The sequence below is a fragment of the Mirounga angustirostris genome, unplaced genomic scaffold, assembly GCF_029215605.1.
Source record: "Mirounga angustirostris isolate CCGP_5_RB_7025 unplaced genomic scaffold, mMirAng1.0.hap1 SCAF_3, whole genome shotgun sequence".
NCBI classification, from domain to species: domain Eukaryota; kingdom Metazoa; phylum Chordata; class Mammalia; order Carnivora; family Phocidae; genus Mirounga; species Mirounga angustirostris.
This window is the reverse complement of record NW_026991711.1, coordinates 105,808,177-105,930,072: the sequence shown is the minus strand read 5'-3', so window position 1 is coordinate 105,930,072 and position 121,896 is coordinate 105,808,177. Positions and strand designations below refer to the sequence as shown.

Below are 121,896 nucleotides of genomic sequence, written 5' to 3'. Positions count from 1 at the left end.
AAGTTTCCTTACATTTAGTAGAGCTGGTGTTTGGATTAACTGCCGATTGATCAGTTGGTGGTGGTGAGTGGTGAGAGCTACTTCTGCCTGTAGCCAAGTATGTGCTTGTATGTATGTCAGGTGTCCCAGCTACATTCATGTCTACTCTGTCATTCAATCCTCACAACATTCCTATGAGGTAATAAAGTTATTATCAACATTTTAGGAAATGGGGCAATGAACTCAGAGTTTAAGTAATTTGCCCAAGAACACACAGCTGGTAAGCAATAGCGGATTCAATTGCAGTGATACCAACTCCCAGTTGCTTAATAACGTCTATGTGGGTTGAGAGCAGGAAACACTGGTGGTTGATGAACCCAAGTTCTAACCATCAGGCTTACACTGAGCATCCTTCAATGTCTATGCAGCTTTCTCCAGTCACTACCATCGGGCACACCAAAACCTTTCTCTAGGCCCAGAGCACATCCACAGGCCCTTCAAGACAGAAAGTTATGCCCAGGAGACTTTGTTCTGTATCCCCATTTGATTTCAAGCTTCTTTAACATTTTGACAATATACTATCCAAAGCACAAGAGTTCAGAAATTATAGGGATGACATAGACATTTAAAATTTTTCTGCAGATGCTAACAGCCCTCAGATATCCGTAAACAAAGCTTACTTTGGTTATTCAGAGAAGAGAAAAGAACACATCTTCAAAAGACTGAAGTCTTTTGAGGGCAGTAAACCTGAGACTAAGTGGAAGGAAAAGAGAAATTATGAAAGCAAACATACAAAATAAATTAAGTAGTAAAGTATCAGGCTATAATGATGAACATGACAACAAAATAACCCAAAGAAAATGAATGGAAATTATTTAAATCATTAAAAAACAAAACAAAACAAACAAAAAAAAACCCTCCTCTCATTGTCACCACTGCTGGGCCTCAGGGAAAAGCAGTAACACTTTGCTTGCATTTTACTCTCGTGCTGACATCATAGAGATAACAGAACCAGGACAACCTTCAGTTTCCTACCATCAAACACAGAAAGCTACCATCATCTGCCCTGATCCTATCATCCTTTCCTCTTGTTCAATAGATCAGAACAACTATCTTTTCTTGTATTTAAGGCCACTTACTTTGTGGATTATCATACCAATGTGTGTAGTCAGAAATCTTACTTGGGGGCGCCTGGGTGGCTCAGTTGGTTAAGCGACTGCCTTCGGCTCAGGTCATGATCCTGGAGTCCCTGGATCGAGTCCCGCATTGGGCTCCCTGCTCGTCAGGGAGTCTGCTTCTCCCTCCGACCCTCCCCCCTCTCATGTGCTCTCTCTCATTCTCTCTCTCTCAAATAAATAAAAATCTTTAAAAAAAAAAAAAAAAAAAAAGAAATCTTACTTGGTCCATTAGTCTGCTTCTTCTATACTCAGGTTTTTCCTCTCACTGGAATATTTCCATTAGCTTCACAATTGTTTTAGTTATCAGATTAGTACATGTATATAATAAAAAAGTCAAATGGTAAAATTAAACCTGTTAGGAGAAAGAGCAGTCCCCTACTTTACTGACACTCCTGTTTCCCAGAGGCAAACTCTGCCAACTGTCAAATCTTCCCTCTGGAACTTACCTTCCTCTATCCAAACTCCAAACTTCCTGTTATGACTATTAATTTTTTTACTTAATTTTTTACATTTTAGTTTCAGACATTATTAATTTCCCACTAAGAAAGATTAAGAGCGTAAAATCACAATTTGTGGTTATGACAGTATTCAGCGTTTACATCATGATGCTGGTATAAAAACATCATTCTCAGGTGGGGCACGTAGTATGCTGATTTCATTCCCTCTCTATAGAACTATTTTGGCTCCCAGGAGTTAACAAATGTTTTTGTTTGTCCATTTGCTTACTTTTCAGATTATCAACCACTAACTTATCCAAAACTGCCTCCAGGGCTCTCTAAATAAATGCAATAAGTAGATGGAAAGTCAGATTTATGGGAATAAGAGCATTGAAATAGTAAGTATATGGGTAAATAGAAAATATCTTCTTTAATTTTCTGCAAAGAGCATTGAAACAGTAAATATGTGGGTAAATAGAATATATTCTTTAATTTTCCTCTCTTTAATTTCTTTAGAAGTGCTATTGACTGTTTAGAACAATAACTATAATGATATTGTACAGTTTATAATATATATAGAAGTAAAGCATATGACAAAAGTGGTGCAAAGGATAAGGCAGTGATAAATGAAACAGCTGAACATGTTTTATAGTCTACATGAAATGATGCATTAATTGCAAGTAGACTGTGATAATGATATATAGTAATGTCTAGAACAACTACCAAAAATGCAAAAAAGTATAGATTAAAAAGTAAACATAACAAATAAAACCGAATATTAAAAACATTTTTTAAAAAAATACAAAAAGCAGGAAAGGAGTAACAAAGGACAAAAACCAAGGGAAATACAGAAAAGCAGTATCAAGACAACAGACGTAAATTCTAACATATCAGTAATTATATAATGTATTTATAGTTTACACACACCAATTAAAAAGCAGAACTTAGATAAAAAAATAAGACACAACTATACATTGTCTACAAAAGACTCACTTTAGATATAAAAACACAAATAGGTTGAAATTGAAAGAGTGGCAATATATGCACCATGCTGTAAGCTTTAAAAAGCTGATACAGTTACATTAATATTACTAAAGTAGACTTCAAGGCAGCATTCTGAGAGATAAAGAGGACTATTTTAATATGATTAAAAGATCAAGTCATTAGAAAAACATAAAAATCCTAAGTATGTGTGTATCTAATAAAAAGAGCTTCAAATACAAGAAGTAAACATTGCCAGGACTCCAAGGAGAAATGAACAAATCCACAATTACGGTTGGTCAGAACATTTACTAGGCTAGTACTACCACTAGGACGCTGCATTAGTCTTACACATACGATTTCATTTGCTTTCTGCCATTTCCTAAGGTTATCTGGTTTATAGTAGCTTTAAAAGAAAATACTTTTCAGTATTTACTTCAATTCATGTATCGTGGGAATGATCAGTTCCTAGAAACTTTGAAATCATTTCCATATAAAGCTAACCTAATTCCAAGACTTTTGTGGAGGTATTTGATAATCGTTTCCATTTTTTTCCCTTGATCTAGTCAATTTGAGCAATTTAGAACTTAAAAGGGCTTTCCTGACTTAGTCCTACTGGGATTCTCTCTCTTGGATTTCTATCCGCAAGAAAAGACACACAAACACAGAGACACTACACATCAACAGAAAGCACTACCCTTCAGCTCTACTGAATTTCAGTAAATTCAGTAGAATTTACTGGGCTGTCACACTTGTTCCTTTATAAAAATGCTCTTCTTCCTCTATGCCTGGCTAGGAACTGTGGACACTGAGATGTGCTACACAACACCCTTTACTTCCCTTTCACAAGGCTTATATTTTATTATTGATTTTAGTAAACTCCTTCAGAATGGGGCATTTCTCTCTCATTATTACATTCCCAGCTAACACAACCTGCTGAATGAGACCACTGCTAAGTTTTTCTTACAGTAGGTGTGTTTAACCTATTCCATTTGTCATTCTAGTTCTGCTAGATCTTTGTAATTTTATCTTTGCCTTCTCCTTTTTTGTGTGTCCTAATTGGTTTTTCCCCCACTTTGCCACACACATGTTTTGGAGGATATATATGTAGTCTATTTTAAATTCTACCAGTGAATATAGTTAAAGCTTCTTAATTAAAAGAAAAAAAAAATCCTTAGGGGCGCCTGGCTGGCTCAGTTGGTTAAGTGACTGCCTTCGGCTCAGGTCATGATCCTGGAGTCCCGGGATCGAGTCCCACATCAGGCTCCCTGCTCGGCAGGGAGTTTGCTTCTCCCTCTGACCCTCCCCCCTTTCATGCTCTCTCTCTCCAGCTCATCCTCTCTCAAATAAATAAAATCTTTAAAAAAATCCTTAAGTGTTTATAACTCAAAGTTTAAAAATCAGTTAAGAAAACATTTTTAATTCCCATTTATGCAAGAGGAAGAATTTTGCACTTTTATTTTCCAATTCCACTTCCCCATCTTCCACCTGTCTGGTTTCCTTTATATTTACAATAGATGACCACTTTTACATTTATAACTTTTGTATTTTTACATTTTATATAGTTTATATTTCTAAACCAGCCAAGGTTCATCAGCAAGGCAAGAAGACCCCTCTGCAGGGAGGCTAATAGCTGTCTCCATAGGTCATCCTGAAGGGCAGGAGGAGGGGCAGGCAGGGTTGGGAGCGCACCAAGTTGGGATGAGAGGGTTGTGGTCAACTTTTACATTTATGGTTGTGTATGTTACAGTAAGTTAGACTCCCTTCTAACAGTTTAATACTCATTGCCAGTCCTTTTAAGCCTCAACTTCCTATGCTTGGATTAATTTTTATCAATATTCATCATTGCCTACGCTTCAGGCACTGTGTTAATATACTACTTCTATATAATTTAAATGTTAACATTAGAAGTGAATTACTACACAGCTAAGAGTTTTTGAGTAAAAATTTTTTTCACTGAAAGTCTCGTCAGAGAAATAGGACTTCAAAATACTTACTTCTTGGATGCTCATGCTACCTATATTTCCAATTTACAAGTCACCCATTGTGTCTAGGTTTGGATAACTGTTGATGAATTCTAGCTGGAGCCCTGTAAATTTTCTCATTTCCAAAATTCATTTAAAAAAAAAAATTTAATCTCTACACTCAAATGTGTAGCTTGAACTTACAACCCTGAGATCGAGTCACATGCTCTACCAACGGAATCACCCAGGCACCCCAAAATTCATCTTTTTTAAAGAAAAATGATTAATATCTTTAGTCACCATTTGTCTTCCACTTATTTCTTTGGCAATATCAATTATGCAAACATTTGTTCTCCTTAACTCATCCTCTATAAAGTCATGGTCTCCAATTTGGGCCATCCATGTATTTTCGCATTAGTTATTCCAAAACTACTCTGGTCTTCTCAAACTTTTGAACTCAGCAAACTAGGGCACAAGAGTCAAATCCAGCCCACTGCCTGCTTTTGTAAATAGTTCTAATGGAACACAGCCACATTCATTCATTTACATGTTGTTTATGGCGGCTTTCATGCTACAATGGCATGGTTGAGTAGGTAAAATATTTACTACCTAAGTCCTTTATGAAGTGAGTTTGCTGATCTCTGCTCTAAACACATCATCTGCTCCCTTTACTCTAAACAGACGACTTCACAAGGAATGAGGCATAAAATATTAACTTTCAGACCAAAACAAAACAATGTGCAAGTCTGACTCTGCATCCATCATTTCTCCCTCGCACATGTTAGGAGCAATCTTTCTGTCTGGTATCTAATTCCATTTCTCTTCTCTTCTAAAACCTCAGGAATCCCATCTGTTTTCTACTTTCTGACTCATCATTACCTTAATATACAGACACTCCTCCTACCAGAAAAGAGAGCAAAATAAGAAACTGATCCTAAACCCCATCCCATAGCTAGTTTCTTCTTTGCCATCTTCGCCGAACATTCTATTGTTCTATACTTGGCGCATCCACTTTCTCACTCCAATCCTCCTTCTTTCCCCACTTCAGACTCCTGTCCTCTTTCAAATATTGAATTCATTTTCTAGTTTCCTACTTGACGGCTCAGCATTTGACGCTGTTAGCCATTTCTTCTCTTGAAGCATTCTTTTTTCCAAATTCTGGGATGAGTCACTCTTCTGGTTTTATCTTTGTGACCATTCATCGTCTTTCGTAAGCCGCTCTTTCTCTTTTCTTGTTTCTTCCCTGTGCAGTCTTTTTATTAACCTGCATGCACCGGTTATCTTCTGTATGTTGAGGATTCCTGACTTTATAACCCAGATCACTCTCATGTCTAAGATTCACATACCCAACCCAGAATGTCCAATAGAAATCTTAAGCTCAACAGGCTCCAAATCAAAATAATTGTTTTCTCTCAATGCTGCTGTTACTCTTGTGATTCCTGTTATCAGTGAATGGTACTACCCTCCATCCAGTTGCTCAAATACAACACCCAGGAGTCCCTCCTGAATCCTGTCTCTTCCTTCTACCATATGCAGTTTATTTCCAAGCCCTCGCAGTATTTCCTCATAGATTTCTCCCTTTTGTTCCATTTCAGTTCTCCTGGCCTAGCAGAGCACTAGCATTCCTCATCTCTTCAGAAGTCTCCTTACCTTCTCCTCCGGCCCCCTGCAATTCATCTGAAGATTGCTAGATTATTGATCATGACATAACCACACGTAAAATCCCTCAACACTCAAATTAAATTAGACTCCTCTAATACCTTCAAAAAAATCATGACCTTCCACCTTCTGGTTTACTCTTCCCTTCTCTTACACATAAGGATGTATCTTCATTCCCATACACATTCTATATGAACCTTGGTCAACCTCTGGGATTTCATATAATGGGTTGGATGACACTCCCACTAAGCTGCCTAACTTCCACTCAATTTCAATTTAGACATCACTTCCTCAGAAGATATCTGGGATCTCCATCACCATCCCAGATTAGGTGGCCCTCTTGTACTCCTATCACAATTCACATATTATATAACTGTGCTTTCTTCAAGAATATACTTATGAGGATATGGGCTATTTATACTGTGTTTACCAAGTTCTGTACAATGCCTGGCACTCTATTGATACAGAAATTAAACTGAATCATCTTTATTTTCATCTATTCTTGTCTTTATGATCTGGGAGCATTTATGAGCCTTGTCTTCTATTGATTCAAATTTCTGCTTTGCATTTCTGGTATTTATCACGTTTGATGCATCTAATTTTGCTCTTTTTCAACTGCATGTCATTTTTATTTTTCCTCATTTCTGCCCATTCCATTTTCATGAACTGCACAACTTTTTAGCTAAAATTAAGCATACGTTCTAATAACCTGCCATGGCAGTAAATCTATTTTAGAGCAAAGTGAGTATCAGAATTGTCAGGACACTGCTTTTTTTGTTTGGTTTTTGGTTTTGTGTGTGTGTGTGTGTGTGCCTGTGCGCGCACACGTGCGGTATTATTATTCCTAAATCCTACAATTGTTTGGCTATAGCTGAATCCTTTACAAAAAATTAAGGATGGAAGGCAATAGAAGGTGAAAAGGAAGCATTCATAACAGAAAGGACAAACTTTTTTGCCACTATCCACTGCAGATACATGCAAATCTCTGATACTAAAAAAAGTAGCAACAAGGTATCACATGCAAGATTTCTACCAGTGTGTCTTCTATTTAAAAGTAGTGATCAGGGGCACCTGGGTGGCTCAGTCGGTTAAGCGTCTGCCTTTGGCTCAGGTCATGATCCCAGGGTCCTGAGATCGAGCCCCGCATCAGGCTCCCTGTTCATCAGAGAGCCTGCTTCTCCCTTTCCCTCTGCCTGCCGCTCTGCCTACTTGTGCTATCTCTCTGTCAAATAAATAAATTTAAAAAATAATAATAATAAAATAAAAGTAGTGATCAAAACAAATACCACTCTTGGCATTCTCTTAGAAATAAATGATTCTTGGGTGGTAGAACTGAGGAAACACTACATTCCAATGTTCTAAAAAATATGTTCAGAGTTCTGGCTGCTGGCAGAGTAGAAGGGGAATGGTTATACATAATTCATTTAAAGTTTAGAATATCACCGCTACCTGTCCTATTTTACTTTAATTGAACAGACAATGTTCTTAAGTTTTTCAAGCCTTCCTTTATTCTTCTAAGGGTGTGTGTACATGTGTATGTGTGCGTTGGGTGTATGGAAGGTTTTTCACTGTGCATTCAAACTGCCACTTTGACCATAATTTTTACGCACTAATTGTGTTACTGTTACTAAACAAGGCCAGGAATGCATTGCCTCAATTCTGCCCTTTTTGATGGCAGCAAATAATCAAGTTGTCAGTTAAAATTAAGGGACAGGAGGACCAGGGAAAGATGATCTTTATGTACTACATTAAAGCTACAGGACATTAGCATAAATCTTTCAATACTGATAATGCATACGTTAAAGCAAATATAGGTATATATTACAGTTAAGGAATAAGTCTTCAGTAGGTTCCAAAAAATACTAGCTTTCCTATGTAGGAAAAACAACTACTATGCATAATTTAAAGTTACCACATCAAACACATGGCTCTTTTGCAAAGCATCATAGCAATCTGAAAATGAAAGAGTTCATATTTTCAAATAAACACAAAATAAACCAATTAATTCTGAATAAGTAGTAACAACTTTATTTTAACTCAACGTGCTGAAATGCAAAAAATATTTTCAGCAACAAGATACAAAAGTATGTATCTCATCATTAACATCAGCTGATTAAAAATGAGGCTGAAAAGTTCAATATAAGTCTTTACACATTTGAATCTTGAAAATCAAGTTCCCCCAGATTTAATTTTTAAATAATTTTAGCAGAATTTTATTTTCAAAAATGGGACTCATTTAAGTTATATCTTCATTCTAAAAAAACTGGATGTGAAATTAACTGGGTTACAGTATACAACGATAAACTCTAACAAACAGAAAAAGATTTAAATATAAGAATTTCTTTTTAAACATAAAGTCCACATACTGCAAACAGAAGACACGGTGTGGTGATTTCACTCCTAGTGAAGAGGAAGTCTTGCATATGGTAGGCACTCAATATTTGTTCAACTAGACCTAAAATTGACATCATTCCATGAACACTTAAATAGAGCTCATAATCTGTATAAAAGAGGTTTGCAAAATACTCTTATGTGCTGAAAGTGCTGTCTTTATAATCTGAAAACAGTAAAACCCACCCACCCACCTCCTTTTGCAAGAATACATTGAGTATTTTTATTTTACCCATCAAAGAGCAAGAATGTCCAAGCAAGTCAGAATAATTCACCTTTCAAATACCTTGTTACGAGGAAAGCTTGTTGAGTTGGATTTTAACAAAACAATTTGCTGAAGTCTCTAGTGTTCTAATTTAGTAACACTGGGTAGCATGTATCATCCACATTTTCAGAAAAAATTTTACTTAGGGTTTACATTTATGCACAAAACTTAAATGGGTAAATAAATCAGTAATTATGCTTTTGGCAATTTAAATTCTAACTTAGGTCTAGTTTAAAAATAAGCTAATAATGTTCATGATAAGTTTTTAAGAGATCTTTGAGAATATTTTAAAACTTAACTTTAAAATTGATGTCCTAAAAAGGCACTGTTTTCACATTTCATCATGCAGTAAATGGTCACATTTTTGAAAACTGTAATTTCCTATCAACTGTCCCCCAAAATAAAGCATATTTAATGAAATATTTCAACTAACCTGAATTTTCAACATTTAACTGAGTCCTATTTTCAGAAATTCACTCTTCTGAACATACCACATGCAAGTCCAAGCAAACACAAATACACACACACACACAGAGACACACACACACACACACACACACACCCCAAATGACATAATACATGCATGGTTCTCCAATGACTATTTCAAGACAATGACACACGAGTATTCAAAGAGGTAACAATGGCAAGCCATAACATTATGGCACCTTCATATTTGTGCTCTAAACACCAATATATGTTAAAATTTAAAAATGAAAAAGGCACAAATACAGTGTTTCTGTATCTCAGGCTAATGAACAGATCTCCAATGGTTACTTCGATAACATGTAACATTTAAAACCAGTCACCACTTTTCTAAGGAAAAGCTCTATTTAGGTGACAAAAGGGAAACAAGAGCAGGCTGATGAAAGGCAAAACTGCTCAGGACAGAGACTGTGCCTACTGAAAACAATGTGTGTAGTTTCAAAATGAAAAAATAAAAAGGCTATTAGAGCACTCACGTCAGAATACATTAAGTTTTTTTTTCATTGCCTCAAGATCCCACAATACCAAAAAAACAAACAAACAAAAAAACCAAAAAATAAAATTCCCACGTAATAAATAAAAAAATAAATCAACTATGATACGATTCTGTTAGTATAATGGTAGGCATTATATTATCTGCAAAGTGGACATTTCTACAAACGTGGATATTCTCACAGCACAGTGTTTGACATTTTTGGTACAAAATGTGCTACCAAACCTAAAACAAAAACAAACCAAAAATAACTTTATAATAAAACCCTTAAGATCTGCAATAAACACTAAAGTAAGTAGGTAGGAGCAAGCTGCAGTGTTCATTATATGGGTGTTATTACTGAAGTCACCATCGTTAGAAATGAAGATGCAAGCAGTGAATTAATTCACAATGAGCCTGTGTGCATTTGATATAAATGGATACACCAGTACTTTTTTGAAAACAAGGTTCTACTGCCTGAGGAATTTTGTTTTAAGACCCTGCCAAAATATTAAAATCTTAACGTATATATGTATGTGTGTGTATTAAATGTGTACACTGTAAATTTAATGGCCTCAATCCAGTTAAGGAAGTGAGGTTCTACTCCCTACAGTATTTTTACACAGGATGGAGTCCAATAACATGTAAGAATCCTTCTATCTCAAGGGATTTTTCCAATTTCAAATTTAAGTTAATATAAGAAAGATTCTAATTAAACTACACAGAAAGAAATGAATATACGGAAAATACAATCTTTTCAAACTACAGTTTGTTGTGAATAACAAATGCTTACTTGAGAATGTTTGTTTAATGTAAATACGAATCACTCTTTATATATTAAGATTGCTTCAGTGAATACCTAACAAAGAGATAACAAAAATAAAATCTCAGGCTTCATTTTTCTCCTTTTGTCCTAAATTCAAAAATTAAATAAACACATCATACAAATTTTAATCTGGAGAATAAAGTATATATGCAAATATATAGGTATATGTGTTTTTTTTTCCAGTGACACTTTTTCCCTTGTGGTCAAGTATAAATTTTGCCTAAGAAGCATACTGTCATTATTACAGGAAATCAGATGCAGTGACTTACCACTGATCGCTCCTACTTCTCTGGGACAATGCACCAGAACAGACCTCCACTGTGAACAGAGCTATCTAAACACTGAACACGTGTATGTGTTTAAAGCTAAATTCATTTATAATAAAGAACTGGCCCATGAAAAACAGTTTATAAATCGTTTATCCTGTTCACATTATGCAGAATTTCAGTATCATCCACAATGTTAATACAGTAACTGAAACAGAAAGGAGAAAGCTAGGGGGGAAAAAAGGTTCAGAGTGTGGCCTGCATATTTCTAAAGGTTCTCTCCTCTAGTCTGCAAATAATGTAAGTTCACTGTTTTCAGAAGGAGAGTAGAGTATTCAGGATTTGTTTATTGTTCAGTTGCCTTCTCCAAAGTGTGATAAGACAGGAATAAATTCAATAATAAATATCTGAAATTCAAATCAATTTAACTATAATCAAGGATATCTTTCTTATCTATTATCACAAACATCCCAATTGCCTCCATCGGTCTTAAAAAATCCTTTCAAAAGTTAAGACACAATTAATTATACCTTATTAATACCTTCAAAACAAAAAAAAAAATATATGTACCATTTAGCATACAAAAGTTACACATTAAAAGTGCATATATATCTTTCTTAATTGGCCCACTCGTTAAATTTACATTTGGTCATCCTTACTTTCAACATGGACAGAATTCTTCATATAAATGTAGGTCACTATAAATTAAAAAAAATTAATTCAGCACAAAACATGCTTTCTTTTTATTGAAATCTTAACCTCAATCAGTTCTCAATCATTGTAAACTTGAATAAACCCACAAAAAACACAAGCAAAGGTTTGTTATGCTTCTCTTAGTTTGTTGGACAGTCAACACACAAACATCATAAATTTTACTAAAAATTTGGGCCAACTCATTGCATATTTGCCCCCTAAAATGAAAAATAAATTAGAACTGAAGCAGTGTGTTGCCGTAACTTACCCTGAAGGTAAGCAGGTTCTCCTATATTTATAAAACTTAGACTGGAGACATTACCAGTAATCTCCAATACAAGTGCTTTTAAGAAGAACCTAGTTTTAAACTTTGAGACAGCATAGGACAAACCCTGTAAAATTCATTTTGCTTTTTTCTCAAACTAATGGAAGATCCTTTTCAAACTTAGTATCTTCAGTTATCAATATTACTGCATTATGGAGCTAGTGCAATCCTGCATAGCCTTAGTCAAAATGACAAGGCACAATAAAAAAATTAAAGTATTATATGAACAAGAGAAGTCATTGAAGATAATTTAAGGCCTTGAAGTGAATTAGAGTATAATCAGTCTAATTTAAAGCTGAAGAATAAACCATAAATTATCCACCTGAAATGCAAGCAATATGCTTTTTCAGCTTCTGTTCTGTGGACAAGACAACAGAAACAACTCTTGCTTATGGTTTGTATATTAGAATCCTTCTGGACCTGGAGGAGTAAAAGTCAATTCCATTTTTCTACAGTTCATGGAAGATTTCAGGACTGTTTTAGCCGTTTGCGTGGAATGCCAAACTGTGGACACTGTGCAGATGCTAGTGCTCGGAAGGCTTCTGCAACTAAATGAGGGTGAGACTGAATCATGGACTTCCACCCTGATGTTTCCATTATGTCCGCGGCTTGGCTGGAAAAATAAAGTTAAGTTATGTTTATTAAAGAGTACTTCTCAAAACACATTAAAAAAAAAAAAAAACTTACAAATTTCAAAATGTTTTAAATAAAACACTTTACTTCTCTATGTCATCAAGCCCCATGAATTCATGAAAATACCATCTTTACCTTACTGGTATTTTCTGTTGCAACTGAAACTATTAAATTCTTCTGCAAGTTCTATACTCTAGAAGTATCTTACACTTTTCTCCATAGTCCTAACTCCCACTGTCACCATTTCTGTACCAGCTCTTTCAAGAGCTTTTCCCTGGCTGTTACACACAGGTTTTCTCTAGAGTTCCAACTTTGGCCCTCTGCTCTTCTCCCTTAAGGTTCATTATTCATCCTATCGTATCCACTCTTCACAATTTTAACTATCATATTCAATGATGATAACGACTGATTTGCTAAATCCTAGGCCTCCCCACAAGGTACACTCCCAACCACTTTTTCTCTTTATTTGGAAGGGCTTCAGGACCTACAAATTCAGAATCGTCAGGTAAGAACTCAACAGGTCTCTCTCCATGCCCCAAATTCTTCCCTCATTTCCAATCAGCTAATGTTACCACCATCCCCAGTGATTCAAGTAAAAAACCTGAGTCATCCTAGACCATGTCCTTTCCAATCAATCATCAAAAGCCCTATTTTAATTCCCAAAGATATTTCAAATCCCCAGTCAAGGTTCACATCATCTCACATTTGGATTATCACAACAGTCTCCTAATTTGGCTTCTAGTTTCCTGTCTTGCTCCTCTCAAACCAGCTTCCATGAGCTGCTTTAATAACACAAACAGGTTTACATTACATCCTCTTCTACTGTTCCCCATTGCCTGTATTCATGTTCTTTAGACAGAGAAACAAGTTTTCCTACTTTCTTTACCTGTGCACCTTGTGCTTACATGCTCGGGCATTTCACACACTGATATAGAACTGCTCGCTGTATATTAACTGAGCATGCAGAATAAATACTGAATAACAAATCTAGTTATCCTCGTCTCTTTTCTCCCTTGTACTTATCCACCATTCAAATAATATCCAAATATTATAGACTGTCCTTTGAAAATATTGTATCTTTCCATTTCTCTCTAGCCCCAACTACTACCACTCAAGTCTAATTTCAACCTTCATCTCTTGCCTGAACTACTCCAATAATGTTCCAAGGTGTCTACCTGTAGTTGACCTCGCTCCTCAACTACCACCACCACCTCGAGCTCCCCACAATCGATTCTCTACCCTGCATACAGAGATTGCTAAAAATGAAAACCTGATCATGTCCTACACTAGGTTAAAACCTTTCACTGTATGCCCATTTCTCTTTGAATAATGTCTTAAAGTCTCAGTGTTATTTACATGTCCTTCTAGGATCTGATCTCTGCCTTTCTCTAGCTTCTTCTTCTCATAACCTCACTCTGACTCTATATTGTTCTTTCTTATCACCCAAACTTTGCATAACTGATTCCCTTTTTGTGGGATAGACTTTCACACTTCCTCCCTCTTCTTTACCAGGGTAACTCCTACTAATACTTCAGGTACTTATTCAATAATTCCTCAAGAAGGCTTTCTACCCCTAGTTTAGGTAAGGTTCTTTTTGCTATATGCTTGGATGGGTATGCTATACATTATCTATTGTTACACTTTATTTCAATTACTTGTCTAATTCCTATTTGCCTCCTGCTAAACTATAAACTCCATGAAGGCAGGGGGAACATTTGTCATGTTCACCACTATATTCTTCGGATAAGTACAGTGCCAAGGGTATTTACCGGGTAATAAATATAAATATCTGTCAAATGAATGATCACTTACTGCTTCATGCTTCTATACTTTGGATTGAGCTATGCTTTCTGTTCACAATGCCTGTTATTTCCTTCTTAGTTTTGCTATTTCCTATTCATGTTTAAAGCCTCAGATGTCATCTCCAGGAAGCCATCCCTAAACCATCCAGCCTTTATCCAGTGCCCTATACATATCTTCCTTTATCACATTACTTACCACATTATAATAATATATTTATGTACTTAGCTTTTATCATTAGATAAATTTCTCAAGAGAAGGATTTTTCCTAATTGTTTTTATATGCAACACCTTAGCATGGTGCTTGAGACACAACAGATGCTAGGTAAATGTTTGTGGAACTAAACAGTAGCTAATAACAACATTTTTCAATTTGCCTGACATCATATTACCTCTATGTCATTATGTTTATAACTTAACTAATTGTTCAGAATCAAATAGATACCTCTTAATATATCTGACATTTTCATTTATTTAATTCAACAAATATCTATTGAAGATCTGTATATACAACAGCTTCTCCAGAGGATGTGAAATAAACTGGCATTTTGACAGTGAAAAAAGTTGTACAATGTAAAATATTTTAACAGAATAAAACTAGAACTTGAAAGTGGCTAAGAACAAAGGATCACAAAATTATCATTTACTGCTAATACATTATATTTTAGAATCAAATGGATTTTTTTAGGATCAAATGCCATGATGATAATGTATTATCAACACACTAACCAATATAGAAAACAACCAATAACTTAAAAGTAGTCACGGATGAAAACAATGGGAAGTAATTAGGTCAACACTCATTGTCTCTAACTCTTTTTTCACTTATATCAACTTTTGATAGTATGTGAACATGGAATTGAAGGGTTTACAGGTAAAAACTAATCAAAAGCAGGTGCAAATTCTTCAAACTATCTAGTCTTCACCTTTTCTGACTTTGAAAAATTACAAAAAGTAGACAAATCACTCTAAAAATGAGAGAAGAAAACATAAGAAGGGAATAGGAAGTTCTAGTAGTTCATATTCAGAAGGCCCAGGCTTAGAAACATGTAACAACTACCACACCTCTTACAGTTTTACCAGGGAAAGGAAAGAACAAATTGAACTATTTGGGAATATTAAACAGCTAGTCTAAAATACCATATGATTCAAGGGACTTGGCTAACCTAGAAGCAGTGGGTGTACATTCAAATGTAAATATTTTCTAGGCAAATATGGAGGGAACACTCCTCAGAGGATAAAATGAGTATTTCCCACATTTTTAGAAATGCTTTCTGAAGGGGCAGGGAAAAGCTCTCCAATAGCCATTGAAATACCTGGACTCAGTTATATACTATGAGCATATGTGCTTAAAAAATTAAAATGTAGATCCCAGTTCACATTAGAAGCTGATCCACAAGGGAGCATAGCCTCAAGAATCCACTAAGTCAAATTATTATTTTTTAAAATAACTGGCAGTTTGCCTCATATAACTAGTATCTGGATTCATACTTATTGCAGATGAGCAAAAGGCTATGCAAACACTTAATTTCATGTATGCAGATCAACTTTAAGTCAGAAACTGATGTCATCTTACTTGCTGTTCCAGTTTTTCCCATCTTTACACCCAAGCTGTCGAAGTACACTGCACCTGCATTGAAGATTTAAACACACTTAAAAAAAATCCGGTGAAAAAATGTTGAAGGTGTCATGCCCACTGAAATACAGGCATAGCTTACCTATTAATAAAGTCTATGGCTTGTGCTTTCAACTGTTCTGCACTGTGCAAATCTGCAAGGACAAGGGTATCAGCAACATTTTCTACTGAGAGGTTACTACACAACGCTTCTTCACACATGACCTTCAGCCGTTCCAGTGCATACTATCCAAAAGGAAAACAACAATTAAACATTTACTCAAATTACCAAGTTTTAAATACTTGGTATTTGTAATTTAGAAAATACTTGTTATCTGTAACTTAGAAAATAAAGTTAAAGCACATAATACTTTGAACTGAGAAGAAAAGTCTTTTATTTTTATTTTTTAAAAGATGATTATTTTTGAGAGACAGAGAGAGCGAGAAAGCGCATGCTAGAGCAGGAGCGGGGGTGGGGGGGGGCGGAGCAGAGGGAGACTCCCTGCTGAGGAGGGAGCCAGATGTGGGGCTTGATCCTAGGACCCTGGGATCATGACCTGAGCTGAAGGCAGATGCTTAACTGACTGAGCCACCCAGGTGCCCTTATGATTGAGAATAAAAAAAGTCTTAAAGTTATTTTAACCTAGTATTAAGAAGATACAAATGAATTCAAGAGAAAGACTAATTTTCTTTAGCAAATTGCGATTTGTGCAAAATACATACTGTCAATTTTAAAAATAGGGTTTTATTCTTTTAAAAAACCCTTCTTGCTCAATACTCTTGAGTGAATTTCTTTTCTCAAAACGCCAAAGTGTACCAGCCAGTACACTATGTTACCACTGCTCAGTCTTGAAGAATGAATTATAAAGCTGAAAAAATCATTTTGATAACCACTTCTTTAGTTGTTATGACAACTTCAGCAGCTTTATTGAAGTATAATTGATATACAGCAAACTGCACATATTTAAAGTTTATACTTTGGTAAGTTTATACCATATAACCATCATTAAATCATGACATTGAACATATTCATCATCCCCAAAAGTTTCTTCCTCTTTGAATTCCTCCCCTCGCCCCACTCCAGCCTACACCTCTGATATGCTCTCTCCTGCTGTAGTTTGCATTTTCTGGAGTCTTCTACAAATGGAATCATATAATTTGTACTCATTTCTGACTGGCTTCTTCTACTCAGCATACGTATTTGAAATTATGCATGTCTTTGCCATTTTATCAACAGTTCAATGCTTTTTAAATTGCTAAAAAATATCCCATTGCGTATAGACATACCACATTTGCTTCTGAATTCCTCTGTTGAAAAACACTTGGGTGTTTCCAGTTTTTTAGCTATTACAAATAAAGCTTCTATTCACATCCAAGTCACTGTATGGGAATATGCTTTCTTTTCTACTGGATAAAAAAGTAGACTTCCTAGATCGTAAGTGTGAAGCTTTTTAAGAAGCTGCCAATCTTTCAAAGTGGTTGTAACATTTTACATTTCCATCAGCAGTGTATGAGAGTCCTAATTCTTACACATCCTTGACCATACTTAATACGGTCTTTGTAATCTCAGCTATTATAATACATGTGTAGAAATATCTCATATGGCTTTAATTTACCTCTCCCTAGTAACTAATGATGTTGAGCATCTTTTGATGTAGTTAACTGACATTAGTTCAGAAAGTGTTTGTTCAAATATTTTCTTTATTTTTAGAAATAACATTGTTAGGTGCCTGGGTGGTTTAGTCAGTTAAGCATCTGCCTCTGGCTCAGGTCATGATCCCAGGGTCCTGGGATCGAGTCCTGCATCAGGCTCCCTGCTCGGCAGGGAGTCTGCTTCTCCTTCTACCCCTCCCCCCTGTCATGTACTCTCTAATAAATAAAATCTTAAAAAAAAAAAGTAAATACATATTTCCTTTAAAAAAAAAAAAAGAAGTAATATTGTTTTCTTGTAATTGAGTTTTGACAGCTCTTTATATAGTTTGAATACAAAAGTCCCTTAGCAGGGATGCCTGGGTGGCTCAGTCAATTAAGCAGCCAACTCTTGATTTCGGCTCATATCATGATCTCAGGGTCATGAGATCAAGCTCTACGTCAGGCTCCATGCTCAGGAGTCTGCTTGAGATCCTCTCCTTCTCCCTCTGACCCTCCCCCTACTTGTTTGCTCTCTCTCTCTAAAATAAATAAATAAATCTTAAAAAAAAAATAAAGCCATTGAGCAGCTATGTTCTGAATAAAAGCTGCTCATTAGATATATGCTTTGCAAAGTGTTTTCTCCTAATTTGTGAGAAGTTTGTGGCTAGTCGTTTCATTCTCCTGTGTTTTCTGAAGTTCTTAAATTTTTCTTAAGCCTAATTTATCAATTTTTCTTTTATGTATTATGTTTTTTGGTGTCATAGCTAAGAAGTCTGCCTAAAATAAGACTGTGAAGACTTTATCCTATGTTTTCTCTCAAAGTTTTAAATTTTAGATCTATAATCCATTTTGCATTACTTTTTGTATTTGGCTTGAAGTTCATATAAAAAGTTCATTTTTTTCAGGTATATAGGTATCCAATCCCTTCTTTACTGAACTGTCTTTCCACCTTTATCAAAAATTAGGTATCAGTGTATGTGACAGTCTATTTCTGTACTTTCCATTCTGTTCCAATAAGTTGTCTATCTTGTAACCAATACAACACTTCTTAAATCCTGAAGCTTAATTTATTTTTATTTATTTTTTAAGAAGATTTAATTTATTTACTTGAGAAAGAGGGGGAGGGAGAGAGCACAAGCAGGGGGAGCAGCAGAGGGAGAGGGAGAAGCAGGCTCCCCGCTGAGCAGGGAGCCCCATGCGGGACTCAAACCCAGGACCCCAATATCATGACCTAAGCCGAAGGCAGACACTTAACCTACTGAGCCACCCAGGTGCCCCTTAAATCCTGAAGCTTTATACTAAGTCTTGTTACCATGCAGTTTTAGCTCTCCACTTTGACCTTCTAGGTTCTTGCACTTGCATGTAAATTTTATATCCACTTGTCAAAAAAAACCAGAACAAAACAAAACCTGCTAAGGACATGCTGGTTCTACTAGTGAATTTTATTTTATTTTATTTTTAATTTTATTTATTTGACAGAGTGAGACACAGAGAGGGAACACAAGCAGGAGGAGTGGGAGAGGAAGATGCAGGGCTTGATCCCAGAACCCTGGGATCATGACCTGAGCCGAAGGCAGATGCTTAATGAGTGAGCCACCCAGGCACCCCTCTACTAGTGAATTTTAAGAACTGAAATTTTAATATTGAGACTACTAGCCCATGAACAAAATTTCTCTTTCCATTTATATTTAGGTAGTACCTGGGAATTTCACTTATCAATATACTGTAATTATCAGTTCAGTCTTTTGACATCTTTTGCCAGATACATGCCTGTATATTTAATATTTTTGATGCTACTGCAAATGTCATTTTTAATTTAAATTTTTATTGAGATAGTTATAGGTTCATGCACAGTTATAAGAAATTAATAGATTCCAGCTTGAGAGAAATATGGCAACAAAGTAGGAGGACTCTAGGCTCTTCCTGTCCTATGAACACAGTTAGATAACTATCAAATCCTCCTAAATACCCCAGAAATAGACTGGAAGACTGATGGAACAAACTCCACAGCTAAAGGGAGAGAAGAGGCCATATTGATAAAGGTAGGAAGTGTGGAGACCTGGTTTAGGGGAGAATGGATTTGGGTGCTGTGGAGGGGAGGGAGCTGCGGTCGTGGAGAAGGGTGAGAAAGAGAGGAGCACACAGGAGAATGCAAAGGGGAATGTTTCCCCAAAAATACTGGCTTGAAAATGAGAGGACCTGAATTTCATGACGTCTTCCAAGAAGTGGGGCTTAAAGCCTAGAGTTTTAAAGATCTGTGGGCTTTGGCTCGGACAGAGTTCAGAGGGTAATGCCCTGCTCCTGGACGGAAGGCAGACAAAAAACCCAGGGGCAGGCTGTGTGGAAACAGCTATCTGAAGAATGCTGGGACACATCAGGGTAAGATTATTTGCTCTTCTCTGAGCGCATCCCTGAGAGGCAGCATTCACAGCGACACCTCTCCTAGAACAAAGGAGCTAGCCAATGCCAGTTAACTCGCCCACCCCTCAGCATAAATACAGAGGCAGCACTGCACTGACACTGGCTGCCTTAATTGCTAACATCAAGCCCCACTCCCTTGCACTCTAGCAGGACCACCCTTCTCAGTCAAGCTTCCGTCAGTCCCAGCATAGCAGGCCATTCCTCCAGAAAACCAGCACAAACCCTGCCCATAGTTCTGTAGGGCCTCAGTTCTGGATGAAGTGGTGTCAGGTCTCATTTCACAAGCAGCCCAGAGCACACCTAGTTAAAACTCACCATATTCACATCCAGGGATGAAACACTGCCTCCCTCAGGCAAGGAGAGTCTTGTGGACAACTGCCTAAAGGACAGAGTAGCCAGAACACAACAGTGCATACGGAACACAATGGAAACACTCCCTGGAAGTGCCAGGCCCTGGGCACTATCACCTCTTCTTCATTAGGCCATTACTTTCAGGAACAGGAGACATAACTGGCTTTTCTAACACAGAGAAGCAGGCCCAGACTTAGACAAAATGAGAAGACAGAGAAAATTATCCAAAATGAAAGAACAAGATAAGGTCATAGCCAGAGATCAAAGTGAAACAGATGTAAGTAACATGCCTGATGAATTTAAAGCAATGATCATAAAGATACTCACTGGACTTGAGAAAAGAATGGAAGAAATCAGTGAGACCCCTACCACAGAGATAAAAGAATTAAAAAAGAATCAGAGATGAAGAATATAATAAACAGGATCAGAAACAGGCTTGGTGCAATGAACAGCAGGCTGGAAGAAGCAGAGGAACAGATTAGTGAACCAGAAGACAAAATAATGGAAAATAATGAAACTGACCAAAAGAAAGAATTATGCATGAGAACAGACTTAGGAAACTCAGTGACTCCATCACGTGTAACATTCCTATTCTAAGAGTCCAGAAGAAGAATAGGGAGCAAAGGGGGCAGAAAATTTACTTGAAGAAATAACAGATAAAAATTTCCTTAATCTGGGGAAGGAAAAGACCTGCAGATCCAGGAGGCATAGAGAACGCCCATCAAAATCAACTAAAGCAGGCCCACACAAAGACATATTATAATTAAATTAGCAAAATATAGTAATTAAAAAAAAAGTCTTAAAAGCAGCAAGACAAAAGAAGTCCTTAACTTACAAAGGAAGACCCCTAAGGCTAGCTGGAGATTCTCAACAGAAATTTTGGCAAGCCAGAAGAGGGTGGCATGATATATTCAAAGTGCTGAATGGGAAAAATCTGCAGCCACGAATACTCTATCCAGCAAGGATTCATTCACAATAGAAGGAGAGATAAAGAGTTTCTTAGAAAAACAAAAACTAAAGGAGTTCTTAACCACTAAACCAATGCTTGCAAGAAATATTAAAGGGTACTCTTTGCAAGGCAGTCTAAAAGTAACAAAGACAAGAAAGGATCAGAGAAAATCTCCAGAAACAGTAACAAAACAAGTAATAAAATGGCAATAAATACATAGCTATCAATAATTACTTTGAATGTAAATGGACTAAATACTCTAATCAAAAGACACAGAGTGTCAGAATGGATAAAAAAAACAAGAGCCATATATGCTGCTTATAAGAGATTCATTTTAGATCTAAAGATACCTGCAGATTGAAAGTGAGGGGATGGAGAAAATTAACATGCAAATGAATGTCAAAAGAAAGCCAGAGTAGTGATACTTACATCAGACAAACTAGACTTTAAAACAAAGACTAACAAGAGACAAAGATGGACACTATATAATAATAAAGGGGACAATCTAACAAGATACAAGAATTGAATAATCATAAATTAGTCCATAAAGAGGCAAACGCAAGAAAACTAAAATCATACAATGCACCTTTTTTGACCACAATGCTATGAAACTGCAAGTCAACCACAAGATAAAAATCTGGAAAGACCACAAATACAGGATGTTAAACAAAACGCTATTAAACAATGATGGGTCAACCAAGAAATCAAAGAAGAAATTAAAAAAAAAAAAATACATGGAAACAAATGAAAGTGAAAACAGTATGGTCTAAAACCTTTGGGATGCAGCAAAAGCAGTCCTAAGATGGAAGTATATAGCAATATACAGGCCTACCTCAAGAAGGAAGAAAAATCTCAAGGTAATTCTTCACCTAAAGGAGCTAGATACAGGATAACAAAGCTTAAAGCCAGCAGAAGGAAGGAAATAATAAAGATCACAGCAGAAATAAATGATACAGAAACTAAAACAAACAAAAAACAACAACAAAAAAACCCAGTAGAACAGATCGATGAATCCAGGAGTTGGGGAAAATTAATACAATTGATAAACCTCTAGCCGGACTTATCAAAAAAGAGAAAGGACCCAAATAAATAAGATCACAAAGAGAGGAGAAATAACAATCAACATCACAGAAATACAATTATAAGAGAGTATTATGAAAAACCATATGCCCAACAAATTGGACAACCTAGGAAAAATGGATAAATTCCTAGAAACATACAAATTGCCAAAACTAAAATAGGAAAAAATAGAAAACTTGAACAGATGGATAACCAGCAAAGAAACTGAATCAGTAATCAAAAAACTCCTAACAAACTAAAGTCCAGGATCAGATGGCTTCACAGGCAAATTCTACCAAACATTTAAAGAAGAGTTAATACCTATTCTTCTCAAACTATTCTAAAAAACAGAAAAGGAAGGAAAACTTCCAAATTCATTCTATAAGGCCAGCATTACTCTGATACCAAAACCAGAAAAAGACACCACTAAAAAGGAGAACTATAGGCCAATATCCCTGATGAACATAGATGCAAAAATCCTCAATAAAATACTAGGAAACTGAATCCAACAAGACACTAAAAAAATAATTCACACAATCAAGTAGGATTTATTCCTGGGCTGCAAGGGTGGTTCGGTATTCATAAATCAATCAACATGACAGATCACATTAATAAAAGAAAGGATAAGAACCATATTCAATAGGTGCAGAAAAGGCATTTGACAAAGTACAACATCCATTCATCATAACAAAAAAAAAAAACAAAAAAAAAAACAAAAAACACCTTAACAAATTAGGTTTAGAGGGAACAGACTTCAACATACAATGACCATATATGAAAACCCCACAGCTAATATCACCCTCATAGGGGAAAAACAGAGAGCCTTTCCCCTATGGTCAGGAACAAGAAGACAAGGATGTCCACTCTCACCAACACAGTACTGGAAGTTCTAGCCATGGCAGTGAGACAACAACAAAAAAATAAAAGGCATACAAATTGGCAAGGAAGAAGTAAAACTTTCCCTATTTGCAGAAGACATGACTCCACCAAGAAACTGCTAGAACTGATGCATGAATTCAGTAAAGTCTCAGGATACAAAATCATCGTACAATCTGTTGCATTTCTATATACCAATAATGAAGCAACAGAAAGAGAAATTAAGGAATCAATGTCATTTACAACTGCACCAAAAACGATAAGATACTTAGGAATAAACCTAACCAAAGAAGTGAAAGACCTGTACTCTGAAGAATATACAACACTAATGAAAAAAATTAAGATGACACAAAGAAATGGAAATACATCCCATGCTCATGGATTGGAAGAACAAATATTGTTAAAATGTCATATTACCCAAAGCAATCTACACATTTAATGCAATCCCTATCAAAATATCAATAGCATTTTTCACAGAGCTAGAACAATCAATCATAAAACTTATATAGAACTACAAAAGACCCTGAACAGCCAAAGCAATCTTGGAACAGAAAAGCAAAGCTGGAGGCATCACAATTCTGGACTTCAAGTTGTATTACAAAGCTGTAATAATCAAAGCAGTATGGTACTGGCACAAAAACAGCCACATAGATCAATGGAACAGAAGAGAAACCCAGAAATGAACCCAGGACTATATGTCAATTAATCTTCAACAAAGCAGGAAAGAATATCCAATGGGAAAAAGACTGCCTCTTCAACAAATGGTGTTGGGGAAACTTGACAGCAACATGCAAAAGAATGAAACTGGACCACTTACTTATACCATACACAAAAATAAATTCAAAAATGAAAGACCTAAATGTGAGACCTGAAACCACAAAAATCCTGGAAGAGAACACAGGCAGTAACTCTTTGACATCGGCTGTAGCAACTTCCTTCTGCATATGTCTCCTAACACAAGGGAAACAAAAGCAAAAGCACTGGGACTTCATCAAAATAAAAAGCTTCTGCACAGCAAATGAAACAATCCACAAAACTAAAAGGCAACCTATAGAATGGGAGAAGATATCTGCAAATGATATATCCAGTGAGGGGTTAAAATCCAAAATAGATGAAGAACTTATAAAACTCAACACCCCAAAACCAAATAATCCAATAAAAATGGGTAAAAGACATGAACATACATTTTCCCAAAGATGACATATGGATGGCCAACAGACACATGAAAAGATGTTTAACATCACTGATCATCAGGGAAATGCAAATCAAAACTACAATGAGATATCACCTCACACCTGTCAGAATAACTAAAATCAACAACATAAGAAACAAGAGGTGTTGGTGAGGATGTGGAGAAAGGGGAACCCTCTTACACTGTTGGTGGGAATACAAACCGGTGCAGCCACTTTGGAAAACAGTATGGAATCTCCTCAAAAAGTTAAAAATAGAAAATACAAAAATACTGACTCAAAGGGATATATGCACCCTGATGTTTATAGCAGCATTATCTGTAATAGTCAAATTAAGAAAATAGCCCAAGTTGATATTTTATATATATATACATAAAATAGAGAGGGGGAATGGAATTTTACTTAGCCAAAAAAGGAATGAAATCTTGCCATTTGCAATGACATGGATGGGGCTAGAGAATACTAAGTGAAAAAGACAAATACCATATGATTTCACTTATATGTGAATTTAAGAAACAAAACAAATGAGCAAAGAGGAAAAAAAAGAGAGGCAAATCAAGAAACAAGTCTTAACTATAGAGAACAAACTGATGGCTACCAGAAGGGAAGTGGGTGGGGGGATGGGTTAAATAGGTGATGGGAATAAAGGAGGGCACTTGTGATGAGCACCAGGTGATGTATGGAATTGTTGAACCGTTATACTGTACACCTGAAACTAATATTACACTCTATGTTAACTAATTGGAATTTAAATAACAACTTGGAGAAAAAAAAAACAGATTCTACATTCACTTGGCCTGGTAATGGCCCCACTGGTAGTATTTTACAAAACAAGTACAATATTGGGGTGCCTGGGTGGCTCAGTTGGTTAAGCGTCTGCCTTCAGCTTGGGTCATGATCCCAGTGTCCTGGGATCAAGGTCCGCATTGGGCTCCCTGTTCAGCAGGGAGCCTGCTTCTCCCTCTCCCTCTGCCATTACCCCAGTTTGTGCTCTCTCTTTGTCAAATAAATAAAATCTCTGAATAAATAAATCTCTGAATACAGGGAATTAAGTTACAAAAAATCCAATATTTTCTTCTTTTTTATTATTTTATTTTATATATTCTAACTAGTTCAAGATATTTTTATGCCTTATTGATTAAAAAAATCTGATTTCCATATCTTCACTGTATGCTATTTCATAATATGCTCAAGAGCTATCTATAAATAGTACAAATTAATTCTTCAATATTTTAAAGTTATTCGGGGTTTTCATTTGATGATAGCTTTCTAGATACAATAAGCTTGAGGAGATTTTTCAGCTTTTTAAGACCTACTTACTTACTTTGTCTGCAGCTGCCAACAAGTTGTCAGCCATTTTGTCAAGGTTTGGTGCTTTTCCTGTGTAAATGAATCTCATCATTTCTTTAAAAACCTCAGGGTCTACATCATTTATTTCCACTCGATTCTGATGTTAAAAACAACATAAAAAAGTTATACTCAAAGAACATACACACACACAAATGAACCAAAGCGAAACTTGGATAATAATTTAACTAAATCTGCACCCAAGTGCTCTATTTTAAACTCTACTTTAAAATGGAGGTAAGTAAATCTTCAGTAAGCTAAGCAGGCAAAGTGAAGCAGGCAGGTCTAACAGAAGTATACCCAGTCAAGCACTACCATGTAGGTATATAAAACCTCAATTTCTCAATTATAAAGAGTAAAACAAAAACAAACGAAAGCCTTTAGGCCAAACAAAATACACGTGTTCAGTTCTTAACCTCTATCTTAGAAGAAGACAGCTATTAACTTTTTCTTTGTTGAATTCCAAGGTCATAGTACAATGCCTAAGACCCCACAACCAATGGTACTACTCCCATCTTTAAGCAAAAGTAGGGTCAGCTATTTCAAATAATTCCACAGCCCACTACCTTGGAATTCTCCCTTTTGCAAAAATGACATGTCATACTATCTACTGGCAAATTACGTCTCTGCTCAGAACATACTTGAGTCCAATGAGTAGTAATTCCTTTTTTACTCCTACATCTTCATATTTGGTTTCTCTCGGGATCAATGAAGCTAAACATCTAACACTAAACAATACCAAACTTTTCCGACCCTTTGCTGACAATAACATTTGACATTATTCATGTCTCCTCATGTGGAAGTGATCAGAAGGCTAATCATAGTACCTGGCAGAACAACAATCCAAGGAAAGAAAGCAGCTATTTGCTGCAGCCTTTAGTTCTACAGAAAGAATGAAGGAGAGCCACATAAATAAACTTTGGAGTTACCCAGTTAGAGCATGAAGGCTCACATGTAATGCAACCAGCAAAGAATCAATCTCTGATCTTTAATCTGACTACATTTCAAGACGACAGGTGAAGGAGAAACATTTGGGAAAACCAAAGATGTAATATATTGATTAAATATATAATAACAATGATGCAATTTATGTCATTTTTAAAAAATCTAATAAATATCTTCTTATTTTAGTGGTAAAAAGAATGTAGAATTCCAAAATCAACACATAGTCTAGAAAAGAGGAATAAACATCTTAACCAGGAAACTCTCAAATAGCTATGGACCAGAACCACTCTTCTGGATAACAACTACCCACTTAGTTTGCCACCAGATGGACAACAAAATAGGTATTATTTGGAATATTCACCCACATTAGGCTACATCTATTGTTCTACTACAGAACACATTTTTTTCCTATCCTTCTATTTCTAAAATCATAATGTAACAATGAGAACATGCACCATTACTTTCAAAATATATATTTCACTATTCTACAGTAGTACAAATTAAATATTAGCCTTTAAACCATGTTTACCTTTTTGCTTTCTTCCATTTCATGTTCAAACATTGCATTAAAAACTGGGGATCGAGCTGTAACAAGATTATGCATCATTATTTAATGCACAGATTTATGGGAAAAATGTACAATATTACCCAAAAGTTGAAAGTACCTGCAAGTACAGATTTATGAGCTTTAAATTCTTGTCCTCTCACAAAAAAACTGCAATCTGTAAATCTTGTGTTTTCCCAGAGATTACCTAAATCTTCTGCTAGTCGACATTCAGGCACCTTCAAAGTATTTGTATTAGTATGTCCTGATATATTTACTGAATCTTGGACCACACTCACCTAATAAAAAAGGGACAGCAAGAAAAACACTTTTACAAATTAGTATCAGTAGTTATTAAGTCTATACTTAAATTTTTTATCATTAAAATCATTTGGACAATTCAAAGTACTCCTGATCAAAAATGTTAATACTGGGAACTAAATTTAAGGATACAATTTAAAGGACAGAATATAGAAAATATTGATTTTCACGTGACGTTTTATGTAAATAAATGGCTTATCGATTGGTTGGAATGCTTGGTTATTAAAGTAATCACAAAAACTATTTCTCAGGAAAATAAAAGTCATAAGATGATGTCAAACTGAAACAAGCAGGAGACATTTTTGTGAGGTGAAGGAAGAAATTTCTTTAATTTTTATTTTCTCACACCAAAGACCTATCAACATTTAAAAATTACTACACATGTAATAAACATGGCATCACACTCATAAGGACTTTTTATAGTATTAAAAAAGGTTATAAAATTACAGTCTATGATATGTAACTTGGGAAGTACTGTAGGTGTGTGATTCTACATGTTTTGATTCTAGTTAAATTTATTTAAATATCTAGTAATATTGATTTAAATTGTAAAGTACAAGAATTCTCACAAAACCAATTGTACTCATTAAAATTCATGGAAATCTTTTATAATAATCAACAGTAATAATAATACAATTTAGTTCAATTTGTAGACCTTTTGTTTATGAAATAATAAAAGTATGATTAAAACAATGCTTTTATACAGATTTCAATATAATATGAATTAAATTTTCTCTCATTAAAGAGGACTGTATATTGAATAAAATCTTAAAACACGATTGAGTCTTGAGCACCACTTTTAAGAAAAAGTATGTTACTAATATTAGAAATTTCATATTACATTTAATAAGTGGAAGAAAATACTACTCAATTATTAAAGCAAATATTTCAGAGTAAATGAACCATTAGTGCATTAGTACTATGTGTTAGTTATCTACTGTTTTAAGCTTCTAAGTTTTGTGGTCATTTGTTAGCTAACACAGAATATATAATAATGGTCCAATATAAAATATCTCAAGAATATTAAATCTCAGGAAGTTCTCCTTCATCCTGATGTATATAAACATGTATCACATGGGAATGGATGGATACTTCTAAAGAAAAACTTTATTTTTCTGAGGATATTTTTATTAGCCATTTTGTTTTTTCAACTTGCATTATTAACTATTTGGCATCATATATATCATAGAAATCATCTAATCCAATCACCTTATTTTATAGAAAGATTTCAAAGGAAGATCAAAGAAGGTAACTAATGTGTCAATCACACTGGCAATCAGTATCAAAGGAAGACTAGAGACTATAATTCTCAGATTCTTTTTTTTTTTTTAAATCATTCTTTGTACTACACAAATACTTCTTTGGATATCTTTTAAAATCATTAGCACTACTTTAATGCAACTATGGTTCAAAAAGGATTTATTGCAACAATACTGAGATAATTTTCTACATATAGAAGCCAAGACATTGTGTACATAATAAATTAATAAATTAATTCTAGCAATAAAGGTTCTCTATTCTATTAATTTTTTAATTATCCAAATTGTTTCTAAAATGACTACAAAAAAGAAAAACTTCACTAATCCTTACCTGATTACCCTATTATGCTACCCATTATAACTTAATGATACTTTAAAAATGCTGGTGTTGATACTCAGGATTTAGTTAGAGATCACTTTTTTATCATATAGACAATATTTATTTCTTCCTATCAAGCACTGGTCTTAAAAATTTCTAGACACTAGGAAGTGGATCAGTTCAATTACTTGCATAAAGTATGCAGTCAAGTCATAAAAATGTGACAACATATTTAATTTTAGGAAAGGATTTTTTAAATTCTATTTATTACCTATTATCGTAACTCAAAATAATACATTAAACATAAAAATTTGGCCAAAATCAGGTGACAGAAGAAATAAAATGATCAAAAAACAAAGCCATTTTTATCAGGCATAGCTACTGATGATGTTATATTTTTATTTTGTATATGTAATCATAATTCAGAAGAAGTTGTATTATTTACATACATCTACATAGTATTGTCATGGCGACCACAAATTTAAACTAAGACTTAATTAACATTTCATACTTTAAGGTGTATTCAAGGGACTATTTATGCAGCAAAAATTAATGATTAATTAACAATTAATACAGAACAAAATCTGATTATTTTCTGGATACCTATATTTAAGAAACTGATAAAATTTTAGTTTTCTCTAGCACATATTCAAGTACAGGTAATGAACATTCTTACTGAATGGAACCTAGAGTAAAAAATTCAGAAAAAAGTCTGAGATTCTTTCTTAGGGTTAAATTGTTCTTTCAAAATAAAAAGGCAAAGTTACAATATTCAAAATTGACAAATGCTGCAAAACAAAACCTCAAACACATTTGAAAACTCTTCTTCAAATGTGGTTTTAGCTTGTGAGAATATAATTTAGACTAAAGATGAACATATACAAATTCTAATCAACTGTGACTACCCTAGAAATCTGGGTCTACCTACCATAGTGTGAACTGAGGTGACTACTGTTTCCAGTTTTAAAAAAATCTCAATTCTCCAAACTAGTTTTAAAAACTAAGAATTTATAATGGTTCATCATAGTACAAATTTTGCCACTCTTAATCAACTACCTAACCATCCTTCACAGTGGCTCCACAGTGAGAAACTTTCAACAGTCCAATTTCACATCTTCTAAAATAGTGGATCTTAGACTTTTTGACTGTCCTAGATAGGCATCCTTCTCAAAAATTTGGGTGACAGAAACAGGGCTGTCAACTTTTCATTTTGCCATAAAAGGGCTTTTTAAAGAATAAAACCTAACTTCCATCCATTATCACAAGTATTTTAAAACAGAAGTGATATCTTAGCAACAAAAAAATAGGATGGGAAAAATGGTATATCCTTCTAGATGAATTAACTTTATGAAAAACTCAATACATAACATATATTCTATCTGTATATGCATAATCTTCTGCAGTTGTGGAATACTATGGGTCTACAGACTATGAGACTAAATATCTACTGGATTTAAAAAGATGAACTAAACAGTTTTCTATTTTTCAAATGTATTCCTCAAGTCCTGTCTTCTGCATCACTTTGGGAGGGAGAGAAGGGGCAGAGCTCTTTACACTGCTAGAGATATCTACCTCTGGCTACTTGGTTCATAGTGGAACTTGCAAGATGAAGTTAGGTCTTGCAGAAAAAGGGTAGCACCCAACTGCCTTACCTGTCTACAGCACCACTTGCAGGGGAGGGGGAGGAGGCAGTTCTTTAGGTAGGGCAGTGCAATGCTTCCTCCTCTTCTGCAAGCAGTGCTGGAGGTGCTGTAGAAGGAAGGGCATCAATGAGAGGTATAGAAGAAATGGTGGAGGGCATGAGGAATGTTCGTTCAAAGTACTTTTTGCCCACCGATGCTAAATACAGTGCCCAGGGTATAAGTCTCTACATCAGTAAAAAGGTACATATTACAAGTATCCAAAACTGAATCTGATCAATGCCAACTTAAAATGTAAGTCATGGTGGGTTATATTTTTAGGAGGTCACTAGCATGTGGATAAAAAAACATACTTCAAAAGTATATATTGGAAAAAGATCTTAATTTCAGCCTTCATTCTGAATTTCTCGGTTGACTAGGTTCCAATATAATATGCTTAGGAAAATATCTGTAAACACGATCTTAATTCTAAAAAAAAAAAAATATTTTCTTAAAGAGTTTATTTACATAAAGACTTTTAACTGCAGTAAATGAAATTGGATTACATAGCTTTTTAAGGTCCTTTAAATTCAAAGATTATATGATTTAAAAAAATTAACATGTTGGAATTTAAGGTAACTGTTAACATTCTGGAAGAATCTACATTAAGGATGTTAAAATTTTTAAATAATACCTGTATTTATTTAAAATACTACTCTGAATATATGTCTATTGGCAACAAATGTTTTAGTATTTGTTTTACAAATTATTTAATGATAAACTCTGATGAAGACACTTGTGGTATGTGCTTTACCAACCAAATAATTATATTCATAAATTCATCCTACAGTTCATTTAACTTGTCTAAGTGAAAATAAGATGCACTATATTTGCATTATGTAGTCTCTAGAGCCACATTTCAATTATTTTTCTGACAGCATAAAAACATACAATTAGTTTATAATGTTGCCAAGAAATTCTACATATTTTCTACAAAGAGATTAAAGCTAATTTAGTAGCAGTTAAGGTAAGTTACCAGGCTTCCAAGACACTCACTGGTCTAATAGCTTACTGAAATATATTTAACATTGAGTTTACTTGATCATAATCTTTCAATTAGTTTTCCTATGAAAATTATCAACTACTTTAAACATTTTGATGAAACTATGTTATTGATGTATATTCTCTATAAACTGTATTGGTAACATAATCCTTGAATTCACTCCAAAGAGGAATCTCAACTATTTGTATAGATAAAACCATGTAATGATAACAATGACAAAAGTGAATTCCAGTCTCAAATTAAGACAAATCATAAGTGTAAATTATTACAGGGGCTATGCTGGTTACTGTTAAAATATGACATTTTATACAAATAAATATACCTCACAAGTTCGTGAACAGACATGGGCAAATCTTAAAAATTTGGGATGCTATTTCTTATAATGCTAACATCTATTTAATTAAATGAATCCAACTGTCTGAATAAACAAAAAGCCTCCCAATCTCTTCAGGAACTTTCATTATGTATGTATTCAAACTGATACAATACTAATCATATTTAATATGGTCAACCTGAATATGACAAAAAATAATGAACATCTATGTTACAATTATTCAGAATGAAGAAGATACTTACAAATTTTCATATAAAGATATACACATCTATAGTCTTCCTAGGAGGAAGAAGTACTTAGTATTTGGTAGTATAACTACCATATATAATTTATAGCTATAGACATGACAGATATTTTTCAGGATGGGCTACTTACTACACTGATTTCTAAAACAATCTAGTCTTACTGGTAAAAACATTTACAAATGAAACCTTATCAGTTATACCAATTACTTAATTTTAAAAATATACCCAATTAAAAAAACGTATACCCAGTATAGTTCTACTTTATATTTTTGCTTTATCACGAAATACAACTTTGGAGTTCCTCGAAATAAAAAATATACCCACCTCACAAAATAATGTAAGCTTGTCGTCTGGTAAAAGACCATTAGCTTCATCAAGCAAAAAATCCCTTCGAATGAATTTTTTAAAACCCCAGTCTTTCCCTTGTACAAATCGATATGCTCTTTGGCTTTCTGGTGGAAAACAGAATAGAAGTTTAAATAAAAAAAACCATCTAATTGATAACACAGTTAAATGAATATGCAAAAATAAAACTTGGCCAATACATCCGTTTTAAGAAATATAGATATATGTGTTCATAAATGAAATGTCTTAAGAGTTACATCACGTAGGACAAGATTATTTCACAGCAGTATTCAAATTTTGGCCACCATCAATGAGCTCACTTTCAGATTTCTGGATCTCTAAGTAGAAGAAAAGCCGTATCCAATCTCCTGGAGAAGGAAGAGATCTCTCTAACAATGCAGGCCCTTGAGTAATGGAGGAGGAACAAAACACGTTGGCATAGGCATATTCCTCCTCATCAAAATCTGATTAGAAACATACCCCTCATTTCTTGCTTCTCCCTCTAAAAATGGACGCTCAGAATCTCCAAGGCATCCTTTAACTTTCCTGGGGCATCTATCCCACTAATTTAAGTTTTAATGAACTAGAGAAAAATCTATCTACTGGGAAAACAAACAAAACAAAAAACACTTAAGTCTCTTATCACTCCTAGATCTTTGGACATAATCCCCTCACCCCTAAAAACAACTTTCATAAAGTCTAAAATATGATTTTAGTATAATTTGTAAAAAAAACAATAAAGTCTGAGGCAAATGTTTCAAATGGCTAGCATACTGTAGAACTGTGTATTATAAAATAAACAAGATCCTCAACAGAAAGTATTTACAATCTGTTATATAAAGTATTAACTGGAGGTGAAAAATCAGTAATAAACCTAATTGAAAGATTCCACATTATGGACTGAATGTTTGTATCTCCCCCAAATTCTTATGTTGAGATCATATCCCCCAAAAGGATGGTATTAAGAGGTCAGTGATTGGAACTAGATGAGTTCATGAGGGTGGAGACCTCCACAAAGCTCCCTAGAGCTCAATCAGCCATGTGAAGACAGTGAGAAGTCAGCAGTCTACAACCCAGAAGAAGGCTTTCACCAGAACTTGACCATGCTGGCACTCTGATCTTGGACTTTCAGCCTTCAGATCTGTGAGAAGCCAACCTCTGTTGTTTATAAGCAACCCAGTCTATGGTACTTTGTTACAGCAGCCTAAACCAAAACACCCCACTACCATAAATGTCAGACATGAGGAAAATATATATAAAACAATGTATTACTTAGGCAATAAAAAGTATTATTTAAAACTTTATCTGGAGGAAGGGTTTTTTTTTGTTTTGTAATGACGTTACTTGATTCTGTGATTCACTTCTGGAAATCACTTAAAATTTAATGTGGCAGTTTATGATATATTTTCCCACTATGCACACTGTACGTTTCCTACAATGCTCTTCTATTATGAAGTTCTAGGCCACATGGCTTCAGCTGACTATATATATGAAGCTTTGAAATGAATTTAATAGGCCCTGAGACTAAGGAAAACTGATTTCCTTTTGGTCAGTGTTCAGTCCACTGCTCAAAAAAATTCTAGTGATAGAATACCAGAACATTCAATCTCCTTTCACATTGTTCCTCCGATTTTATTATCTGGAAAAACAGTAAGGGAGAACTATTTCCTGAACACCAATTATATTTGCCAGGAACTAAACCAGGCACCTTGCCCTAAAAGCAACTATTTTTCTAAGTGACAAGTAAATATTGTTTTAGGACATGAAAAAGTAAAATTAATATTATTTTTAACAAATTTTACATGTCTTATGAAGTCTAAGATTTATTAAAACAACCACAACTCCAGACCAGCATTTAAAATTAAACAATGGCCACACTGCATGTTTGAGGTTAAGCAGATTTCAATGGGGAAAAAAAATATATCCTTTTTTAGGTAAAAGTACATAAGTTAACATGCAGTTACTCAGAGACTTCTTTACTTCAAATCACTTACCCATTGCTTTTGTTTCTTCCCTTTTAGCGTTTAGAAGGGAAAATTTGAATTTTGCTCGAACTTCACTTTTTGGGCAGCTGACTAAAAGCAAATATAAGGACAAGTAGTCTTTACTTTCATCATCTAATCCCTTTGGATTTACCCTCAGGCACCTAAAATAAAACAACAGGCTCATATGGAGGAATATAAAACTTAAAACATTCAAAAGAGAGAGGCAATACTGAAATTAGTTGTTAAATAGCACAAATAGCACTCCTATCAATATCTCCAGTTCTTTATAATTCTCAATACTATTAGGAAATTATAAATCTAATATAACCCATTAAGAATCAATATCAAAACAATAAAGTAGCTGAAGACTATATCAAAAACAAAAATTCAAAACAAAAATCTTACCATTTCATTTTGTCACTGGGGCTAGATGAGAATGTTGAACTTTTTAACACTTCACCCATTTCCTCTCGACAAAAACTGAAGTTATTAATGGTCCACATGTAGGAAAATTTTACTACTTTAACCTAAGAGATTCAGAAAACCACTTTTACAATGATGACTTTTTTGCTTTTAACTTGTCACATGTTAAAAATTCTGTGACTCACTTTTCTAACACCTGGAATAACTATAATAAAATGCTTTACGATATTTTCAAAATACTATAAAATTTGTAAATGGCATAGAGTAAGGCATTTTTAACAGCATGTACCTGTGTATAACACCAGCTTTCTGCTATAGGACCAGTAGACATATCTCCAGGGAGAGGTGGGCTGGGTTCCCGAGACATTGCCACTTTACTGCAGTCTTCCAAGATTTATGCAATATCCCACACAGATGAATACTTTACTAAAAAGAAAAGAAGTTTCATTTACTGATCAAAAGGTTAGACTAAGTCAAGAGGAAGTAAATAAAACAATTAGTTTTCCAAATTTGATTATGAGGGAACATGCAAGGGTTTCATTATTTCAATAATTAAAAAAAGAAATCATAATCCTTTGTGACATGTAACACTTAAAATCTAAACAAACTTAATGCTTATAGATATTATTTTATAAAGGTATACTTACCAAAATAGCACAAACCAAAAAATATAGTTTAATAGTAAGAGTATAAACATAAAATCACAAAATGACATGGACGCTTACTGACAACAATTGTCATTGTGCCTTGAATAAGGTGGGGGTTAGGAGCACTGAACCTCCAGGCAGTCAAAAATCCACATATAACTTTTGACTCCCTAGAAACTTAACTACTAATAGCCTACTATTGACCAGAAGCCTTACTGATAACATGACAGCTGAGTAACACATATTTTATATATGTGTTTTATACTGTATTCTTATAATAAAGCTAGAGAAAAAGTTATTAAGAAAATCATAAAGAAAATACATTTACTGTACAATATTGATTGAAAAAAAATCTGCGTATAAGTGGACCTGCACAGTTCAAACCCATGTTATTCAAGGGTCAACTAGTATCTGATTCACCTTTATCTTCTGATATATTGACAAAAATCAAAAGGGTTGCAAAGTTAAAACAGTCCTGAAAACTACAAATATTAGTCACTCATCTGTCCAAGTTTTGGTCAAAACAGAGTGGCAACTAACAGCAATATTTTATGTGAAGAATTACAAAGATTTCCACAGAAGTCTACCTCTATCTCAGATAAACAGGTCTCCGTTGAAGATTTTGTCTCTATCAGAGTGCCCCCTACCAGATATGTACTTATAAAATTTCCTCCTAGTTAGCTGTTCTCTTACTACATTCATTTGGACACATAATTAATTCAGCATAATCTTGTCAGAACATTAGTGACTAAAGGATGGTACTTTGCAACGTGGAAAGTCTATAAAAGAAAAGTGAAACTCAAGAGGACATAAGTAGTGTAGTTTGCAGGGGTGTGGGTGGGGGTGTTTCAAAATTACATTCAAAAACAGGCACATCATCCAAAATTCGTAAGAAAATATTTGTTCTGTGTCTACAAACAATGAAGCCATAGTATGAAACAAGGAAAACAAAGACGGAAGAAAGCTATCGGAAAGATGCACAGATCCACCCGACCTGGCAGCAAAGCTGCAATTTTCCTGGCTAGGCCCAGACTGATAAAACTACCACTGTTGTCTACTGGGCTGGGAGAGGAAATATGAGCAGAAATATGAATTGGATATTTCTCTTAAGCAAATTCAATTAATAAATGTACTAAAAGAGCAATGATTATCAGAGTTACCTGTTAGAAATATGTGAAAGGGCCCTATCCTAGTTAATACTTTGCCAGTTACTCTAAAGCAAGCTGACAAACCATCATGAACAATTTCAAAAACACAAACCAAGAAAAGTATTTGCACTGCATTACATCACATGAGGGGTTAATTTCCCTAGTATGTAAGAAATTCCTGAAAATTAGAAAAAGTAATGAATACAAATAATTCACAGAAAAAGAACTTTACTTATTGGAGAAATACAAATTAAAAGAAAATTAAGAAGCCATTTTTTAACCTATTAGACTGGCAACAACAATCCAAAAGACTGACAGTGTAAGGACAGACACTCTCATACAGTTCTAGTGGGAATATAAATTATAAAGTTGTTTTAATAAACTCCCTTCTCATTTTTTATGGTGAAATGCTTGACAAAAGAGAAGGAAATAATGCTAATAAAAAAGCTACTAATTTTATTGTAAGTATGAGAATACCTATGGCATTTGATGGCCGTGAGAACAATTTATATCATTTCTGGCAACTAAGAATGATTTCAAAAAACATTCAGAAAAATAGCGAGATATACAAGCAATTCACATGAAAAGAAAAAAAATTAACCTCATTTGTAATCAATGAAATACAAAAAGAACACATACAATTTTTTACCTATAGTATGGTTAAAGATTATTTTAAATCATTAATCTCTGTACAGCCAACAAAACTGCAGAGAGGCAGACATTACTGGTAAGTCTTTTTTTTAAAGATTTTATTTATTTATGAGAGAGCGCGCACACGAGCGAGGAGAGCGCACAAGCAGAGAGAGAAGCAGGGTCCCCGCTGAGCAGGGAGACTGATGCCAGGGCTTGATCCCAGGACCCCAGAATCATGACCTGAGCCAAAGAGGCAGCAGCTTCAATGACTGAGCCACCCAGGTGCCCCGGTTAGCCTTTCCCGGCAAACAATTTTACAATTAGTATCACAAGAAATTTTTTACCAGATTCAGTCTAGATATTTATCCTGGGAAAAGTATTACAACTGTGGAAAAACATAAGTATAAGTACAGTATGTTTTTGTCATATACATGTAAAACTATACAACCATTAGCAGTATTAAATTTTCTTAATGACAGGGAAAGTATTCAAGATCTGTTGTGTGTGGGTATATACAATTTTAATTAATGTAATATATTTAATAATATATAATTTTATACTTCTATATATACATATATAAATGAATATACATATATAAAAGGATCTCACTTATATAAATATAAATAGCATAGAGAGTCAGAGTCAATAGAAGTACAGATGCATGAAAAAAACCAGACTGGCACAAAAATCACTGAGTTGCACTTTGGCACTGCAGTGTCAACACTGATAAGATACACACCTAAATATTAATAGAGGCTATATCTGGGTGGTGAGATTTTCTAATTTTTCTTTATATTAATAAAGAAATTTAAGTCATTTTTTTTTAAGATTTTATTTATTTGTCAGAGAGAGAGAGAGAGAGCACAAGCAGGGGGAGTGACAGGCAGAGGGAGAGGAAGAAGCAGGTTCCCCACTGAGCAGGGAGCCCGAAGCGGGGCTCGATCCCAGGACCCCGGGATCATGACCTGAGCCGAAGGCAGACGCCCAACCATCTGAGCCACCCAAGCGTCCCTTAAGTCATTATTTTTAAAAGTAAAAAATACAGTTATTTGGATACCTTATGAACCCACAGAAAACATGTATGTGTGTATGTGCGTGTATTACTTTCTAAGTAGTAGAGATTGAGAGATGTTTAGTCAAAGAAAACATTAATGTTAATCTTCCTAATATTTAAATCTTTGTAAGATACCAACTAATTTAACATTAATAAAATGCATAAAAAAGTTTAAAAACCAGAAGAGTAAAGAACAGGAATTTCTTTAATGCCTCCACAAAAGCTACTACCCTCCTCAAGTGTAATTCACAATATAATTCATATATAAAGCCAACTAAGATTTGTTTTTTTTCTAACTACTCTTGCAAATGATGCAGTGATGGAATGGGGGTATGGAGAATGCTGGTGAGCACTTACAAGACATTACATACCTTGTTATTCTTCAAACAAATCTGTAAGATGTGTGGTAATAATCCCATCTTACCCATGAGAAAATTATCAGAGAGGTAAGAAAGCTTAGACTGTAGATAACCAGAAAATGGTTGAACACAAATTTAACGGGCTCTGAAGTCTATATATACTCTTTCCATGGAATCAGCTGCTCTTTCTGATATTACAGAGCTGAAACAGCCTGTACCTAACTGGTCCAACTCTCATTTTATAGATGAGGACCAAGAAGAGAGAGATGGCTAGAGAAATAAACTGTCCAAGTTTATACTGTTAGATAAATATTAGAAGAAAAAGAACTCCCAAGTTCCATTTCAGTGCTGTTTCCAGTATTCTATTTTTTTTTCTCTCTTCAAAAAAAAAAAAAAAAAAGAACAGCAGACTATCAATTACATCCAGGACGTTCAGGACTTCCTAATCTTGTTCTTACAGAAAAGCTTGCAGAGAGAGAGAGCAAAACTAAAATAAGATCTAGAGAATAATACAAGATAATCAATCAGCACATATTAACAAATAAGTAAAGGTTTCTTCCATATTCTACATAGGCTTTTAAAAATTTTAAGTAGTGTTTCCTAGTTTTACTTATTAAAGGAAAACAAGACTCTTGTTATTGAAATAAACACATGTAATTTTCTACTTTAACAAAATGTTTAAGTGCCAAATTAGTGTTCAAATGTATATGTCGGGGCGCCTGGGTGGCTCAGTCATTAAGCGACTGCCTTCACCTCAGGTCATGATCCCAGGGTCCTGGGATGGAGCCTCGCATTGGGCTCCCTGCTCTGCGGAAGCCTGCTTCTCCCTCAACCACTCCCCCTGCTTGTATTCCCTCTCTCGCTGTCTCTCTGTCAAATAAATAAAATAAAATTAAAAAAAAATGTATATGTCATAGACATACACAGAACTTCATAAATTGTAAAGAATTTCAAATATTCAGAAAATGTCAACCATCTTCCCACTATCCTTGTGTGCTTTCCCAGCATCAAATCTCCTCTCCCTCCGAGAAGTTATCTGTATCCTGGATTTGTCATCATACTGATGAATTTCTTCACATTCTTATTATCCACTTATGAATCTCTAAACTATATAGATAGAAGCTCACAGATAATATAATAAAGTATATGTACACAGATGTCATCAAAAATGGCAAAGCAGGGAACTCCAAAACTCCATCCCTTCACAAAAGCAATGAGTAAGCTGGGAAAAACTTTTTTGGAACTCTGGAATCAAATCTCTTCCCCGAGAAATACTGACTTCATTTGCAAGGGAATGGACAAAGGTGCTCTGAAAAACAGTGGAGGCCTTGATAAAAGGCAATTGAGAGGAGACTGGAGAAATCATTGGACATAAAGATTAAACCACAGGTTGGTTTGTTGGCTCGTTTTCCAGAGAAAACAAAAAAGGGAGATAGGTAGAAGTAACCTGCCTGCGAGTCAGAAGAAACCTCAAGCACTGATTTAAAAAACCATCCCTCCAAAGGAACTCAAATTTGATTAGTTTAATCTGTGGAGCAATTAATGCCTGAGGGACTGCTGAAAAAAGGAGTGTAATTAGCACTAGATTAGGGGATCTTTAACAGTTATATGCAGTCAGGAAGATAGTTTAAGAGTCCTGCCCAAACTACTGACACTACTGTCATCCCAGGGTAATTGTAGGAAAACTCAAGGTTGTGCCCTTCAGGTGAAACATCCGAAGGCTGAGTGTGTGTGTTTGTGTGAGTGTGTGTAACATCTGAAGGTTGAGTGTGTGTCTGTGTGTGTGTAACATCCGAAGGTTGACTCTGTGTGTGTGTGCGTAAGGGGATTTGGGGGTAGAAGAAGAGGAATGTAGACGCCACTAAAATAACCCAGCCAGTCACTAAACAAACAAACAAGCGAGATACAGTTAACAGGCGCTAGAAGGGAAAAACCAGCTCTAAGAATTTCTACATTATATAAAAAGTCCAGTTTTTAACAAAAATTATGAGACATACTAAAAAATAAGAAAGTATGGCTCATATAACAGGAAAAAAGGAGATAAAAGAAACTGATTGCAAGATCTTGAATTTAAGGGCGCCTGGGTGGCTCAGTTGGTTAAGCGACTGCCTTCGGCTCAGGTCATGATCCTGGAGTCCCTGGATCGAGTCCCGCATCGGGCTCCCTGCTTGGCGGGGAGCCTGCTTCTCCCTCTGACCCTCCCCCCTCTCATGTGCTCTCTCTCTCTCATTCTCTCTGTCTCAAATAAAAAAAAAATTAAAAAAAAAAAAAAAAAAAAAAAAAGATCTTGAATTTAACAGACAAGAACTAAAGGAAACTGATTAAATAGAGAACATCAAGAGTCAAAAGTTACATATACACAAAAAGGAAATTCTGGAGTTGAAAAGTACTATAACTAAAATTAAAATTTCACATAAGGGGCTATGTTCATGTACAGCAGATATGAACTTGGAGAATTATTAAATTTGCTAAGTAATCAATAGAGATTATACAATGTAAAGATAAAAGAATGAAGAAAGATGAACAGAGACTCAGAGAAATGTAGGACACTATTAAACACAATGACATAAAAAAGGAGAAAAGAGACAAAAAAGAGAAAAAAGATTTGAAGAATGACTGAAAACTTCCCAAATTTATTGAAAACAACATATGCACACGTAGGAAGCATTTTTATTAATTCTTCAACTAAAAAAATGTAAATCATTCTTCAACTGTGAAATACTACCATATTTATGCTTAAAGTTTTCTGAACTGCATCATGAAGTTGTAACTGAAAATAGCCTGAAATTTCCAAAGCATTTTATATACATGATGACTATGATTACAAAATGAAAGGATGAGTTAATATGTGACTTAATATATCATGTTCAACAGTTTTGCTAAGATGGTTATTAGGAAGAATAACTAGACTAGTAAATGTTTATAAAAATGATAAAATAATACATGTATCATAAATTTCTTAAATATCTTTGAATTAAGCATATGATGACTTAATGGGAGTACAGTAAGTATTTATTATATGCTTAGATACATCATGCACTATAATGGACCTTTGACTACAAAGATAAATAACATATAGTCTCTACTCTGGAGATGGACCTTTGACTACAAAGATAAATAACATACAGTCTCTACTCTGGAGAAGATTATAATATTGTAGGACAGAGAGATACATGGTAGCATACTTTTAATAGATAATGTGATAGAGGAATATACACAGTAATAATGAACACTTTCAGGACAAGAAGGATATCCTGAAGATAGTCCCTGAGGTGGATTCTGGAGGAAGCAAATAAATGATATAGGAAGACCACAAACTACAGCACAGATTTTAATAGCAAGTGTTCTATGTTGAGACCAGCTTGTATCATTGTTTTGTTATGGATTCTGTAATCTTACAGACATTGGGCCTTTCCTTTCTCTATTAAAGGAATTTTTAAATTTATTTCCTTTCTCATTTTCCTTGGTTTGTAAAATGAAATTGTATGTGGGTGGGTGTGTGCATGCTTACACTCTGCACAAATTGCATACTAGAATACACATATAATAATGAAAACTTCCCAAGTGACATTTGAGGATAAGTGGTGGTAAGGGCAGTGGTGATAAGGGTGGTAATAATCAAAACAAATAATTAATGGATATAAAAAGTATTTAAAGGCTAACACAGGGTCTTCTGTTTTGAGCATAATGGAGTACCTGGCAGGCAACTTAAGTTCTGCTGTTAAGTAGAAAACTTGAAATAAAAATAAAATATCTGTTTAAAGAATCTATCTACGGCTGCTCAGGCAATCAGGACAGGGGATCCCAAAATTCCAGAGAAGAGGGAATAATCTAAAGGTAAGCTGATAAGATTCTAGCTACATTTTTCTCTAACCGTATCTGCTGCTCAGTCTAGCTAAAATGCAGAGTGAGAATCCAGGCTTTGTTCAGCCCAGGGGCTGCTGCCAAGTGACAGAAATAAATATTCTGTTCCCCTCGTGGGGTGGGAGATAAAAATAGGATACCTGAGGGGTTAAGACCCCGATGAAAAGCATCCTTTAAGATTTCTGCCAAATGCTGACCTTGCATGGAGCAGGAAGCCAAGAAAAAAGCCTCCAAAAAGTGTAACAAATTTCAGTTATTTCATACTGCTGAGGACCTAAGGACTAGAGTTCAGGATCTGCCAGAGAAAGGGACCTGAATAAAAACATCAGGTTCTCATTTGGAAGGCCTGGGAAGGTAGGCTGAAAGATGGAGAAAGTAGATGAAAATAGTGTTTTTATCTAATTCCTTAAGAAACAGTCAGGTGGAAATTCTAGAACTAGAAAATAACTGAAATTAACAATTTAATATATAAGTTTAACAGCAGACTAAACAGCAAAAAATAGGACTAAAAAACTTTTTTTTTTTTAAGATTTTATTTATTTGAGAGAGAGAGAGAGAGACAGCGAGAGAGAGAGAGAGACAGCTAGAGAGGGAACACAAGCAGGGGGAGTGAGAGAGGGAGAAGCAGGCTTCCCGCCGAGCGGGGAGCCCGATGCGGGGCTCGATCCCAGGACCCCGGGATCATGACCTGAGCCGAAGGCAGACACTTAACGACTGAGCCACCCACGTGCCCCGGACTAGAAAACTTTTTTAAAAAGCAATAAAAGATAGTTGCACTGAAACACACACAAAATTATGGAAAATACAAAAGGAGCTAGGACAAACATGAGACACAGTGAAAGTCTAACATATGTGTGAGTGGATCAGCAATATTTGAAAAGATAACAGAATTTTCCAAAACTGGTCAACAAAACAATAACTGTAATGTTTTTTAGGACTTAAATATATGTACAAATAAAATGCAAAACAACAATAATGTAAAAGACATCAGGATAAATGGAATAAAAAGTGTTCTAAGGTTCTAACATTCTTGGGGGAAATGGTAAGCGTAAGTACTGGTATTACCTGTAATAATTCAATGAAACATACTGTAATCATTAAGGTAACCACTAAAAGAGAAGTGACATAGCTTAACTAAAAATATGATAAACAAGGGGGCCTAGCTGGCGCAGTGGGTTATGGTCTCAGACTCCTGGTTTCGGCTCAGGTTGTGATCTCAACATTTTAAGATGGAACCCAGAGTCAAGCCTTGCCCTCCCTCACTGGGCTCTGCTAAGCATAGTCTGCTTGAGATTCTCTCTCCCTCTCCTTCTGCCCCTCCAACTCTTGTGCACATGTACTCATTCTCTCTCTCTCTCTAAAAACAAATAAATCTTTAAAATATATAGAAAAAAAGGAAAAAATATAAAAATGAAATAGTAAGATGGTAGATAATGATATAAATAACTACATTTATATATAAATATGTTATCTGTGTCAATTATCAGACTGGATTAACTAAACATACTCAAAGACATAACTACTAAGTGCAATGTCAGATCTTGGAATGGTAAAAAGACAGTAGTAGGAATACTGGCAAAAACCTGATTCAAGTCTACAGTTAGTTAACAGTATATTATACCAGTGTTTTAATTTAACGTTGTTGTTCTATTCAATAATAACAAAGCATTTACATTTAATTGATTTTAATATGGGGCTTAATATGGTGTTAACATGATGGGAAGCTACGTGAGGAAAGAAAAAACTCCATTATTTGTTGTTTGCAGAAGACATAAATATAAGGGTAAGAAAGGTTTAAGAGGATGGAAAAATGCATACCTTACAAATCCTACCCAAAACAAAGCAGGTACAGCTACACCAGGATCAGACAAAATAGACTTTTAAAGCAAGAAGCATTAGGAAAGATAAAAAGGAAAGTAATAAAAAGAGGAAAAAAGGTCAATCACAAGAACGTAATTCTTTTTTTTTTAAAGATTTATTTGAGAGAGAGAGAACATGCTCGGGCATGGGGGGAGGGATAGAGGGGGAATGAGGAAGAGGGAAAGAATTCCAAGCAGACTCTGCCCTGAGCACAGAACCGATGCGGCTCAATCTTAAGACCCTGAGATCAAAACCTGAGCTGGAAACCAAGAATTGAATGCTCAACCCACTGAGCCACACAAGAACATAATTCTAAATATGTCTGTATGCAATAGGATTGCTTCTAAAAATCACAGCAGGAGACTTTAATTCCCTCAACAAATGAAAGAACAACCTAATGACATGTATACATACATATACAGACAGAGAACACAACACCCAATAGCAAAAGAATAAAAATTTGTCTCAACTACACAGGTAACATTTACCGAAACTAACCCATATTATTGCACGATAAAGAAAGCCTTGCAAACAAATTTCAGGTCACTGAAATTGCAATCAGAGTATGACACTTACCTTTACTCTCTTAAAGCATTTTGTAGTTTTCTGAGTAGAGATTGTGAGCATCCTTAATTAGATATTATTTCTAGAAGTGGGTTTTTAAATTATGCTATAAATGGCATCTTTTAACATTTTTATTTTGTGATTTGTTACTAACCTATAGAAATAAAATAGATTTTTGTACGTTGACCTTGTGTGCAACAGTATGGACAAAACTGCTTGTTAATTTCATTACTTTGTATACAACCATGTTATCTATGAATGATGATCATTTTCTTTTCTTTTTTCTTTTACAACCTTTTATTTTTCTTGCCTTAAGGCTAGAATTCCAGTACAGTGTTGAATGAAAGCATTGATAGTGGTCCCTTATCTCAGTGGAAACTTTTACTGTAGGGGTGTAGGTGTATGTTTTAAGAAACTTGTAAAATTAAGGAAGTTTTTTTTTATTCCTAGTTGTAAAGAGTTTTTTGTTCTGAACGGGTACTGAATTTTATCAAACACTTTTTCTACATTTATCAAGGTGATTTATTTTTCCTCTGTTAACAGGATGATTACATTAATAGATTCTAATGTTTATCACCCTTGCATTCCTCAAATAAAACCCCATTGGTCATGAAGTTGTATACTTTTTATGCAGTGCTAGGTTTGATTTGCTGTTAGTTTATTTAGGGGTCTTACAACTGTGTTGGGAGAGATTTTCCTTATCTTCCTTTCTTATAATGTGCTTGACAGGTTTTGGTATAAAAATTAACACTGGTTTCATCAAACATACTGTGAAGTTTGTTTTTGTCTCCTATTCTGCGGAAGAGCTTATGCAGTGAAGCCATGTGTGTAAGTTTTCACTGCGGGAGTGTTTTTAATAATGAATTCACTTTTAATAAAAATAGGACTGCTTATGATTTTCTCTTTCATATTGTGTGTCAGTTTTGGTTAAGTTATGTTTTTTCAAGTAATTTTAAACCTGGTTTAAAAAACCCAGAACAGGCGCCTGGGTGGCTCAGTTGGTTAAGCGACTGCCTTCGGCTCAGGTCATGATCCTGGAGTCCTGGGATCGAGTCCCATATCGGGCTCCTTGCTTAGCGGGGGGTCTGCTTCTCCCTCTGATCCTCCCCCCTCTCATGTGCTCTCTCTCTCATTCTCTCTCTCAAATAAATAAATAAAATCTTTAAAAAACAAAACAAAATAAAACAAAACAAAAAAAACCCCAGAACATTGGGTGCTTGGGTGACTCAGTGGGTTAAGCGTCTGCCTTTGGCTCAGATCATGATCCCAGGCTCCTGGGATCGAGTCCCACATCAGGCTCCCAGATCATCAGGGAGCCTGCTTCTCTCTGCCCCCCACCCCCGCCACTCATTCTCTCTTTCTCTTGCAAAAATAAATGAATAAAAATACTTAAAAAACAAAACAAAACCCAGAACAAAGGAGATTCATACCCTCTTCCAAACTCAAGTGAAAGATATATAGCCTTCTATCAATTTTCTAATTTCTAAATACCTAGATCAAATACTGTACCTAGGATGGAACTTTTTTTTTTATAAATTAAAATTTATTGAATTAACATTTGATTTAAAATATGACAATCTACTGTTAAACTATATTATACTATGTTATGCTATGACAATCTCTATTTTTAATTTGCTAGTTTAGTCCATTTACATTATTTGTGATTTTTTTACATCCTCTTAATTATGAAATTACATAGACTTTGAATACTTTGCTCCAACATTATTTTTCCAATAAACCCTGTCATTTGTGTAGGTGTGCGTGTGTGAATCTAAGGATGGAACTTTGAAAACAGAATGTGGTTCTAGGCAGAGAAGTGAGTACATTTATCTCTTTTATTTTCCAATATTATCAATGAAATGACAAGTTATTTACAAAAGAATAAAGACACTAATAGGGCTAGAAAATAAGGGTGATAATGATGGATCAGAAATTTTGAAAAAGTCAAGGCACATAAATGGGAATAAATCAGCAAAGACATCAATTAGATGGGAACAAATTATGGAGAAATTAAGGAAGAAAAATCACAATCCAAGACAGTAGAAGTATCCACAGTTCTTTCAAAGAGGCCCAAAGAAGAACCAACCTTTCATCAAATACAAAAAGCAGGAAAAGGCCAAGTGGCAATCATAAGGTTATATATTTTAGAAACTGTATTTAGGCTAGCTGAGACAGCTGGGACCCTCCCCTTTCTGAAGGCTGTTAGTTGTGGCTTTTACCATCATGCCAAAGCCCAAGAACTGCTCCCTAAGGGAAGTTGGCCACCTGTCTGGATACATTCCTTAACAGTATCAGTGTTTGGGGCGCCTGGGTGGCTCAGTCAGTTAAGCGTCTGCCTTCGGCTCAGGTCATGATCTCAGGGTCCTGGGATCAAGCCCCGCATCAGGCTCCCTGCTCAGCGGGGAGCCTGCTTCTCCCTCTCCCACTCCCCCTGCTTGTGTTCCCTCTCTCACTGTCTCTCTGTCAAATAAATAAAATCTTTAAAAAAGAAAAAAAAAAACAGTATCAGTGTTTGAGAGACAAACAGGACACAGACTGGACTAACTCTGAATATAATAAGAGACCTCAGGAATGTGGCAGGGAGAAGAGATAATTTCTAACAGAAATTAAATACTCTACCACATGAAATAAAGCCCTCCTTATTTTGACATGTGTGGGACAGGGGAGGTGGGAGTTCCCAACCTACCCACATGTGCAACCTACAGAGAAGTAGGTAATGTTGAAACACTTTGCCCACTTAACACTGAATTCATCCACAGCCTTCCCATTCAGGGAAGAAGCCTGATGGGATGGGGAAGAGACCTATGCAACTTCAGGGAAAACCATGCCAGCCAAACACCATTATTTAGTAACCTAGCTCTTTGTCCCAAAATATTAATGGAAAACCAAAGACAATAGACATTTGGGAAAAGATCCAAAAATGAAAACAAAACAACTGATAGAAATGGAGACAATACAGGGGGCAGAATGGTACACTCAAAAAAATGTCTCATAAAGTATGCTTGAATAAAAGAAGAATAAGCTGCTTTGAAAAAGTGGTCAGAAAAGATTAATTCTTGTAAATTCTTGTAAATGGCCATAACTGATACATGAGAGCAAAATAAAAGATAAAGACTACTTTTAAGGAGACAGACTAAAACACAAAGAATAGAGGAAATAAAAGAAACTAGGGACCTGCAGGTCAGGTTGAGATACAATACAGCTAATAGGTCCTCCTGAAGGGGATAAAAACAGGAAAAAATAGGGACATATAAAAAGAAAAAAAAAAAAACAAAGCTACTACCATGATCTGAAGGAAGACACAAGTTCATAGACAGGTCTCACCAAGTACCAAAATGCTTACTGAAAAAAATATCTATACATAGACCCATCTTAGTAAAACTGTTCAGTTTCACCATGTTATCTACAAAGAAACAAGTCACATTGAAATCTAAATGCTGTTAAGACACAGAATTAATGCTTTTAAGATTTGTGAGGCTGGGTGCCTCAGTCGTTAAGCATCTGCCTTCGGCTCAGGTCATGATCCCAGGGAAGCCTGCTTCTCCCTCTCCCACTCCCCCTCCTTGTGTTTCCTCTCTCGCTGTGTCTCTGTCAAATAAATAAAATAAAATCTTTATAAAAAAAAAAGATTTATAAGGAGAAAAAATGTAAACTAATTAGAATTCCATACTAAAATTTATTCATGAATGCGAGCCAAATACAGGATATTTTCAGACAGCAAATACTTGAAAAGTTTGCCAGCCTATATTGATTACTCAGTGAGGTATTCTGAACCTAAAGAAATCCAAATGTTTTTGTATGACACACCTTTATGAGTAAAAACCATTTGAACATTTGCTCTCAATATTTATAAATATTTTATAATTTTTATATTTATAAATTAACATACCATTATGCTACTAATGTTTATTATAAAGCACATCAAAATAAAAATTAAAAAATAATCAGATAAAAACACGTAATTTAATTTCAAATATATTCCAACACCCCCCAAAATTATGGCACGTACCATCTTTAATGTGGATGGATGCCTCATTTTGAAGACCACAGCTCTAAACCAAATGAAAAAGAAATCCATGGGGGGAAAAACATGGAATTGAAGAAACAACTGAACAGGTCTCAGAAGAAGAGAAAGAAACTGAAAAATACTAAAGGAGAATCCACCAGAATTTGATATTTGGACAATTTTCAATTGTAAAGTTTTAATGTACATAGGATTACATTTTGTTCTCTGTGAGACCTACTCTCACTTTGTTCTACAGTAAGTTATATAATCACATTGTAAATATTTCAAGGTTTAAAATTTTTAGAATTGATGTGTAAATAAAGCAAAGAAGAATTTATAGTTATAAAACAAAATGTAAATACCTTGATGATATAAAATTAACAATGAATAACTGGGAGATGGGGGAGTAAGGAGAGGACCAAGACTTATCATTCCCAGAGGTAATACTGTCTAGAGCTAATAAGTAAAAGATAATATTAATAAAAACCACTAACAGAAATAAAAGCAGGCACCATTTACAGTGAAAAGTGGAACTGGGAGTGGGACAATGACTTCCTATCCTTTTCACGCTCATGTAACATGAATCTCAACAAATTAGGGCTTCTATTTTTGAAAAGTATTATTAGCCAGGAGGGGGAAGTTGTATATAACACAGTATGCCCATTTGTTTTATTATTATTATTTTTTTTAGTATGCCTATTTAGAAAACTGAAATTGGTTACTCATTGCCAGATAGTCAGCTCACATTAAACACTCCTACTACTCCATCACCTCCATCACCCCCTTCATTTAGTGCATTTTACTACTTAGTCTACTATGATCTCTATGGTTTTTTGTGTTTTATCTATTTCTGTACTGCAAAGCCTCAGTGTTTAAAAGAAAGACGGAGGAGGATTTATTACATGGTCTAAGGGATTAATGGAATAGCTAATTATAGCTATAATACATATACATGAAAAGAGAAAAGACATCTTGTAGTTCCCATTGCTTAAAAATCTAAAGTTCACTAAAATGTGTATACCATGAGAGAAAGTCTCTTCTTCCAAACAGAAACAGCTATGACTCTCAGTAGAATAATTTGACTCAGTGGCAGTATATCTGGACACAGGTGCTACTGAGAAGAATCTTACGGGGAAGGAACAGGCAGTGATAAAAAGCCCTCAGGAAAAAAAACTGACTAAGGATGGGAAGATAATTCCTTCTTCCTGGCTATAACGGGAAAACCAAAAGAGCTGCACGGAGTAGGAGTTGTGCATGGGCACCCAGGAGCCATGGCTGCTGCTGATGATATTACACAGGGCCTTAGTCTTAAAAAAGGGGAAAAAAAAAAAATGCATGGGGTTGTTGAGCCAATACCTTTGTTTACCTTATAGTCCTACTTACCTAGGCTCTTAATTCTTTCCTACTTTGACTGTTGAGAGGTGTAAGTAAAATAGCGGGTCTTACAGTTTGAACTTTTTATAAGTCAAAAGCAGAATACTAGTAATTTTATATGGTCCAGTTTGTTTTTTTTTTAAGATTTTATTTATTTATTTATTTGAGAGAGAGAATGAGATAGAGCATGAGAGGGGGGAGGGTCAGAGGGAGAAGCAGACTCCCCATTGAGCAGGGAGCCCGATGCAGGACTCGATCCCAAGACTCCAGGATCATGACCCGAGCCGAAGGCAGTCGCTTAACCAACTGAGCCACCCAGGCGCCCCTTATATGGTCCAGTTTAATAGTCTCAGTCTCTAAGGCAGGGATTCTCAAATTTAAGTATGCATTAGAATCACCTGGAAGGGTTGTTAAGCCAGAATGCTAGGCCTTAAACCCAGAGTTAATAACTTAGTGGGCCTGAATTGGGCCCTCAAATGTGCATTTCTAACAAAGATCTCAGGTGGTGCTGGTGCTGCTGATCTAGGGATCTCACCTTGAGAACCACTGTTCTAGTCTGAGGGTTAGACCAGAAAGCTATTAATACCATAAATATAAAAATCCATCATCACTGCCCTGACCATCCATGTGTCTTTCAGCTCTGACTGAATCTTCTATTTTACCTGAGTGTTATCCTGTGGGGCTGGCTAGCTTTCAATTTCCTTGTTCCAGGTCTTATTCCAATGTTACAGAATCTCTTTTGAAATCCTCAACATCTGAACACTGAAAGTAAGCAGGTAATTTTAATTGCATACATACATAGAAACTTTACAAGGATAGGCACAAGACTTATATAGACATTTAATGCCAACTTTTTCTATTTGATAATTCCTAAAGGCCATTAATACGTGCTGGTGAAGGTTTCTACAGAGAATTAAAGCCTCTGCTTACTGTTGCCTTGTCATTCAACACCAAAGTTCTCCCTTAAAACAAACAAAAACCAAAAACAAACTAAAAGTCAATCCCTGGGTATACACATTGTAACTCCACAAAAATCACTGCATTTCTGTTGCTTTATTGTAATTTCAAAGAAAGGACTAAAGGCAAGAAGTCATTTAACAACATTTCTAGAGATAGATACGTCATTTTCCTTAACAATGGTAAAAATGGGGTGGGGGGAAGCTCTGGGGCCCAGGTGTTGAGAAATCTGGATTCTATTCCTAGCCATTTTAGGTTTCAGGCCACATGCCCTTTTGCACAGCACTGAGCTTTAGCTATACAGAGAGTTTGAGGCAAGAATCATTAAGTCCCATCTAGTTCTACAACAACTTAATACAGTAAGACTCATACCCTGCAGACTAAGACTTACTTGAGGCACATTAACTTCCACATATCGCAATGAATGTCTTTAAAAAAAAATCAACTACAGATCATTTCAGAACCTGATTGCTTTTTCTACAGCATAACATATTAAGGACACTGTGGATCTTTGGAAGCCACTTTTTAAAAATCATCATTTGCAAACAACTACAATTATATGTCCTGTTAGTTGCTGCAAGTTCAATTGTTTTCTTATCACTTATGTAATTTGTCATATACAAGACACAATATGAAAAATAGAAGTCTATCTGCAAATAAATATTTCACTTTTTAAAAGGAGGTTATTTCCAGACATCTCATAAAGACGGTATATATAAACTGTGGTGAACTAAAAAAGGGTGAGACCAGCAGTTAGACTATTCATTCAATATGGCCAAATTGCAAAATGTCTCAGGTTTTTTTTTTTTTTTTAATCATTCATTCCTTCCTTTAGTCACCTTCCTTAATTACTGACCCACTGGGGAACCTACACTTAGTTAGACCCTGTGGAAACAAAGAAGGATGACAGACAGCCCCTAACCTCATCATTTGAACTAGATATTATAGGTCTCCTAGGGAAAATCTTCTATAATTTCAAATGTGCTTAAGAGAACAAACAAAAAAGCAGGGGCGCCTGGGTGGCTCAGTTGGTTAAGCGACTGCCTTCGGCTCAGGTCATGATCCTGGAGTCCCGGGATCGAGTCCCACATCAGGCTCCCTGCTCAGCAGGGAGTCTGCTTCTCCCTCTGACCCTCCTCCCTCTCATGCTCTCTGTCTCTCATTGTCTCTCTCGCAAATAAATAAAATCTTAAGGAAAAAAAAAAAAATTAAAAAAAAAAGAGAACAAACAAAAAAGCAAAAACTTGATCATGTCTTTTTTGGTAAAATTCAAAAAGCTAAAACTAAATGTTGTTACCCAAATATGTGTGTGTGTGTGAATTTTTTTTTTTTTTTTAAGTAGGGGCGTGGAGCCCAAGAGAGGGCTTCAACTCACCATCCTGAGATTAAGACCTGAGCTGAGATCAAAAGTCAGACGCTTAACTGACTGAGCCACCCAGGTGCCCCCATAGTATTTTTAAGCAGCACAAGCATGATTAAGGGAACAAGATCGTCCAGATACTCTTAATACCAAAGCATTACCTTTGAGTTCACTATAGTCCCTAAAAGCAAGTTTACTTAGGCATTAGCCTAAATTTTGAAAATTTTAGCAACGGCTTAAAGGTCCGAACATGACACTTAATCAGAAATTACCAATGCGCAATTTGTTTTGTTTAAAACATGTGTGACAGCATGGCAATATATACAATGTTATAAACTTTTGATACAATTTAAAAAATTTTTAAGTTAATTTATTTAATTCAAGCAATAATTTATAAGTTACAGTACCATATCACACTTTTTTTACCCAACTCAGGATAGTAAATTATCTCAATTAACAAATGATAATTTAATCTTTTCCCTTCTTTAAGCACCAACACTTTTTAATCTGTCCATCTTAGTTGCCACCTCTTCTATAAAACTTTTACTAAGAAATCTATAACCCCATGCCATTTTTTTCCAGTAAAATGAATTATTCTCTAGCTACTCAAGTACTTTTATAACCAATGCCTGTTGCACAGAATTAATCAAATTTAGGGGCATCTGGGTGGTTCAGCTGGTTAAGCATCTGCCTTCAGCTCAGCTCATGATCCCAGGGTCCTAGGATCGAGCCCCACGTTGGCTCCCTGCTCAGCGGAGCCTGCTTCTCCCTCTCCCTCTGCCTCTCCCCCTGCTTGTGCTAGCTCTCTCTAATAAATAAAATCTTAAAAAAAAAAATTAATCAAATTTATTGTAGTTATTAGTACAATAATCCATAAGATTTTACTTCACACTTTAGAAACTGAACTTTATCTCACTGGATCCTCTAACCAACCCTGTGAAGTAGTCACTTCTATTTTACAGATAGGGAAACTGAAACACAGAAGCTACGTGCTCTAAGGTGATACAGTTAAGAAACAGCAACAACAAAAACAACCAGTTAGTAAAAAATTAAATCCAAGAGTTTTAGTTGATAATACAATTTTTCTAATTAATCAAATATGCTAAGTACTATATTTTCACATTTATGTAACCACTGCCTCATACAGAAGGCAGCAGGTAGTAAGGAAAGACATACTGACTGGATATGAAGTTAGCTATTGGAAAAGTATTACATATTTCCTAGGCAGTGTATAACTTATTGCCTCCTAAAAAGCAAAGTACCAAATATAATTTAGTATTACAGAATGATCCAGGGACTACCATCAGGGTTAAAAATTTGGTTTCTGATATTAGACTTAAGTTCAAATCCTAAAGTTGTGTGAGGACTCTGGGCCTCAGTTTTCTTGTTTGTATAATGATAATAATAGTAATAATAATAAATGGTAATACCTCAACAAATGGAATAAAATAAATAGTAATTACCTCAAATGACTGGTGTGTTGAGTAGGAGTGTATAGAAAACACCTAGGATAGTGTCTGCTACACAGAAAGCACTCAATAAATTAGTTTAATGTGTACGAATATCAATATGAAACTCAAGGATAATAGTAGTTTACAAAACAGTAATAATCTCATGAACTGTTAAGAGCAGAGTGAAATTTCCCTAAATGTATTTTCAGGTTCTATTTTTGTTTTTTCAACCTTTATCACCTGGCTCTCCAACAAATATTACATCAACTATTAACTCTGTTGCTCTCACATTGCTTATCTCTAACAGTTTCAGTTCCCTTTTAATGCAAGTAATGTGGAGGTATAGCTGAAAAAAGGTAAGACTGATGTCCATATGTCTCTTAGGAATTATGTAACTTTCAAGGGAACTTTCTTGAGTAATGAAAATGACCTATATCTTGACTGGGCTCTTGTTACACAGGTGAATACATTTGTTAAAACTCATTGAAATATAACTGAAAGACCTGTATATAAAACAATGCAAATTAAAAAAAAAAATTAGGACTTATAAGCCTTGAACAAGTTACTTTCCTTTTCTGACCCTTAGCGTTCTCATCTTCAGAAAGGGAGTAATTACTCACCCAGGAAGATCTTAGTGAGTACTGAAGGAGAGAAGGTCTGAAAAGAACTTACAGTAGTTTCTGCAGTTAGCTGCCAATTCTAGATCCACTAAAATTAACCCTTTCAAATTTACCTAAGTCCTAAAACATGTATCCAAAATAAAAGCTATATTTCCCTTTTCCTACTTTCCCCCCAACTTTGTTTGATTCAAGTTTTTGCCCCCAGTTGTGTTTTGTTTGTTTACAAAGTCATAACAGAATCTTTGCTTTCATATTTCTCCTCCTGCTCATTTAGCAAGGATCAAAAATTTTTTTACCTTAAATAAGTGAAGACTTCTTTACCCATCTTGTGCAAAGTTAATCAATCTGCTACAACTCCTTCCTCCAAGAGTTTAATGCTCCAATGACAAAACAACACAGTAACCCATTGCCAGAGATTAGAATTTTAATAACTGTCTAAAGATCTGAAAGATATACATCAATTTTGCAATGTCCTCTTATCAACCTCTTAAAATCAAAAATGGTCCCTCAACTATTTTAACTACCCTTAATAACCCATTAAGAAACTACCATCCATTGATTTATGTAAAGTTATATAATTTATTTCCGGTATTACCCTTTCAAATATAAACATGTCTAATTAAAATTGGGGTAATTAATTCCATTCTTTGAAAATACAACTGTGTGGGCGCCTGGGTGGCTCAGTTGGTTAAGCGACCGCCTTCGGCTCAGGTCATGATCCTGGAGTCCTGGGATTGAGTCCCGCATCGGGCTCCCTGTTTGGCAGGGAGTCTGCTTCTCCCTCTGACACTCCTCCCTCTCATGCTCTCTGTCTCTCATTCTCTCTCTCTCTCAAATAAATAAATAAAATCTTAAAAAAAAAAAAAAAAGAAAATACAACTGTGTTGGGGCGCCTGGGTGGCTCAGTCGTTAAGCGTCTGCCTTCGGCTCAGGTCATGATCCCAGGGTCCTGGGATCGGGCCCCGCATCGGGCTCCCTGCTCGGCGGGAAGCCTGCTTCTCCCTCTCCCACTCCCCCTGCTTGTGTTCCCTCTCTCTCTCTGTCAAATAATAAAATCTTAAAAAAAAAAAAAAAAAGAAAAGAAAATACAATTGTGTTAAAGTAACAGTTCCTTTTACTAGTTTTCAAATCATTTTTTGAAAGTGTCTAAGCAATGCTCTTTGTTCTAGAATTCCAGCACACTGGAACAATTTCACATTCATCTAGCATTTACTGAACAAACATTTATTTATTTATTTTTAAAGATTTTATTTATTTATTTGACAAAGAAGAGACACAGCGAGAAAGGGAACACAAGCAGAGGGACTGGGAGAGGGAGAAGCAGGCTTCCCATGGAGCAGGGAGCCCGATGTGGGGCTCGATCCAAGGACCCTGGGACTATGACCTGAGATGAAGGCAGATGCTTAATGACTGAGCCACCCAGGCGCCCCCTGAACAAACATTTATTAAGTACCTAAATAGGTCAGGCACTGGAGAAACAAACATATGTCAGAGAGGTAAATACCCAACTAAAGCAGATAAAATAGTATTGCTAAAATAAGGTCCTTTCCTTACACCTGAGAAGAATCTAGAAAAAGGAGTTGGAAGTAGAGTTCTTCCAATCTCCCACTATTGCTTCCAAACCACTTTTCTAACCTTCTGCCAAAACTGTATGACAACTGCTTGATTCCAATGTTATATTCTCTTACCCTCTTTTCCCTTCTATCATCTTCTCGTCCCTCTTCCAGTTAGCTCCTTTACAGTGGAAGACTTCAACACTTGTCTCCATGTCTTCTTCACAGTTCCTGCCATCACCTTGGATTGCTGCACTCCTGCTGACTTCCAATCTACCAGCATCAGAGTTCCTTCACCTTCCTGAATGATCTCACCCACTTGAAATTTTAGCAATCTTTTTCAAAGATCTGACTTGGAACTTATGACCTAAAATAGCTTAAGCCAACTATGAAAATTAAACCTCAGTATATCATTTTTATAATAGAACTTATTCCCATCTATCACCAATTTAATCCCCCAATACTTATTCTCAACACTTCACTGAGCCCTCCCCATTCATAAGTCATTATGCCCATTTTGGCCTCACTTCCTTCTGTATCTAACTCAAAACCCACAATGCCTAATTTCAAACACTCTCTAGCAAGCATGCTTCATATTTCACTCCCTGCTCTTTTACTACAACCATTCTGTAAACCCTCTACTCCATGTCAATCTAACCACCCACAGTCGCCCCTTTATTTAGGTTTCTGAGCATGTAAAAAATCTTTATAAGCAGAAGAGTAGTTTCTTAAGTGGATGCTTTCATTAAGTACGTATTTCTATTTTTAACTATTTGTTGTCAGAAGGGTTTGTTGCAAAATAAGTCTTAACAAATAATGAAACAATTAAATTACATTATATTAGAAATTCAGCTCCTCAGTTGTACTAGACCCATTTTAAGTGCCCAATAGACATAAGTAGCTAGTGGCTACCACATGGAAAGTGGAGCTTATAGAACACTGCCACCATTGCACAAAGCTTTATTAAACACTGCTGTTCCACACATTCCATGGGAGGACTACTCAGTCACTATTTCGGCTCATATAGCCTATAATTTCCCACTATCTATTGCCATCCTTGTGACTTCAATCTTGCAAGCTATAGCACCCGACATGGAACAGGTTGGTACCTAAAGTAGTCAATAACAGCAGTGGCATCATACCTATCTCTTATCATCACCTGAGACCAAAAGGAGTTTGTTGCTCCTAGTCATTTGCATCCCAGCCCACTTCTAATCATGGAAATCCCCATTCTGAAATTAAAGGAAGGTGCTGGTTACACTGTATCTGAGAAGGGTTAGAAAAAGAGGGGTATACTTAGTATATTCCTTTCAGATTTTACCACCTGTTGAAGACAGAACTCATTATTATACATGTATCTCACACACCACTACACTAGACCGTGGGAGCAGCTAGAAGTAAAAATCTACCAAAGCCACCCAGGCTTATTTTAAGTGAACTATTAATAAATAGTATTTCATTAAAAATTAAATACTACAAATGCTGAATAAGACAAGGATGCAATGACACAAGACATAAATTAGTATTATCTTAAGTAAAAGCAGGATAAACCATCATCCTTGAAAAAGATAAGAGACACTACACTTATTGGGCCTTTCAGTTATTAAAATCTACCGGAAAAAATTGGCAAAATAGTATGCTTTAGGATAAAGGGTAGTAGGGATCCATATGTCTAATCATTACACCCTGCATGTACATCACCATTAAAATGACTTTATTTTCCTTAAAAATATTTTCTCCAAGAAAAACATTTCACAAAGCTGCTTAGTTTACAGGAAAAAAAAAAAAAAAGAAAGAAAAGAAAGAAAGAAAAATAAATCAAAAGGGAACGAGAAAGAAATAAAGCAAAATGATCCATGAAGAACAATGTGTTAGGAGATCCTAAATTTTAACCAGTCTTTTCTGAAATGATGTAGCACATGGTCGAACTGGACTTAATAAAAGGTTATTGCCATCCACCTACCAGCCCTACCTCTCTCACAAGGAAATGCTTTGCACAATAAACTGAATCGTTTTTATACCTCATGGGAACACTTTAAGGCATGAATGCCATCTCAGCCCTTCTGATGAGCAAATAATTCCATGATTCTTATGACTAGCAATAATCAGTAACTACTTACAAATATGTAGAGCACAAGTATTTATCAAATGGCTGCTCTACCCAGGAACAGTATTTTGCAGCAGTAAGAAATGAAGTCAGATGTAAAAATATTAGCTATAAAAAGGCATATGAAAATGTTATAAAGGTAAAACTATCTTATCTGCAGTTATAAGTTCCTATGTGTGTTTTAAAAGAAGTCAACAACTAATTAAGAATAAAAGGTACAGGAATGGCACTTCCCTACATAAATTCTGAGGATCTAGATTCATTGAAGAATGAGGAATAACCACATTTCTAATACTGAAAAGGATACACAAGTAGAAATACTTTTTGCATCCTTGGTTTTCACTACACAATTTGATAATAAAAAATATATTGGCAACATTGCCTTCTGTTGACCCAAGAAAAAACTCCATATATAGCAAGAAATTAAATATAAAACAGCACATAGCATGCTGTGGGCATATGGTAAAATTTTCTCAACTTTCAAGATCTGAAAACTGAGTAAGCCCTGCTGTGTAGACAATGTTTCCCTTATTTAAGAGGTAGCAGAGCCTCAAACAAACAAACAAACAAAACAAAAACCCTACACAACCTACAATCTGGGTAGACAGTCAAGTAAGAGCAAGTGCATTCCAGCATTGTGTAATGAGAGCTTTGAGCCAATGTTGCAGACTCACTCAATAAACTAGCCTAAAAAACTTTTCACCAGCTTGCAAAATCTTAAAACCTTCCCTACGTTTAGCAATAGTTAGGCAGAAATGTGCCATCTGTCAGAAAGTCAGTGAACTATACGGTGAAGCTATCATTTTCATGACATTCTCATTTTCCATAAATTATACTTAAATTTGCTTTATATTCTGCATCTTATCAACTGACAAGGCAGCCAGAATCATCTGATGGGTTTTGTGAAAATAAACATGTCTCTATTCCACTCTTCCTTGGTGTGCACGTGGAAGGTTATGTGGGTATGAGTGGGGAAGGGAATCATGTTTATTTTGAAAACCTAGGCTATCCACAGTGCAATGCCACTTTACACCCACCAGAATGGCTAAATAAATGAGACAGTATCAAGCAAATGTTGCAGAGTATGTGGACAAATGGAACTCTCATTCACTACTGATGAAAGTATAAACTGATACAACCACTTTGGAAAACACTGGGTAATACATACTAAAACTGAATACAAGCACATACCATGACCCAAAGGTTGCACTACAAGGAACATATACTACAGAAATGTATACGACACATACAAGAAGAATATTCTATAGGAGCACTATTCACTGCAGCTCAAAACTGGAAACAACCTAGATGTTCATTAACAGTAGAGTGGATAACTTATGATACATATACAGTTATACAGTGAAACAGAATACTACAGAACAATGAGAATAAATAAGCTACTGCTACACACTACATGAATGGATCATATAAAAATAAATGCTTTGGGGGCACCTGGGTGGCTCAGTGGGTTAAGCGTCTGACTCTTGATTTCGGCTCAAGTCATGATCTCAGGGTAGTGGGATTGAGCCCTGCATTGGGAGTGAAGCCCACTTGAGATTCTCTCTCCCTCTCCCTCTCCCACCACCCCCTGCACACACACGCACACTTTTTCCCTCTCAAAAACAAATAAATAAATAATAAAAATAGATACAAATAAATCTTTTGGGTAAGAAGCCAGACACAGGGGTATACATGCTGTATGATGCAGTATGCATGTCTTCAAATGTATATTAAGCGTCAATAAAAAATTTACCTTAGGGGCGCCTGGGTGGCTCAGTTGGTTAAGCGACTGCCTTTGGCTCAGGTCATGATCCTGGAGTCCCTGGATCGAGTCCCGCTTTGGACTCCCTGCTCTGCAGGGAGTCTGCTTCTCCCTCTGACCCTCCCCCCTCTCATGTGCTCTCTCTCAAATAAATAAATAAAATCTTGGGGGCGCCTGGGTGGCTCAGTTGGTTAAGCGACTGCCTTCGGCTCAGGTCATGATCCTGGAGTCCCTGGATAGAATCCTGCATCGGGCTCCCTGCTCGGCAGGGAGCCTGCTTCTCCCTCTGGCCCTCCCCCGTCTCATGTGCTCTCTCTCATTCTCTCTGTCTCAAATAAATAAATAAAATCTTTAAAAAAAAAAAAAAGCTTCTAAAAAAAATTTACCTTAAAAAAACCCAAATAAATATTTAATAAATAAATAAGCAGCTTGATGCCTAGATATAATAAAATCCTGTTCCCAGTGCCATGTTCCTTCCAGTCTAAAATTGGGACAGAACACTTTTTTGAATCTTCCCTCATGCTAATTTGAAACCATTTTTATATTAAAACAAAGAAGTCTGTATTAAGGTTATAGAATGCAAAAGTCAAATCCTTTTTAGGAGAAAACACTAAAAAAATTTTTTTTTAAAGACTTTATTTATTTGACAGAGAAAGAGATAGCGAGAGCAGGAATACAAGCAAGGGGAGTGGGAGAGAAAGAAGCTGGCTCCCCGCCAAGCAGGGAACCCAATGTGGGGCTCGATCCCAGGACCCTGGGATCATGACCTGAGCCGAAGGCAGATGCTTAATGATGGAGCCATCCAGGCACCAACACTAAAATTTTTGAAAAAAATTTTAACACTAAAACTCTCCCCCTCCACCACTACCTTGATCATTCAGACCTTCATCTCCCTTCCATCAGCAGAGTTCACTCTTCTGCCAATTACTTAGAAGAAACATTTGAAAAGTAATAACCTACGCTAGCAGGTAATTATGAGCATTAAAACAAAGAGAGCATATATAATTTGCAGCACTGTGCCTAAGCACTCAAAGACTAGACAGCATTAATATATCGCAAATAATGAGGCTTCCAGGTCAAGGGCTATTTCCAATTCATCAGTGTAAACACAGAACCTGATATTTAACAGTTGGTCAATAACCACTTTTGGAATAAATGAATGATGTGAGCTCAAAACATAAAAAGTAAAAACAAAGCAAAAGTGAAAATGAAGAAAACTATCAAGAAGTTCAAAGGAAGGTCTTAACCTATTTTTATTATTAAGGTATATGACAAGATTTTAAATCTCAAATGAACCGACAAAATCATGAACATATAAAACCATAAACAAAAACTGCCCCATTATTTTTCCTCCATACACTTCACAATGTAGAAGTAGGATGCTTTAACTAAAATTAAAACATTGTTCTTTAATTTGAAACTCTTTAAAAATATTTCTGAATGAATTCCTTATGAGGTTGACAGGAATCGTAAGTGTATCACAGGTTATTTTCAAGACATCCATCATAGCACGTCAATATTCTGACTAACTATGTCATAACACAGATGAAAGAAAAGCACATTTCAGCTGAACCTTTATACAGTATTATTTTTACGAAAATAAAAATGCAACTTAGATATCAAATTTGTCAAGACTGGTATCTCACATTAGTTTTAAAAGACACAGAAAAAAAAAAAGAAAGACAAATCAACAAAATATTTTAATCTTCACTGGGTGCCCAAAATACCAATGCCTCATTTGGTAAGGCCCCTTGTCCCTCCCTTTTAAACACATCATTTACTTATATATCCTAGATCAGAAATAGCAATATTGTTCTTAATTAACCAACATTTACACAAAGCATTTAATTATGTATAAAGCAGTATCCTAAATGTAAATATAACTCATTTCTTCATTCTTATATAACTCTTTCAGAGTAAATACTGTTACCATTTCCATTTTACAGATGAGAATGTTGAGACAGAGATACTAAGTAACTGCTTAAATTCACAAAGCTGTTAAATAGCAGTCTGGTTACATGCTCTTAATCTCTGTGCTATGCTGCTTAGAAGCTCTGAAGTAAAGCAGAATTTTAGAATTCAGGAAGCTTTAAGGTAAAGCAGGATAAATTTTCACTTCATGTTAGGAGGTTAGTTATTTTGAGGAATTTGGGTGATAAGCATAAAACAAGGCAGCATTAATGCCACATTTCATTAATTCTAAGATACCCATTTTCTCCCATATTTCAACATTTCTAAAATCGATGGCATTTTACAATTGTAATTGATAGTGTTTTCTCTCTTTGGGGTACATAAATAATGGTGCATCTGGTAACTCAAGGCAAGTTCATTTCAAAAAATTATGGTATTATCTATACCTAATGGGGTAAAATATCTAACATACTTGACACAGGGTCGGTACAAGTGCTTTAAAAACGGCAGTTCTTCCTTTTTAACCATAATGATCTACAAGAAAATCCTATGAAAATACCTTTACACTACTGTCAGTTTCTCAGACCCATGTTCAAATAAACTTGGTTATATACTTTGCAAGGAAGAAATACTGATTTCATTATACAACTTGATGATGAAATTTTCACTGATAAGGGACTTGCCGGGGGGGGGGGGGAGCAGACAGACAAAACTGTGAAAATAAGACACCTGAGAAAATAAAAATCATCAAGAATAAAGCATAAATCAGGATACTCCCTAAAACCACTTGCTTCAAGCCAGTTCTCAAATGCCACTCATAAAATGCTCACATAAAAAAAAGTATTTTCAAGTTTTAAAAAATACACTTTAGGGGCATCTGGTGGCTCAGTAGGTTAAGTGTCTGACTTGATTTTGGCTCAGGTCATGATCTCAGGGTCATGAGATCGAGCCCTGTGACAGGCTCCACACTGGGCATGGAGCCTGCTTAAGACTCCCTCTCTTCCTTTCCCTCTCCCTCACTCTGCTCTCTCTCTTAAAAAAATAAATAAATAAATACACTTTGAATGCAATCAGAAATGACCAATCTGCTTAGTGTGTGCCCACTTGAGCTCTAACAAAACTGGACATACTAAACTTGAAGCTCAACTGCCATGCTGAATAACTAAAAAAGGTTTAAACTGGTCCTAAGAATTGCCACCAAAGATTTTAATTAAATCAAATTCAATTAATTTAAGTATCTGGTACCATCTTGTGTTGACATCTGCCTTGACAATTTCAGAATGAATTGATATTCAATGGTTTTTGTGTGTTTGATTTTGACTTCCAGGATAAAAACTATTTACCTTTCAGGGGAATTTCCCACTAAAACACCAAAAATTGTATCCAAAGTACAACTGAAAAAAAAAAAACCCACCTTGGATCAACTGCACTCTTTACCTTAAACTCACTTAAATTACCTTGGGGGAAAGGTGTGGTGGGAGAAGTACAAATGCATTTATACACAACTAAAAAACTGTTAAATTTGCTTCAAAAAAAAAAAACATATCTAGACAGGAAACAATGGTCTCTTCTTTGCTAACAGATCTCAAGTAGTATTTTAAAAGCATCATACTACTTTTCAGTCATACTACAATCTTTGATATCTTGCATTACTTAATAGGAGAGTAAAGCACCTCTTTTTAAATTGTCATTCCTAATTATTTATTCCCATATCCAATAAAGAATGAAAGCAAATACAACAACTTCAAAGGAGTATTTTCTAAGCATGTTCATATTGCACAGATGAATTTTCCGTCATATGTTTGCTCTCGGTGTATAAACCACCTATCCCAATCATGGTTTGAGGTAACACAATTTTTTATCTGTAGATAAATTTTTTTAATCTGCTATCTTTTACCTATGTAAAGTTTTGTTTCACATACAGTAGTTATAGAGCACAATTCAAAATATAATGCTAATAATTATCCTGTCCTCCTTTAGAACATGTAGGCAAGTCTGAAAAACATCAGAGCTTTACATATGTATATAAATAAAAGGCCTAAAAAAGTATGCCTCTAAGAACCATAGTAGCATATGAAAAATATACAGTTGTTACACAAGAATTCAGCACAATTTAAGGAACTAAAAACCAGGGAGAAGGCAAGAGCAAAAGATATTAAAGAAAAATTAAGAGTTACAATTTTCTAGTACAAAATTTAAGGAAGACTACCTTAGCAGATCAGAATAACAACATTTCTACAGTAACTCACTGAATTCAGAAGCAAATTTTGATAAAGCCCATTCCCCTTTTATTTTAAAGCAGATGAATTCTAGAACTTTTACTGTTTTAAAATTTTAAAATCCATTTAACTTCATTTTCCCTTTTAACACACTATTTTCTATGAGCCTTTGATCTTGCCAATAAGGTTTTGCCAACCAGAATATTCTTCAGAGTAATCCCTGCAGATGAACTGTGCTCTACTATAGTTCAAGAGGGTAAATCTAGGGACACTTAGACAACTAAAATAAGTGTTTACGGTAACAGGGGCCTATTCTTATTCTACAGAGTCCAAAAGCACCATCATTAGCCATGTATCTGAGGTTTAGTAGTAAACTCTTAGCAATCCTTACCAAGGCCTTCATTTTCAACTCTACAAGTTTGAGAAAAAGTTAAATGCATTAAATTTCTCCCTTAAAAAAAATCACCAAAGCAAGGACGCCTGGGTGGCTCAGTTGGTTAAGTGTCTGCCTTCAGCTCAGGTCATGATCCCAGGGTCCTGGGACTGAGTCCCACATCGGGCTCCTTGCTCAGGGGGAAGCCTGCTTCTCCCTCTGCCTGCTGCTCCCCCTGCTTGTGCTCGCTCGCTCTCTCTGGCAAATAAATAAATAATACCTTTTAAAAAAAATCCCTAAAGCATAACTGATATATTTAAGTTATGCTATCAATTACTTAATGATTCTATAAGTATGGGTGTAATATACAAAATATAAAGCTAACCAATGAAAGAGAAAATATCACCTTGAACAATAAATGCTACAACAAAGATAATCTTTAACTTTTGAAAATATTCAGCAGATGTCTCCAAGTATGGTGCCTTTACTTGGGCAGTGGTATTAATCAAAATGGCAAAACAGAAAGAGGTACACAAGTTCAAGAGAAAAACTTGAATGGCACAACCAACTTCTCCAACCTACCATGCACATGCTAGTGTCGTAATTCCTTGCCTTTGCATGCTTTCAAAATACCTGTATTTTGTATCATTTCTTTAGTATCCTTTATCATTTCTTTAAACTCCTCCACCACTGCACCGGACTGCCCTCTCCACCTCTCCACTTGTCTTTCAGACACTGCTCAAGTGTCATTTTCCTTAGGAAGTTTTCCCTGATGCCTCTTCTCTGTGCTTCCAACGCAACCTGAATAAGCTGCAATGACAGCACTAATCACGCTCTAACAATATTTAATTGTCTGATGCCCTAGTCTCTGAAGTCTAATCACATTTCTGTTAGTATTCAATATCTGAGAAATAGTACTTAAACATTCCGTTTGAATATGTTCTGATGAATCAGTTGTAAAAAGAATGTGAGATGCTTACAGAACATCTAGATGGTGATAAATAGAAACATGGGTTTAAAGTGAGAAAGGAAGATGGCTCATGCTATAGATATGATAATTTTATCCTAAATTTAGGATTGTTGCTTTGGCAGGTTAAAACAAAATCCATCAACTAGTTTATGGATAGACTACTGAGAAATACAAAATTTTCATGTTGTGGGTAGCTCAGTAGGTTAAGTGTCCGACTGTTGATTTCAGCTCAGGTCATGATCTCAGGGTCATGAGATGGCATCCGGCTCCATGCTAGGCTGGAGCCTGCTTAAGATTCTCTCTCTCTGGGGCGCCTGGGTGGCTCAGATGGTTTAGCGTCTGCCTTCGGCTCAGGTCATGATCTCAGGGTCCTGGGATCGAGTCCCGCATCGGGCTCCCTGCTCCTTGGGAGCCTGCTTCTCCCTCTGCCTCTCTCTCTCTCTCTCTCTCTGTCTCTCATGAATAAAGAAAGAAAGAAAGAAAGAAAGAAAGAAAGAAAGAAAGAAAGAAAGAAAGAAAGAAAGATTCTCTCTCTCTGTCTCTCTCTGCTCCTCCCCCCATAAGTAAGTGAATAATATAATAAAATTTCCTTCATGTTGCTCAAGCCAAAGAGTACTTTTTAGTTGCCAACTTAATTGAGTTCTCAGCTTCATTCAACATAGTTGACATAGTTGATTACCCACTCCTTTTTCAAATAGTCTATTGCCTTGGCTTCAGTGATGTCAAGGAAAATTTCTTCCCAACTCTGGCTACACCTTCTCAGTCTCCTTTGCTACATTTCTTTTTCCCAATGTTTAAATGTTGAAAATTCATAGGGAATTATTATATCCCTTTACCCTCTCTCTCTGGGCAATCCCATCCGCCACCTCCCACACTAAGATTTCAACTGTAAGCCATATACTGAGGATTCCCACCTGAATTATGATCAATACTCTCTTCACTTCCCAGAAACTAACAAACAAAAAACTGCTCCTCTCCCCAGTATTCCCTATGTTAGGCTATGTTAGGCACAAGAACCACCAATCCTGGGAACCTGCCTTTTCCTCTCTCTAGACCCCCTACTCTAACTCATCACCAAATCCTATCAATTTAACTTCCCCCCAATCCAGCTACTTTCTATTGCTGCCATCCTGGACCAAGATTCCATCATCTCTTGCCTAAACTACTATAACAGCTGAACTCAATTCTACTCAAAGGTGTGGTCCTGTAGACCAACAGTCATCCATGCACTACTGTTACTGGTCTGAGACAAGGTAAATACAGAAACTGAAAGCAGTATTTAGAAATTTTTATAGCAATCTGACAACTGCCACAACATCCATTTTATTCTGTGTCACTAAAGTACCAGTACAGATTAGAAACCAAACCAAACGAAACAAACCAAAACAGGTCCTTCTCCACAGATAAGTTTGAGAAGCACTTGCCTAACTGGTCTCCTTGCATTTACACTTGCCTTTCTCCAGTGTATCCTCTGCAGAGCAGTCAAGTGATATTTTTAAAGTAAAAATTTAAGTAACTTATTCCGCTTTTTAACATTATCCAGTGGCTTCCCATTGCCAGGATTTAAGTACAAAATGCTTAGCAATGATTGACCATTGTGATCTGCTCTGGTCTCATTTTGCATCAGCCAGCTTCATGTGCTAAGGTCCAGCCTCTACAGGACTTCTCAGTTCTAGAAAGCTGAAACTGCCAACATCACTTGGGTAACTTCAGTTAATCCTTTAGATTTAGCCTAAAAGTCATTTCTTCAGAGAAGCATTCCCTGTTACATTAGTGGACTTTCACTGCTTAAAATAATTTTCCTTTGTGGCAGTAATCATAATTGTAATTATTATTTTTGTAATTAGCTGTTTAGTTTCTTTATTCCAATAGCTTTTGCCTCCATGAATACAAGTAATTCCTTACATAACATACAACACCAGAGCCTAGCACAGTGCCTGGCACATATCAGTTGTTCAGTAAACTTTTGGTAAGTGAATAAATCTATGTCAGGAAACATAATGGTTAGTAGGACCACAAAAAATGTGTCTTCAATATCTAGTCATGTATAAGATTTGGGATAAGTCTGTGTACCCCATGCTTTAAAAAAGTTACATCTCCTTTACTTCCCTCAACAACCTAAAAAGACAGGGAAACCTCACTGTCAAAATTATTATTTTTTCCTTCCCCAGAAAGGTGAAGAACTTTGTCTAAAGTAACCAACAAGGAACTGGAAGATTTGAGAAGCAACCAAAGGTAACAGACTACAACAATATCATCTGGTTCCACTGCTTACAAAGCTGTGTGGTTTTGTGGAAGTTAAGTAATTTCTTAGTTTCCTTATCTGTGAAACAGAGATGCAATAAAGCCTTCTTCAAGGGATTGTTATGAGGATTAAACAAGATATTAAATTATTTGAAACAGTGCCTGGCACAGTGTTTTATAAGTGTTAGTGGTTATCATTATCTTTAATATTACCAGTACTCTCTTATAAAGTAATTTTATCTGCCTACTTGCTTATTGTCTGTCAGTGCCACATTAAAATAAATTACAAAAAAGCAGAGTCCATACTATTCTTCTCTGATGGAACTTAGCCAGGGTTCTATGAGAATTAAGCCCTATAGAAACTGAGTTAGGGGATTATTTCCTCAGTTCTCTCTCCCAAGGTACCTAGCCAGTACCATTTTAGGAGGAGAGGAGTTAATTCATTACATACCTTGGATGCCTTAGAGCATTAGGGCTTGATAGTCACTAGAACTCTTGGCTCAGAAGGGCTGCTCTTGTGTATCGTCAATGCCTGGCATGAAGTAAGTGCTCATTAAATATTTCTAGAAAGAACGAATAGGTACAAAACCAAAGCAAGAGTGCTTAGCACAGAGTAAATGCTAAGTGTCCATTTCATTCCAGCCCTTCCAAGTTCCTATAAACTTCCAAAGTCTTATTCTAGGGGAGTCATTTTTCTTGAACCAGGGCTTCTGTTATTCAAAGCCAAAAATGCAGAATACAGACAGCAGGAAAACCAAGAGACAAAAAAAAAAAAACAGTGCTGGCAGAAACTATGTGAAAGACAGGTAGAATCTGGATATGTGGGGAAAAGAGCAGAGGTTATTTTAGGCCAGAGAACAGCATGGGCAAAGTCACTGTCATTCAAAGTTTGGAGTACATTCCAATGGTGACATAAAATATGATTTTTTTGTTTTTGTTTTTCCTTTAAAGCTATACATGGGCAAACTCCTTTATTTTGACAGTACATATGTCACTATTTTATAACAATACTAAACTATACCTATTTGGATTGTAACTGAGTTGTTATAAAAAAAAGTATCAAGAAAATAATAGTGCACAGGAGGTAAGCAAATATGACAAAAATTGTCAAAGTTGTATTTATTTTTTTTTTTTAAGATTTTATTTATTTATTTGAGAGACAGAATGAGAGACAGAGAGCACGAGAGGGAAGAGGGCAGAGGGAGAAGCAGACCCCTCGCTGAGCAGGGAGCCCGATGTGGGACTCGATCCTGGGACTCCAGGATCATGACCTGAGCAGAAAGCAGTCGCTTAACCAACTGAGCCACCCAGGCGCCCTGTCAGGGTTTTAAAGAGTGAGTAAAATTTGGGAAACATCAAGGCATGGCCGTGTTAATAAACATGTTAAGAGAAAAAAGCCACTAGTCTTCTGAATGAAGCCAAGCTCTTCAATACCAATTCAACATAAAGGACTGATAGGTGTGAACAGTTTTCAGTATTTAATTTGCAGTATACTAAAATTCTTATCAGTAAAACCCTCATTTTCCACTATGATAAATTTGCTACATATTTCAATTTCATTTATTCTCAAAACAAATACAACATTTTAAAAACATCGAAGCTGGGACTGACCTGCATGTAGCCTAGTAACTTACCCTTAAAGAGGGAGCTAAAACTCTGTACTTTTCACACCAGAAGGAATTAATTTATACAGTAACAAAATAGAAATAATAACTACATCAAAAAAGATGTTAAATGAAAAAGAGCAAAAAGCAGCCTTCTATTCCCACCTTCCTTCCTCAAAATCAACCTACCAATAGCCAAAAGAACTCAAGCTAAGAAGATGATGATAAAGAACATTTACTGAACGCTTACCAGGTGCCAAGAACTGATGTATTTTACCTGCAATAAGTTATGCAATTATCACCACCATCTTACCAAGAATACCACTATCCCCATTTTAGAGTTGTAAGAATACTGAGGCAGAGATTAAATAACTTGCCCAAGGCCAGAGCTGGGTAGATGGCAAAGCAGGGCTTTAGATCCTGGCAGTTCAGCTACATCTGGGCTCTTAACCACTAGGCACCATTTCTCCCAAGAATAACAGGATGATAATTTCAAATATTCCAGCTTTCCCATTACGGCAGCAGAGATGTAATTTTCCAAGGTATAAACCTGTTATTACTTAAATTTCCTGTCTAAGAAACAGTGGATTCAGCTGCAAGGAAAAACTGGGAAGACAAGTATTATAATGGAACAATCTAGGCCCAAGATTATTCAAGTACAGACAAAGCATCAAAAGCCTCAAAAGTCTGGCTGAATGACACAACTCACCAAGAGGCCAGAAGTTAGGATAAGCAAAAGGTAAATCTTATTTCTACTGGATCTCCTGCTCTGAGGAAGAAAACTAGACCATCCTCTCCCCTTTATTTAGTACACATAGACTCGAAAGGAAGAGGAGTTAGGAGAAAGGATAGCACAAGGGAATCAAAGGGGAAAGTGAACATCTGGACCCTGCACCGCAGAGCCAGTTTGATGTTACCTGGTGAACGTGACAGAGAATTTGTGAGAGGGCAATACGTGCTTCAAGGTAGGGAGGTAGGTTGAGGGCATGAACACCGCAGTGAACACTGAGTGGTCTGGCTGGAGAGCAGAGAATTCACCTTAAAAAGCGCTTATAGGCATAACTTCACACATACATATGGTTGGGATGAGAGATGTGGACGGGGACGCTGCGGGGCAGGGGGAAGAAGGGGCTTCCCTCTTTGAGCAGTACTCCGGGAGGGAAAGAAAACAGACCAGGTATAAAGGGGCGGCGTGGAGATAGACAGGTATAAAGGAGGGAGACGGGAGAAGGAAAAGGGGCGAGGCTTGTGGAGGAAAGTCTGGGGGATCCTGGTAGGCGGAGGCTGGGAAATCGATAAGGGGGGGCATCACCAGGGACAAGCCGAGACCGACGAGGGGAAGACGGGCCGGGGGCGGGTGCTGAGAGGCGGGGGCGGAAGGCAACCCTGAGAAAGGGAAGACACGCCGCAGGAGCAGGGGTCCCGAGCCAGGAGGAAGGGGGGCGCAGCGTGTGAGCAGGAGGCCGCCCCGCTCCAGCGCAGGCGAGTTGGAAGGGCTGGGGGTTGGAGGAGCAAGCGACCAAGGTGCGGAAGGGACCTCGGAGCGGGAGGGGCACCTACCCGGACGTGCGGGGCGGCGGCGGGCAGTCCCGGCAGCGGCTCCTCTCCCGCTGAGGCGGCGGCTGCGGCGGCCGCGGCGGCGGAGGTGATGGCGGCGAGTCCCTGTGGCGGCCGCCTCCACCGAGCCGCATCCCTCCTCCCCGGCCCGCCCTCCTTCCTATCTCCCGCTCCTAAACTTCTTCCCCGGGATAAACAAACCCGCCGCCACGGGCGGCCGCCTCCGCTGCTCCCGCCCCCGCGCCGGCCCCCTCCCGGCCCCGGGCCCGTCCGGGCTCCGGCTTCCGAGTTGCGACTCCAGCCCCAGCCCCAGCCCCAGCCCCAGCCAGCGAAGGCGCGTGCGCGCGGCGGCGGCGTGGGCTCGCAAGGTTCTTCCTCCCTCCCTCCCGCGCCGGGCACTTCCGGGCCGGCCTGGATCCGCCGCCGGGTTTTGGAAGCCGCCACCGCCGCTTGTGCCAGGCACTGGGCTCTCGGCCGGGCGCGTCCGCAGCACTCGCGACTGGGGAGCGGACGGGGAGTTCCCTCGTCTTGAGGGACCTCCCTTCGACCCAGCATAAAACTTTCCTTGCCTAAAACGCCCGCTGATAACGCCTCTTAAATCGATAGACGTAGGGTGCGAAAGGCGGCAACCGTTTCTCGGTATGATTTCCTTGGGGCTGTACCAGACCAGAAAGCCAAGGTGCAACTTGTACCGAGCCCCTGTTCCGAGCTCATAACTCTGTGAAGTGCTAAAACAAAAACAAATATACAGTCTCCAGGTGAGAAATAAAAGACAACTCCGGGTAGGCCAATGAAGTGCCACAGCGGAACGGTTTTCGTGTGGAGGAGAAGAGCCCCAAATGGAAGTCTCAGGCCTAGGAAGGAAGGGGTCCGCCTAAAGGCGGCTGAGGTTGCTTGCAAAGCGCGGAAGAACAGGTGGCATCCCATGACTAAAGGTCGGTGAATAATGCTGTATCTAAGCCAAGGTCTGAAGACATGAGACTTCCTCATGGAGTTTAAAGAAGGGTGACAACGAACAGAACACTTCTCAGCACTCGTGAGAAAAACTTGCTCTAGCTGGCAAGAATATACTCATTTAAAGAGTTTTGAGGGACAGTACAGGCACGAATATCATTTAAAGACCCTCCCCCAGTTCCTTTCACTTTTTTTAAACTGCGCATCGGTCAACTGTTTACCTGCCTCCCCAAGAAAAGGAGAGGTGGAAGAAAAACATTTATTATTTTACTATGTGTTGAGCACTGTAAGCACAGACTTGCATGATCTTTTTAAATCCTCTCAGCGACTTTACGGTTTCGTGGTAGAAATGATTACCATCTTACAGATAAAGCAACTGAGGATCAGAAATAATAAGTAACTCATTCAAGGGTGAATGGAGTTTGAATACCGGGAAAGCAGATCTCCCTCACTTCAAATTAATACTCCTTTGTGTTATTCACGTATTTAACACACAAAACATGCGAGGGATACAACCAGCGCCAAAGAGTATCAGGAAAAAAGGTAAGATCGGCATAACCATAAAGTTCAAAACTGCCTTAACCAAGGGTTAAAAGCAAAAGTGGAAGTGAGCATTAATGTGCTAGGGACTGGGGGTGGGGGGGGGAGAAGCAAATATTAATGCAAAATTTTGTGTTCTCCAAACCTAAAGAACAATTAAAACTGTACTCATTGTAGATCTGTGTTAACTTTATGATATGTGACAGAAACAGTGAAAATTGTGTATAATTTCTGCCCAGGCCTTTTAGCTCTTTCAGCCCCTGAAATTATATCACACCCTCTTTTCCACTGATTAGTCATTGTTAGGCACGGATACAGGTAATACGCTCAAGCAGTCATTATAATGAATCATCAAAGTAAATTTTCAATTGGGAATTAAGGAATGAGTGGTACTTGGGTGACCTTTGACACTTGACTGGATTCTAGTTGGGGGTGGTTCCACCCCAAGAATGTCAAATAGCTCCTCAGGGTATTCTCATAGAGTCCCTTCCCTAGGCTTGATCTCTGCAGTGTTAGGACATACCATTCTTTTCCTTGGTGACTTTATCCACTGATAAAGTAATAGTAAAGAATAAGAGTAAATATGACTTATAACTAATGCTAGTAAGACTGTGATGGTTTGGCAAAGTAGAAGATGACTCAGTGGTCAATAAGCTTGGATTGGGCGCCTGGGTGGCTCAGTTGGTTAAGCGACTGCCTTCGGCTCAGGTCATGATCCTGGAGTCCCGGGATCGAGTCCCGCATCGGGCTCCTTGCTCCGCAGGGAGCCTGCTTCTCCCTCTGACCCTCCCCCCTCTCATGTGCTCTCTGTCTCTCTCATTCTCTCTGTCTCAGATAAATAAATAAAATCTTTAAAAAAAAAATAAAATAAAAAAATAAGCTTGGATTAAAGCTTCGTGCTATACCACTACCCTAAAGAACTACCTTTGTTGATTTGATTTCGAACTTACTGGATATCTATTGGAAAACTAAACTATTATAGGCCATAGTTTATTACTGCCATAAGTGATTTTTATAAATATATAAATAAGTAACAGCTTTATCACTGGTATTGTGCACAGTATGCTTCCACCAGTCATTTATCAGGTTTGCATTGCTCAAGTTCAAACTCCTTAGACACCAAGAAATTTTTGATACTCATTTTTCTGTCCAATGCCAGTTTTCTGTAGAAAACCATTTACACTCCTCAATGGATGACTTGGAAGTTCTATTTATTGTAATTAATAGGTTGGCAGTAAAGATCAGAAGAGCCATTCTGAGTGTCATGAGCACAGATGAGGACTAGACTTTGAATCTTGATCTAACTCTGTGAGGCTCATCTGAAGAGCCAACCAAGCGTCCCACTGTGATATTTTAGTGACTGCAGCATTTTATTTCTCTTTCCTAATTTTCTAAATTAACATCACAGATGCTCCCATTTCATGACTGGGTACACACAATAGACTCACCACTGTCTTCCATACCACCACCTGTTTTGTATTATCATTTTCCAGTTCTAGCTATCAAAAAACTAAAGCAGGGACGCCTGAGCGGCTCAGTTGGTTAAGTGTCTTTGGATCAGGTCATGATCCCAGGGTCCTGGGATTGAGCCCCGCATCGGGTTCTCTGCTTCGTGAGGAGCCTGCTTCTCCCTCTGCCTGCTTGTGCTGTCTCTCTCTCTGACAAATAAGTAAATAAAATCTTTAAAAAACAACAACTAAAACATGCAGTAGCAAATAATTCACAAATCATTATTCTGTTTAGAGTCAAGAAAGTGGTACTATGCTTTTTAGTAAATATGATATACTTCATGAATCCCAAGCAAGGTACTCTGTGCTTCCCTGGACATTTTGCTCATACCCCACCATTCCCAATGTCCACCAAGGCCTTCTCTCCTCATGAGCTGGCTTCCTCATATTTTTCTATCCCCTTTTGTCTTAAATTTTCTTCAAGGGAACCAAACTCAGGCCTTACTTCCATAAACTAACACTTGTGACCAGACATTTAACATAACATTTAGTTTTTGGAATTTATGTGGAAAGAAAAGAACTTGGTTGCTAATTATTTTTCACTGTTATAAATTTTAGGTCTTTTATTTGGAAGAAAACACTAAAGTTCTTTAATAACTTGTGAGTTATTTACACGTAATTTCATTTTCTCTTCCCATAGCTCCATTTATTTCTCTGTCTCTAGCTTTTCACCTTGCATGTGAATTTCTAGTTCTGTAGTATTTTTGCATTATATGATACTCATTAAGGATCCAAAAACTTTAGAATCCTGGAATTAAATACCTACAATCCTTGTATAGTGATGCATATAGCAAGAAAGAGCCAGCAAGTTTGATGTACTTTTTATTCAAAGTCATTCCCAGAAAACTGAGATAGGGCCCACCCAGAATCTTGAGAACAGGATCGTTTTTGTGTCCTTTAAGTCCTTCTTTGGCACCTTTATTTTCATGTCCCCAGGCACATTATGTTAAATATTTCAGGATACTCTTGTTTCAAATTAAATATGCGTGTGTATATTTAATGCTTTGGTCCTTTGGATAATCTGTGGGGTCTACTATAAGAGAAATGATTTTTGTTATTTTTCTTCTATCACCATGTGAAGAGTAAGGGTTGAGTTGCAATTCACTAGTTGGCTTACTGTTACATTTTATAGCCATTCAATTAAATACTAATTTTAATCAGTTTTTAAACATTTTTGAGGCTCTTAAAACATTAGTTATCCCTAGATTCTGGATCACTAATGCCCAATGAATGAGAAAGGGCAGTACCTCTACCTAGGCAATAAATTGTCTTGGAAAAAATCTTGGTTACTCTATCTACAAATTCTCTGTTTACAATGTAATAGGACAAAAACGACAAAAATGATCCCTTTGACAAGATTATTCAAAGCCTCCTCCAGGCATGCCCTGAGAACTCACTCTCATCAAGGTCACTTACAGTTGTTGTAAATCTTTCAGTGTGCCAGTATCCAAGTGGTTGCTGCTGCCATGATCTAGTAGTCCCTGATGACCTCTTTCTTCTTCAGGTTGGCTAGCAAAGCTCTTTCTCCTTTGCTGGTGCCCTGGCCCTGCCCTGCTCTCAGGTAACCTGAGAAGTTGTGGTTGATTCTGGACCTTGGAGATAGTCCCAGGGGAAGCCTAGAGCTCTGCACTGTGCTCTCCAGCCAGAGGTCACCAGCCTCTCCAGCAGCCTCAAATGGGGTTGTAGAGGTACAGCTGCTCAGTCTCCTCCTCTTTTATCTCTGCTCAGTCATCACAATGTCTCCGGGTCAGGGTCTTTGGTCCCCTCCCAGAGAGACACACCCTTCTGCTTTTCAGGGCCATTTCTGGCTAGAGGAGTTTATTTAAACATCTGCCCCGGCAAAGCCTGCTGGGTGGCTCCCTGTCACTCTAGTTTTCTCCCTGGAAATTGAGATCACTTCACTTCACTCCCCTCTGACGCTGATTCAAGAAACAATAGCTCCATGGCCGTTTTCTCTGGACACATTAAGGGGCCCTGCTTCCAGAGTAATCTCAGATGACCCCCTGTTTCACTTAGACAAAGGTACCCCTCCTCTCAAGGGGGAGGCCTATAGAATTGGGCCCTGCTCCAGACTCCCAATCTAGAAGTCCTGGAGGTCCCATTGGTTGAGCTCTGTCAGTGTTCCTGGGATTACCCAGTAGCCAATCACACTAAGTGAACCTGGGAGCCTTGGAACCTCTGTGCCCCAGTGTTCCTTGACTTACTGATTTTCACTGATCTGCTCCTTTAGAAGGATGAGTTTTCTGGCTCAGTCCTTACTTCCCTTCTGCCTCTTCCCCCCTTTAGAAACTAAGCCCTGCTGTCTAGCTGTTGCCAATTCTGCATCATACCCCTCCATAACACTGAGTGGCTACCTGCCTCCAGATGGTTCTCTCTACTATTCAGAGCCCTTTGCTGCCAGCCTGCCTGCCAGTTTGGAAACCCTGGTATGGCCATTTCCAAAATTAGAAACCAGACCGTGCCATCTCTAGGGACATTGCGCTGCACCTCCCAGCTCCTGGTCAAGCCCAACCTCTGCATCTATCTCAGACACCCTTCCCCCAAGCCTCCCTCTTCTCCCCACCCCCACATTTCTGGCCTTGGTGATTTGGGTTTCTCTGCCTTCCTCTTCTTGCCTGCCAATCCTTGCCAAAGTTCTAACACACTCTTGACCTTCCCTGCCTGAACTATGCCAGGCTAAAGAAGGGCCAACTAAAGGGCTGCATAATACCTGGATATTCTTTTAGAGGCCTTATCCCACATCCTGTCAAACACAAAAATACAGTCATATCCCACGTCAAAAATACAATGCAATGTTCAGTTATACAAAATGAAAGAGATTCATATACTTTTCCTCTTAAAATATATATTAATTTCACTTTGCAGTTTTCTGTATATTTTAGAGCCAAGACATTTTGTTTTCCAGCTCTCAATTTGGTAAACCTGGAAAAGCATACCGGCCCTAAGGGCTGTGCCTTTAGAACCTGAACCTTAAAAGGATTTAAAAAATGGCTCTGGGAGAGAAGAATGTAAGCACTTCCACACTGGATTCAGGTTTAAGCCCTCCCTCTACCTCCTATCATCACTTAAATCTTTTTCTTTTCCAGTTTTTAATAACTGGGCTTTTCTATTAGATCCCCTGCCTAGGTCACTCACCTTTTATTCACACTGCTCACACAGACACTCCCTTTATTCCAAATGCCAGCTGGCCTGCTGGGATTTCACAGCATGACAAGACCCTGGATTTGCTTTCACAGTGCTCCTACCACTGAGGGCCCACCATTACGATATTAAAGCCTCCTCCCCCTAGGAGACTGCAGCTTTGGACTATGGCATTTGTTTGCTTGACCCTGTAGCTATGATGATGTTCTCTGCACACTGGACTCTCATAAGTCTGCAGCTGCACCCAGCTCTCTAGTGGCTCTTCCACTCGAAGAGACAGGTCCAGTGCTGCATTTTGGATGCTTCAACCTTGCCTTGTCTGCTGGGACTGACCAGGAAGGCCCACTTGTGTCTGAGGCAGGATAGCTACCAGAAATCATACTTTACTTTTTTTTTTTTTTTTTTTTGCTTCTGTGCCTGTTCACATTTATCTGCTTTAGGTATCTCCTTCCCTAAAGGGGGACTTTTATGCCTCAGTTACCAACAGCATCACTGCTAGACTTTTCTGGAGGTTTTAATGATCATTCACTATTGCAGATTGAGAGTATATACAAGAAATCAAATGTCTCAGCAATTACCCTAGATAATATCTCTTCTAAATATTAACCATTACTTAGAAGTTTGGCTTTTACTTTCCATAATTTCTGGTTTTATAGTAGTGATTCTACAATTTCAATATACTTCTTAAAATTGAATTATGCTTATTCAGTACACACAGTGTGCCAGTTAAAAGGGAGAGCCTACAGTAATACATTATTGCCTCTTTAGTCTACTTTCTTAGTATTTTTTTCACCAGAAAGAACATTAGGCTAGCCTTTTAAAAATTGTGTTCTTCTATAGTCTACAAATTTAAGAGGAATGGTGATGAATGTTTTTATTTTCATGTTGTCAAGAGCTCAGAAATTGTTTCTGTTTTGAATGTGGAGCCTACTGTGTGCAAAATAGGTGTGACAAAATCCAAGTTTCATTTCTGAACATCTATTAGAGCTGTTTCTTTCTATATTTTTATTTCTCTCAGTTGTCATCACTTAGGTCTAGATATTTATGAAAAATGTTTTTGCGCTTCATCTGTGAAATTCCTTTTCTGAGTTTGATTTTTAGTTTACTTATTTGTTGGGTCCAGGATAGACTTAAGATCTGTTTTTCTTGCCTTGAAGGAAAACATGATTTAGTACTGGAATATTCATTTGATGCCTCAAACTAATTTGTGGTGTCCTTGCATTGGCAAAATGCCCACGGGACAATGGGATGGCTCTGAACGTGGCTCCCTTGGATTCATCCCTTGGCTCTTCTGTGCTCCAAATCTCAGCCAGCTCCCACCTGTTTCCCATGCCCTGTTTCAGCTAGCCTCCTGCTGGGTTAGGCCAATAGGAAGCACCGTCAGGAGCCTGGAGGGTGGGAGGAAGGGAGAAGCCAGTGTATTTCTTCCCTTCTTTTTCTGCCTTAGGCATTGTTCCCAGCAACAACTGTTTATCCTCCCAGGTTCCATCTCCTGCCGGACAAGCCTACCGCAGAATCAGCCCTGAGCCCTGGCAATACTGTTTCCTCTCTCCTGCCTGTTTAAAAGTATTATGGCTTGCTGTGGTTGCTAATCCCTGGATTCTTCTCAGTTTTTCCATCACCTGTACAATAGATTCCTTGTATTAAATTCTCTGTTTGAAGTAATGAATGTGGTTTCTCTTTTTCTTTTTTTTTTTCTTTTTTTTTTAATTTTTACTCATTTATTTGACAGAGAGAGAGATAGCGAGAGCAGGAACACAAACAGGGGGAGTGGGAGAGGGAGAAGCAGGCTTCCCGCCGAGCAGGGAGCCCGATGCGGGACTCGAACCCAGGACCCTGGGATCATGACCTGAGCTGAAGGCAGACGCTTAACGACTGAGCCACCCAGGCGCCCTGGTTTCTCTTTTTCTGGTTGGATTCAGCACCTTTGTCCATTTTATGTTTTAATAAGAATCTTATCCTATTTAGAGGGGAAAGAATGAATTTCGTAGAAGTAGTCATTTTAAACTTAGGGATCTGTCAGTGCTTAACCACATGGCTTGACTAAAGTCTTTGTTATCTCTGCTTCTTATCTCCCATACTTGCTTCCCACCTCCCAAAATACCCAACCCATTCCCTGTTCTCTGCCACTTTCCATCCTTAGAACATATGACATCTGTCTTTTGGAGTCATATCACCATGGATGCACAATGATTTATTTGCTTTTTTTTTTAATTTTTAAATTCCTTTTTATATAATGTTCTTAACAGGAGTATCATAACTGTAGGGTAACAAAAAAGGGCACTGGATTTTTCATCCAGAATTTAAATCTCTGTGACCTTGCTTGAATCCCTAAGCCTCTTTTTTTTTTTTTTTTTTTAAGATTTTATTTATTTATTTGATAGAGGAAGAGACAGTGAGAGAAGGAACACAAGCAGGGGGCAGTGGGAGAGGGAGAAGCAGGCTCCCCGCTGAACAAGGAGCCCAAAGCAGGACTCAATCCCAGGACCCTGGGATCATGACCTGAGCCGAAGGCAGATGCTTAACAACTGAGCCACCCAGGCGCCCCTCCCCCTGCCCCCAAGCCTCTTCTTGTATAACAGGACCCTTGGTAGTAAAATAGGGAAAAGATGATTTCATCAGAGGGATGAACAAATGAGATTAAAACGTATGAAAGGATTTTGTAAATGATAAAATGCTAATAAGCAAATGAAAGAGGTTATTTAAAAACTGTAAATAAGACTAGTTATTGTTTCTTAAAACAAATGTAATTTTAAAAGTTGCAGCAAAGGTATTTCCCAATTGGAATTTATAGTGAAGTTTAGTAGCATCACATCTAACGTATGACTTCTTAATCTCAGTTCCGTTGACATTTGGGACTAGATAATTCTTTGTTGTAGGGGGCTGTTCTGTACATTGTAAAAGGTTTAGTGGAATCCTTGCATCTGTCTGCTAGATGCCAGTAGCACCCTCCCCTTCAGTTTTGACAACCAGAACTTCTGTAAACATCGCCAAATGTCCCCTGGGAGAAAGAGAGGAGCAAAAGCACTGACCAAACCAAACCTACTTGGAAAAATGTCGCCTCTTATTTAAAACTTAAGTTTTAAAAATAAATAAAGGAGTTTGGCTTTCTAAAGAAGACTATGAGGAAGGACTTTTAAAAATGCAGCCATGAAACAACTTGTCTTAAGAGATCAATAAACGTTGCAGTGAAAGTCAGTAGTTATTGTAACAGCAGTGATGTGTCTAAGTACTTATGTCGGAGGGACTAATCTTCCTGCTTAGTATTGTGGTTAGACTACCTAACCAAGATGGGCTTTCTTCATAAACTTAATTCCTTTTGTTATTTATATTAGGTATTAAAAAACACAATAATACTTTATATCTGACTGTCATATGTTGATATCTTTTGATGTCCTTTTAGGGATCATTGAATATTAGTAGGAACATATATTTCAGTCATAATATGACTCATATTCTGGGCCTTTACTTGTGTAGACTACCTTTAGTAGCAGCAGGAGTTAGAATTTTATGAGCATCATGGCTAGGCCATAATCAGTAGAACCCTTCATATTATTATAATTCCTAATATGATACTCTTAGTTATCATTGAATTACCATTGGAAAGCAAACCATAGCTATTTAAAATATAGAAATTATTATTTTAAAAATACTGATTCTAGCTTTCCAGACATGTCTTTTTTAGCTTATATTGTCAACAGGTGTCTAAGAGCAGTTTCTCATCTCTAACTGTGTTGGTTAGCTTTCTTCCTAGCTTAAGGAAATAATGACCAAAGCAGATTGTAAAACAGGAGAAGGGGTTGTAGAATTAGGACTACTTTTGCTGGGAAGACAGAGAGATGTGCTATCCTTGGCATGAGTGTATTGCTAAGTTTTGTGGACACACAGCATCTCTAAGACTGGTAAAAAGGGTACTTACTACTTCAGGGCAATTAGATTCCTTTCCTCATCTATGATTTTGCATCCTCCTGGTTAACCTTTGGGGGACTATAGATCCTCTTTGAAGGACTTCTCAGCATTAACAATAATGCCAATATGATTATTAATATTATATATTGCTCTTCTTTTAAGGAATTTTTTTCATAGAGTATTTCAGTAAAAACAGTCTTATGATTGAGGTAGATGGTGGGAGTTTAGGATGGCGATGTGCAATAAAGTTGGACCAGAAAGTTAGGGCCCTCTTATTTGCTGTCATACTACTGAATTTGAATGACTTTGGACCAGGCCTACCTCTACATTCACTGCCATTTCCCCAGTAAATTACATATTATATCTGGCCTGTAACTTCCCATCTATCAGATGCCTGTGGAGAAATCTGGATTTGTAAACTATCAGGACAAAGCTTGGGTTAGCATACCACACCATAAAGGAGTGTTCCCCAGTGGAATTCTTTAGTTTCTGGAGAAAGAACCTGTTTGTGGTATCAGTGTTTGCTTCATCTATTTTTTTTTTTTTAAAGATCTGAGAAACAAAAAACTATGCGTGTGTGTGTGTGTGTGTGTGTGTGTGTGTGTGTGTGTAGGCCAAATTTCCCATTCTCATAAATAAAGAAGAAAATACATTGATGATGGGCCATCTCAGAGTCCTTCCTGCTACCTCTGCTTAAGAAAAGCTCACAAATGGGGTTACAGGGTCTAAATTCACCTTCCCACCTGTAACAAACAAACAACAAAACAAAACCAAAACGGACAAATTACTTTAAACAATGGTTTTTAAGACACTGGATATCAGGTAATAAAGGACAAAATGATTCTTGAAAGATAAGAAACAAGAGATGAGACCTGCTGTTGCCCCAGCATAATAACTTGAGAGAGTTTTCAGGTCCTGACATACGGAAGGGAAGCTGAGGTGAAGCCCAGTTAAAACCATGAATTGAAGAGACAGATTAAGAGTTCAGGGACATCGGGGCAGTGAGAGTTGATAGGATGAGGAACAAAGAGCAGAGAGCTGCACAGAAAGAAAACTGGCAATGTGTAGTGGTACCAGTGTCAAAATATTCAGCAAAGTCCTGATTAGCACATGCTGTAAGGAAACTACCTGAGGCCCAGGAAAGAATCTTCTGGAAGGAATAAAAACCTATGCTGGGAGCCCATTAAGGGCCAGAAATAGTGCCTGTTCCCTCCAGCCTGACTAGAAACACTCATAGTTCATAAGACACTGGGTAGATTACTCAAGAATATCTTGCTTCATTAGCAGGGAATAATTAGCTTTAGACTCAGAACTGCTCCCAATCTGTCAAACAAACCATAATAGCAAAACCTGAAAGAATCAACTGTTTCCAATAACTTAGCATCATTCCTGAATAAAGCTCAAGAAGATTTATGAGAATTCAAAAGTATCCAGCACCCAGCAAAATAAAATCACAAAGTATGCATGCAATCCAAAGATTACCACACATGCAAAGAGATTAAGAAAATACAACCCACAATGAGAATAACCAGTTGGTCAGAACTGTCCCCAAGTTGACACATAATGTAATTAGTAGCAATGGACATCAAAACAACTGTGATTATATTCTATATATTCAAAGAGGTAAGTAAATATTTAAAAAAAAAAAAAAAAAGACCCCAATCAAATTTCTAGAGATGAAAACTACAATGTCTAGGATGAAAAATACAGTGGATAGGATTAACAGCAAATCAGGTGTGGCAGAAGATAAGAATTTGTAGGCATAACGATAGAAACTATCCAAAGTAAAACAGAGAAAAAGGAACCCCCAGATTAAAGAGTATTAGTGAGTTGTGGGACAACTTCAAGTGGCCTAATATATGAGTAATTAGAGTCCCCATAGGAGAAAGAGGGGTAGGGGCAGAAAAATTTTTTCAAGAAATATGTTCAAAACCTTTCCAAACTTTATAAACCCACAAATCCAAGAAGCTCAATGAAACCCAACTGCAAGAAACATGAAGAAAATTACAGCAAGGTCTATCATCACCAAATTGTTAAAAAATGGTGATAAAGAAGGAAAAACCTACAAGTATCCAAAAATTAAAGATATGTACAAAACAACAAAGATAAGACTGGAAAGAATTTTTTTTTTTTTAATTGGAAATAATCCCAAGTGGGAACACAGTGGAGCAGCATCTCTAAAGTAGTGAAAACACTTGTCAGCCTAGAATTATATGTCCTGCTAAAATATTTTTCAACAACAGTGAAGTAAAGATATTTTCAGACATAGAAAAACTAGAAGAATTCATTACCAGTAGACACATACTATAAGAAGGTCCTCAAGCAGAAGGAAAATAATACCAGGTAGAAATGTAAATATACACAAAGGAGTAAAGAACTCCAGAACTGATGACTATTTAGGTAAATATACATTTTTTCTACTCAAATCCTTTAAAAGATAACTTACTGTTTAAGCAATAATACTAACAGTGTACTGCAGGGTTTATAATATATATAAGTAAAATGCATGACAACATTAGCATAAAGGTCAGGAGGGGAGAAATTAAAGTTTTTGTAGAGCTTAAGTGTTATACTATCACTTGAACATAGACTGTGACAAGATATAACAATCAATAAAATATCTAAAGAAAGACGTAGTGAATAACCCAACAAAGCAGAAAGCAAATTCATAAAAAAATAATCCAAAAGATGGTAGGAAAAAAAGAAAGGGGAAACAAAGAACATATTTAACACAGATAAATAGAAAACAAACCTAACCATATAAATAATCACATTAAATGTAAATAATGTAAACATTGCCACTAAAACAGTAAAATTATCAGATCAGATTTGAAGGCATGATCCAACTATATGCTGCCACAAGAAATACACTTCATACATAAAGACAGAAATCTGTTAGGATAGAAAAAAGATACAACATGGCTCAAACTAGTAAAAAGAACACTGAGGTGGCCATTAAAGACATTTTCAGAGTGAGATTATTACCAGCATAATCCTTCATAATCCTTATGAAATGATTTTTATTTCTATTGTAAAATTTTCATTTTGTAATGATTGTGATGGGTCATTTCGTAAGGGTTAAGTAGTCAACTCATCAAAAGGATGTAATCCTAACTATTTATGCGCCTATTAACAGTATGTCAAAAAAAGTGGGGTAAAAACTGATAGAACCACAAGGAGAAATAGACAAATGAACTTGGAGACTTGAACAACACTCATGACCAACTTGATCTGATTGACCTTTATAAAACACTATACACAAGAGTAGAATACATATTCTTCTCAAGTGTACATGAACCATTTACCAAGATAGATCATATTCTGTGCCATAATACAAATCTCAGAAATTAAAAAAAGATTCCAATTATACAGAGTCTGTTCTCTGACCACAATGGAATTAAACTGGAAATCAATAATATAAAGATCTTGAAAAATTCCCAAATATTTCAGAATTAAATAATGTACTTTTAAATGACCCATTAATCAAAGAAGTAAAAAAAATTAGAAATTATTTTGAATTAAATGAAAATAGAAACACAACATAAAAGAATCGGTGGGATATTTCCCTTGAAAATTTATACCATCAAACCTATATTTAGGGCGCCTGGGTGGCTCACTTGGTTAAGCGACTGCCTTCGGCTCAGGTCATGATCCTGGAGTCCCTGGATTGAGTCCCGCATCGGGCTCCCTGCTGGGCGAGGAGCCTGCTTCTCCCTCTGACCCTCCCCCCTCTCATGTGCTCTCTCTCTCTCATTCTCTCTGTCTCAAATAAATAAATAAAATCTTTAAAAAAAACCAAACCTATATTTAAAAAAAAGAAAGGTCTGAAGTGAATGATCTTCCACCATGAGAAACTAACTAAGTAAAGGAAATTAAGCCAAAAGTAAACAGTAGGCATGCGATAATACAGATCAAAACAGAAATAAAAAGTAAAAAACAAATAGAGAAAAATCAATGAAACCAAAAGATGATACTTTGAGATCAGTAAGACAGGTATACCTATAGTTGGACTAATCAGGAAAAAAAGAGAAGAGATACATAATATCAATATTGGTAATAAGAGGGGACATCACTACAGATTCTACAGACAGTGAAAGGATAATAAGGGAATATTTTGAACAACTTTATGTCAATACATTTGACAATTAGGGAGAAATAGATATATTCCTTGAAAAACACACTGAAGAAGAAAGAGATAACCTGAAAAGACTGATACCTGTTCAAGAAATTGGAAAGCTTTTTTTTTTTCCCCAAAAAAAATTTTCTATAAAGAAATTCACTACATCAAAAACTAATGATGAGGGGCACCTGGGTGGCTCAGTTGGTTAAGCGACAGCCTTCGGCTCAGGTCATGATCCTGGAGTCCCTGGATCGAGTCCCACATCGGGCTCCCTGCTCGGCGAGGAGCCTGCTTCTCCCTCTAACCCTCCCCCCTCTCATGTACTCTCTCTCTCTCATTCTCGCTCTCTCAAATAAATAAATAAATCTTAAAAAAAAAAAACCTAATGATGTATTGTAGGGTGACTAACATAACATAAAATTAAATTAAAAAAAAAAAATTGCAGGCCCACATTGCTTCCCAGGTGAATGCTACCAGATTTTTAAGGAAGAAATAGTATCAATTCTACTCAAACATTCCCAAAAAATTAGAAGAGGAAGGAATGCATAACAACTCATTCTATGAGGTCAATATTACCCTAATATCAAAACTAGACAAAGGCATTACATAAATAGCTCTGAAAAAGAAAAAATAAAGATAGAGTGCTAATAGTCTCTGATTTCAAGAATTATTATAATACTGCAGCAATCAGTATAATGGTAAACAAGTTCAGCAATGTTTTAGGGTCAAGATCAATACAGAAAAATCAATGTGTTTCTACACACTACTAGGAAATAACCTGAAAATGAAATTAAGAATTTGATGTACAGTAGTATCAAAATTATACTATCACCTAACATATATCAAAATTAAATCAAAATAGATGAAAGACAAAATGTCAGAGCTACAATATGAATCAGTTCAAAGAAAACATGGATGTAAATGTTCATGAGCTTGGCTTAAGCAACAGTTTCTTAGATATGATACCAAAAGCACAATCAACCAAAGAAAATCTAGATATATTTGACCTCATCAAAGTTAAAAACTCTTGCAAATTAAAGGATACTATCAAGAAAATGAAGACAATGGGAGGAAGTATTTGTAAATCATATATCTGATAAGGAACTTTTATCTAGAAAATATAAAAATCTTTTACAACTCAAAAAATAAAAAGGTGAATAACCGAATTTAAAAATGGACAGATGACACAGGTATATAATTATTTGCAAACAACTATCTTGAAAATCCAGGAAAAAATTACTAGAATAAATGAAGAGTTCAGTATGATGGTTAGATACACAATTAGTATAAAAAAAATCAATATTTTCCTATATATTATCAACAATATGTTAACGAATGAAACAGAAAAAGGAACCTATTCTCAACAACAAAAACTATAAAATACCTAACAAAAATATGATTCATATGTTAAAAACTATAAAACTACAGGAAACAATAAAAGATCCAATAAATGTAGATACATAGCTTCTTCCTAATAGACACTGCTTTTGAGATATAAATCCTCCCCAAGGTAATTTAGAAATGTAATTCTACTCATCATTTAAAAAAGTTAAGCTGATTCTGTAGGTCAAATAGTAGAGAAAATAGAAAGTAATATCCTAGAAAATTGCTGACGAAAAAGAAAGGTAGAAACTTCTCTTTCAGAAATTAAAACACATTTGAAAATATAATTGTAAAAGTATGGGGTTGGTGCAGGCAGAGATATTGTTGAATAAGATTGAATAGAATTTAGAAACAGGAGTCTATACACTGGGCTTTAAGCACTGTAGTTAAGAGCATCGAATCTCAAGCCAAGCCTTAGTGGCTATGTATTCCTGAGCAAGTTGCTTAAACTCCACTTTAGTTTCCTTATGTGTAAAATAGGGACCATTGTACCACCCATATCTTATAGTTGTGAAGATTAAATGAATTAATATATATACTTTTTAAAGGGACAAATGATTTGAATATGCATTTCTCTAAAGATATACAAATGGTCGGTAAACACAATCTGTTAAAAGATTTTTAACATTATTGTTTATCTGGGAAATACACATGAAAACCACAGTGCGATACCACTTCCCACCCACTAGCATGACTGTAATCATAAAGTCAGATAACAATAGGTGTTGGTAAGGATGTGGAGAAATACACATTCCTTGTACATTGCTGGTAGGAATATAAAATGGTACAGCCTTTTTGGAAAACAGTCTGCCAGTTCCTGAAATTGCCAAACATATATCTACTATATGGTCTAGCAATTCCACTCTTAGGTATACCCAAAGGAATGAAAACTTATGTCTACACAAAAAGTCATACATGGGCGTTTATATGAACATTACTCATATAGCCAACAGGTGGAAACAACTCCAGTTGTCTATATACTGATGAATGGATAAACAAAATGTGGTAAAACCATTCAGTGGAAAAATATTCAGCCATGAGAAGAATGAAATAGGGGCGCCTGGGTGGCTCAGTTGGTTAAACATCTGTGTTCGGCTTGGGTCATTATCCTGGGGTCCTGGGATTGAACCCCATGTCTGGCTCCCTACTCAGCAGGGAGCCTGCTTCTCCCTCTCCCTCTCCCTCTGCCCCTCCCTCCTGCTTGTGCTCTCTCTCACTATCACTCTCTCTCAAATAAATAAAATCTTTTAAAAAAAGAATGAAATATTGACACATACAACATAGATGAACCTTGAAAACATGCTAACTGAAAGAAACTAGACGCAAAAGGCTACATATTGTATGAGTTTATTTGCATGAAGTAGACAAACCTGTAGAGGTAAAACGTAAATTAGTAGCTGCCAGGGTTAGGGGATGGATTGGAGAAGATGGAAAGTGACTGCTAATGATTATAGGGTGTTTTGGGAGGATGGGGAGTGGGAGGGAGATACTGAAAATGTCCTAAAATTACAATAATGATAATTGTACAACCTCTGGTTATATTAAATGCCACTAAATCACTAAATTATACACTTTGAAGGGTAAATTTACTGCTTGTTAATTAATATCACAATAAAAATGGATATAATCAGAGGGGGAATTGACTTATTTTTCTACCATCTAATCAGTTGTATAAGCTTTCCTCCATTTAACTCCTTCCATTCTCTCCTTAATCCATTCACCACTCCAATAACATCATCTTCCCAAGATCACCAGTAGCCTGCATTTGTTTAATCCATTGTCAACTTCTGTCCTAATTTTACTCAACCTTAGCAGCATCAAAAATAGATTGCCACTGCATCCTTTTTGATATAGCATTTTTTTCTAGAGTTCCACGAAATCACACTCACCTAGTTTTCTCTTACCAGATTTGTATAACCAGCTGCATATTCTTACTCTTCAGTTAGATTTCTAATAGGTTCTTAAAATTTCAAATGTATATGATACAATTATTACCTATAACCCCCATATGCATATTATGCCTGGTCTTTCTCATGAAAAGTTAACATGTAATCATTTACCTAGGTGCTCAGGCCAAAAACTCAGGAGTCATTTGCCACATTTGATTGTTCCCTTTCCCTGATCTTACCACATCTAATTCATTGGCAGGTCTTAATAGTTCTACTCTCAAAATAGAATCTGCTGAATCTGTCCAAGTCTCACTTATTCAAAGATGTCAAAGAGTCAGTGTGGACCAGTGCCTGGGATATTAGGTTCTATGTGGTCCCCTGGGCCACTGTAAAGACTCTCACCTTTAGTTCAAATGAAATTCGATTTTGCCCAAAGTAGTAACATGATCTAGCTTACATATTTAAAGATCACTCTGATTTCTGTGTTGAAGTTAAATTATATGGGGGTAGTGCAAAAAAGAAAATAGGGAACACGATGAGGAGGCTATTATAAGGTTTTTTTTTTTTTTTTAAATTTTATTTATTTGTCAGAGAGAGAGAACACAAGCAGGGGGAGCTGCAGGCAGAGGCAGAAGTAGAAGCAGGCTTCCTGCTGAGTAAGGAGCCCAATGCGGGACTGGATCCCAGGACCCTGGGATCATGACCTGAGCCAAAGGCAGATACTTAACTGATTGAGCCACCCAGGCATCCCAAGGCTATTATAAGTTTTAAAAGTGTGGATCATCAGGGTGGTCTGAGTCAATGCCTGGCTGTATTCTGACAGTCAGGCCAGACTCCTACTAAATCTGTGCCAGAAGTAGGAGACCGGCATATTTTGTATATATTGGGAGTGGGACAGTGGTGGTGGGGACTCTGCTGAAGATAATAAAGGGTAGCTCTTCTACTGATAGCTTGGAAGGAAATAATGTTCCACTTATTTAGGATTAGAAGACCAGCTCATTCTTAGAGTCTTCTGAAATAAAACTAGTAGAAAAATGCTAAAAGACAGGAAGATAGTGGCAGAGTAGGAGGCCCCCAGGCTCTCCTTGTCCCATAAATACAACTAGATAACTATAAACTCATTTTAAATACCCCAGAAGTTGACCTGAAGACTGACAAAACAACCTCCACAACTAAAGGAGGAGAATAGGCCACACTGAAGAAGGTAGAAAGTGTGGAGACATGGTTTAAGGGAGAAAGGGATCCTGACTGCTGCTGAAGAGAAAGAACTGGGGTCATAGGGAAGGGCAAGAGAGAGGAGCACATGGGGAATGCAGAGGAGAACATCACCTATAGCTATTGGCTTGGAAAATGAGAGGTGCTGAATTTTGTGAGTTCTTGCAACCAGCAGAGCTTAAAGCCTGAAATTTTAAAGGTCAGGAGTCTTGGCTGAGATACTCCAGGATGGAAGGTAGGTAAACAACCCAGGGATGGATAGTGCAGAAACAGTGAACTGAAGAGTACATGGGGCACACAGTAGGTAGATTATTTCCTCTTCTCAGACTATGTCCCTGAGAGGCAGAATTCACAGAGACACCTTTCTGAGAACAAAGGAGCTGGCCAGCAGGTACCATTTCCCTCCCCTACCCCCAGCATAACCACAGAGCCACTTGTGGGAAGCAGTGCAGTGTGGATACCAGCTGCCTAAACGCTAACCCCCACACCCTTGTGCTGCTGGAGTACTGTCCTCAGTCATGCTTACCTTAGTCCCAGTGTGGCGGGCCCCTCCCCTAGAAGACCAGCACAAACAATTGACCACATCATGTCTCTCAAACGGAGTTTTATAGGGCCTCAGTTGTGGTGGAGGTCTCATTTCACAAGCAGCCCAGAGCACACCTAGTTAAAACTCACCATATTCACATCCAGGGATGAAATACTGCCTCCCTCAGGCAAGGAGAGTCTTATGGACAATTGGCCTAAAGGACAGAGTAGCCAGAACACAACAGTGTATGCAGAACACACTGGAAACACTCCCTGGAAGTGCCAGGCCCTGGGCACTACATCACCTCTTCTTCATTAGGCCATTACTTTCAGGAACAGGAGACATAACTGGCTTTTCTAACACAGAGAAGCAGGCCCAGACTTAGACAAAATGAGAAGATAGAGAAAATTATCCAAAATGAAAGAACAAGATAAGGTCATAGCCAGAGATCAAAGTGAAACAGATATAAGTAACATGCCTGATGGAGAATTTAAAGCAGTGATCATAAGGGTACTCACTGGACTTGAGAAAAGAATGCAAGAAATCAGTGAGACCCTTACCACAGAGATAAAAGAATTTAAAAAAGAATCAGAGTTGAAGAATACAATAAACAGGGTCAGAAACAGGCTTAATGCAATGAACAACAGACTAAAAGAAGCAGAGGAACAGATTAGTGAACCAGAAGACAAAATAATGGAAAGTAATGAAACTGAATGAAAGAGAAAGAGTTACGTAACATGAGAATAGACCTAGGGAATTCAGTGTCTCCATCAAATGTTATAACATTCCTATTATAGGAGTCCCAGAAGAAGAGTAGAGAGGAAAGGGGGCAGAACGTTTACTTGAAGCAATAACTAAAAATTTCCTTAATCTGGGGAAGGAAACAGACCTGCAGATCCAGGAGTCATAGAGAACTTGGCAAACCAGAAGGGGGTGGCATGATATATTCAAAGTGCTGAATGGGAAAAATCTGCAGCCATGAATAGTCTATCTAGCAGAGCTGTCATTCAGAATAGAAGGAGAGATAAAGAGTTTCCCAGAAAAACAAAACTAAAGGAGTTCATTACCACTAAACCAGCCCTTGCAAGAAATATTACAGGGTACTCTGACTGCAAAGGAGAGTCCAAAGGTAACAAAGACAAGAAAGGATCAAAGAAAATCTCCAGAAACAATGACAAAACAAGTAATAAAATGTCAATAAATACATAACTATCAATGATTACTTTGAATTTAAATGGACTAAATGCCCTAATAAAAAGACATACAGTGTCAGAATGGATTAAAAAAAAAAAAAAAAAACAAGAGCCATCTATATGCTGCCTATAAGAGATTCATTTTAAAACTAAAGACACCTGTAGATTGAAAATGAGTGGATGGAGAAAATTAACATGCAAATGAATGTCAACAGAAAGCCAGAGAAGCAATACTTATATCTGACAGACTAGACTTTATTTTTTATTATTATTTTTACTTATTTGTTTTTTAAAAATCTCTTTTAAAGATCTCATTAATTCATTTGAGAGACAGAGACAGAGATAGTGGGAGAGAGCATGACTGGGGAGGACAGGGAGAAGCAGCCTCCCCAGTGAGCAGGGAGCCCTACTCGGGACTCGATCCCAGGACCCTGAGATCATGACATGAGCCAAAGGCAGATGCTTAACTGACTGAGTCACCCAGGCTCCCTGAACTGACAAACTATAAAACAAAGACTGTAACAAGAGACAGAGAAGGGCACTATATCATAATAAAAGGGATAATCCAACAAGAAGACATAAAAATTAAAAATATTTATGCACCCAACATGGAAGCACCCCAATACATAAAATAGTAAGAAACATAAAGGAGGACTGAATCCAACATGGCAGAGGAGTAGGAGACCTTAATTTCGTCTGGTTCCAGGAATTCAGCTAGATAGCTATCAAATCATTCTGAACACCTCTAAACTCAACTGGAGATCTAAGAAAAGAATAGCTGCAACTCTACAAATAGAAAAGCGAACACTTTCTGCAAGGAGGAGTTGTGGAGAAGCGAATCAAAGGCAATATATGGGAAGATAAACCTTCAGGGCAGGGAACCTCCGTAAGCTGGCTACCGGCAAGTGATATAGCAGCAGAGCACAAAACTGGAACTTTTGGAAGTCTGCTCTGGTGAGGGACGTCACTCAAGTGGCGAAGTGGGGGCAAAACCCTACCTGTGACAGTGTGGTCAGGATCTTCAGGGTCACAGGAAGACTGGTGGTGCCTGAGGGCGGCAGAGCTCCCACGTATAGGAATGGGGAAGCCAGCTACAAACAGTGAGTCCAGGAGTGGGCTCTTACCTTGGGGTTTCCATAACCCACAAACCACAGCACATTCAGGCAACTGCTCTCTGAGCAGGGGCCCAATAAGCGCAGAACTGGGGAGACCCCTCCTTCCTCCCCAGGGAGGGGGGTAGTGATCCGGGAGTGCATCACTGGAGTCTGCAGGGTTTGGAGACTTGAAACGGTCATGTACCTGAGATAGAAACGCTGGGTCAAAGGCTGGGTGAGCACAGAGTGCAGCCAGAGACCAAAGAGAGGGAGGGATTGACTGCTTTTATATGAGAGTGCACTGAGGAGTGGGGCCCCGAATTTTTGGCTCTGGGGCAGGAGATAGGAAGACTGCCATTTTCATTCTCATCCTCTAAAGCCTTCAGGGAACAAAAGCCACAGAGAACAAACCAGAGCAGATTACTTAGCCTGGCACCCTGGCAAGGCTGGTACAATTCCACCCGGGGCAAAAACACTTGAGAATTAATGCAACAGGCCCCTCCCCAGAAGATCAGCAAGAACATGCAGCCAACACCAAGTTTACCGATCAATGAGAACTGCAAAACTCCAGCGCTAGGGGGATACAGCACATAGAATTCATGCCTTTTTTTCCAATGATTCTTTAATCTTTCAACTTTAATTTTTAAAATCTTTTTTCTTTCCCTTTTCAACTAACTTCTTATTTTATTAACTCTTTTTTTTAATCTTTTTAAATTTTCATTCTTAAAGTTTCATTCTATCCCTTCATTGTATTTAATCTTATTTTTGTATATATATATATAAGTTTTTCTTTCTTTACAATTTTGGGATGCAGTTTTTTCTAACATACCAAAATACACCCAAAATCTAGTGTATGGCTCTGTTCTACTCAACTGCCTGACCATATTATCTTTTTTGTTGTTGTTGTTTTTTTCTTTTCCTTCCTTTGTTCTTTTGTTTTTTTGTTAAAATCTTTTAAAAGTATCTTCTTTACAGTTACATTCTATCCTTTCAATGTATTTAATTTTATTTTTGTATATATTAGTTTTTCTTTCTTTACAACTTTGAGATGTGGTTTCTTCTAACAAACTGATCAAAACACACTCAGGAGATAGTGTATTGCTCTGTTCTATTCACCTGCCTGTTCATATTCCTTCCTTTTTTGTTGTCGTTGGGTTTTTTTCCACTTTTGTTTTTTCTTGTCTTTTAATTTCCATTTTTACAAGTATATTCTATCCTTTCATTTTCATTGTATTTAATTTTATTTTTGTACATATATAAGTTTATTTCCTTAAAAATTTTGGGATCTAGTTTTCTAAAAAACAGACCAGGGGTGCCTGGGTGGCTCAGTCATTAAGCGTCTGACTTCGGCTCAGGTCATGATCCCAGGGTCCTGGGATCGAGACCCGCATTGGGCTCCCTGCTCGGCAGGAAGCCTGCTTCTCCCTCTCCCACTCCCCCTGCTTGTGTTCCCTCTCTCGCTGTGTCTCTCTCTGTCAAATAAATAAATAAAATCTTAAAAAAAATAAAAAATAATAAATAAAAATAAAAAACAGACCAAAATACACACAGAATCCAGTGCATGGCTCTATTCTACTCACCTGTCTGATTATATTCTTTTTTTCTTTTTCCTCTTTTAAATTGTTTTTGTTTGTTTGTTTGTTTGTTTTGGTTTTGTTTTGTTTTGTTTTTTCTTTTCTGGTTTCAGGTCTCTTCTGATTTGTTTAGTGTATATTTCTCGGGTCATTGTTGCCATTTTAGTATTTTGTTCTCTCATCTATTCTTCTCTGGACAGAATGACAAGATGTAAAAACTCACCTCAAAAAAGAGAACAAGAGGGGCACCTGGGTGGCTTAGTCAGTTAAGTGTCTGTCTTTGGCTCAGGTCATGATTTCAGGGTCCTGGGATTGAGCCCCACATCGGGCTCCCTGCTCAGCAAGGAGTCTACTTCTCTCTCTCCTTCTGCCTGCCATTCCCCTGCTTGTGCTTGCTTTCTGTCTCTCTCTCATTCTTACTCTCTCTTTGTCAAATAAATAAATAAAATCTTTAAAAAAAAAAAAAAGAGAACAAGAGCCTCTACTGACTGCCAGGGAACTAATCTGTAGGGATATAAGTAAGATGATGGAACTAGGGTTCAGAATAACAATTATAAAGATACTAGCTGGGCTTGAAAAAAGCATAGAAGACACTAGAGAATCTCTTTCTGGGGAAATAAAAGAACAAAAATCTAACCAAGTCAAAATCAAAAAGGCTATTAATGAGATGCAATAAAAAATGGAGGTACTAACCACTAGGATAAATGAGGCAGAAGAGAGAATTAGTGATATAGAAGACCGAATGATGGAGAATAAAGAAGCTGAGAAAAAGAGAGATAAACAAATACTGAATCACAAAGTGAGAATTCAAGAACTATGTGATACCATAAAGTGAAACAATATTAGTATAATTGGGATCCCAGAAGAAGAGGAAAGAAAGAGGGGGGCAGAAGGTGTATTGGAGCAAATTATAGCAGAGAACTTCCCTAAGCTGGGGAAGGAAACAGGCATCAAAATCCAGGAGGCACAGAGACACCCCCCACCAAAATCAGTTAAAAATAGGTCTACACACTGACATATAATAGTGAAATTTGCAGATCCCAGAAACAAAGAGAAAAGCCTGAAAGTAGCTAGGAAAAAATGTCTGTAAGCTGCAAGGGTAGAAATATTAGATTGGCAGCAGATCTATCCACAGAGACCTGGCAGGCTAGAAGGGACTAGCATGATATATTCAGGGTGTAAAATGAGAACAATGTGCAGCCAAGAATACTTTGTCCAGCTATGATGTTATTCAAAATAGAAGGAATGGGGGTGCCTGGGTGGCTCAGATGGTTAAGCGTCTGCCTTCGGCTCGGGTCATGGTCCCAGGGTCCGGGATTGAGCCCCATGTCGGGCTCCTGGCTAGCAGGGAGACTGCTTCTCCCTCTCCCTCTGCCTCTAACCCTGCCCATGCTCTCTCTCTCTCTCTCTCTCTCTATCTATCTCTGTGTCTCAAACGAATAAATAAAATCTTAAAAAAAAAAAACAAAACACTCATCAAAATAGAAGGAGTGACAAAAAGCTTCCTGGACAAACAGAAACTAAAAGAATTTGTGATCACCAGACCAGCCCTACAAGAAATATTAAAAGGGATCCTCTAAGCAGAGAGAGAGCCCCAAAGTAACATAGACCCGAAAGGAACAAAGACAGTATACAGTAACAGTCACTTTATAGGTAATACAATGGCACTAAATTCATATCTTTCACTAAATTCATATCTTTCAATATTTACCCTGAATGTAAATGGGCTAAATGCCCCAATCAAGACACAAGGTATCAAATTGGATAAAAAAGCAAGACCCATTGCACTGATATGCTGTCTGCAAGAGACTCATTTTAGACCCAAAGACACCTCCAGATTGAAAGTGAGGGGGTGGAAACCATTTATCATGCCAATGAACATCAAAAAAAAGCTGGGGTGGCAATCCTTATATCAGACAAATTCTATTTTAAACCAAAGACTGTAATAAGAGATGAGGAAGGACACTATATCATAATTAAAGGGTCTATCCAACAAGAAGATCTAACAATTGTGAACATTTATGCCCCTAACATGGGAGCAGGCAGTTATATAAGTCAGTTAAAAACAAAATTAAAGAAACACATCAATAATAATACAATGATAGTAGGGGACCTTAACACACCCCCTCACTACAATGGATAGATCATCTAAGCAGAATATCAACAAGGAAATGAGGGCTTTGATTGATACACTGGACTAGATGGACTTCACAGATATATTCAGAACATTCCATTCTAAAGCAACAGAATACCTATTCTTCTAGTGCACACGGAACATTCTCCAGAATAGATCACATACTGGGTCACAAGTCAGGTGTCAACGGTACCAAAAGATTGGGGTCATTCCCTGCATATTTTTTGGACCACAATGCTTTGAAACTTGAACTCAATCACAAGACGAAATTTGGAAAGAGCTCAAATACATGGAGGTTAAAGAGCATCCTACTAAAGAATGAATGGGTGAACCAGGAAATTAAAAAAGAATTAAAAAAATTCATGGGAACAAATAAAAATGAAAACACAGCTGTTCAAAGCCTTTGGGATACAGCAAAGTTGGTCCTAAGAGGGAAGTATATGCAATATAAACCTTTCTCAAGAAACAAGAAAGTTCTGAAATACACAACCTAACCTTAAACCTAATGGAGCTGGAAAAAAATAAAGCCAAAACCCAGTAGGAGAAGAGAAATAATCAAGAAGAGAGCAGAAATCAATGAAATAGAAACCCAAAGAACAGTAGAACAGATCAACGAAACTCGGAGCTTGTTCTTTGAAAGAATTAATACAATTGATAAACTCCTACCCATACTTATCAAAAGAAAAGAGAAAAACCCAAATAAATAAAATTATGAATGAAAGAGGAGAGATCACAACCAACACCAAAGAAATACAAAGAATTATAAGAACATAGTATGAGCAACTATATGCCAACAAATTAGGCATTCTGGAAGAAGTGGATGCATTCCTAGAGACATACAAACTATCAAAACTGAACCAGGAAGAAAGAGAAAACCTGAACAGACCCATAACCAGCAAGGAAATTGAAGGAGTAATTGAAAATCTCCCAACAAACAAGAAACCAGGGCTGGATGGCTTCCTAGGGAAATTCTACCAAATTATTTATTTATTTATTTATTTATTTATTTATTTATTTATTTATTTATTTATTTATTTAATGCCTTTATACAAGGGAAGCTCCTTTTCCCCTACCCAAAGAGTTCATTAATATAGACATTGGAGCAATTTCTTCATTTAAGAATATCACTTATGAATTGGTAAAAGATGATATCCATGGGCACCAGTCCAGCTTCTACTCTGCAGTGCAATCCTCAGACAGTCACCATGCCAAGGTCAGCAAGGTTGCCTCACCATCCAGAATTTATAGGTTAATTCCTGCCCCAAAAGACACTTGTGGATGAGTCCCCACATTTTCCATTTGAGGTGATGTTGACTTTTCCTGTCCCACTGGCCCTTGGGCTGTCGACCCATGTTTACTACCATCATTCTTTTTCTCTTTTTGCACAAAGGTGAATATAAAATTTCTTTGAATATAGCAGGATATCAGGAGGTAACCAGTCATATTTAAATTTGCCAGCACATAAGTGATTGAACTTCTGATGAGAGTACCCTATGGGCTCTCTTCAACTCTGATTCTACAAGAGAGGGTGTAAAGGAACTCAGAAATCCAACATTCCTCCAGTTACAGGACAGCCAGTTCCCAAATAGATTTCATAATGCTGGGGTTTCTGGTAATACAGATAAGGCTTTCGTTTAATTCTGACCTGAAGCCAGCACTGGTTACAGATTACAGACACATCCTCAAAACCAAAAATCAACACAAAAAGCATGAGAAGCCCTCCAAACAAGCCAACAACCCTCATTATTTCAGATATCAACCCAAGATGCCAGAGGAAACAGGATACCTCTACCAAACATTTAAAGAAGAAATAATACCTATTCTTCAGAAGCTGTTTCAAAAAATCAGAACGGAAGGATGACTTCCAAACTCTTTCTATGAAGCCAGCATTACCTTGATCCCAAAACCAGATGAAGACCCCACTAAAAAGGAGAATTACAGACTAATATCCCTGATGAACATGGATGCCAAAATTCTCACCACAATACTAGCAAATAAGATCCAACAGTACATTAAAAGGATTATTCATCATGACCAAGTGGAATTTATTCCTGGGCTGCAAGGGTGGTTCAACACCCCACAAATCAATTAATGTGATATGCTACATAAATAAAAGAAAGGACAAGAATCATAATCCTCTCAATAGATGCAGAAAAAACATTTGACAAAGTACAGCATTGTTTCTTGATTAAAACTCTTCACAGTGTAGGGATAGAGGGAAGATACCTCAATATCATAAAAGCTATGTATAAAAAGCTCACAGCAAATATCATTCTCAATGGGAAAAAACTGAGAGCTTTTCCCTTAAGGTCAGGAACACCACAGGGATGTCCACTATCACCACTGCTATTCAACATAGTACTAGAAGTCCTAGCCTCAGCAATCAGACAACACAAAGAAATAAAAGGCAGCCAAATCAGCAAAGAAAAAGTCAAACTCTCATTCTTTGCAGATGACATGATACTCTATGTGGAAAACCCAAAAGACTGTACCTCAAAATTGCCAGAACTCCTACAGGAATTCAGCAAAGTGGCAGGATATAAAATCAATGCACAGAAATCAGTTGCGTTTCTATACACTAACAATGAGACAGAAGAAAGACAAATTAAGGAGTTGATCCCATTTACAATTGCACACAAAACCATAAGATACCTAAGACTACACCTAACCAAACAGGCGAAGGATCTGTACTCAGAAAACTACAGAGCAGTCATGAAAGATATTGAGGAAGACACAAAGAAATGGAAAAACTTTCCATGCCATGGATTGGAAGAACAAATATTGTTAAAATGTCTGTGCTACCCAGAGCAATCTACACATTCAATGCAATCCCTATCAAAATACCATCAACTTTTTTCACAGTGCTGGAACAAATAATCCTAAAATTTGTATGGAACCAGAAAAGACCCCAAATAACCAAAGGAATGTTGAAAAAGAAAACCAAAACTAGTGGCATCACAATTCTGACTTCAAGCTCTATTACAAAGCTGTCATCATCAAGACAGTATGGTAGTGGTACAAAAACAGACACACAGATCAATGGAACAGAAGAGAGAACCCAGAAACCCAGAAAGGCTCAACCTTATGGTCAACTAAGCTTCAACAAAGTAAGAAAGAATATCCAATGGAAAAAAGAAAGTCTCTTCAACAAATGGTGTTGGGATAATTGGACAGCCATATGCAGAAGAATGAAACTGGACCATTTCCTTACACCATACACAAAAATAGACTCAAAACGGGTGAAAGACCTAAAAGTGAGACAGGAACCCATCAAAATCCTGAAGGAGAACACAGGCAGCAATCTCTTTCACCTCAGCTGCAGCAACTTCTTGCTAGACATGTCTCTTGGGACTTCATCAAAATAAAAAGCTTTTGCACAGCAAAGGAAACAGTTGACAAAACCAAAAGACAATTGACAGAATGGGAGAAGATATTTGCAAATGTTTTATCAGATAAAGGGCTAGTATCCAAGACCTATAGAGAACTTATCAAACTCAGCACCCACAAAATAAATAATCCAGTCAAGAAATGGGCAGAAGACATGAACAGACATTTGTCTAATAAGACATCTAAATGGCCAAAAGAAACATGAAAAAATGCTCAACATCACTCAGCATCAGGGAAATACAAATCAAAACCACAATGAGATATCACCTCACACCAGTCAGAATGGCTAAAATTAACAAGTCAAGAAACAACAGATGTTGGTGAGGATGTGGCGAAAGGGAAACCCTCCTATACTGTCAGTGGGAATGGAAGCTGGTGCAGCCACTCTGGAAAACAGTATGGAGGTTCCTCAAAAAGTTGAAAATAGAGCTACCCTATGGCCAGCAATTGCACTACTGGGTATTTACCCCAAAGATACAAATGTAGTGATCTGAAGGGGCACTGGCACCCCAATGTTTATAGCAGCAATGTCCACAATAGCCAAACTATGGAAAGAGCCCAGATGTCCATCGACAGATGAATGGATAAAGAAGGTGTGGTATATATATACAATAGAACACTACTCAGCCATCAAAAAAAAAAAAAAAAAAAAAATCTTGCCATTTGCAACAACATGGGTGGAACTAGAGGGTATTATGCAAAGCGAAGTAAGTCAATCAGAGAAAGACAATTATCATATGATCTCACTGATATGTGAAATTTAAGAAACAAAACAGAGGATCATAGGGGAAGACAGGAAAAAATAAAACAAGATGAAACCAGAGAGGGAGACAAGCTGACTATTAATCATAGGAACCAAACCGAGGGTTGCTGGAGGGCAGGGGGATGGGTTTATGGGGTAACTGGGTGATGGACATTAAGGAGGGCATGTGATGTAAAGAGCACTGGGTATTATATAAGACTGATGAATCACAGACCTGTACCTCGGAAACCAATAATAAATGATATGTTAATTAATTGAATTTAAATTAAAAGAAAAAAGAAACAATGAAGTTAAGTAAGCACGTTTGGTGACATATATGCTCTTTATAATCTGTTTATAAAATGAAATTAATAAATCTTTGTCATTTAATAAAAAGTTTTAAAAAAGAAACATAAAGGAACCCACTGATAATATGATAGTAGTAGAGAATTTTAACACCCTACTATATCAAGGGACAGATCACCTACAGAAAATCATTAAGGAAACAATGGCTTTGAATGACACACTGGACCAGATGGATGTAACAGATAATATTCATCCTGAAAGAGAAGAATACACATTCTTTCCAAGTGCACATGGGACATTCTCCAGAATAATCACAAATTAGCCCACAAAGAGGCCTTAACAAATACAAGAAAACTAAAATCATACAATGCACCTTTTTTGAACACAATGCTATGAAACTACAAATCATCCACAAGAAAAAAAGTCTGGAAAGACCACAAATACAGGATGTTAAACAACACGCTATTAAACAATGATGGGTCAACCAGGAAATTAAAAAAAATTTTTAAAAAAATACATGGAAACAAAGTGAAAACACTATGGTCTAAAACCTTTGGGATGCAACAAAAGCAGTCCTAGTCCTAAGAGGGATGTATATAGCAATATACAAGCCTACCTTAAGAAGCAAGAAAAATCTCAAATGACCTAACTTTTCACCTAAAGGAGCTAACAAACAACAAACAAAGCCTAAAGCCAGCAGAAGGAAGGAAATAATAAAGATTAAAGCAGAAATAAATGGTATAGAAACTAAACAAAAACAAAAACAAAACACAAAAAAACACGAAAAAACCCAATAGAACAAATCAATGAAACTAGTCGCTGGGGAAAATTAATAGAATTGATAAACCTCTAGCTGGACTTATCAAAAAGAAAAGAAAAGAGAAAGGACCCAAATAAATAAAATCACAAAGAGAGGAGAAATAACCAACATCACAGAAATATAAACAATTATAAGAGAGTGTTATGAAAGACTACACGCCCAACACATTGGACAACCTAGAAAAAATGGATAAATTCCTAGAAACATATAAATTGCCAAAACTAAAACAGGAAGAAATAGAAAACATGAACACACTGATAACGAGCAAAGAAATTGAATCAGTAATCAAAAAACTCCTAACAAACTAAAGTCCAGGATCAGATGGCTTCACAGTCCAATTCTACCAAACATGTAAAGAGTTAATACCTATTCTTCTCAAACTATTCTAAAAAATAGAAAAGGAAGGAAAACTTCCAAATTCAAATCTATGAGGCCAATATTATCCTGATGCCAAAACCAGTTAAAGATACCACTAAAAAGGAGTACTACAGGCCAATATCCCTGACAAACATAGATACAAAAACCCTCAATAAAATACTAGCTAACTGAATCCAACAATACATTTAAAAAATCATTCCCCACAATCAAGTGGGATTTATTTCTGGGCTGCAAGTTTGGTTCAGTATTCATAAATCAATCCACATGACAGATCACATTAATAAAAGAAAGGATAAGAACCATATGATCATTTCAATAGGTGCTGAAAAGGCATTTTACAAAGTACAACATCTATTCATGATAAAAACTCTCAACAAAGTAGGTTTATTGGGAATGTAACTCAACATAATAATGACCACATATGAAAATCCCACAGCAAACATCATCCTCCATGGGAAAAATCAAGGTCAGGAACAAGATAAGGATGTCCACTCTCACCATTTTTATTCAACGTAGTACTGGAAGTCCTAGTCACAGCAGTCAGACAACAAAAAGAAATAAACGTCATCCAAATCAGTAAGGAAGAAGTAAAACTTTCCCTATATGCAGATGACATGATACTATATATAGAAAACCTGAAAGGCTCTGCCAGAAAACTGCTGGAACTAATAAATGAGTTAAGTAAAGTTTCAGGATACAAAATCAATGTTTAGAAATATGTTGCATTTCTATACACCAATAATGAAGGAGCAGAAAGAGAAAGTAAGGAATCAATCCCATTTACAATTGTACCCAAAACAATAAGATACTTAGGAATAAACCTAACCAAAGAGGTGAAAGACCTGTACTCTGAAAACTATAAAACACTGATGAAAGAAATTGAAGATGATACAAAGAAATGGAAAGACATTCCACATTCATGGATTAAAAGAATAATTATTGTTGAAATTTCAATAGTACTCAAAACCATCTACACATTTAATGCAATCCCTTTCAAAATATCAATAGCCTTTTTTGCAGAGTTAGAACAAATAATCATAAAATTTGTATGGAACCACAAAAGACCGCAAATAGCCAAAACAATCTTGAAAAAGAAGAGCAAAGCTAAAGGCATCACAATTCATGACTTCAAGTTATATTATAAAGCTGTAGTAACCAAAACTGTATGGTAGTGGCACAGAAATAGACACATAGGTCAACGGAACTGAATAGAAAACCCAGAAATATACCCACAACTAGATGGTCAATTAATCTTTGACAAAGCAGGAAAGAATATCTAATGGGAAAAAAGACAGTGTCTCCCACAAATGTTGTTGGGAAAACTGAACATCAACATTCAAAAGAATGAAACTGGACCACTTTCTTATACATACATAAAAAACAAACTCAAAATGGATTAAAGACCTAAATGTGAGACCTGAATCAATAAAAATCCCAAAAAGAACACAGACAGTAACTTTTTTGTCATCGGCCATTTCAAGTTTTTTTTAGATATGTCTCCTAAGTCATGGGAAACAAAAGCAAAAGTAAACTATTGGGACTACATCAAAATACAAAGCTTTTGAACAGCAAAGGAAACAACTAAGAAAACTAAAAGACAACCTACTGAATGGGAGAAGATATTTGCAAATGATATATTCAGTAAGGGGTTAATATTCAAAATATATAAAGAACTTATAAAACTCAACACTCCAAAACCAAATAATCCAATAAAAATATGTAAAAGACATGAACAGACATTTTCCCAAAGATGACATATGGATGGCCAACAGACACATGAAAAGATGTTCAACATCACTGATCAGGGAAATGCAAATCAAAACTACGTGAGATAGCACACTTGTCAGAATGGTTAAAATCAACAACACAAGAAACAACAAGTATTGGTGAGGTTGTAGAGAAGGGGAATACTCTTGCACTGTTGGTGGGAATGCAAACTTGTGCGACCACTCTGGAAAACAGCAAAAAAACTCAAAAAGTTAAAAATAGAACTACCCTACAATTCAGATATTGCACTACTAGGTATTTACTGAAGGAATACAAAAACATACTAACTCAGAGGGATACATGCACCCTAATGTTTATAACAGCATTATCTACAATATACAAATTACAGAAACAGCCCATGTCTGTTGATTGATGTATGGATAAAGAAGATGTACACACACACACGTGTGCATGCATGTGCGCACTGGAATATTACTCGGCTATAAAAAAGAATATAATCTTGCCATTTGCAATGGCATGGGTGCAACTAGTATTATGCTAAATGAAATAAGTCAGTCAGAGAAAGACAAATACCATATGATTTCACTCATATGTAGAATTTAAGAAATGAAACAAATAAGCAGAAGGAGAAAAAAAGAGAGAGAGAGATGAACCAGAAACAGACTCTTAAGTACAGAGAACAAACTGATGGTTACCAGAAGGGAGGCAGGTGGGGGGATCGGTTAAATAGACAATGGGGATTAAGGCATGCACTTGTTGTGATGAACACCAGGTGATGTATGGAAGGGTTGAATCACTATATTGTACAACTTGAAACTAATATTACACTGTATGTTAACTAACTGGAATTTAAATAAAAACTTGAAAAAAATTTTTTTTTAAAGATTTTATTTATTTATTTGAGACAGAATGAGAGAGACAGAGAGCACATGAGAGGGGGAAGGGTCAGAGGGAGAAGCAGGCTCCCTGCCAAGTAGGGAGCCTGATGCGGGACTCGATCCCGGGACTCCAGGATCATGACCTGAGCTGAAGGCAGTTGCTTAACCAACTGAGCCACCCAGGCGCCCCAAAAAACATTTTTAAAGTGTTATTGTTTGGACTAAGTGTTGACAATGGAGATGTAAGTTGTGGTTGAATTCTATACATACTTTTAATGTAGCACCAAAAATAATTTCCTACTAAAGTAGATGTGGAACATGAGAGGAAGAGAAAAATCAAATTATGGTACCAGGTATATGGTCTGAGCAACTGGAAGGAGGGGTATGCCATTTCCTGAGTAGGGGAAGACAATTGAAGAAGAATGTTTGGATAGGAGATAAGTTTGAACATTTCCAGTTAAAATCATTTATCAGATATCCAGATAGAGAGACCAAGTAGGATATTGAATATATGAGTTATGAATTCTGAGGAGAGGGCCCAGCTAGAGAAATAAATTCTGGAGTTGTCGGTATATATGTGGTATTTAAAGCCATGAAACTGGATAAAATCATCAATTTAGGCAGCATAGATATAGGAAAGGCTATGGACTGAGTCCTGATGCCCTCTAGTCATTGGAAGTCAGAAGGATAAGGCAGAACCAACAAGGAAGGCTGTGATAAAATGGCCAGTGGAGTAGGACAAAAACCAAGTGAGTGTATTACCATTTTAAGATGGGTGAAATTGCAATATACTTGTATCCTGAAAGTAATAGCCTAGTGGAAAGGGGAACACTGATGTTGCAGGTAGAGAGATACAAATTGCTGGAGTGATGTCCTTGAATAGGCAAGAAAGTATGGGATTAAAATACTAGATAACATATTGGTCTAGATGGGGGCAGGGACAATTCATTCATAGTAACAAAAAGGAAGGCAACATGTAGCACAGATACCAAATGGGTAGATACTGTGGTGGGAAGTTCTCAAGGTTCTCTTCTGACAGACAAATAAGGTCACTGGAAAAGGGAAGAGAGGTCAAGGAACTGAGAGGCCATGGTAAATTCTATAATCACCAATAATTATGATAGAAATGTTGGATAGAATGACAATGAACTGGGGGCCCAAATCTTCAAGGAATAAGGAGGATTCTTCAAGGGGTACTCCTAGGATGGCAGATAGTGGTATTATGGTGGGAAGAGATGAGATTCAAAGATGGAGTTTCTGGGGAAGAGGGTGGGAAAATGATCTAGAAGTAGTAAAAAGCCATAAGGAGAACACTTAGCCTACTGCCAGGCCCAGTGGTTTGAGGAACCTGAAAGGAGTAATTGGTACTACTTGTGAGGGCTATATAGGAGAAGCTTTGTTCCCAGGGAAGAGATGGAGACATGTGAAAGCATGGAAATGCAAGAAATAAGGTTTGAGTTGTCACAAGGACTAGTAACTGGAGGGCCATAATTTAGTGTCCAGGGAAGAGGATGCTAAAAATCCTAAAAGGTAGGGACAGACCTATAAAACATGGGCTTATTCTGCCCAAATGCCAATAGCATCCCCTATTAGGAATCTAAAGGTCAGGGAAGAGCTGGAGGATTCTTTTAGTTGGATTCCTCCAGAAAGCAACACTGATTGTAAGTAGTTTATTTGGAGGTGCTGAGAAAACTAGTAAAGGAAGAGGAAAGTAGATCCAGGGAAAGGAAATCAACTAGTGGTGCATTATTAAGCCAGGTACCTCAGTCAGTAACTGGAGATTAATCTTATGGGACCTTAAAAATGGGGTAACTGAGAAAAGAGCAAAATACACTTCTCACAATTATTCAGTGTCAAGGGTGAGAGAGCTGAAGTAGATACCAACATCTGAGAGTCCTTGATTGAGGGATGCAGATGTGATGGATATGGGCAAAGCACTGACCGCCTCTATACAAGGATATAGAATGAAGGTTTATCTGTGGAATAAATTACAATAAGCAGAATCGCAGGGTCTGAGACAAGTACATTTGTGATTTTGATAGACATCTCCAAATTGTTCATCACACAGTGTATACTTAGATTCATATCAGAAATGAATGAGTGCCTATTTCTTCATGCCCTCCTCAAGCTTATAATCTGTTAAACTCTTTGCTTTTTACCAGTCTTTTGGTTAAACAAGTATTTCAGTATAATTTTAATTCTCATTTATCTAATTAGGAGTGAGGATGGGGAGCTTAACATATTTAGAAGCCTTTTTATTTCCTTTTCTGCAAATTGCAAGTTAATATTTTTTTGTCTATCAATCTTTTTCTTATTGATCTGTAGAAAACCAGCCTTTTGTGATATGTAGTGCAAATATTTTTCTAGTTTATTGTGTGTCTTTTTTGTGAATCCTTATGGAATTCTGTCCATTACTCTCTCCATTGGGGCTAGAGCCCTGGCCTCCTACCAAATTTTTACTTCCACTCCTGACTCCTGGATACTATTCTCTTTGTACAACACAGAGTGTCCTTTGTAAAATATGAATCAGATCATACTGCATCCCTACTAAAAATACCCCAAGGACTACTGCTCTGCACACTTAAATCTAACCCCTACGCCATGGCCATTATGACCCTGTATGATTCACACCTTTCCTACTCTTTGAACTAATCTTTAGCTCTCTGTGCAGAGAAATGACTTTTCAGACTCTAGAACAAGCTGAACTTGTTCATGCTTTATGGCTTTTATGCTTTGTGTTTAATATTCCTTATGGCTGGAATGTTCTCCTTCTAAACTACACATGGTTCTCTTTCTTCCCCATTTGGCCATCTGCATGCACATCACCCTCTGAAAGGGGCCTACCCTCCCCATTAGAGTCAAAATGGCACACACCTCCATACCACACTCCCAGTTTTCAGGTCTCTCTCCACCTCTTTGTTGTTGTACTTAGCATAATCTCTAGAATATAACAGACTCTTAATATTTTACCCAAAAGTATGCCTCAGAATTAAAGGACATTGTCTTACATTCAGATTCTTTCTAGTCATTCATAATTTAGGGTATTTTCTAAATTATTTTAAACAAATAGTGTATGGGGAATACAATTAAGTTGAAATGGCCAAAATCAATGCTAGTTTTAAAACTATGTTTATACAGGTCACTTGACTGAACTATTTTAAAGGGTGGAAAAAGGAGACACAATAATGTAAACAGATTTAGTTTTTTGGAGTGGGGGGTTATGACCTTAAAACTATGAATTTAATCATAGAAACATGCCTCTCAAATATCACTTAAAAAGCAATGTAGTGGAGCAGGTAAAATGGGTGAAGAGGATCAAAAGATATAAATTTCTAGTTAAGAATAAACAAGTCATGGGGTTGTAAGGTACAGTATAGGGAATATAGTCAATAATATTGCAACAACTTTGTATGATGACAGATAGTATTTAGACTTATGGGGATCATTTCATAATGTATAAAAATATTGAATTGCTATGATGTACACCTGAAACTAATAGGTATTATATGTCAATTACATGTCAATTAAAAAAAGGCAATGTAACAAGTATAAATATTGTGTAAATAGATTTAAAAAAAAACCTATCCTAACATTATATGAATAGATACTTGTAGCTTAGAATAAAAATTACAGTTGATACCGTTATACATATATTTTAAAAATGCTCTCATTCAAATAATTTTCATAAAATCATATGCTCTGAAAACTATTAGAAGATGATAAAAGCAGTCTAAATTTCTTGAGTCTACCTATGAAGCATATTTGCTTGAAGAGCTAGCTTGACTCACAACAGATTTATAACAAACAAGAAACAAATTTTTGTTTTTGTAAGCTAAGAAGATTGGGGTTGTGGGGTTTTGTTTTGTTTTGTTTTTTCACTAAAGTATAATATAACCTATACAAATACAACTATCTACAATATAACCTTGAGTCAACCTAGCCATCTAAAGGTAGATTCAATCTCCCCTACATTCTTTTAAGGAAAAAGCAATGTATAAAATAATATATAAATAGGTAACTCTGGACATGCTGCCCAGAAATATCCTAACCTATAAGTATAAAATTTAAAAACTATTACTTTTTAAAAAATTAAAATAATTCCTTAATGTTATCAATCATATACAGATTATACTAATTTGTTTTAAAATACCATAACCATAGTGTTTAAAAACTCGCAGCTTGTGGATCTTATTTTTTAAATGTCTGCATTTTTGCAAGAAATATGAAAAACAAATGTTTTCCAAAAAATACAAAAACTTTTCTTGTTTTATTCTAAAACATGAAAAGAATACACATGGTCACCTGAACTTGGTGTTAGGAGTATTGATTTACCAGATGGAGGCTTTTGTCCACACTCTTAAGGTAATGAATCAAATCTCCAGTTTCATAAAATATGCTAAAACCATGTCAGAGAAATACCTGCGTTAATTACTTTAATAACATTTTATAGCAAGATATATTTTTACTAGTAAACTATATTTTCCATATTCCCATCTTCCACTGGATATGAGGATTTCTCAAAGTCTGGCTTGAGACTATCTGTGGAAATACCACCTCCCTCTTCTTTATGCGTGCTGTACAGTAATCTGCTCCCTCGGAGAACCAGGGTTTTGACTGACCTATGGTTAGTGGAGAGTGATGGCATTCTCTGGAGCAAGGGTAGCATAGTGAAAAGCTCATCATTTCCATTTGGAAATGTCCAGTCCTATATCCCATATCCACTGCTTCTAGATTCATTCACCAAGAGACACAGGGACCCAGGCAAATTTCTTACCATATTGTACCAGCATGTGCTACCACATCTTTCTGTATAGCAATTTCTCTGTTTACAATTCTCGATCCTAGAATTTTATCCCAGACCAGAACATATTCACTATGATATGTAGGAATTCTATAATTATATGCATTGGTATAAGAATCTAAATAATTACCAATAATGCCTTCTATTATTATTTACCATTTTATTAAAAAGAAAAAAAAATGTGTTTTATTGCCTACAGTATTCTACAAACCCTTCATTTGTTTTAATTATGAAGTTGTTATTGTGAAGACACTCTTTAATCATCATCATCTGGCTTGGAAATTTCATAAACTCAATTACTAAGTTAATGTCTATGGCCTGGTTTATAATAATATGGCTTCAATTAGCCATGATTCCAAAAGAGAAACAGCATGGTGTGGTAGTAGACCAAGGCCCTCCATAAGAAGCAGTTGTTCTGGATTCTCATGTCCCTTGAGTTGCAGTGAGACCTCAGCATAACATTAAACTTCACTCCATAAAATGAAGACACAGACATAGTTACGTCTTACTGATTCAAATGCAGGATAGGACAAGATGGTCTTTTCAGGCCTCTTCTAAAACTAAAACCATTGGCTGACTTAGAATTAGGATCATATTAAGAACTGAAAATTGTAGAAAATACTTGACTCTTTCAGGTGGAGATCTATTTGTCCAGATATAATATGCCTATCTATCCAAAATGACTAGCTAGATTAAAAAAAAAAAAAAAATTACTGATCCTTAAAAAAAAAAGTACCCAAGCTAACAAAAGATCTTTTAAATTTTTTTCCTTCCAAATTTTTACTTAAAATCTAGGTTTTTTTTTTTTCCAGTACGTGCCCTCTTTAATACCCATCACCAGGCTAACCCATCCTAGATCTTTTAAATTTTATTAGTAAATACTATGGTTCTGGGAATGAAAGAAGAAGAGCCAATGAATGTGAATCAGACAGGTCTTGTAAGGAATGACTTCATATTTTTCCCTTGTATGTGTGACAGAATGATGGGTAAGGACTTATTCTAAGTTTTCCAGGTCCAGGTTGCTGTACCTATGGACTAAAAAGGAAAGCAGTGGTACTAGACTGAAGAGGAAAGCTGTTTTGGTACTCTAAGGCCATTTCCATCCACTTTCTTAAGACTTCTCTTCCCAAAGAAAGTAGAATGACAGCACATTTAGATTTGGGAAAGTACTGATTGTTAGAACACCTTGCCACCAACACTCTGGGATCAGTTGGGATGGAACAGGGGAAAAAAAACAAAACCTTCAGCCAGTTCATTAAAAACATATGTTTGAAATCTCTTTTTGATTTGTGGCTTTTCTTGATGACTTTTCCAGACATCTGCTTTTATTTTCCTACAAGTTATTTCAAAGGATAATGAAAGGTGGGTAAAAAAGATTTTTTCAAGCTCTATGGGGAAAAAGAAAGTATAGATTATTTTTGTCCTTGCTTTGATCATTCTTTCCATGACTCTCCAGTCAGCTTCATAAACTATTACTAAGATCAAAACATAACAATTTCTGTTATCATTCTGAACGTATCTGCCTGAGTAAATGTGCAGAAGTTTCTTTTCATTGGCCTATTCAGGAGCATAGTTCTTAGAAATATATAACACAGAACTCCTATAACCCTATTCATTAAAAACTGATTTGTCACTGACAAGGGTTCAGTGGACTCTCAGCATATGTAACAGCTTTGAAATAAGACTCAAGTGTCATTCCTTTTTATGTAGCTACAGACATGTACCTGTTGTCCTTAATGATCTCATTTTCCCTACTTTTGTTGTCTCCAGTTCCTCCAAGCTGGAAATAGTAGTGTCCTTCTCATGCTGGACCAGGCTGACCTCAGTTCCATAGCAGAGGCTGACCAGGTCAGGAGGTTAGAGCAGTTTTGTTAGCACCACCTATAGACAGAGACTACAACTATTCTTCTTGGCTTATAATTGGCTTGGTCCTTGGAAGCTCTTGGAATGGAGCATATGAACATTTTATTGCAGGTTTCTTCCTCCCCGTTACCATCTTAGTCTAGATCATGAATTTGTTTTGCTTTCCTTGCTGGACTTGAGATACTCCATGAACTGGAGTTCACTTGGCTGTAGCTCCAATTCCTTATTTGGCTTGCATCAAGCCTCTTTTTTGTGGACCCTGGCTCCTGATAAGAGGTTTCCTGTGAAGGGAGTCATAAACAACATCAGATGGATTCCTAGTGTTCTTCTTCCCCTGACTGATGGAAACCCTTAGTTACTTAGTCTTGAGGCTGCCATGTCTTTTGGCTTTTGTGCATTTGATTTTCTGGCTACTCCCCCAGAAGTTAGCTGCTCAAGACTGGTTGATATTCTCATGCTCTATACCTCAGTCTCAGATTCTCCTTTCTTGGTTATACATGTTGCTAGGTATTGTCTTAATCTGCCCAATTTATGATAGATAGCATGGCATTTATCTCTATATGCACATACAAGTGCATTTGTTTCCAGTAATTTAAGATAGACTCAGTAAAGATTAAGGCATTATATCTCTGACTTTCCCTGGAATCCTCAAATACTAATGTGGAAGAAGGTAGTCCTGAAGCCATTTGAAGCCCTTGAAGCTACTATTCAATTGACCTAGAGAATTGTACTTACAGTTTATACTTGTCCATCCTCTTCTGGATCTATGACATGCCTAAGTGACACTTCATGTATCTACCTTAGGCTAATAGGAATCACTGCTTGTAATTCCATCACTTGATGGTTTCTGGACTCTCCATAACTTCAGAAGGCATTCCTTCTCCTAACAATCCATTTCATACCTAAAGTTGCTTTAAGTTTTGCCTTTGACCCAGTTGAGCAAAAAACATGATGCTGATATCTAAACAATGTGTTTTTATTTTACAGACTCTGGCAGTTGAGAGCTTTCAAAGTTGTTACTCTAGCACTGGAGTTTTATTTCCCACAGTACAACTTTAGTAGTATGGAGTTTCTTCCCATTTACTAAAAGCATTTTTCTATAGACACAAGTTTTAATTCTCCTTAGCCTCCTAGAAATCTTTCCCTTCCTGGCATCTTTCCCAGATCATTTCTTCAACCCTCATCAGAAATTTTCATTTTCTCTAATTTATCAAATCAGAGAAGCATTCATTGCTCAGGATTTTTTTTAACCTGTCCTTTGTAACAGAGATTAGATTCTTCTTCAGAACACAGAACACCAAATTGATAATAATCTCAGACAAAAGCATAATTATAGCACATCTAGAGTACTGGAAGAGTCTTATTGGTATTCCTGCTTCCTGTGATCACAGTGAACTATAAAATTCTGTGGTTCTACCAATAATCAGCCAGGCAACTTGTTTTTGTCTTGGTTGCTAAGAACTCCTGTCAATATTGTTTTAAAATCTGGATTTTGTCTTCTTCTCAAGCTATTAATCTCTGTTAATCTGTGACATATTAGTACTTTTCACCTTATGAATATTCATGCCTGTTTCCCTAATGGTTGTAAGACATGGTATTCAGCATAGTCCATAGCTGTTTTCCCCCAGGGATTTTTTGTCACCATCATCCTAGGATTCTATCTCTCTTTTAAGTTAAATTCCCCGTTTGCTTGATCCTAGTCTTCCTCTTCCTTTTTGATGAAGTATATTCTCTTTTAGTTGCCTGAGAAAGGTTGTGTGGGAGTATATAAGTCAGGGTTCAACCAGGAAAAAACAGAACCAGTAGGAAATATACAGTAAGGGGATTTATTTCAATGAACTGATTTATGCGATTTTGGGAGCTCGTTAGGCAAGTCTGAAATCTGTAGGGTAGGCTGTCAGGAAAGGCAGATTGGATGTTTCAGAAGTGAAGCTGCAATTGACAGGTGGGATTCTTTTCTTTTTCTAGGAAACCTCAGTTCTGTTCTTAAAGCCTTTCAAATGATTGAACCAGGCCCATTAGTGTATCTAGAAAAGTTTCTTTTACTTAAAGTCAACTGATTATAGATGTCTATTTTTTAATTCTTTCTTGAGATCCTGAAAGTTATCTAAAGGTTATAAGAAAAGCTTGGTGAGCCATCCTTATTCAATGAGAGTTGACCTCAGGTGACTTAGATACAGTAATCTCCTCTTAGATAGTGTTGGATAAATTTTTATGAATCTTTATTTTTGGTTCCCCCTTTTTTAGCCTCAGTTTGAATGACTGTGCTTCCATAAATTCATCCCCATCCTTTCTACAGAAATAAATGGATATGATTGATTAAGTTACTGCTTTTCTTATTTACATTTGATTCTTTGCTTGGATTTGGATCTTCTCAGAAAAAATAATCCGTTGAATATGGATCTATATGTTCTCTGTAGATAGAATATATCTTCTATAGCTGGCTACTTTCATCTTCTGTGTTTTCATTCTCATTACTTTCAGTTTCATATTTTGATCTTTTTTTCTGATCTTACCTAAACTTTGAGAGCTTCTCATTGTGGCCATCCATGTAATATAAACCATATATAAATTTAAACTTCTATTATGAAAATTCTAAGAATCTGGACATTCTGTTCTTTAATCATTAGAAGGCAAATTATAAAGTTTAGCAGCCAATTTCCTACTACAACATGGGAAAAATTCATTCTAGCTTCATCCATAATAGCAATAAATTCCAATTCATAACCTTACACAGTTGGCTTTAGAAGTACTAACATTCCCTTCCTACATCCTTATCTATAGCTTCAGCCTCCAACCAAGTCCCAGAGACATATGATTCTGTATTTTTTGGACAGTTTGCAATAATTCATTACTACATTCAAAATCCCGTGAGTCTAGCTACAATGCTGGGTAATTATTTTAATGTGGAGAAGAGTCAAACTGCATGTGAATATGCTTCAGTAATTTCTAATCCAAATCTTCAAAGTAATAACACCTTCTCACTTACCTTTTACAGTTGTAGGGTGGGAGCTCAGTTAAATACTGTGCATAATGTTACTTTCGACAGTAAGCATTGGGAGTACATTGACTTTATTCAACATTGTACCCTTAGTAAGTATTCAAAACTACTTACATACCAAAGAAAGGACTTGTTAGCATCACTGCTACTACTCAATGGTAGCTTTGTCAGGATATAACTAGATCAGCCAAATGAAATATTCACAATCAGTAGTTGGGGCAACATTATTATTGGCAAACTATTTCTATGCTGTGGAATCCCAATATATAAAACTGATAAGAAAGGAATTGCTGACGTTGAGGAGTATGGGATGCATAGACAGAAGTGAGTTTATCTTTCTCTTCATATCATGGTGGCCAGCAAAGCACATCTGTAGAATCCTGTAGCTTTGCAGAACATATCAGAGAAACCACAAATCTATATTATTTCCAAGAACATTTTGCTTATTTGCTTAATAATATATTGCTTATTTTTGCTATATAAAGATGTAGCCAGAAAGCTTTTGGAGGACTCATTGTACATAGCCTTAAAATAAACACCCAAGTGAAGAAATTGGAAAATTTCATGGAAAATAAAACCTTTGAGCCTGGAGAGAATCTGAAATCAAAACATAAAAAGGACACTATTATGGAAAAAAAAGGAGCACAAATGAATATAATCACAAGCAAATATCTAAACCATACTAAATAGAACACATCTGATCTTGTTTGATATGGGAAACTAAGTAGGGTTAATCTTGGTAAGTTTGTAGACAGAAAATGTCTAGGGTTACCAAGAGTTATCTACATAAGTAGTTTTGGAGCAAAGATGTATATGTGCTTACCAGAGATCTATTAAACAAATGTTCCACTCACCAGCACCTTAGCACAGAAGTTTTGCTTGCTGTGAGCACAAATATAACAAACACACCAGGATCCTAAAGTGTTTCATGAGTCAACAAGAGAAGATTACACTATACCCAGCAGAGATATAGTTATGATTATAATATAATGTAATGTAATATGATAATAAACATATAACAATGTGTTGTTATTGTTACAAATCGGTTGGAAACCTTATATGATATGTAAGAAGCATAACTTTGCAGTAACCAGAATATTTATAGGGCCTGCATATTGCATTAGCTGACTGTATTATATGAGAGACGTTCTGTGTAGCACTTCCAAAGAGCAGCTAAAGTCATTGAAGGAACCAGATCAAGGAAGGTTTTGAGGACTTTAAAGGTTGAAAGGGTTGATAAGAAAAGTAGAAGAAGGCATTAATTATAAGATGATTAAGTTCTGAGAATTTCATGTACAGCATGGTGACTATAACAATTCTGTATTGTATACTCGAAATTTCCTAAGATAATAGACCTTAAATGTTATCACCACACACAAACACATACACACACACGGGTAACTATATGATGTGAAGGATTTGTTTAACCTTATTGTGGTAATCATTTCATAAAATTATACTTGTATCAAATTACCATATTGCACAACTTAAATTTACAAAATGGTATTTGTCAATTATATCTCAATAAGGCTGGAAAAATTAAAAATTAAATTAAATTAAAATTTAAAAAAGAATCTTCTTTTGCTTACATAGGCTTAAATTCACTTTGTTTTTCAATTGGTATATTTATAAGCCATTTGTTTTTCAAAAGTTGTTATTGTGTTTCAATAACAATGGCACTAATGCTTTCTTTGTAGGTCCTATTTGAATGACCTTGGCCAAATCAGATTGGGCATAGCATAAAGCATATATTTCCTTCTTCCCAGTGTTGCTTCCTTTTGGTGGCTGTGCGACATGGATGGCATTCAGAAATAACAGTTGTATCTCCATACAGTGTTGGGCTAGTCCCTGGTGATTCTAAAGGCTGAATGTTTCAATTCTGCAACAAAATGAATACAATCATAGAGACTTTAGTCTATCCTGACTAGGCTTTCATCCTTTCATCCAATATGCCCCCCCACCACCAAGGATCTTGTTATGGTTATTCTTACATTTTCCCTTCTGGCCATCTCTGAAAATTTCTCACTTTTCTTCTTGGAACACCATAAAAAGATTAGATTTGCTTCCAAGCACTGTCCATGGCTTAGAAAAATGAGGCTTTTGCTTGCCAGGATCTCCATACACACTCTGCTGAGTCAAATTTAGTGCCAAAGGGAATGTGTGCTGTTTGATCAGCACTGATTTCTGAGCTGGGCCCTGGAAAAAGCAAACATGGATTTTGTCAGTATCTATGGAGCTAGAGAAAAGTGCCCTGATTGCAATCTGTCCTGATTACAGCTGTGCTGGTACCAAGTGTGGCACTCAGACCATCTACTGTGGTCTCATGGCAACCAAACTCAATTCCTGAATGCAGCAAATGTTAGGGCCTGTTAAATAGATGAGCTGTACAACCGGTAAAGTATCCAATTCTTAAGTTAGAAGTGACTTTGTCTTTGATAACTTAGCCTTCCTGAAGAAAATCCACTCTTACTACCCAGCCAGAATTTCTCCCGATCCCCATGATGACACATAAATACCTACCCGGAACTCATGACGATAATTGGATTCAACATCATAATTGCATATGCCTGACTTTTCCACTTTGTCAACAGCCTCTTCCCTGGAGTGTCTCTCAGTGTGTGTGTCATATCCTGTTAGGTAGATTTTGAGTCTATAGAACTGCATTTCATAGTTTTATGAGCAAGGATCACATTTAATTCTCTGTCATTTTCAGCACTTAACACATTGTTAGTGCTTTAAAAAGATGAAACAATTCCTTAACATAAATAGGTGTAGGGCATTTATAAACTTTAAAGTACCTTTGTGTCTGTTATCTTCTGCAATTCCCACAATTCCCTGTGAGAGGTGGCAAATCCTTTTGACAAATGAGGAAACTGAGGCATAAAGATTAAGTGGCTTCACCAAAGTCACACAGATAGTGACAGAACTAGATTTAGGATTGAGTTCCTCTGACTCCTCATCTCAGACTCTTTTGTTAAATATTGTCTAGTCATATCATTTCTCCCTAAGAGTTATTCCCACCAGAAATCTCATTTTAATTAGATATTTCATCTCTTGAAACTCTGTCATGTGGATAGCATTTACAAAATCATGCTGAATGGAGGCAAGGACAAAACCATCAGACAGATTTTCTTTATGACTTTGAGATAGAACAGTGCAACTTCAGATCCACCTTAACGCCTGGTCTTTATCACAGGGGCCGCTGGATGCCCTCCTCACAGTCACTCCAGCTTGGTTTTACAACAATATTCAACAGTGAGACTCTCAGAGCTTCACTGGGCTTCCTGCCATATCTGCGGATCTATTACTGTGACTTTACTTTTAGAGCATGGAATGAATCTTAAGGATCATGAATCAAATTTTACAAATGAGGATAGAGAATGTGAACTTAAGTTACCTGTACTATCAGGGCCATGGAGTCAGTTAGGCTTCTTAATTCATTAACTGATTTACTAAAAAAAAAAAACATTTATTTGAAAAACCTATTTTGTTCCAGAAACTTTTCTGGGTACTGGAAACACAGTAGTGGGGGCAAAAAAAAAAAAAAAAAAGAAACACAGAAATCATTGCTTCAATGGAGTTTGTTTACATACACACACACACACACACACACACATATATAAAATGGTGACCACACATGAAAGAAAAATAATATGGGTGTCTTAGTCTGTTTGGGCTGCTAAAACAAAATATCACAGACTGGGTAACTTAAGGATAACAGAAACTTACTTGTCACAGTTCTAGAGGGTGGAAGTCAAGATTAAAACACCAGCATGGTCACAATCTGGAGAAGGCCCCTTTCTGGTTCATAGTTGGCACCTTCTCACTGTGTCCTCATATACTGGAAGGGGCTAGGGAACTCTGTGGGGTCTTTTATTTTTTTATTTTTTTATTATGTTCAGTTAGCCAGCATATAGTACATCATTAGTTTGATGTAGTGTTTAACAATTCATTAGTTGCGTATAACACCCAGTGCTTATCACAACATGTGCCCTCCTTAATACCCTTAATACCCGGTTACCCTATGCCTCCACCCCACTCCCTTCTGTAACCCTCAATTTGTTTCCAAGAGTCCAGAGTCTCTCATGGTTTGTCTCCCTCTCTGATTTCTTCCCATTCATTTTTTCCTCCCTTCCCCTGTGGTCCTCCATGCTATAAGGATATGTTCCACATATGAGTGAAACCATATGATAATTGTCTTTCTCTGCTTGACTTATTTCACTTAGCATAATCCCCTCCAGTTCCATCCATGTCGATGCAAATGGTGAGTATCCATCCTTTCTGATGGCTGATCTTTTTTTTTTTTTTAATAAGAGCACAATACTAATCCCATTCATCAAGTTTCCACCCTCATGACCTAGCACCTTCCAAAGGCTCTACCTCCTAATACATTCACATATTAAGATTTCAACATATGAATTTGGGTGAGGTGCAGGAGGGACATTCACACCACAGCAGCAGGAAAGGAGGGTAATGAGTTCTGGGGGCACTGGGTAAATTTTAAATAGGGTGGTCAGGGAGGTTTTCATTAACAAGGTGACACTTTTGAGCAGTAACATGAAGGAGATGAAGGAGTAAGAATGAGAGTATCTGGGGAAAGCCTGTGCTAAGCTCCTAAGCAGGAGTGGGGTGACATCTTTGAGAAGCCAAGGCCAGGTGGCTGGGGCAGAATGAGTAGGATGCACAGTAGTGGGATACAAGGTCTTAGAGGTCATGGGGAACTAGATCTATGTAGAGCCTTGTAGGCCATGGCAAGGACTTTAGTTTTTACTCTGAGTAAGTATGATAAGGAGATATTGGAGAATTGTGGGCAGTAGAGTGACATATTTGGTCTTAGTTTTAAATGAATACTCTTGGTTTTTGTGTTGAGAATGGATTAGAGTAAGATGAGGGTAGAACCAGGGAAACCAATCATTAGGAGGCTGTTGCAATAATCCAGACAAGAGAAGATGGTGGCTCAGACAGGTGGGAGTGGTAGATGTTTGTAATGTTTATGGGAAGTTTATGGAGAGATTATGATCTTGAAGAAGTCCTAGAAATGGGTTGTATTAGGTCAAACTAAGTGTACATTACAGAAAAAAGGACATGAGTCCATATAATGAAGGTTTTTCTAATAACTAGCTTTATGGGAAATTTGCTTATGAATAAATGTGTTTTATCATAGGAACAAAAAAAAGGAAACATCAGTTTGAGATGGCACAGATTTCCTCTTTGGGAGATAAGGTTTTGCTAGTTGACTTCTAAAGCCACCATGAATTATTTTTGGAAACAAAGCAGGAAATGTATAAAGAAGTAATCTTTTTTCTTTTTTTAAAGATTTAATTAATTAATTAATTAATTTATGAGAGCACAAGCAGGGGGTGGGGTGTGGAGAGTGGAGCCAGGGGGAGGGCAGAGAGGGAGGGAGAGGGACAAGCAGACTCTGCGCTGAGCAGAGTCCCATGCAGGGCTTGACTGGGGGCTCAATGGGAAACTCGATGGGGGGCTCCATCTTATGACCCTAAGATCAGGACCTGAGCTGAAATCAAGAATTGGCTGCCCAACTGACTGAACTACCCAGGCTTTCCAAGAAGTAACCTCTTTAGGTCCCTACCAACTTGCAGATGATTTTAGTTGTTTTTAATGTACTAAAAATCTAAGGACTGGCTCATATTTTCATCATGATTTTTCTCTTTCCTTCAACCCAGGGACTCTCTGGTGGGGTAGAACAATTTGAAACCGTTTGCAGATATTCTGCTAAAAGTTTCTTCCCTACTGTGGTTAATACGAGAGTGAACCAGAGTGTAAAACTTGGATTGCTATTAACTTTGAACACTGCATGTAAACTATATGACAAGAGAAACTGTTATATGAAGAGTCCATACTGGATGATTTGCTGTCTAATTCTAAGTTTTGTAAAATTCTAAAACTCTGTGATTTCCCATGGAGTCTTTATCTACCCTTATGGAAAGCTGTGTCCTATTTGCTGGCAAACTCACAGAATCACATCTCTATAACTCATTTTGTGAGTAAATTCAGGAACGACACGTCACACACCAATAACTCCAGCTCTTTATTCCATCTTTTAAATGATTTATAGATATCAAATACTTAATTCTACCAAATGCCTCATTATAATCAAGGAAAACAGTTATTGCAGTTTGCAAAAAAGGTTTTAATTTGCATGTAATATGCCTTCAAAATTCATTTCAAAATGCACTCACTGTCTTGTTTTGAATTCTTAGTGTCTTTTTTTTCTTTGAGTGTTCTGTATGTAATGATTTGTCATTCATTGGCATCCTATAGGTAAATCTCTGTCAGAACTCCAAAAGCACATTAGCAGTGGTAAAACAAAGCCCTTAGAGTTAGGCATAATTTACTGTAAGATAACATTCCCCTTTTAGGCATTGTTTGCCATGTGTCTTTGAACACCTAGGAATTGTATTATCTCATTGTAGCAGAAGGCTTAGTGTTTTCTAATGTAATTATATGATGAAAGAAAGTGTAGTTAAAAATGAACTATATTGTGCTACTTATGTTTTTAAATGACAGGTTTAATAACAATAAAACAGGTAACAATAAGTAGCATACTAAGAGAAGAATATAAAACAACATCTAACTTGAGGAACTGAAGACTTTCTAGAATAAGTCTCTGAAATGATTAAATGGGACAATCTTAAATTGCCTTAATTTATTGGGTTTACCTAAGGCAAATCTTTCCCTTATAAAATGTAGTAATTCTAAATAAGACATTTTGGTATTTTATTTGATTTCATTTCATGTTTAGCAGTCCAGGATGCTTCTCTTCCTTCTGATTATAGCACCATGGTTTCCTTTTGGGAATTTCTTCCTGCCCACTGTTTATAGTCTTAAGGTCAAAGTGCCCTACCTTTACCTGGTTAAGGGGCAAGTCCATGAACCTAACAGATGTTCGTTCTTTCCCAAGATTTGACTCTTGAAAGGAATGATAGAGAAAAAATAGAGTCCATTTATCCTCACAGAGGGGACCTGAGTAAATTCTGACTGGTTCCTGATACCTGTGTCTTGCTACCAGCATCACTGGATATCTTTGCTGAGCACACTCCTGAAGTTGCTTCTCTGGTTCTGAGTCACCCCATATCCTTCTAATAAGTCCTTTTTTATTTTTCAAGTTTGCCATAGCTGGCCTTGGCTATTGCATCTAAAGATCCCTGATTGATGCACAAGAACTTTCACTCCTCCTCAATCTGTGTTATCTTTCTAAAGGATAATGCAGAATTTAACACTTTATATCAGTATATAGATAGGAAACATTTTTGCTCCCTTCCATGGATGTGTGTTTGTATGTGTACATGCTTATGCACATGTGTATTGGTATGTAAGACACATATGCAAATACCAAGATTACACCAGCATTTTAATGAGGCCTTCATCTTTCTTAATTAGGGGAAATTACTGGACTC

The 121,896-nt window shown here is 36.7% G+C and overlaps 1 protein-coding gene and 1 long non-coding RNA gene across 4 annotated transcripts; one reads left to right on the top strand and one right to left on the bottom strand.

The window, feature by feature from the left end:
- Positions 1 to 4,538: 4,538 nt before the first annotated feature.
- Positions 4,539 to 71,591, bottom strand: SPOPL (speckle type BTB/POZ protein like). 3 transcript variants are annotated; one of them, XM_045868941.3, is made up of 11 exons: positions 71,395 to 71,591; positions 35,484 to 35,620; positions 35,177 to 35,298; positions 34,781 to 34,932; positions 32,766 to 32,893; positions 27,403 to 27,580; positions 27,267 to 27,322; positions 25,770 to 25,892; positions 16,071 to 16,213; positions 15,929 to 15,982; positions 4,539 to 12,532 (listed from the first exon to the last, which is right to left on the bottom strand). In XM_045868941.3, exons 2-11 carry the CDS (start codon positions 35,559 to 35,561, stop codon positions 12,388 to 12,390), a joined length of 1,179 nt encoding a protein of 392 aa, XP_045724897.1. In that variant the 5' UTR covers positions 35,562 to 35,620; positions 71,395 to 71,591; the 3' UTR covers positions 4,539 to 12,387. The 3 variants fall into 3 exon arrangements, with proteins under 3 accessions (XP_045724897.1, XP_064442532.1, XP_045724899.1); XM_064586462.1 differs by having other exon boundaries at positions 35,484 to 35,615; XM_045868943.3 differs by lacking the exon at positions 15,929 to 15,982.
- Positions 71,592 to 71,733: 142 nt separating this feature from the next.
- On the top strand, positions 71,734 to 110,997 carry LOC135363872 (uncharacterized). Its single transcript, XR_010410128.1, has 2 exons — positions 71,734 to 72,888; positions 110,927 to 110,997. It is a non-coding gene; the product is annotated as an uncharacterized LOC135363872 (long non-coding RNA).
- Positions 110,998 to 121,896: the final 10,899 nt, after the last annotated feature.

Excerpts from the sequence above, each read along its gene's own strand:
- SPOPL (XM_045868941.3), bottom strand. The coding sequence starts at position 35,561 with ATGTCTCGGGAACCCAGCCCACCTCTCCCTGGAGATATGTCTACTGGT. Across the intron at positions 34,933-35,176 it reads CCCAGTGACAAAATGAAATG|GTGCCTGAGGGTAAATCCAA; the intron begins GTAAGATTTTTG and ends GTTTTATTTTAG. Across the intron at positions 25,893-27,266 it reads AAATGGAAGAAAGCAAAAAG|AATCGAGTGGAAATAAATGA; the intron begins GTAAACATGGTT and ends TTTTAACATCAG.